A 144,179-nucleotide genomic window follows, 5' to 3' on the forward strand; every position below is an offset into this window, starting at 1 on the left:
CAGATGTCTGCAATCAGCACAGAACTCCGCGGCTAGGCTACTATACCAACTCTGGAGACAAGCCTCTGGGACATACCTCGTCCATGAACTGCATTGAGTCATGGTGGAAAAATGGATACAGTTCAAGGCACTATGTTACATTCACAAGGCTAGATCTGGCACTGGACAGAGATATCTTCAAGAATTAGTGGTCTCTTACCAGCCTATGTGCTCTCTGCTTTCGAGCAAACAGTCACTGTGTATTGTTCCCAGAGTCAGACTAGCCCATATGGGAGTTCGCTCCTTTACATATCTGGGCCCTAAGCACTGGAACACCCTACCTGAGCTCCTGAGAAACTGCTCTTTGTTTGGGTTACCAACCAAGTTTAAGGTTTAAAAAACTAATATAGAGGGGCGTGGCTAGCGCCCGAAGAAGATGGCGGACTGTCCCTAACTCTCCCGGGACGCGGGAGAGAATGACTGACCTACCGCGACGTTGAACACCTGCACGGATCCCAGATACGCGTTTCACTCGGCGGAAAGGGAGCTTCGCACAATGAGGTGTTTTTGAACGGCGGCATTATCATGTAAGCGACGCTTTCCTTGTTCGCACGTCGGAGCGGTTCCGTCACAGAGACGGCCGCCATTTTAAATTGTGTTTCTGTGAGGATTTCTGCCGCGCTTTGCACCAGCGGACTTCTCTGCATATCACCTGCATGCCCCTCAGCTAACTGAAAGCTCTTATTGCTGCCACAATGAAGTGCTTCATTTCTTGTTTTTGTCTGGCTTCTTTTGAGGGGTGTGTGCTTTGCCTACAATAATGAAGATGCCTTCCTTGCGAAGCGTGTTTTCTCTGGTACTTTGCAACAGTTTGAACGGCCTTCAGGATTCTCATATTTGCACTTCCTTTCTCTGCCACATGTGAATGCTGCCATCTACTGCCCAATTGCCTCACACAAGGAAGTGACAGCAATTTAGAAACGGGGGAGTGTTATGATTACTGTGGAGTGTATTGCTTTATTCCTTTGGCGGGGAAAATATGCTTTATTGCCAGTGAGGAGTTACCACAACAGACTGTGAGGAAATATGAATTTTGTGATCAGTTATGTCCCCTATCGTAGACCCCAACGGCTCCATGTGCATGCTATAAGTACATGTATGTTCCCTCCAGTTCCAGTTTTGAAGACGCAAATACATGTGCGTCCACCGTCAACATGTCCTCTTTCAGATCCACCATGAATGGGTCAGATATTCCATTCCTAAGTATGAAAGGCCACCGACTTTATGTGGTTCACTTTCCACATTTTACAGATTCAGGCGAGTAGGCCCTGAATTCTGCCATCAAGCCTTTCCTGCTTTCTGCCTCTGAAAGCTCCAGCCCGAGCCTGCATCTGTATCCATGAACTTTGTCCTACTCCCTGCGCGGCTAACGATGCCTGATCCAGCCTGTTGCCTGCCAAAAAACTGTATTTCACCTTCAAGATTATCTGCTTCGCTCCTCATCCGATGCATTCCTGTCTAGTAGTTTAGGTAACCATTCCTCCAGCTACCGTGCAAGGGGCCAGGCCTGACTGTCCTCGTGCAAGTAATTCATAGCCCCTGTTACCATGGAAGATTCCTGCCCCCTCGCATCTCATGTAGACACTTAGACGCTCGTACACACACTAACAGTCAGTATAGAATAGATTCCGTCCGAGAGGCCTTTCCTTTTGGATAATACAGTTCTTTAAACATAAGATATTAGATATGATTTGGGATTAGGTTGACATGACCCCTCAGACTTCTGTCTCCACATGTAGAGCTAAATGTCAAGTCCCCTTCACCCTCTAGTTGCACGTCAATCACACGTCATGCGGCTGCGCGCGCATCTCTGCCAAATATTTCTGCTGACCTTGCAGGATTCTCTTATGGATCCACCCACTTGTGACATCATGTATAATGACGTTTTCTAAATTACGCCTATATGTCCGCCTTTTTGGTTACGTATGCATATTTTATCTCTCTTATCAACTGTTACGCCTCCTGCATCTGCTACACTATAATGCATTTCTTATAAAAGTGATTACCTGTCAATAATGTATGGCCTTCCTTCCTGAACCCTCATGGTGATGGAGTGTGAAGCCTGCAATTCGAATTGTATTTCCTTTGTAGAGGAATAAAGCCTTTCAGAAACTCTAATACCACGGATTCTGCCTCTTATATTTACTGAGTTATTCTTACTAGACTTTACCGCATAAAAAATAGTACTGGTAATGAAATATTTACCACAGAAATTGGCGCCCGAACAGGGACACTTTCTCATCTCACGCGCCGGAGGTGCGTTGCAGGCCCGGTCTCCTGCCACAGCTGAACGGACAAAAACGCGTACCTGCAGGATTTCCTGTATCTCCCTCCGGCCAAGCGGGGGTGACTGAGGCTGCGATCAACACCCAGACGAGGCGGTGAGAAGTGCGAAGTATCCCGACCAGAGCCTAGCTGAGAGAGCAAGATCCGAGGTATACAGAGGCCCACCAGGTTCCGAAGTTCCGAGTCCAGTCGAGTCGAGTCCAGTCCGGTCCAGTTTCAGTTCAGTTCCGAGGCCTTCCGTTCCGCGCTACCCGGTGAGTACCTTTGCCGGGGAGGCATTTAACGTGCACATAATCTGTGCCGGTCAAGACGGGTTTGGGTACACAAATCCGGTCTGCACTGTTTCAGCAGTGTATCTGTACTGTTTAGCAGTATATCTAGTATGTCTTGCAAATAATTAAGTATTATTTAGTGTTAGTATTATGTCAGTAACTAGTTTCCTATTAGTCATCATTACTCGTTAAAATGTTAAATGTTAAATGTTTTAATACGTTCTATACATTGTGGTGTGAATGATTGTTCATTATTATGTTTATTGTATTAAGTGTGTTTAAAATAAAGTAACCAGATCAAAAATGCCGTTCTTTTCAAAACTAAGACAGATCAAAACTAAAAAAGGGGTACTCGAAGAAGCTGTTCCCATTCCACCTAGGGATACTCCAGGATACTTTATGTATCATAAACATGGCTTAGATGCCGTGTTATTTCTTGATTTATGGGTGGACTACACCAAAGATTTACCAGAAAGTCAAAGATGGCCCGCAGCGGGGACCTGGGATGCAGATTGCATCATGAGAGTAGAAGAAGAATTATGGAAAAAGAAAGCCAGACAGTCACAGAAAGATGCCATTGAATTATGGCGTAAAGAATCATATAGACGTACAGAAAAAGCGCTCAGGCAGGAAGAGAAAGGTAGAGAGAACTCAAATAAAGCCCAAGAAAATCTATTAATTGAGGAAGGTACCCGAGTAAAATTAGAACAAGTAGATAGACAAAGAAATACTCTTATGAATGGTATGTATCCTCTTCTGGCCGAAGGATTACTTAAGGCTACCCCGGAAATACCAAAAGACTTGACTCCTCCATTGCTCCCGATAAAAACACATCCCAAAACGGCAAAGGACGTTTTCCTTTCCTCCTATTTAGATGACGTAGCTCCCGAGTATGCTAATCCCATACCACACACACCGCTTGCCGATGGTGCACAACACCAAGAGCATCCGTCTGTATCCCCGCAATCACAAACTCCTACACTAGTTCCAACAGGTCCGTCCGTTTCTACTGTTTTTCCCGCATCTACAATTTCTATCTTACGCCCAACGAATCCTTTCGTGCCCAGCACCTCAGATGGTGCTACAGGAGGTACGACAGACATGTTTGCCACACCGCCACGAAATAAACAGACCCTTAGAGATTTAGCACTCCAACGTACACCCCAACTAGTGACATCCGACATGTTTAAAGAACATCTTGTGGATTGTAGATACGATCCAGTGCCAGGTAAACAGGACAGATTGCTAATATCATCACTACGTATACGACGAGCTACATTATATCTAATGACGATACCAGGAATGGTTGAACACCTAGACAATATATATCAATTTGTCCAAACAGGGCGAGGTCCAGAAAGTATTAACGAAGCTATGGAATACCAGAAAGTGGATGTCCAAAGACAACTACTACGTTTTTTCATAAACTGCGTGATCAGGAACCAAGACAGGCCTGGGGCAGATCATGATACCATGCAAAAACTTGCCAAATGGGGTCAGAACATATCAGAAGAGAAACATGATAAACAGGCGTGTATAATCGCCATGTATCGAAAGATCCGCAAGGAAGTAGAACGAATACATAAAGAAAGACGAGAAGCAGACAGAATTGAATCAGAGGGAGAGGAGGAGCAAGAATCAGAACAAATAGAAACGATAGCTTACGTAGGTAGAGGAAGACCCCATAATAATACTAGAGGCTTCAATGATCCGATATGTCCGATACGTCCAGAATGTAATAGACATGTCCAAACCCCTATGTTAAATACAAGGTCCCCTGAACACCTATTCCAAGCCGCTGATAAATTACTCCGAGATCGAAGGGGGTACCATATGCTCGATTCCATGGATGAACAAGAATTAGCCAGGTCAGCAGTACAATGGGCCGACTGTCCCGACAAATACAGTGAAGATGCACTAGCACACACGTTTCTGAATCTTACCCCATACGAACAGCGTTTAGCTAGTATATACATGATTCAACACCTCCTTATATTATATAAGAGCCAACACTCCGATCCAGGACCCTTACCTGACATATTGATAGAACTACTCACGAATAAATGGAGAGGGTCAGGTACTGATTTGATTAAAGAAATTCTAGAATTTCGAAACCAGTATATAACTTTCGTGTGCCCAGAACACGTTCCAGTTCCCAATATGGGAAGAAAAATGTATCACATAGATAGACAGAATCCGTTACGCGAAGTACACCCAATCAGAGGTGAAGGTAATAACTTTACACGCGTGTTTGTGTACACGCCTATAACTAAAATTGAATTATTAGAAATGAAGAAAGTAGTACCCAGCCATGACAAGGATCCAGCAGGTTTCCACCGTGAGATAAAAGACATGCTACTCATGGGAGAGTATACCTACCCCGACATTATGAAAATACTGAAAGTGTTAATGCCTGCCGGTGTTTACGAGAAACTCAAAGAAAAGGAATGGGAGGTGGGAGACCAAAAGATAGATTGGACCGCATTAGAAAACGAAGAAAAGGCCCGAGCTGCAGGAGCAGGGCTTGGGGAAAAGACTACAGCACTACCAGGATTACTAGTGCAGGTACTGCCACGTTTATTAACTACGAAAAAGGAGGACTGGGGTGCAATCTCAGCCTGTAAACAAAAGCAAGATGAAGACACTAGTGATTTCTATTCCCGATTTGAAAAATGTTTTGGTGTAAATAGTGGCATAAAAGCAAGTAGCGAGTCATATCCACATCTGTTTGTGACAAAATTAGTTGAAAATTCCCTACCGCAAGTTAAGAATAGAGTATTGAAATTTGAGAGTACCTGGCAGGGTAACACCCCGTCACAGATGTTACAGATGTTACAATATCACCACAATAGAATTAGAGAAGAACAAGAACATGAACAAAGACGTATGAAAGATACAAAAATGAAAATGCTTGTTGCTCAGTCAGTTCCAGCTGATGGTCATCAAAAGGGTGATTCCGCAGGTCCAACGAAAGGGACATGTAACTATTGTAAACAACAAGGTCATTACATACACGATTGTCCAGTACTGAAACATAATATTGCCACAGGTAGAACACAAGAAAGACCACGTCCACCTAGACAGGATCAGAATCAACAACAAATTCCTCAGCATGCACAACATAGGTCAGCTCCGCAACAATTAGCTCCGCAACAGGCAGCTCCACAACAGAACGTAGCACCACCACCAGCGCAGCCTATTGCTGCCACACAAGCGACAACGCAACAGATGTACCAGTATGCACAAGCAGACTATCCCGGTTACCAGCGATACACATGAAATAGCCTAGAGAGGGAAGTTGGCTTACCCCTTATTGAGGTTCCTGTAGATCAAGAGGGACCTTATGTACATAGTGAACTATTAGGGGAAGACAGAAAGTTTTTACTTGATACAGGGGCAAGCAGAACAACTATACGACGCAGTGAAGTTCCAGGGGCACCCCTCTCAGGCTCACAGAATATTTCCCTTGGATTCTCAGGAAAGCCTATCATTAATGAAGTTACACAGCCTCTTCCACTTACGGTTGGTCCATTGACACGTACTACAGATTTATTGCTTACTAAATCATGTCCGGAAAACTTGTTAGGTATAAAAACATTGAAAGCTCTAGGAGCTATAATATGTTGTTCTCCGGATTATTTTTACGTGATTTTAAAGGTCACTACGTGTCCAGAGACATGGATCACCGGCTGCAGAGTTTACCTACGCATTTATGGGCACAAGGCCCCACTGATGTTGGCTGCATGAACATTACACCATATCGAGTCACACTAAAAACAGGAGTAGTACTACCACGAATGCGACAATATAGGTTACCACCAGATGCTGTTGCGGCTTTGCTGCAAATCATTGACGAACTCATTGCACAAGGAGTGGTTGTAGAAACCGACTCCAATATATGCAATTCCCCGATAATTCCGATTCTTAAAAGAACGGATCCAAAAGCACCACCAGTATATCGATTAGTTATTGACCTGCGCGAATTAAATAAATGTATTGTACCACAATACCCTGTGGTCCCAGATATCTCTTCACTACTAACTGCTATTGATTCAGAAGCAACGTTCTTCACTGTAATTGATCTCAAGAATGCTTTCTTTAGCGTCCCAATAGATCCGGAAAGTCAATATCTGTTCGGATTCAGTTTAAATGGACGAAGTTTTAAATTCACACGCGCACCTCAAGGATTTACAGAAAGCCCCAGCATCTATAGCCAAGCACTAAAACGAGAACTTGACAGTATCCACATGCCAGTTAACACTGCCTTGCTTCAATATGTCGATGATCTGCTGATCACCGCCCAAAGCGAACCTGAATGTGAAACAGCATCACTGACGGTTTTAAAATTTCTGGCCGACAAGGGGCACAAGGTGTCCCCTTCTAAGCTGCAATTCTGTGTCCCGCGAGTTGTCTACCTTGGGCACTCGCTGTCCAAGGAGGGAAGACAGCTTACACCCGACCGCATCCAGTTAATTGCTAACATGCCACCACCCAAGACACAAAAGGGGGTGCGGGCTTTTATAGGCCTCACTTCATACTGTAGGCAGTGGATCCCTCAATATGCATTTCTAGCAAAACCACTCATTCAGTTGACAACACAGGAGGCCGCCACATCGACTGTCCTCCCTTGGACTCAAGAACACACATATGCCTTTGAAAGCTTAAAGAAAGCTTTATGCCAAGCACCTGTTTTAGCAACACCATGTTACAATAAACTGTTTACACTCTTTGTTACAGAACGCGAAGGTACTGCCTTGTCAGTACTCACTCAGGAACAAGCAGGATCACACAAACCATGTGCTTATTTCTCTAGTACATTAGATCCAGTAGCTCAGGCTCTTCCTGCGTGCCTGAAATCAGTGGCAGCAACAGCTTTAGCAATCAGACAAAGCGATGCCATAGTGTTAGGACATCAATTGACAGTACAAGTACCACACGCAGTAGAGGTTCTCTTGAACCGCACACAAACACAACACTTGACTATAGCGAGACTCACCGGTTATGAATTAACATTGTTTCAACCACACATAGAAATCAGACGTTGTAATACGTTAAATCCTGCCACACTGTTGCCAGTAAACGGAACAGATCCATTAGCACATGATTGTATAGAAGTCATTACTATCACGACGAAACCCAGACAAGACTTGACAGACATCCCTTTATCAGATCCAGACTTGACATTGTATGTAGATGGTTCATGTATGAGAACAAATACAGGAGAGTTAGTGGCCGCTTACGCAGTCACAACAGACACTGAAGTCATTGAAACAAATTGTATTAACACTTTGTCAGCTCAAGCAGCAGAGCTCATCGCTCTGACACAAGCCTGTACTCAAGCAAAAGATAAGAAAGTCAACATATACACAGATTCACGTTATGCATTCGGAGTCGTCCATGACTTCGGCGTGCTGTGGCGAGAGAGAGGTTATCTAACTTCTCACGGTGCCCACATCCAACACGGACCCCTCATTCAAGCCCTATTAGACGCGATTCATCTACCTACTGCAATATCAATTATGAAATGCAAAGCCCATACAAAAGTTACCGATATCATTTCTCAGGGTAACGACCTAGCTGACAGAACAGCTAAACAGACTGCTCAGAACCAGACTCATACAACTGACGCGACAAAGACAATAGTCCTGACACCAACACATTGCATGACAGTTAAGGATCCCGCCCTTGATATAATTGACATACAGACACATGCTACACCAGAAGAAATAAAGAAATGGACTGAATTAGGAGGGATCCAAACGGATCAAGGATGGATAACGAAGGAAAAATCTATATGGTTTCTTCCCGACTCCATGGTTCAAGTCATCATTAACACAATACATAGTCCAGCGCACCTAGGAGAAAAAGCTATGCTAGACAGCATTCAACACATTTGGTTCAACAAACACTTGCGAGCAGCAGCCAAACAGAAAGTACGTACCTGTATGATATGTTGTCTGTTTAATCCAGGTAAAAGCATCCCCGTAGAGCAGGGTGGATTTCAACCTCCCGATCATGCTTTTGAAGTCCTCCAGATGGATTATATCCAGATGGAACGATGTCGAGGATTCAAATATGTTCTCGTAGTTGTCTGTGCTCTTTCCCGTTGGACAGAAGCCTACCCGGTTTCAGATTACACTGCCCCGACTACTGCCAAACAGTTAGTTCGAGAATTCTTCCCACGGTATGGTTTGCCACGTGTTGTCTACTCAGATAACGGCCAGCCATTCTCATCCGAACTAATGAAACACGTTTCACTCTTATTAGGCTACCAATGGAAATTCCACTGTGTCCGACATCCTGAGGCAGCAGGTCTTGTGGAACGCCATAATCAAACTCTGAAAATTAGATTGTCCAAAATATGTAGAGAAAAAGGTGTTGAGTGGATAGTAGCCTTACCAGTTGCACTCTTTTACATGAGAATGGTAGCACATTCTCGAACAGGGCTATCCCCGTACGAGGTGATCTTCGGTAGACCACCAAATATGTGGGGGACGCCTATACCTCGCAAAATCACTGATGTTGACTGTAATATGCTGACAGATTACCTGGCTTCCTTGATGTCTGCACTACAATCTTGTCGTTCACAGGTAGCTGCAGCTTTTCCCGATAACACTGAGGTAAAGCCCCATGACGTGGTTCCAGGTGATATGGTCCTAGTGCGGAATTTCGACCGGAAGACCCAACTGGAGCCTAGGTGGAAATCGCCAAAGCTTGTTCTACTAACCACAAGGACAGCCGTGAAGATCGAGGGACGTAAAGGGTGGTTGCACTCGAGTCATATCAAGAAATTTTATGGACTACCGTCCAGTGTGGACACTGAGCCCTGCATTTCCTCACAGACTGATTCAAAGCTCCCCTTGGTTGAACCCATGAAAACTGAACTTTATAAACTAAAATTAAGGTCTAGTAAGTCAGACAATTTGATTGTTTAAGTCCTCTCCAAGGTGAATCGGTTGAATTTGTCTCTGACATGTATCCTCTAGACCGGAATAGAGAAAGAAATCAACAGATGCAGCTTAAAAAGCATGCGTATTGTAAATCACTTCGTAGTCACTGCACAGTAACATTATTAATTTTGTTTTTTCTAAGTCTTCTGATCATCATTTTTAGTATATTGCTGCATATGTATTACCCTATTTCTAAACATGCTTACAATGTTACTGCTGAACATTCTTTTAGTGAATTACCTCCGCATGAGTTGTCCTATAGATTTGCGCTGCGCAACAACACATTTATTAGTATGTTACATCATTCCCATCAAACCAGCAATGCTACCAATTGTTGGATATGTGGCCGACTCCCTCCCTATCAGAACTATAAGGGAGTTTTGCCCCTCTTTCCGTATCCGTTCACACACAATGGCTCCTGTGGCGCATGGTTTAGTTTGATTAATTCCCTAGATTCAAATTCCGCAGTTTATCAAGACAACTGGGTATGGGGAAACCTGAACCTGGTTTTGCTTAAAGTCTGCTACCCTAACAAGGAGGGACTTCCCAAAAGAACAGGAACTGATCTAGAAAATGAAGTATATGGATTAGGTAATTTTACACTTAACCTCATGATCCTGAATGTTGAATCCGAAGCCACACCAATCTTGCCCGCTATGTCAGTATTCCCAGTTAAAGGGGAATTATGTGTAAGAAAGAATGGTTCCATACACATGGGCCATAGTAAATGCACCACTGTAATAAAATTCAGTGATCAAGGCAAATCTACATTTAGAGCTTCCCGTCATTCCTACTTCATATGTGGCCAAACCGCATATATATGTCTACCTCTAGACTGGGATGGTACCTGTTACATAGCATTCCTTCTGCCACCAGTTTTCCTAGCTCCTCCTGATTACCACAGAAATACCCATTTAATACACAATAGACAGCAGAGATATCTCCCGATCGTCGATTACACTGAAACAGCATGGGAGCAATACACAGATTTCAATAAAGGTTTCTTTCCTTATATAGGAACAGTCACTAATAGTAAACTGATACGTAGATTAACTAGAACCCTTGAAGCAGTAGTAAACGAGACTACTTCCGCCTTAGGCAATTTAACAGAAGAGCAGTCTGCTATGCGGATTGTTGTGCTTCAAAATCGTCTTGTCCTTGACGTCATCCTGGCCGATAGGGGCGGAGCTTGTAGGGTCATCGGATCAAGTTGCTGCATTTTCATACCAGAAAATTCACCGTCAGTATATAAAGCCATAACCCGCCTTCATAAGATTATAAGCCAGATACACCAGAGTCCAGGCACCTGGACTTGGTCCGGTTGGTTCTGGAGCGTGTTGTCCACCTGGGGATGGAGGATCCTATCCTTCCTAGGTATTGGCTTTCTCATACTATTCAGTTGCTGCTTATGTCTACAATGTGGGCCAGCGATTTGTGGCCTGTGTGCCACATCGTGTATCCCACCTCCAAGTTTTCGTTCAAAATCCCGGAAGAAGAAAGAAGAACAAATGATGCTATATGAACAGATCGATGGATTGATGAAGATCGATATCTCCTGAGGGTCCGTAGGGGACAAGGAGGGAATGAGGAAATATGAATTTTGTGATCAGTTATGTCCCCTATCGTAGACCCCAACGGCTCCATGTGCATGCTATAAGTACATGTATGTTCCCTCCAGTTCCAGTTTTGAAGACGCAAATACATGTGCGTCCACCGTCAACATGTCCTCTTTCAGATCCACCATGAATGGGTCAGATATTCCATTCCTAAGTATGAAAGGCCACCGACTTTATGTGGTTCACTTTCCACATTTTACAGATTCAGGCGAGTAGGCCCTGAATTCTGCCATCAAGCCTTTCCTGCTTTCTGCCTCTGAAAGCTCCAGCCCGAGCCTGCATCTGTATCCATGAACTTTGTCCTACTCCCTGCGCGGCTAACGATGCCTGATCCAGCCTGTTGCCTGCCAAAAAACTGTATTTCACCTTCAAGATTATCTGCTTCGCTCCTCATCCGATGCATTCCTGTCTAGTAGTTTAGGTAACCATTCCTCCAGCTACCGTGCAAGGGGCCAGGCCTCACTGTCCTCGTGCAAGTAATTCATAGCCCCTGTTACCATGGAAGATTCCTGCCCCCTCGCATCTCATGTAGACACTTAGACGCTCGTACACACACTAACAGTCAGTATAGAATAGATTCCGTCCGAGAGGCCTTTCCTTTTGGATAATACAGTTCTTTAAACATAAGATATTAGATATGATTTGGGATTAGGTTGACATGACCCCTCAGACTTCTGTCTCCACATGTAGAGCTAAATGTCAAGTCCCCTTCACCCTCTAGTTGCACGTCAATCACACGTCATGCGGCTGCGCGCGCATCTCTGCCAAATATTTCTGCTGACCTTGCAGGATTCTCTTATGGATCCACCCACTTGTGACATCATGTATAATGACGTTTTCTAAATTACGCCTATATGTCCGCCTTTTTGGTTACGTATGCATATTTTATCTCTCTTATCAACTGTTACGCCTCCTGCATCTGCTACACTATAATGCATTTCTTATAAAAGTGATTACCTGTCAATAATGTATGGCCTTCCTTCCTGAACCCTCATGGTGATGGAGTGTGAAGCCTGCAATTCGAATTGTATTTCCTTTGTAGAGGAATAAAGCCTTTCAGAAACTCTAATACCACGGATTCTGCCTCTTATATTTACTGAGTTATTCTTACTAGACTTTACCGCATAAAAAATAGTACTGGTAATGAAATATTTACCACAACTGTTACCTCATATATTGAGCCTATACAATAAGGGGTACATTAAAAGAGAACAGTACTTTGGCGCACTATTCACTTCATTATTCTCTATTTAACATACTGCTCCTCATTTCTGTAGAGTGTCTTTAAAATCCAACTGCAATTCCTCCTCTACATAAGTACTGGTATTTGACGCAAACAATCTCACAGACTTATTTCAAGCTTCAGTCTGCTTACCAATCCTAAAAGGTCTGAATATTTGTTCAGTGGAATATCGCAAAAGAAGAGAAGGGACAACAACATAATTTCTGATAACCGACACAGGAGATGTGAATAGGCTGAAGGGATTTTTCTTGACGTACGATGCGCACTTCCTGATTTTCAGCGATATCTGAGGAACTGTTATTGGGAATGTGGCTGGACCCTGCAGAGGTTGACATATGTTCCTGTAACTTGTGATATTTTATTATTGCGATGCTGGGGGGACGTGATAAACGCCCAAAAAGTATGGCGGCGTCAGGGTGAAGCTCCCGGAAATGACACGATGAGTTTGCACTCACAGGCTTCTTGATATGTAGCTAAACAGAGGACTGCCCCGCTGACATATCACGCATCTTCAGGAGACTTCGTTTGCTGCTCACCAGAACAGTACACGTCGATTTTACAAGAATCTTCATGGGAAAACTCCGGAATTTAAAGCTGGCTACTCCTTCTCAATTACCTGTGGACTCGGATTCAGATTCTCCTCCTCGAGACATGGTGGACACCATAGCACCGAAAACAGATTCAATACGGGGAGCCATTCCAAAAGCACGCAACAAAGAAAAGCTGCCGTCCTCTCTAGCTTCCTCTAAGCGCCTAGGGAGTACCTCCTCATCCGCTTCCATGGATCTCATTTTGGAAGAACTTCGTGCGTTCAAACCCTTTATGGAGGCTACCACAAAGAACATGCAGGCCATGCAGGAAAAATGGTCATCTCTGGAGTCGCGTGTTCAGAACTTAGAAACTTCCGCGGACTCTTTGCACTCCTCTTGTTCACATATTCCGTCAATGGAGGCGGAGATACTTCTACTTAAACGCCAGACGGAGGATTTGGAAAACAGGAATCGTAGGAACAACCTGCGCCTATATGGTCTTCCAGAACTTACAGAGGGGGTCGAACCCCACCGTCTTCTTCCAATCCTTTCTGGCCAAGATCTTAGATGCTCCGGCCTTAACCTCTGTTAATATTCAGAGGGCTCATCGCCTTGGCCCGAAGGTCGCTAGTAAACCTAGAGGTGTCATTATGTTATTCTTGCAATTCACTGACCTTCTACAGGTCCTTTCAGCTGCCAAGCTCAAGAAGCAAATTATGTGGGAAGGTCATCGCCTCTATGTTTCACAAGATGTCTCCAAGGCCTCTGCAGATCGAAGGAAGAAGTTTTTGGACATGCGACCTCAATTACGGGCCCTGAATGCTAGATATGGACTACTACATCCTTGTCTCTTCAAGGTCACATATAAAGAAAGAACAACCACGTATGAAGATCCTGCGGCCTTGCAGGCGTTTCTCCAACGACAGGGCCCAGATGTTATGGATGTATCCAGACCTGTTTGACAAGTCCTGCTTCTTCTTCTTGGAACTCGTTGTGTTATGATTCTGTTGTCTCGCAGTTATCGCTGATGTTGTGATTCCCTCACTGTCTCTTCTTCCATCGGCCGTTTCACTCTCATGTGTCCCCTCTGTAGTTCAATTGTAGTTTGTTTTTTCCTGCTTCTCTGTGATACGTCTTTCCCTTCAATTGTATATTTATTTTGATTCTACAGACATCTTCTCCCTTCCTCCTACCCTGATGTGCCATGCTACTTTTTATATACTGCGTTTTTGGAGCCGTGGTATTTGAGGTTTGTTTGTCTGCTCTGGATGTTGTCGTCGCTGTCTCCCGGCGCCATCGCCCCATCCTCGTTCTCGAGTTTTTCGTTCCGTAAGTATGTTTTTCAGTCGTTCGTTCCGAACGTGTACTGTCTTCTTGTTGGTTTTTGTTTCTGTCCTTTGTTCTACACTTGATCTCTTACCTTTTGTTTTTCCTCTCTTTTTTCACTTTCCTTCATCTCCCATTTCCCCTTCTTGTGCCTTCCTTTCCTTGGATTCAGTATTATTTTTATAGTGGTTCTTCCGTCTTTTCCTTTCCCTTTTTTCCTCTTCGCTTTTTCTCCTTCTGTCCTCTCTCCTTCATCATTTCGTTACAATTCTCTCAGGTTTTCTCAAGTTATTGTTTCTGCAATAATAAGCATGTTGTTGTTAGTTGTTTCTCTTTGCTGTTCCTTTCCGTGTTACATCGTGGAACGTTAAGGGTTTAAACAATCCCATTAAAAGGCAAAGGGTTTTATCACATTTAGCGAGACTTAAGTCTGATGTTGCCCTCCTTCAGGAGACTCATCTCTCTGAAACGGAGGCTCTGAAACTCAAGCGTTGTTGGGTGGGTCATGTTTTTTGTTCCCCCACAGTTTCCAAGAAAAATGGTGTTGTGATTTTATTACATAAAAAGTTAAATGTTTCCTCAATTTCTCACGAATGTGATGTTGATGGTCGATGGGTTATTGTTACACTACTTATAGATAATATTCCTATCACTCTTTTTAATGTGTACGCTCCAACTGGAATAGACAGATCATTTTGGCCCTCTATCTCAACTAAGCTGTCCTCCCTTTCTGGAGATTACATACTTCTCGGGGGAGACTGTAACCAAGTTGTTGTTCCCTTCCTTGACCGTCACTCCAATGTTAAATTTGTCCCCTCTAGGATGCACTCTCAATTTGTTAACACCTTTCAAAATAATGCCTTGGTGGATATCTGGAGATTGTGTAATCCTGATCTTAGAGAATACAGTTTTTATTCCCCTCCTCATCAATCACAATCCCGCATTGACCATATTTTCCTTAGTAAACCCCGATCCCAGCACGCTATTCGCTCTGATATTGGTTCCATCCTAATCTCGGACCATGCTCCGATTCATGTGGACCTTGATCTACTTCCTTTTTCCCCTCACTCTGGCAGATGGCTTTTCAATAATGCTTTGCTCTTGGAACCTACTTTTTGTTCTGAATTTACTGCCTTTGCCACTGAATTTTTCTTTCTCAACCATACCCCTGATTCCTCTTTTGTTACTGTTTGGGATTCTTTTAAAGCAGCCTCTAGAGGTTTTATTATTAATTTTGTAGCCCGATGTAAGAAACTTCGAGAGGCCAAGTCCGAACGCATTTTATCTGATATTAAGACTTTAGAGCTTGATTATCATGCTTCTAATTCTGAGATTTCTCTTAAAAAGCTTATTGACGCGAAAATTTCTTTCAATAAGTTTACAACTGATGCTGCCTCTAACCTTTTGCTCAAGTGTAATTCCAGATATTATGGGGGTAAGAACAAAATGGGGAAACTTCTGGCCAATTACTTAAAAATAAGAAAGGAGCGTACAAAGATTGAGTCCATTAAGACTTCCATTGGGAACTCTTGCTTTAAAGATAAAGACATTCTTTCTGAGTTTGTTAAATTCTATGACAATCTTTATACCCCCGAACACATCCCGGAGACTATAGATCTTCTTTCATATTTTCACTCGCTCCCCCCCCCCCTCTGCTTCTTACGTTGATTTTACTGCTCTAGAACGGGACATTTCGCTTTCTGAAATATCCCATGCTGTTTCTAAATTGCGGCACGGTAAGTCTCCAGGCCCTGATGGTTTCACTATTGAATTTTACAGCCACTTCGCCTCTCTACTTCTCCCTAAACTGTTACTGTTATTCCAATCCTTCCTTGCAGCGGGTTCTTCCAGCGGCTCCTTCCAACAGGCTTTAATCTGTTTAATTCCCAAAGAAGATAAGGACCACTCGTTATGCAAAAATTACAGACCAATTTCCCTGGTCAATACGGATTATAAAATTCTGGCTAAAATTTTGGCATTGCGCATGGATCCCCTTCTACCCGATCTCATTGGCCCTGAACAATCCGGCTTTGTCAAGGGCTGTCTCTCATTGGACAATTCCCGTGTTTTTCTTAATATACTTAGGAAAGCTTCCTCTTTGTCACCTCCCTTCGCGGCTATTTCTTTAGACGCGGAGAAAGCCTTTGACAGGATTGGATAGGATTTTATGTTTCAGGCCTTGCGCTGGATCAGTTTTTCTTCCAAATTCATCTCTATTATTTCTTTACTCTATTCTAACCCCCAGGCTTCCATTTTTGTCAACGGGATGACCTCGGATTATTTCTCGTTACACAGGGGAGTGCGACAAGGCTGTCCTCTATCCCCCCTGCTTTTTGTTTTAGCCTTGGAACCCTTTCTTACCAAAATTCGTCTGGACAACAGTATTTCTGGTTTTAAATTTGGTTCGCGCCAGGTTAAACTCTCGGTCTATGCTGACGATATTCTTTTTTACTGCTCTGATCCTGTTTCCTCTATTCCCTCTTTTCTCCAGCAGGTGTCTTCCTTCTCTGCGGTCCCTGGTTACCTCCTAAATGCTGACAAGTGCGAGATTCTACCTTTAAACCCTATTTGTCAGAAGCATCTTTTTTCCCAAACGGGTTTCTCTTGGCAACCATCTAAGATCAAATATCTGGGTGTTTGGTTCGCCCCTCTCTTGTCTGACACGCTCAAATTTAATTTTGATTATGTCTTCAAGAAAATGGACACGGCTATTCAACGTTGGAACCCGCTCTTTTTGTCCTGGTGGGGTCGGCTCAATTCTATAAAAATGATGTTATCTCCTCTTCTTCTTTATACCATTTCTATGCTTCCAGTACACATTCCAGTTTCTTTCTTTAAACGGATTGACTCCTTGTTGCTGAAATTCTTATGGAATGGCAAGCGGTCTCGGATAGCTTTGGATTCATTGCGCAAGGATAAGGCCCAGTCTGGTGTGCGCTTTCCGGATTTCAGAGAGTATCATCGAGTTTTTTCTTTGAAACAATCGACCCGTTGGTTCTCTTCTGATCTTCCGCACTATTCACCCGTCTGGTTAAGTATGGAATCTTCCTTTCTGTCCCCCTTTACTTTTCGCGAGTTCTTATCCTTCACGTCTTCTTTAGTTCGCTTTCGTACGCCTGTTATTTCTCATTCCCGCACTCTCCTTCTCCCTTACATAATATCATCTTATCCCTCCCTCCTTTCCATTCACGAACAACCGATATGGCATAACTCTCTTTTCAAAATTCAAAATCGCACCATATTTTGGAAATCATGGCATTCTAGAGGATTGTGTTGGGTCTCTCAATTAATCTCCCAAGATACTCCTCTTTCGTTCCAGGAACTTCAATCCACTTTCTCATTGCCCTCTTCTGCTCGATTACAATACAATGCCCTTCTCCCAGTCCTGATCTCATATCTTCGCTCCTTGACGCCATCTACCGATGTCCCTTTGGACCGCAAAGTTACTTCTGTATTATTGGAAACGTCTCCCTCAGCCTCTGCTATTTACAATTCTTTTCGGTACTCCACTGACAGGCTAAAATCTAAAATAGAGAATGCGTGGGAATTGGATCTCTCTCAGGATTGGCCAGTGCCTTTTTGGGACAGAATATGGGCTAAGCTTCATAAGGCTTCTAGAGCTGCTAATACTATCCAAAACTTATATTTCATTTATAACAGAACTTTATGTAACCCGCATGCATTATCCCGTTTTTCACCTGACTCATCCCCTATTTGTTGGTCCTTTCCCTGTCCCGTTGCTGATCTCAAACATATATTGTTTGATTGCCCTCCTATCTCCAAGTTCTGGCATCTAGTTTGGGCGCAAATACAAAAGATATTCCAACTCCAAATTCCCTTTTCCCCTTCACAAGTTTTTCTAGGTTCCCTTTTACCGAGACTCCCGCAATCTCCCTCCCATTATCTATTACTTGACCTTCTAGTTGCTGTGGCTTTCCATACCATTACCTCTAATTGGAAGCGGGCTGCAAATGTCTCCCACCATTCTTGGTGGAATGCAGTTTGCTTCCATCATCGCCTAGATACTAATTACGGATCTCCCGTTTCCCTGGCAATTAAACGCGACCTGATTTGGTCTCCTTTGGTATCCTATCTCTCCTCCTTTGCTCCAGCGCACACTTCTCCAAACCCTGACACAGTCGGGGTGCGTAAACCACCATGATTTTCTTGTTTCTTTAATGCCTTTTTGCTATGATATTACGTTCTACTATATTATATGGTATTTTTCATTACTGTACGTAGGTTTTATTCATGTAAACTTCATGCTTGTTATATTTGTTTTTATTGAGAGCTTCTATTGAACTGCTTATTCTTTGTATATGCTTACCATGATGATTATACCCTGTTCCCCTCCCTTCCCCTTCTCTTCTTTCTTTCTTTTAATAAACTCAACCTTAAAAAAGAAAAAAAAAACTAATATAAATGCCTGAACGGGCTAAAGCAGTATACAAAAGCTAAATCACTGCAGAGGTTAAACCTAGCATATTTTAAAACAGCTGATTGTCAGAAACACTACAACTGTCCGGAATCCATGGTGTCATGTAGCGCGCCAGGCCATGAAGAGCCATCAGTAATAAGATATCTCAAAAAAGAGTGGGGGTATAAGGGATATGGTTTAAAGACTCGAACAGTTTATAATCCCCAATTCAACATATCATACAAAGAAAACTGTGAGTCAAATATTGTTTTATGACCTTGACGCTACTACACAGTGAATACTAGATCAAATCTAACTGCCATCAAAAATGTCTCACTAGGTATGTGTATGCATGAGAAAGATTCCCATCACCAACTGAAAGTGGCTCGCTTCATCATTTGGGAACCCAGGAACTTAACCAGAGAACCATCCTCTACCAGATGAACGTAGATACTGGTTCAATGTATGTCCCAGATGTATCTACCGGTATAATGCTTGAATCGAAGGAGACCACATAAGAGGTAATCTGGGGTGATGTATGCAGTGCAAGTGATAAGAAAGGTGATGATTAAAATTGGTTAACAAGGCACAAGATTTTTTTTTATTTAGGTGCTACCTTGATACCAAAATAAAATAAAACAGTGCTATAACAGTTTAAACAAATAACTGTGTTGGAAAAGACTGGTCTACATGTTTCAGCTCACGGATAAATAATATCCCAGCTTTCGTCAGGACCAAAAAAGCTACTGCAAAATTGTAGTGTACTTAATGCAAATATCACATAAATCATACAACCTGGACCTTGTTGTTGGTACAGGAGAAGTTACCTGTAAGAATAAGAGCAGAAAGAATTTAAAAGAAAAACACAGTGGTGTAGCATCACACTTAGGTCAAAAAACCACAAAAAGATTAACTCTATCAATTATGCGAAACACTTATTAGTGTACTCGGACAACTGTACATCCATCACATGAAGTGAAAAAATTGTTTTGTTGTCACTTACCCGAATAATTCTGGGTATGCGCCTCGCCTCACCTGGCAACTGCTCAGGTTAGGAGGCACCGCTCTAGGAATGATATAAGTGAAAAACATTGTGTCACCTAACAATGGTTCTTTCAATGTTAACCGCTTACTATACACAGCGCAAATTCTAAAAACATGGCGGATGGATCACACGGGAGTCTGGTTATCTAAAAAGCATGCCTCTGTGCAGTTTTGCAATAATGTCACTCTGTGTCAAAATGTGTGCCCCGGAGGTGGTAATCAAGAGAGAAGACATTTTATTCCTGTCCTGGTCATACGTATCACCAGATGATAAAAATCATCGTCAAACATTACCAAACATTGTCGCATCGTTATAGCTCCTAGCATGGTGCTATCTCGTGTGCTAGAACCAGTTAATGATGATAGTTAACAGTAGCAGAGGTGAGAACCTGCCTTAATTGAGGACTTGTGTCCATGAAACTAGGCAAACTGTTCACAAAGATTGCCGCATCGTTATAATTTACAGCACGGTTCTGTCTGCTCTAATTAAAACCAATTGCTGATGGCAAAGATCGCTGGCAAAACTAAAGTATGTCTCATTAGAAGCATATGGCGTTGCTATGCACAGTTCAAAATATACGAGTTCAAACAGTTTTTGCGTATACACCTTACCTCTCCTTCGGTACCTCTCGCGGCTACTGAGCCAGAAGGGGAGGTGATCGGCGGAAGTAAGGATCCCTATTTGAGGAACGGAAAACCCGTCGCAGCCATCATAACCTGTGCGCGGTCTGCGTCAAAGGCAGGGCGCAAGCTGATGACAGGATAGCGTAGTGACATACAGCCCATATCATTTTGGGAATTGTAGTTTTTTGCTGTAGTACATGTGATCTAAGGAAACAAAATATGTCTTCGACAACGTCCGATATCGTTATAACATTGCGAAGATCGTGCAGTCAGAGGAATGTAATCGCAAAACCTGGCGCATTCAGACAAGGACATTATATCACGGCGAGGTGCTGCAATATTATGAAATAACTTGGATCGAATAGAATTAGAGATCCTATCACTGGTGTCTGTAATGTAATGAATCATGTTGTTTTTATACACCTCAGTACTAGTCACAGTCAGTAACTCTCCTATTCAGTAATAATTATGTCAATTAGAGAGTAAAAATAACTGAAAAAAGGAGGAAAATAGATTCTTATTACAATGGTGAAAAAATAAACTTTTTAAAGATGGTGTGTTCCTCTACATATGAGGAAAAGCCATTTATACAGATGCGATGCTATGCATTCATAAATGCTATATAACTGCGTATATCAGAACCTCTTATAGCGATGTCCATGGTATTTGATCATTCAATCCTTGGCAGTCACTATGTAATTTAAAGACCCATTTCTGTTCTCTTGTGAAAAGGAATTTTTTGATATCGGTAATGTGCGATGGAATAAAAGGTTGTTCTAGAATGAGCCATCTCAAATCCTCGGGTTTGTGATTGAGGGAAAGGAAATGGCTGGTTAGTCTGGTGGCTTGTTTGTTGCGCCTGATGGTACTTTTGTGTTCACTGATACGGACTTTGATCTTACGTGTTGTCATTCCTACGTATCTAAGTGGTCGTCCAATCATATCAGGAATTGGTTCTCTTTTAGAACCTTTGTCTACTTTTGTGGACTTCTTCCTACGGCCAATGGTCAAAGAAATGCCTACCTTTCTCCAAGACACTAAGATTGTCCTGCGAATTTTACCAGAGATTGTCTTCAACATCGAGACTGACCTTCTGGTCAGCTTTGATGTGGAATCACTTTACACTTGTATTCCCCAAGAAGACACACTGGAAGCTATCAGGGGTCTTTTAGACAATAGAGATCGAGACACCACAACACCAACACACTTTATTAAGGAATGTGCCAGACTGGCGATGATGGAGAATTTTTTCCAATTTGAGGAGACCTTGTTCCTTCAAGTCTCCGGAACATCAATGGGTAGTATTTTCGCTCCCAGTCTGGCCAATCTCTATGTTCACCTTTTTGAACAAAATTGTGTGTTAACTGATCAGAATCCTTTTCGAGAACAAATTGCCTGTTGGAAGAGTTACATAGATGATATCTTGGTGGTCTGGCATGGCACGGTTGCCACTCTGCTGGAGTTTCACTCTTGGCTTAATTCCCAATTTTTTTTTTTAATTCACAGTCACATATGACAAAGCCAGACTCCCGTTTCTGGATATCATGATTTACCCTACATCAGGAACTTTGGGCAGTGAACTGTACAAGAAACCCCAGACTAAGAACTCCCTTCTTAGTTTTCATAGTCATCACCCCAAATCTCTCCGACAAAACCTTCCAGTGGGACAGTTCCTGCGTATCCGTAGGAACTGTTCTACTATGGATAGGTTCTACCTCCATGCTGATGTACTTTCCAAGCAACTCAAAGCCAGGAAATACCCAACCCACCTGGTAAGACAAGCCTGCAAACGGGCGTCCAATAACAACAGGGACGCTCTCCTTGAACCCCCGGTTCCCAAGGCACCATTGACAAGAATGACTTTTGTCACCACCTTCAGTACACTATCTAATAGTGTACAAAAGTCGGTACGCAAACATTGGCATATTCTTAATGTTGGGAATGAAAATATCCCACTACCTCTGTTCTCCTTCAAAAGAGGGACTAGTCTGCGTGACAATCTTGTTCACACAAGACCCACAGTTAAACAGGGTGCAAAAAAATCGACACTATGGGATCTACCACCGATACAGGGCCATTATCCATGCGGCTCATGTTCAGTATGCCCTCAAACGCAGCCAACTAAATCAGTCGATATAGGGTCAGAGAAACCATGGATTTTACAGAAACATACCAACTGCAACTCAGAGAAAGTAATTTATCAGATCACATGTCCTTGTTCACTTAGATACGTAGGAATGACAACACGTAAGATCAAAGTCCGTATCAGTGAACACAAAAGTACCATCAGGCGCAACAAACAAGCCACCAGACTAACCAGCCATTTCCTTTCCCTCAATCACAAACCCGAGGATTTGAGATGGCTCATTCTAGAACAACCTTTTATTCCATCGCACATTACCGATATCAAAAAATTCCTTTTCACAAGAGAACAGAAATGGGTCTTTAAATTACATAGTGACTGCCAAGGATTGAATGATCAAATACCATGGACATCGCTATAAGAGGTTCTGATATACGCAGTTATATAGCATTTATGAATGCATAGCATCGCATCTGTATAAACAGCTTTTCCTCATATGTAGAGGAACACACCATCTTTAAAAAGTTTGTTTTTTCACTATTGTAATAAGAATCTATTTTCCTCCTTTTTTCAGTTATTTTTACTCTCTAATTGACATAATTATTACTGAATAGGAGAGTTACTGACTGTGACTAGTACTGAGGTGTATAAAATATAAAAACGACATGGTTCATTACATTACAGACACCAGTGATAGGATCTCTAATTCTATTCGATCCAAGTTATTTCATAATATTGCAGCACCTCGCCGTGATATAATGTCCTTGCCTGAGTGCGCCAGGTTTTGCGATTACATTCCTCTGACTGCACGATCTTCGCAATGTTATAACGATATCGGACGTTGTCGAAGACATATTTTGTTTCCTTAGATCACATGTACTACAGCAAAAAACTACAATTCCCAAAATGATATGGGCTGTATGTCACTACGCTATCCTGTCATCAGCTTGCGCCCTGCCTTTGATGCAGACCGCGCACAGGTTATGATGGCTGCGACGGGTTTTCCGTTCCTCAAATAGGGATCCTTACTTCCGCCGATCACCTCCCCTTCTGGCTCAGTAGCCGCGAGAGGTACCGAAGGAGAGGTAAGGTGTATACGCAAAAACTGTTTGAACTCGTATATTTTGAACTGTGCATAGTAACGCCATATGCTTCTAATAAGACATACTTTCGTTTTGCCAGCGATCTTTGCCATCAGCAATTGGTTTTAATTAGAGCAGACAGAACCGTGCTGTAAATTATAACGATGCGGCAATCTTTGTGAACAGTTTGCCTAGTTTCATGGACACAAGTCCTCAATTAAGGCAGGTTCTCACCTCTGCTACTGTTAACTATCATCATTAACTGGTTCTAGCACACGAGATCGCACCACGCTAGGAGCTATAACGATGCGACAATGTTTGGTAATGTTTGACGATGATTTTTATCATCTGATGATACGTATGACCAGGACAGGAATAAAATGTCTTCTCTCTTGATTACCACCTCCGGGGCACACATTTTGACACAGAGTGACATTATTGCAAAACTGCACAGAGGCATGCTTTTTCGATAGCCAGACTCCTGTGTGATCCATCCGCAACGTTTTTAGAATTTGCGCTGTGTATAATAAGCGGTTAACATTGAAAGAACCATTGTTAGGTGACACAATGTTTTTCACTTATATCATTCCCTAGAGCGGTGCCTCCTAACCTGAGCAGTTGCCAGGCGAGGCGCACACCCAGAATTATTCGGGTAAGTGACAACAAAACAATTTTTTCACTTGATGTGATGGATGTACAGTTGTCCAAGTACACTAATAAGTGTTTCGCATAATTGATAGAGTTAATCTTTTTGCGGTTTTTTGACCTAAGTGTGATGCTACACCACTGTGTTTTTCTTTTAAATTCTTTCTGCTCTTATTCTTACAGGTAACTTCTCCTGTACCAACAACAAGGTCCAGGTTGTATGATTTATGTGATATTTGCATTAAGTACACTACAATTTTGCAGTAGCTTTTTTGGTCCTGACGAAAGCTGGGATATAATTTATCCGTGAGCTGAAACATGTAGACCAGTCTTTTCCAACACAGTTATTTGTTTAAACTGTTATAGCACTGTTTTATTTTATTTTGGTATCAAGGTAGCACCTAAATAAAAAAAATTATTGTGCCTTGTTAACCAATTTTAATCATCACCTTTCTTATCACTCTTTCTTGCACTGCATACATCACCCCAGATTACCTCTTATGTGGTCTCCTTCGATTCAAGCATTATACCGGTAGATACATCTGGGACATACATTGAACCAGTATCTACGTTCATCTGGTAGAGGATGGTTCTCTGGTTAAGTTCCTGGGTTCCCAAATGATGAAGCGAGCCACTTTCAGTGGGTGATGGGAATCTTTCTCATGCATACACATACCTAGTGAGACATTTTTGATGGCAGTTAGATTTGATCTAGTATTCACTGTGTAGTAGCGTCAAGGTCATAAAACAATATTTGACTCACAGTTTTCTTTGTATGACATGAAGAGCCATCGCCTGATGTTTTCCTCTAAAACTTAGGCCTGATGCGTCGTGCCCTAAAGACACATCTGGAGACATGCGGCCTGAGGAAAGGGCAGACCGCAATGCCTGCAACAGCCGTAGAATATTCCATTGACGCGAACCACAGATGCGAGACACGTTAGGGAAATGGAAAGGCTGAGAGAGCAGGAAAGGCCTGCAGCGTTATGTGTAAGTGTGCTCCCTGCTGTTATTTAAAAGAAATAATACCCACAGAAAGCCCACGGAAACACCTCATGGGCCAGGCAGAAGCCACACATAACAAACAGCCACCGAAACCCAAACGGAGGAAGAAGCGTACCACGGTAAACGGTTTTAAACATTACCCATATGTGCAAAGTATAAAGAGAATTTTTTTTTAAAAAGGAAAAGCCAATAAGAAATACACAGAAAGGCAATTAATAGAGAAGGTGTCAATGTTATCTTTGTTTTATTTGAAATTCATCATGAGTTTTGTGGGAGTTGTGGACGTGTTGAGTAGTAGTGACGAAAGTGTATTTATTTTAAATTTAATCGTATTGTTTTATTTTTGTAAAATGTTCAACTTTTTATATTTCATTGTATTTAAATACATAGTATATATTTACTATCTTTACTATTTCTCAATAATTTTATGTTGTTAGGTCTCTAAATGTTCGAACGATTAGGAGTTGGTATAGTATAGGTAGCTCTGTCTATGTCTAAACCTTTCCATGTTTTTGCTAGTGTTGAAGAGTGCGAATAGTAAATCAGAACCTTGCAAAGTTTAAAACTTAGAGCCTTTTTACGAGTTTGGTGGTCCGTGGACTGCCGTACCTGCGGTTGTGGTCTGAATGCTGTGAGCTCGGCGATTTGAACACTGTGAACTCGTATTACGAGGTATGCAGATTGCATTTGGAAAGACCGTGGATGAACCGTCAACACCGCCAGCACACTGCAGACAGCTGGGGTCGCGGTCGAGGAAAAGCAGATACCATAGGGCGGTACTGGGGAGTTTCATCACTGTCCGTATTATGAATTGGCTTATCCTCGAGCTGACGGTGGCTGTGAGCCCGCCAGCTTCAAGTCGGCAGAAATGAAGGATTTAGGGTGGGTACTGTTGGGATCTCTCGGGGGTTTTCGCGTGCGCATTCTGTTCTGGGGTTCCTTGCATGGAACATAGAATGCGTAGCTTTGTCAGTTGCTGCCGGGGAAGCGGATATACTGGACAGGAATAAAGAAGCTCAACAAACTTACCTGCTGTCGTCTTCTTTTCAGTGGCGACGAGTAGTCGGGTCTGCTGCCTCCCTCATCGCATGTTGCTGGACGTTGTGGTTGTTCTCCACTTCAAGGTGACGTTAGAAGTCACGACGTTTCGTCGAGCCAGTGATTTTCGCGTCTCCGGTGTCTTTCATTTACCACTGCAGACTGTGCATACCTTCCTGACTGCTCCTGGATCCTGGTGAGATTATTTATGTACCCACATTTTTTGCCTTTTTTCGCGCAAGATGTTGGAGGGCTGTGATTAATCCTGAGGGCTATTGACAGTCGGCGCGCGTCACCTTGGCAAACAGCGCGTACATTGTCGCGCGTCACGCTGTGAGGGTTTTCATTGCTGTGACTACCGGTGCGCAGACCGGAGCGCATCACACTATCTTGCCCTTGTGTCTGCCCATTGTTGACGCATGCGCATCCTTCTCCACCAAGACTAGTGCGCTGCACAGCTTTCTCCAAACCGCATTTGCGTGATCACGATAGCAAGCAATTTAAATGCCATATTTGTAGAAATTCTTCTTTGGATTTTGCCTGCATCTGTAATTGCTACCAAGTGATAATTAAACTGTGACACGCATGCTGGATATTTCACTGTTATTCCAAATTATTGTTACTACGGTGACACACACACCACGCATGTTATCAGGGTTTATCAACAGTGACAGTCAGTGTGACACGCTCAAGTTGATTGTTTTTGGTTGTTTGTTTTTGTGGGGCAGTAACTCACCCACGCACGGACAACAAATGGATCATGTAATTGCACCACCTCCCTTTTTACAGTCACCTGGTACTCCTCCGGTTATTTGGCAACAGTGGAAGGAGACATTCGAAGCCTACCTTGAGGCGATTGATGGAGACACCCTTCACCTCAAAAAATAAAAAAGCTTTACTGGTTTATTATTTGGGTGCTGAGGGGAGGAATATCTTAAAGACCTTACCCCTTGAACTTGTGAGAACATGTATTAGTGGAGGTGATGAAGGTGATTCGCTAATTGTTGATGGCTATGCTTCGCTAGTTAAAACTTTGGACAAAAGATTTAATCCCAAGCGAAGTATAGTATTGGAGCATCACAAATTTTTGCAATGTGCGCAGATTCCTGATGAATCCATAGATGATTTTGTTGCTGCCCTTAGAATCTTAGCTGTCACTTGCACTTATAGGGAGTACAGAGATGAAATAATCCGTGATCAGCTAATCAAACGCACATGCAACAAGAAGATTCAAGAGAAACTTTTATCTTCTGAGGGTCCTAACTTGGAGACTGCTGTCATCTTACCGAGAAGCATTGAGCATTCTCAATTTTGCATGAAAGAGATGAGTGTGTCGACACCAGCGTCATCTGCGCCATCTAACGAAATCAAATTAGTCAGTACAAAAACTACTACCAAACCCAGCAAAGGAACCAACTCGAATGTTAATGTGCCACGTATTTCTCCACCTGCACCTAGTTTGCCCAAACCCAAACCTGAAGGACAAGATCTCTCTTGTTACCATTTTGGAAGCAGATCCCATTTGGGCAACTTTGAGTTTGGTTTTGCCATAAATCAAACTTGCTTCAAGTGTGGGAAGAAAGGACATTTAACATGCATGTATAAGGCTACAGTGCCTCACAAGGGACCATCACAAACTGTCAAAGCTATTGAAGAAGACTGTGTTAACTACGGGGAAGACAATGAATGTTACGAATGACTAATTTTGTCTTCTTCCTCTATTCAATCAGATGGTGTAGTAGAAATTGCTTCTATTGTAGGACCTCATTGAAGGAAGTCAATTCAATTCAATTCAATTCTTTATTTCGGTTATAATAACCATAAAAGAGTACCATAGAATAAAAACAATCATTATGACAAAAATGCAGCATTTCTGGTGGGAACAAATAATCCATACATAAATACAATTTAAATATCAATTTATACACAATGTTTTAAAATAGGGATAAAAAAAGGGGTTATTTTTTTAAAAAATTTTTAAGAACCAGGCTTAATGATAATACCATTACATTTTTTGACCATTCCTTTTCCTAATTATCGCAACACTGAATAAAAAACGACTCAGGCTAAATACTATCCTCTGTGATGAGTCGCCCTTAAATATTCTTTCCCCATCCTGGATACGACGAAGACCCAAGTTTAAACAAATAGGTTTGATCCATTTTATCCTTGGCCGCATATATGCAGGGCATATGAAAAGAACATGGGTCTCATCCTCCTTAGCGTCCATATCGCACAATTTGCACAGGTCTGATTTATTATTATTATTATTGGGCGCCCATTTTGATGTTCTGGAGCTAAGTTGCAAAATACCATAGCGATACTTTAAATACAGTGATTTAGCCAGAGGGGGTTCTATTTCATCCATGAAGTTTTCGAATTTGCTTCCACATTTAAAATTTAAAAATTTTAGGGTCAGTGGTCCAAGATTGGGTTTATATAAAACAGAGTTATTAATATAGTCCCAATATGTGACCTTCAGCAATTTTTTAGAAGAATTGGTTAGTGAATCCGGATCTGTCCAAAAGTTGCGTAAGCCCAGCTTTGTGAACCAGTTTTCAATATACGCTAACCAAACCAACTGAGTAGCATTCTTTATTTGGATTATTTCCTTCAGTGCGTCTCTATAGTCTGCAAGCTCATCAGTTGACCACAGGCGCACCCAGTACAGTAGTGGGCGTAAATGAGCTTGATCGTCCAAGTGACGTATATTCAAATCCCAAAATAGCGGGACAAGAGGGGTGCAACCCGGAATCGCTAAGAGTTGCCTCAAAAAACTATTTTCTTGGACTGAAAAAGAATCTCGTGGTACATGGCCCCATAGTTCTGCCCCATATAGGGTGGCTGATTGAACTTTATATTTAAAAAGTTCAATTGCAGGTGATATTGCTTTAATAGGGCTACTTTTAAACTTCCTAATTATAGGGGCTTTATTTTGTATTAATGTTAACCTCGATTTTTCTATTTGGGGTTTCCAGTTCATTTTGGTGTCAAGGGTGATACCCAGATATTTAAAATTATTCACTTGTTCAATCTTTTCCTTATTTACATTAAAAACTTTGTTAAACCCTCTGTGGGGGTTAATCGCCATAACTTTCGTTTTAGAAGCATTAATTTCAAGGTTTTTGTCCAAGCAGTATTCCCGAAATTTATTCAAAAGATTTTGTAGACCATTAGGTGTTTGGGAGATTAAAATCGTGTCATCCGCAAATAATAAGGCCGGAACGGCTTGACCACACAACTTGGGAGAGTCATGCTCGCAGCCCAAGAGGGTTTCAGGGATGTCATTTACGTAGAGAGAAAAAAGAGTTGGTGCCAGAACACAACCTTGTCGGACACCTCTCTTTATATTTATTCTCTCCGATAGCTCTCCATTTGGCCCCCACCTTACTCTTGCATAGTTACCTTCGTGTAGCCTAATCAATTGGTGGCAGATCTCCCCGGGGGCGCCCATATCCCTCAGCCTTTTCCATAACTGCCCCCTGGGAACCAAATCGAAGGCCGCTTTAAGATCCACGAAGGCTACGTATAGATGGGATTTCCTTATGTTGATATATTTCCATATTAAACATAAAAATCTAAAAACCTGGTCTACTGTACTAATTTTGGCTCTGAAACCTGCCTGGTATTTGGTGAAAATAAAATGATCCTCGATCCACATATTCAATTTATTGAGGAGTTGGCGCGCATAAATTTTTTGCAAGACATCTATCAAACTGATAGGTCTATAATTTGATGGATTGGATCTATCCCCCTTCTTAAAAATGGTCACGATTTCTGCACCCTGCCAGGTTTCTGGAATTGGGGCACCTCTTGCGATGTCATTACTAAGTAGATTAATATAGGGTGCCCAGAGATTATTCTCGTGTTTCCAGAGGTCCCCAGGAATTTTGTCTGGTCCTGGGGCTTTGCCTTGTTTAACTAAATTAATGGCTAGTATGGTATCTGCCAAGCTAAATGTTAGCGTTGAATCACAAGTATTTTGCCCTGGGTATTCGTTTGTCATTACTTCCTCCTCCCCTACACATAAGTATAATGAGGAGAAGTGTTTGACCCAGACCTTTTCTTCTAGAAACCTATCTCTGGATTGCACACCTTCTTTGGTGCCCTTAGCTATAAGGTTCCAGAATAACGTTTGATCTTTTGATTTACAAGCTTGAAGTAAATCTACCCAAACTTGTTCATCCCAAGATCTTTTTGCAATTAAAATAGTGTTTTTATAAAATTTTCTTTTTTCTCTCAAGATATTTATTTGCTTCCCTTTTATGGCCTTTATTAGTTCTAGTTTAGCCTGCCGGCAGGCTTTGTTATACCAAAGGCTCTCCTTAGGCCGGTTATTCCGACAGGCTTGGCCTATATTAACCTCTTTTGAGAGGACTTTCCTAAGTTGCTGCATCAGATTCCTATGTACTAATGATACCGAGCGTTCCTCGGTGTTAATGTTATCTAAGGGCGACATAAATTTTACGTAGAGTGCATAGATTTCTCTAATTGTATCGACATTGGCCGTTACAGCAGGCCATTTTAGAGACCTGCAATTGTTAGACTCCAAGGGCTCATAAGTGGAAATATAATCACTAGGTGTCAGTACCTTAGGGAGTGTGAACAATGAGCCAGTGATAGTCAAAGAAAGAGGAAAGTGATCACTTTCAGTACGGTTATCCACATTCAAATCTATGAGCATTGGCCATAGATTCAAGGAGACCAGTATGTAGTCAAGATGGCTAGTAGAGCAACCTCTTTCAAAGGTCGGTTTGCTTGGGCAATCAGAAGGGAGTCGGCCGTTACAGGAGCGTAGGCCATGTTCCATAGTCAATGTTAACATCTGCAATGAGCCATTTGTGCACGGTGTTATGTAATTTGCGTCAATGCTAGGGATGTCATAGGCCTTGTCTTCTTCGCCATGGATATCATCTAGCCCCGTAATGGGTTCAAAACTCCTATTAAGGTCTCCTCCTATAATCAACATAGTTTTGTGGTCTAAACTGCGGATAAAACCATCTAGTTGGGCTATTGTATCTGATTCCTTATTTGACGGATGGGGTCTGTTGTAAATATTAATAATACACATTGCCCGTCCTTTAGCGTCATTGAATTTTATAGCCAAAATATCAGGGCTATTGGAATCCACTTGTGTAAAGTCAATACCCAGCGTGATTCTTGCCCAGATTATCAAACCGCCAGACGGTCTACCTTTATTTAAGTGTGATGCTGCTATATGGAATGACCTGTACCCTACTTTAAAAGAGTGTTCTACCCCCCATGTTTCTTGGAACAAGATAAGGTCCGCTTTGCTGATATAATTGTGCCAAGCAGGGTCAGACAGATTTTTCTTTATACCAGCAATATTCCAAGAGATTAACTTGACCACAACTTCCCTAGTACTGTCAGGTTGGCCCAAGTCTATATTTGTATCATCACCAGTTCTTATTATTGGTGAATTGATATTCCCCACTTCTGTTTGCAGGGTTAGGTTGTTATCCTGTTTGGCTATGTCCCTAGTGTTACATCCATCCATAGTTGCCTTAGTGGATTTAGCAATAATATCATCCTCTTTATCGTAACTTACATCAAGTCAATTTATCTCATCTAACCCATATAGCTCAGAGAAGCGATTATTTATGGGTATGTTGAAAAAGTTAACAGGCCCCCACGGCGTAACTTCATATGCCGTGCTTGCCCGGCATTTATATGTACGGGTAGCCTTCTCACTGTAAAAATAATTAAGATTTTTTATTCTAATAGGGCCCTTGTCATTGTAGTATTCATCGTTACAAACTAGTGCCACTACATTTCTATCTCTGAAGTTGACTATAATCGTGTCTCCTTGTATGTCTTTTGCCTTCCTACCTATCCAGCCAACCCTTCTGACAAACAGTATCTCCCCGTTTAAGTGTCTAGGGATCGGCCTGTTAGTATTCAACCAGAATAACACTTTATTCTTTAGCTCTTGGTAGGATTCTACTTTCCCATTTTTCAATTCAGGGACGCCAGTAAGTACAATTGTGTAGGGCAGCGAATCTGGTGGTAAGTCAATTGTTACTGAAGGAGTTTTTATACTTCCTTCGTGCTTATTTGTTGTTTTTTCTGTGCTTTGTGGTATAGCAGCTTTTCCCTTCGTAAGCTTCCCTGCACTAGATGTTGGAGTTTTAGCACGTTTTACTAACTTTTGTTGGTTACAATTCAGCCCTTTGCAATTTAGTACCTTGGTTGATTGAACTGTGAGTCCTGTACTTACAGCACTTCCAACACTTATAGTGTTTACCGAATCAACATAGGAAGAAGGTAGGTCCTCTGTTCTCCCTCTAACTTCTACCTTTATCAGGTTCTTTAGGGAAGTAAAGTTATCAAGAGTTAACTGTCCCAGTTTCTCCAGCTTTTCGTCTACCAATTTAATCCTTTCAAGGACTGGCAAAATCATTGACCTAACGATGTGCTCTATGTGTGCCAATGACCCATAGACACCCTCATTAGAAGCAGGAGTTATGGTTCCAGTAGGACTACCTGTAGTGATAATTTTAGTAGAACGCCCTTGGTTATCATTGGGCCTTACAGGTATCCTTTTTTTCATGGGAGGTCTTTGCTTAGGGATTTCCGAATCTTGGGTTTTAAATAGTTTAGGTTCCCTCCCTTTTTGTACAGCTTCTATTATTTTCCTCTTCGAAGCCCCACCAGTTCTTACTCGATTAACAATACGTCTATTAGTTGTTTTGAGCAGAGGGGTTTTGCTCGTTAGGGTTGGCTCTCTATATGGCCTCGTGTCATTTTGATTATGGTGGCAAATATTCCCATTTGCTGGCAAGGGTGGGGACCTATCTAAAACGATAAGGCTCTCACTCTTGTTCAATGACGTACATAGGGAGAGGGCTGAGTCCTCCAAGACCACTGGATTGGTTACTGGATCGTATATCTCTACGAATGTATCCTGGTGCTGTGTGATTGGTATGTGTTGCGCACTAGTTACACTTGTTGCAGATAATGGTGTTACGGGGGGAGGATTATTTAAAAAAGGGATGTTGCGGCTACCCTCAACTCCTGGGAGACCTACATAAGAGTCCAGAAATGTAGATCCAGGTGAGACTATTGGCTGTTCGTCAGAGGAAGGGTTTAGCGAAGCTAGGCGCATATTAGGGGGGAGTGATAAGCGCCTCTCTGTGCTCTCTATGGCGGTTACAACAACGCCTATCGTTTTCTGCAACATCCTATCGATCGCAGTCAAGCTCGGCAGGGGGACCTTACTGCCTTTATTTTGCATTTCTATAGATCGTTTCTTCATGATGGCTTTTTTCCCCATTAGTCAGGTGCCAAGTCAGTCTCCTAGATGGTACAACAATGATACAGTGATACCTTGTCAATAGGGACCTGGTTGAGCAGGGATGTACCTCAGTAGATTTTAGGGAGTAGGCCCCAGCCCAGCCTCCTCCGGCCCCGGACGGCCACAGACGGTCCCGCCCTTGTCCCGGGCTTCTCCCGGCGCTACCCGCGCGCGATCCCGCGACGCGGGAGCAGCACCGTGATTTGAAGCGCCTCCTGGCGCGAAACGCTCGGTCACGTGGTTCGTGACCGCTGGGGCACCTGGGTCTTGTGGTTTTTTTTTGAAGGAAGTCACCTGCGTGTGCCATAAGTTTGAACGGGAAGAACATAAATTTTCTTGCTGATTCTGGTTCTCCCTTTACCCTCATTAATGCCAAGGATTTTGAAAGTTTGGGTGACATTCCTGTTGACCAGTCCACCATATAGATCTTTGCTTATGGTAGTAAAAAAGTTGAGGTCCTTGGCAAATTCATGGGCAATTTAGAATTCAAAGGCGATTTGGCATGAGGGACTGTATTCATTGTGAAGGAAGGTGCAAATTTGTTGGGATGGGAGGAACAGGGTGAGCTAGTTATCATTCTTGATCCCAATCATCCAAATATGGTTTTATCGAAACATGAAGCTAAACAATTTTATTCTAGCCTTCCTGCTGCTACCCCTGTGCACTCAGTTACTGCTGAGTCGTCATTTAATGGTGATTGGATTCTTAGTTATCCAGAGATTTTTAGTGGTGAGTTAGGGAAGCTCAAAGATTTTCAGCACCGCATCATTCTCAAGGAGGGCACAATGCCTGTTGCACATTAAGTGCGCAAAGTACCACTCAGTATGTGTGGTGAGCTTAAACAGGAACTTGAGCAGTTGTGCGCGATGGGAGTAATTGAGCCCATTGAGGTGTCTGAATGCTTGTCCCCCATCATTTTGGCGCGCAAGACAGACAAATCTCTTAGAATGTGTGTGGGCTTGCGCAACCTTAATGCTTGTATATGGATGGACCACCAACTCCTGCCCAACATCAATGAGATATTGTCAACTCTGGAGGGTGTGTGGAACAGATTAATTTTAATCTGCTTGGTGCAGGGTCACCACTCTTGCCACGGGTCCTTATCAAGTAAGGAGGAATCAACAGTGGAACGAAGTACAAACCATAGGTAATTTATTAAGCATTCAGAATGGGTCTCCATCCAATGAGCACCATGGAGTTACTCATGGAAGGAGCACGCTTGAACAATGGCTACATGGGTTTTATAGGGACGATCACAAACAAGGAATGCCCAGAGATAAATAGGACTTTGGAAAGAACACACAAATGAGCTAAGCTAAGAATCTGACAGCCTCGGTGTCTTGTGCAATTTCTACGTTTTAGGGCTAAACAACAAAATGTGCTATTCTGAGTAGACTTTACTTAAGGATTACCTATTACCTGAACCTAAACCTTTGAGCAAGCTGACTCTATATGTTTACACAGCCTACAATGTTCCAACCTGCAATTCTTTACCTAATGTTTATACAGATGCGGTGTCAAGAAGAGAACCAGACTGAAAGTAGGGCAGGGGTGAGAATGGATGAAGCATACCTTAATCAAAAAACGAGAGATTCAGATTTTACATTTCCACAGCCCTTCCTTTTCAGCTATGCTGAACCCATTTTAAAAGTACTTATATTAATCTTGTACATTTAATATTCATCAATTCATACATTTCAGTATGCATCATCATTTCTCTACTTAATTCATGAACATTAATTGGGGAAGGCTTGATACTGTTACAGGTAGCTATATAAGCTGTACATATCACAGGGAGACGCTGAATGCAGCAACAGCAAGTGAGAAAGATGGCTCCTATAATCACTATTCCCATTAATAATTTCCAGCCCCAAGCAGAAACAATACCTCAAAACCATTCTGACCAAATCCATGTTCCTTTTTCCTGGTGTATTTCTGCGGTTATTTTGGTGAAGCTTTTGTGTGGCTCAATTAACATTAAGGGCGTTTAATGTATTTGACAGTGTGAATCCTTAAGAGAGGACAAGGTGAAGTGATAATGTTCAGATGTGGTAGAAGTAGGGGGCACTAGGCTATGAACACGGTAATATGTTTCAAGTCTCCAAAATAGACCCAAAAATCCCAATACTAACAATAGAAAACATACAAATATCCCTATTTTTCTCTTTCTAATCCCAAATGGTCAGCTTTTAGCGGGGGCATTCAGGGAAGTACTTCTATTCTTCCTAATAGGTCAAAAACAACTTCCCAAAGGGCCTTAATGACAGATCGACAACTCTACCCATTTCAACCTAATCTATATACAAATACCTATTTCAGAAGAACACCTAACACTATTCCCCATACTGATCTTTTATATCCAACCTGTATGTTTGTTAACCTTCCTTCCTCTTACTGTAGTATTTGTTGTTTGATTGCCAAGGTAACAAAGAGTAGCGTAACGATCAGCCAGAAACAGAGAAATGTAATCTCAATTCTCCTAAAATTCCCTCACTACACTATCAAAGAGCATTAAGTCCCAAGTGTCTTTTGCTTCAAAGCTTCACTTGCAAGCTTATGTACTGGTCTGGACGTTGGCGGTCTTGACTACCGGCATGGGTTGCCACCTTTCCAGAGATAGTTTCTTCAAATAAAGTCTATAGTTCTTTTGGCTCTTGGCCGCATTTTGTATCAGGACTGAACAATGTCAGGATGTTCAAACAGAATCTGTTCATCTGGGTCAGGCATGATGGCAGAAAGTTATTATTCCAATGACAACACTTCACCATGTTTCAAAAGATCACTATTTCCAAAAGGCACTTGCTGAGAGATCTGATCATATTCAAGTATTCCTCTTGTTATCCACTGATCATATGGCAAAGGGAGTGGCGCTTGCTTTCTCCACATCATTGGCATGAACACAGTGTCTAGGCCCTGTGTACTTCTCAGCAGTCTGGGTGGTGAAGAAAACATGCACTGGCCTCTGAAACTGTTGGGTAAAGACACCGTCTCTAGGCCTCAGCTTGTGACCTGGACCTTTAAGACTGGGAGAGAGACTGGCCTTCACCTGTGAATGGATCAAATGCAGATATTTAGTCAACACAGTAATCAACAAGAATGGTAAATTCAATGTCAGATTGTCCTTGATCTTGGTACACCCTATACATTTGCAGGCCTCCCCATAACCATCTCAACTGGTTGCAAGACCTTCGAAGGGCAGACCAGAGGGAGCAAAATATCCTGTTGAAACGGGGTACCTTTTCCTGTGCTATAAGTATGGCACATCATGCACCTCTTGACATAGAACTCTGCCACCCTGGGAATCAGATTATTGAACCATACATGATCTGACATGGCCACTATTCCTTTAGCACTGATATGGCTGAACCACGGGTACCCACAAATTTGTCTCGGGGGCCAACTTTACGGTGTGGTTTATGGCCGAGGGCCGCACCGGTGGGGGCTGGGGCAGTAGGGTGAGGGTGGGGCTAGAGCAAAAAAAAAAACTATGCCCATGAGGTTAAACACAGGCCCCTGCAGCGGACGCCTTCGTCCACTGAGCCATCAAACCCGGCATACAGACATCTTTCTCTCTATTTATCTATCTCTCTCTCTCTCGCTCTGTCTCCCTCCCTCTCTCTATCTCTCCCTCCTTCTCTCTATCTCTCCCTCCCTCTCTCTCTCCGTCTCCCTCCCTCTCTCTATCACTCTCTCTCTCTCTCCCTCTCTCACTCTCTCTCTCTGTCTCCCTCTGTCTCACTCAATCTGCTTGTCTCCCTCTCTCTCTCTCTGTCTGTCTCTGTCTCCCTCCCTCTGTCTCCCTCTGTCTGTCTCTGTCTCCCTCCCTCTGTCTCACTCACTCTGCTTGTCTCCCTCTCTCTCTCTCTCTGTCTCCATCTCCCTCCCTCCCTCTCTCTCTCTCTGTCTCCCTCCCTCTCTCTCCCTCTGTCCCCCTCCCTCTGTCTCCCTCTGTCGCCCTCCCTCTGTCTGTCTCCCTACCTCTGTCTCCCTCTATCTGTCTCCCTCCCTCTGTCTGTCATCCTCCTCCCTCTGTCTCCCGCTGTCTGTCTCCCTTTCTCTGTCTCCCTCTCTCTGTCTCCCTCCCTCTCTCTCCCTCTGTCTCCCTCTGTCTGTCTCCCTCCCTCTGTCTGTCACCCTCCTCCCTCTCTCTATCTCTCCCTCCCTCTCTCTATCTCTCCCTCCCTCTCTCCGTCTCCCTCCCTCTCTCTATCACTCTCTCTCTCCCTCCCTCTCTCTCTCCCTCTCTCTCCCTCTCTCTCTCTGTCTCCCTCTCTCACTCACTCTGCTTGTCTCCCTCTCTCTCTCTGTCTCCCTCCCTCTCTCTCTCTCTGTCTCCCTCTCTCTCTGTCTCCCCTTCTCCCTCCCTCTGTCTCCCTCCCTCTATCTCCCCCCTCTGTCTGTCTCTGTATGTCTGTCTCTCTCCCTCGGTCTCCCTCCGTCTGTCTCCCTCCATCTCCCTCTTTCTGTCTCCCTCCCTCTGTCTGCCACCCTCCTCCCTCTGTCTTTTTCCCTCCCTCTGTCAGTCTCCCTCTGTCCGTCCCCCTCTGTCTCCCTCTCTCTGTCTTCCTCTCTCTGTCTCCATCCCTCTGTCTCCCTCCCTCTATCTCTCTCCCTCTGTTTGTCTCCCTTCCTCTGTCTGTCACCCTCCTCCCTCTCTCTATCTCTCCCTCCCTCTCTATCTCTCCCTCCCTCTCTCTATCTCTACCTCCCTCTCTCTCTCTCCATCTCCCTCCCTCTCTCCATCGCTCTCTCTCTCCCTCCCTCCCTCTCTCTCTCTGTCTCCCTCTGTCTCACTCACTCTGCTTGTCTCCCTCTCTCTCTCTCTGTCTCCCTCCCTCCCTCTCTCCCTCTGTCTCCCTCCCTCTGTCTCCCTCCCTCTGTCTCCCTCCCTCTATCTCCCTCCCTCTATCTCCCTCTGCCTGTCTCCCTCTGTCTGTCTCCCTCCCTCTGTCCCTCTGTCTGTCTCCCTCTGTCTGTCTCCCTCCGTCTCCTTCTATCTGTCTCCCTCCCTCTGTCTGTCTCCCTCCTCCCTCTGTCTCCCTCTGTATCCCTCCCTCTGTCAGTCTCCCTCTGTCCGTCCCCCTCTGTCTCCCTCTCTCTGTCTCCCTCTGTTTCCCTCTCTCTGTCTCCCTCCCTCTGTCTGTCTCCCTCCCTCGGTCTCCCTCCCTCGGTCTCCCTCTCTCTCTCTGTCTCCGTCTCTCTCTGTCTCCCTCTGTCTCCGTCTCACTCCCTCTGTCTCCCTCCCTCTCTCTGTCCCCCTCTCTCTCTGTCGCCCTCTCTCTCTGTCTCCCTCCCTCCCTCTGTCTGACTCTGTCTCCCTCCCTCTGTCTCCCTCCCTCCATCTCCCTCTCTCTGTCCCCATCTGTCTCCCTCTGTCTGTCTCCCTCTGTCACCTCACCCGCTGCTCTCAATCCCTGCTGCCCTCCGTCACCTCACCCGCTGCTCTCACACCCTGCTGTCCTCTTCACCCTCTGTCACCTCACCCCGCGTGTGTCAACCCGGGCTGAGACTGCGTCCCGGGCACACACACAGCCGCACCCAAGGACTTCACAGGTCTTTAAAAGACCATTCACTTGTTAATGAGGCTTTGTTGTATTTCACCTCTTTTTAACGCCCCTGCATCTCCACTCAATCAAAGCGGAGATGCAGGGGCGCTAAGAAGTGGTGAAATACAACAAGGCCTCATTAACAAGTGAATAGTCTTTAAAATAATCGCCCAGCCCCCATAGCTCCGCGTTGCTGCAACCGGCGGTGTTGGCTGACACTCTTAAAAAAAAAAAAAAAAAAGCACAGGTACCATGTCTGCAAGGTCCGCGGGCCTCCAAGGAAGGCTTGCCCGCGGGCCCTACTATGAGTACCCGTGGGCTGAACTGTGGGCCATGGTAACAATAACATTCACATAATAATTTGAAAGCATTCATCTTTGCTTTCCTGACAGATCGATCCAACATCCTGTCGCATCCTGACACCCATATCTTTTACACTGTTCCTTCTGTTCCTCCGTAGCTTCTTCCTGGACTTCCCTAATGAAATCTAGAGTCTGATTAAACATAGTTACTTCTGGTGTCCATCTAACTGTCCCTACAATATACATTAAACTATACTCTAAAGAGGCTGTTCGTTTTACTGGTTCATTGGCAAAAGTATTTCCCTGTATTAACTCATCTATAACTTTCTTGTGGACAAAATATTTAACAATAGCAACTTTTTTTGTTAACATCAAGGTATCCAGTATCTTTACTATTCATTCCCCATACTGTATCTTATCACTATGCAAAATAAAAAACCACAGATTTCAAGGGAGTAACTATATAGGCCGCTGTACTAGAGCCATCAGGTAGTTGGTAACATGCACCATCCACGGACAGTTCCCCTAGTGGGTCAGATATAGGGGTATCTGTCAGGTCTACCCGTCCCTTAGTCTCCGTCTCAGTAATAAATATGCAATCATGCTTCTCATCTTGTTGGGACTCGGAAAGGGGTAGTACAGTGGCTGGATTCAAAATGTTACAGCATTTCAGAGTGATGTTTTGGAGCAAAAAGTGTAAACTCATACCCTGTTAATATCACACTGGTCAGGTGCTGGGTCTGAATTTTGTTGTTTTTTTTTAGATATCCACTAAATATGGTACCATAACTGTCAAATTATGACCGTAAATATACATTTCAGATTGCTTTATCGCAGTGGGGTCCAATGTGGAGGAGAAATATGCACATGACCTATTCCTTCCTACATGGGACCGTGCCTAGCTGCAACCATCTTTTACATGCAAAAAATTGTAATAATCAGGTCTTACCTGAAGCAGGAGCATTACATAAAGCATTTTTTCCAATTACAAAAAGACAGCTTTATACTGATTAGTCCAAGGAAGCAGCATGCATACGTACTTTAATGTTAAAGCAAGCAGGGGTTTTGTAATTAGTGAAAAATTTGGTAATAAATGCACAAATATTAGATTGAGTCAGTGCTTTCTGCAAATTCTGCACCAATTATATCCTATGTTGGTGTAGCGTCTTACCCCCTTCAATAGGAGGAGACCTAAATAGGTAACCTCCTGTTGACAATACTGTAATTTGAAAAGAGATACTTTATGTCCCAAGGATACTAAGTGGTGCAATAATTTCACTGTAACTTGTTTCAAACCTTCTGCTGTATTGCTATGTCTCCAATGAGTAGCTTATAAACTTACCAGCAGCTCACCAGTGTACGGTCCAACCTGTATTTTAAAAAATAAAACTCAGGCATTCAAGACATTTCTTCTGTTTTTTCACAACTCATAAACTGATGTCTACAGAAAAATAGTTTACATTTTGAAAATGTACTTACAGCTATTATTTCAGTTGAAGATATTTTATTACTCATAATTATATCTTGGGGCAAGGGAGTATTGCAGCTATTGTTTGTATCTAGTACCCATGTAATATTTCAGTTCAAATTGTCAAAGCCTCTTTATTTTTTTACATTTTTTTTTTCATTACTGCTGAAAACCCTGGCTAATGCAACAGTGTGATCACTACTAATACTCTTGGATGGGATGGTCACTTTTTCATCACTAGTGACTTTTGTTATGGAAAATGTTAGAGACCCTTGTACTAACATTCAGTTGTGAAATAGGGCTTTGAACGGGGATGCCAGAAAATCCCACTGGTGAATTAATTTTACCTGAGAAACAACAAGATATTGAGGGACTACTATCTTGTTTCTTTTCTCTCAAATCAATCACAAATTGATAAACGTTTACCCTGTATTCTATCCCCCCTTTTAAGGACAGGAAGAATCCGGCTATTACATACATTAGAGGAAACTTCCTCAAAGCGAGTAAAGAAATCAGGGACGGCCTCTCCCTGTTTTTGTTTGCAAGCAGTAAGGAGTGCCCAATCTATTTTCCTTGCTGGAACCATAGTTTTTATACTAGTAAGTATGTTACCAGGCAGATCCAGAATGAATTGACTAGGTTTCTGACCAGGTTTCCTATCTCTATCAGCTGTTATTATGGCAGCCCAATCTCCTCCCAAATCAACAGCATGATCCTGTTTCCGGGTAAGTCGCCACATATCTGGTGGCAGGATCATACCAAAAAAACATATCAAAATCTGCTAAGGTCATGTGATACAAGAATCAATGGCTGCCTGTACATCATCATAAAATCCCCTAGGAATTTTCCTTATGTCTGGTAAGGAGGCTTTTAAAGTAAGTACATCCATCCTTTTCCAGGGCGTATATATCCAATTGTATAAAAAATGGGCTCTAGCATTGGGACCATTAGGGCCATCATTATCTGCATTCCCTCTTTCAGGAATGAACTGTGGCGCTGCTTCCCTCATAGATCTTATTCGGGGAGTGGAAGAGAGTTCATTCCGGAATCCAATTATTGTTGCTTTAGCAGCATTAACTCTACTTACAGAGAAGGCCCCTATCTGACATTGTTGATTAATAGCTCTAACATCATCTGGGCCATTCTGTCCTGTAATCATCTCCCATTGAACCATAAATAAGTGAGAAAGCTTATTTATAAGACAAAGAAGCTCACCCTCAGAGAAATCCTGTATTTGATCTATCATTTCTCCTACCTCCATTTCTAGATTACTCAACCAATTTAATACCATCAATCTTATCGCGTCCTGAAGAAACTGAGGTACAGTAGAGCGAAGAACTCGAGGGGTCTGGACAGATGCAGGAAGCACAGAATCATTAGTCATTTCAAATGCAGTGGCCTGAGGTGGAGGCGCAGAGGCTTGGGATGGGTATGCAGTATCCTGGGTTGGAGGGGGTAAGGAATGTACCGGGACTGGTTGGAAAATAGGGAGCTGGACAACCGCGGGCAAGGGAGGGGGAGCCATGGGTACAAGGGGGGCGATATTTAGGGGTCCAGGGGGGAAGAGTGTTAAAGGTACATATGGGGGTGGGGGTCGTCCTATCAACAACCCATCAATATCTGAATCCACATCTTCTTGGTGGACCTGAACTGCTACAGATGGTCTAACTATATATTCCTTAGATATTAATAAACAATGCTCTCTATCTAAACATTCCTTTTTCTCCTGAACTTCCTTATCCTTTAATTCCTTATACTTCTGATACTCTGTTTTCCTTTCCTGTTTCCTTTGTAGCTTCTCTGCCTTGAGTTGCCGCTCCTTCACTTCTTTCCTCCACATACGCAAACTGTCAAACATAACTGGCCTAACTTTCTTTAAAAACAATCGTTTCTCTAAATACTCGAGTTTGTGAGGATCCATGGTTCCCCCTAATGGCCATTCTAACTGGGGATCCCCTTTTTGTATATTTGTTCCACCATGCATTATACATGATGGGACAAATACCATATTTGATGTACATCTCAAAATTTGGCGTACCTTCTGGTGGTGCCGGCTGACTTCCTTCCAAAATGCTCTGCTTATCGCAGCAGCAACAACAAAACTTCCAAAGCGTACTAATCACAGGCATGTTGTATAAGTTTACAAAAAACTTATAAACAGAGAGAAATAAAAAATATTCTCACATTTACCTGTAAGAACAAATGTTAGTCAAAACAAATAGCAAGTCTCAAAACAAAGTTCAAGTTTCAAATCCTAGGTTTCAAAATTCCAAACTAATTCCGAACGGATTACCAAGTCGAATACCAAGTCAAGACGAATATTAAGTCAAGCAAATACCAAACAAATCCTAACCAAATGAACAAATGAACCGGTTCAATACATATTTACCTCAGGCATAGTCTTCGACTCCCACCTGTTGATCCTCCCTGATCCAAAAATGACTGTCCGAAGGTCCCAGTCAAGGCCAGCAGCCGCCAGGAAGATCAGAGTCGGAGAGCTGAAAAATCACCTTGGCCCACGAGCAACACTAATCTCTTCAGGTGGTGCGCTCCTCAGCGAAGTTCATCTTACCGACCTGATCTCCTCCCCCAGTCCAACTGCAGGCCTTTGATGGAGCCCCGTGTTCGGGCACCAATTTGTGGAACAGATTAATTTTAATCTGCTTGGTGCAGGGTCACCACTCTTGCCACGGGTCCTTATCAAGTAAGGAGGAATCAACAGTGGAACGAAGTACAAACCATAGGTAATTTATTAAGCATTCAGAATGGGTCTCCATCCAACGAGCACCATGGAGTTACTCAAGGAAGGAGCACGCTTGAACAATGGCCACATGGGTGTTTATAGGGAAGATCACAAACAAGGAATGCCCAGAGGTAAATAGAACTTTGGAAAGAACACACAATTGAGCTAAGGCAAGAATCTGACAGCCTCGGTGTCTTGTGCAATTTCTACGTTTTAAGGCTGAACAACAAAATGTGCTATTCTGAGTAGACTTTATTTAAGGATTAACTATTGCCTGAAAACCTTCGAGCAAGCTGACTCTGCATGTTTACACAGCCTACAATATCCCAACCTGCAATTCTTTACCTAATGTTTATACAGATGCGGTGTCAAGAAGAGAACCAGACTGAAAGTAGGGCAGGGGTGAGAATGGATGAAGCATAGCTTAATCAAAAAACGAGAGATTCAGATTTTACATTTCCACAGGTGCAAAGTATTTCTCCTCACTTGACATCTCCTCTGCTTACCACCAAGTGGAGTTATGCAAGGATTCAAGACATCTCACGTCTTTCGTGACACCTGAAAGAGCGTTCCGTTATATATGCACGCCGTTTGGTTTAGCGTCGGCTTCTGCAGTGTTCCAGCGCCTTATGCAGTCGAAATGCTCACACAGACATCGATACACATGGAAAAATAATCACCACCTCTGCAAAATCTAAACAGTTACACGCGGGCACGTGAACTCGTAATATGGCAGTCTATGAAACACTGGCGCTGCGGTCTACTGTCGGCTGCGGTGTTTGGGTGGTCGGACGCCAAACTCGTAATAGGGCCCTTACTCTACTGTTGGTTATAATTGAGTCGGAATAGTAAATCTGACCCCTCCAAAATGCACTGTGCTTACATTGAAGTAGGAAAAGTACATTTAACCCCTTCAAAGTCCAACACTTTCCCTACTGTTGCTTAGATTAGAGTGGGAATAGTAAATCTAACTCCTCCAAAATCCAACACTTTTCTGCTTCTGGTTTTGCTGGAGTGGGGATAGTTCATCTAACCCCTCCATAGTCCAACATTTTCCCTGCTTTTGCTTACATTAAAGTGAGAATAGTAAATCTGACCCCAGCAAAATACAACACTTTTTCTACTTTTGCATAAATTGGAGTTAGATTAGTCAATATGACGTCTTTTCTAGTATTGTTTATTTTAAATTATTGTTATTATTTTAATATATTTTGTAATGTTTATTATTTTTGAAAGAATATGTACTTTTTAATTTTAATTTTCTTCATTTTTATTTTTAATTAATTGTGATATGTGTCATTGTTAATATATTGTGTTACTTTTAATTTGTAAGTTATTATTTAATAATATTATTATTTAATGTATGTATTGTTTTTGATTTTTACCTGCCTCCCCCGGCCTCCCAAAGGGTCCCTGTGGGCCCTGGAGAGGCACCAGCAATTATTTCATGTCTTTTTAATTCGATTTTTAGCCTGCCTCCTATAGGGGCCCCAACTCAGGGCCCTGGATAGAAACCAGCAATTAATGAATTAATTATTTAAAACAATTCCCTGCAACCTCCCCCTCCCATAGGGGCCCATGGCTTTGGAGGGACACAAACTAAGATTTTCTGTTTATTGATTTCATGTGAAAAATAGTTTATGCATTTTTGGATTCCCTACTGTTAAGCATTTGAGATGCTGCTGCTGGTGATACTGACTTCACTTGTGTTACATTGGCTAGATTCGGATTGCCTACATTTCACTGACTTTCTTTTTTGTTTGAAGGTGCACAAGACATCACACAGGGTATTGATACAGAGAGAAGTCTGGAAGTTAGCTGACAGTGACACCTGAGTCGTCCTCTCCTAAGTGTTTCTGCTTCTAGTACTAAGAGTCAACTGCTGGTGCTAAGAAGAGGGCTCCAAAAAAAGAGATTCCTCTTATTCTTACTTTTTTCATATAACCTGTTCCATGAATTTTGTTTCTTTTCCCTTCATTTTCTTTCTTCAACCCACCCTCTACCTGAAGATTACAGCAGTCCAGTTCATTTCACAGTTCACATCACAGCTCACGCTGGTACTCGCCCCACAGACAACCTACTGTATCTCAAAGACAGTGGCTCAGTAGCTGTGCACCAGGGATTCGGTACCACTAGAAGCCCTGCCCCCTAAAAGTTGTAGCACCAGTAGCAGTGAGGTGTCAGTGACTGCTGAACTGTGGCAGGTCACCTGTTGCCATTCATCTTCCTGAGTCATAGCAGGAAACTTTTCCTATACTGTGCATGTTGACTGGAACTGCATCACTTTGTATCCCTGTTTCATTTAAAATCATGAAAGCTTCACACTTTTTAAAAAGGTTTTACTTTCTTTTCAACTTCCCACGTAAAACTTTCTTTGTGCAGAGCTCCATATCTTTGCAAGAAAGGCCATGCTACATAACTCAGTTATGATTATGTTAACTCATGACTGTCCGGCGAGGAACATTTAACTCAAAGTTATTCTTAATGCCTACGCTGCCATCTATTAAGCAATGGGAACATAACAACCCCCACCCCCATCCACAAACTGACTTTGCAACTTTAATTGCCTGAAAGAAAACACGCCTTGTCTACATATTCTTTTATTGAAGTGTATACTAATAGCATAATCATTAGTTTAATCATTACTGACATGTAGATTTGTTGTGTAAATTTGATTTGTTTTTATTGGTCAGATGCAAAAAAACAACTGTGCAAAAACAGGCCTCTCCCATATGTTGTGCAAAGGTTATAGTTATGGTTGGGAAACACACTTTTCAAAGGACAGGCCTGGGAGGCACATTGTATAAAGCATGGACATGACACATTGTGTGGAAAGACTAAAGCTCAACACACACAACAATACACAGTTTGGGAGACATACTACAAGAATGTCAAGTCACTAGACAAACTTTGAAAATCACACTTCCTTGAGCAGACTTCGACAAGACATCCCCCAGTACATGCTATGCAAAATCTGGAGCAGATTGTGTATGGCAATGCTAAAAAGTGATCAGTTACCCAAAATTTACTACAAATTTCTCGAAGTTTTATATAGCACGAACTAGACCGAAATCAGGTATCAGAGTGCTTTACATGAGCACCAATTGCGTTACATGAGGACACATTCATTTTTGTTAGGCACAGGGAGATTAAGTGATTTGCCCAGAATCACAGGATGTTGAGCGTCGTTGCCAAAACTCAAACCCGGTTCCCCAGATTTGAAGTCGACCGCCCTGTTAGGCTACATCCTGCTAGTGGCTTCTGTTTTCTTTTCAAATGCCGAAAACGCGTCCCTGTATTACATATACACTTATTTATTTAGTATTCAACTCCTCATAAACACACACACACAAGACATTGGACTACGGAGCAGTGTCTTAACGAAACTTGAGGGCCCCCCTACTAAGTAAATGGAGGGTGGGGCCTATGCTCTGGACCCAGTCAGGAGCTCTCAGGCCAGTAGCCTGCTGCTCATGCACAGTGCCTGAAGGGGCCCCCTGGAGCTCGGGGCCCCCTGCACCACAGAGGTTGCGGGGGCTATTGTTACACCACTGCTACAGAGGCATGCTTGAATAATATTGTGGAGTACGTTATATTGATAAATTAGAAAGCAGCTGCCATGTTTTACATCTCCTTTTTAGGTCTCGGCTAGCGATGGCTGCGCTTGCGCAGTCTCGCTCGCGAGATTTAATGACTTTAAGAAGAGGGGCTTGCACCCGCCCCTCTTCTCTCCTGTTCTCCATTGGCTGGCCTCTTAAATGCTGGCCAGCCACTGGAGAAGAGGTCCAGTCACTCCGATTATGCCCCGTCCTTTTCGGATCGGGGGGCGTGTTTTTTGCGAGAAGTCTCAGGGAGGAGACAACAGCAAAACACGCCCCCAAATCCGAAAAGGATGCTCCCTTTCTCCGAGGCATTTCTGCTGTGCCTCGGAGAAAGGCGGTGGTGTCTTTCGGTGCCCTCCATTAAATTCGATCATTTATGTAGCAAAGAAAATAAAAGTAATTGTCGCTTGCAGATTTTAACTCTCAATGTCTTCAGTCTCTCACATCAACATTTGTGCACGCTCTCTCGGCTCGCGGGTCATCGTTACACAATTCAAGCTGTTTTACCGAGCGCCAGGCACGTTTTACGAAAACCACCCCCTCCCTCACGAACATTTATTTTATAGAACTCTGGTTTCTCTGCCACAATGAACCGTGCTTGGACTATGGTCTCCGCTCTGGCAAACAGTACTTCGACCTCCTTAACTTCCTTTTATGTTGTGGTGCTACAACTCGGCGCCATTTTGCGACGAACCGCGTACTTCCACCACAGCCTCCGAGTGCAATGGCCAATCCGTCCGGGTTATTACATGACTCGGGACCAGCACGTCCCCGCACTGTCCCCTAGTGCACTTCAGTGCGGATCCGACAAGCTCCGCAGTCCGGGTCCGGAATCGGCAGGCCCAGCCGATAGCTTTACATTCGGCCGTTCGAGGCTGTAGAGTCAGCGTTGAATGCCTGCACCTCGAGGTGACTCGGGTAATTTGCTCTCCAGGTCCCGCAGCAACTTCGGTCCTCTGGGGTTGCTGCTGGTACTTCGCTTGTTGTTTCAGGCCGCAAGCACTCGCAAGTTCGTATCCTTTCAAAGTTCCCTTTTCAAACAATCATTATCAACGCCAAGTCTGGCCCTGGCACGGTAGTGCGATTTTTGTTTAGTATTAATAAAATGTGACACTTCAGACAGCAGTTTCAGCAGAGAGGACAAAGAAGGAATGGGCATGGAATCCAAATACAGAAATTGAAACTTCTCTATCAAGGGGAAACATCACTGCCAAAGTTCAGAGCTTGTGAAAAAGCGACCAGCGAAATCACTTGCTAGTTAATGTTCGGGGGGGGGGGATAAGCGAAAATTTGGGGGGGGGGGGCGCTGAATCTTTAAACAGTAGGCAGAGTGGCGCTGATTTCGGGGGTGGGGGGGGGCTGAATCTAGGCAGAGTGGAGCTGCGGGGGTTCTTAGAAGGGGTGAAGCAACAGCGAGGCCTCATTAACATGCAAATGGTCTTTTTAAAGACCTGTGAACTGCTCAGGCGTGGCATTGTGTCTGCCCGGGAAGCGGTCTCATCCCGGGCTGCCACACACGACGGGGGGGGGGGGGGGCTGAAGCCCTTTGAGTTCAATGGGTGTTGCGCGCCTGATCACAGGTAAATGCGGGAGAGAACGGGGTTATTGAGCAGGGCCGGGCTGGCTTGCCCGGGCATCGGGCGTTTCCTGTAGCAAAAGTGCTTCACAGTTAACCTCCCCCATGACCCTCCAGCTGGTCCGACATAATTGCCAGGCCTACTTTGGGGTTCCAGTTCGGCCCTGTTGTTGAGTATCCTACCCAGGGCTTTAAGTGGGATACAAACAAATGGGTGGGGGTGGGGGGCGGTGTTGCGCGGGGTCTATACGACTTGTATTTTGCTGTCTCTTTTGTCATTGCATCCAGGCATAATGATACAACAAGTAACATGATACCTACAACAAGTTAGGACTATTGGCTTTGTCAATCGTTGTTAGTTGCATAAGATAAATTAGCAGTAACTGTGGCTTGTATATAATATTGAAAAAGCATCCACTTGAAGCCCTAGTGACACCACGACAATGTTACTGCTCATGAGTTTCAAAAAGAGACAACAATATAATCATGCAGTGGCTGAACTCGACAGATTAAGAAATATATCCCAAATTATATATAACAGTCGGTAGACGCATGCCTCTACAGTGTTCTCTTATATTTTGAAACCAGAATTGGTCAAGTTCGTATCCTTTCAAAGTTCCCTTTTCAAACAATCATTATCAACGCCAAGTCTGGCCCTGGCACGGTAGTGCGATTTTTGTTTAGTATTAATAAAATTTGACACTTCAGACAGCAGTTTCAGCAGAGAGGACAAAGATGGAATGGGCATGGAATCCACATACTAATCATGCATATTAGTCTGGGCCACTGGCATTTTGCGATGCTGCAGCGTTTTCCTCATAATTATGGATTTGCCAAACTTCCCAAATAATGCTCGCATAATAAATCTCGCTTTTGAGAGTGATTAAGCTATTGACATTGTAAATAACAATGCCGTTTCTTAAAATGTTTTAAAAACATAAACAAAAATAATGTCACGAGCAATGCCAATAGCTCTAACTTTAACAATGCCGAGACCGTTGCATTGTAAATGCTTGTTTATTTTTCTTAGAGCAAACCTGGCCCAAGGGCCTTAGAGTGCTTTACATGAGTACCAGATTACATTACACAAGGTCGGACTCCTCATTTTTTTTAAGCATGAGGAGAATAAGTGCCTAGTTACGACTTTGGCAGTCTTGGAGAGGGCCACCATGCCAGCATCCCGCTCCAAGATCGCCAAAGTTGACCGCCGTCCATCAGATTACAAGTAATTTTGTGGTATGGTGGGCGGGCAGCATGGTGGTCCCGTGGCAGTGCAGTCCATGCTGTGCAGGAACAGGGGTGCACACACCCAGGGGAGCACATCATATGTTCCCCTGCATGCGCCCCAATGCAGGGGTTAGAGTGGGCCCTGTGGGGCCGCTTGGTTTCCTCACTGCAAGCAGATTCATGGTGTGAGAACCACCATGAGACTACTGGCGGTGAGAAAACTCATAATATGCTTGGCGATGCCGCAGCGGCACCACTAAGCATGTTGCGGCCTCAAGACCAAGGCGCCAACGTCAGGGATCATGGATCATAATACGGCAGCTGGACCACTGGTGCGTCGGTCCTCTACCGCCACCGCACCCCGCACCTCCACCATGAATTTGGCTGTCCTATGGACCGGCAAACTTTTGCCCTAAGTGAGTTGCCCAGAATTACAGGATGTTGAGCTGACGAGAAGACTCGAACCTCTTACTCCAGTTGCTAGGTTAACAGCTCTGACTGTTAAGCCACATCTCATCTATATTTGGATTCTGAGGAGTTTGGGGAGTTGACAGATATATCCAGTGAATGCTTGCTGACTAAATATTATATGGTAAAATCATAAGAAATCCGTTTATGTGCAGAAATGGAAATAAGCGTGCCAAAACTTTCTTACTTTTAGAAATCCCCTTGGGCTTTTTTTGCAGTTTTATACAGCACAACCTTGACCCGTAGATATTGGAGCGCTTTACATGAGGACCAGTTGCATTACAGATGGACACATCCATTTTTAGGCACAGCGAGGTTAAGTGATTTGCCCAGAATCACAGAATGTTTAAGCCTCCCGCCAGACTCAAACCTGGTTCCCCAGCTTCAAAACCTGCCAACCTAGCAGTTAAGCCACACCCTCTTGATCTTCGATGAGCGCTGGTTACGATGCGTACAGTCCCATGTCCAAGGCGTAGGGGGGGGGGGGGGGGGCACGTCTTATCTGGACCTATGTTGTCGGTTTAGAAGCTCTTGCTGGATTTGGGTTGTGGTGCGAAGGGCCAGTCTAGTTGGATGGGTTCAAAAGTGCACATGCAGGAGCAGGCGTCAGTAGGGTAGCTCGCCTGTGATTCAGGTGAACTCCATGAGTTTGAGGATTTGCTTCTTACTGCCCTATCAGAAGGTAGGGTGCAGCATTCCTGCTTTATCTTGTGTTCTTATAGGGCCTGGGGCGGCTGTGATGAAAATTCAGTAAAATGGCGTACAAGAAAATAATTTACAAAACGATGTACAAACAATTAGTAAGTATTTATGTTGCACTTACCTTAGTTTATACTGTTACCTTTTATGATTTTCTTGCAAAAATCGAATAAAGTTTATTATTGAACACACTACTGTTACCAAATATCACAAGGGGTTATTGGGTTGCCCTCTTTCCTCGTTTATTGTGAGGAAAATAAATCACTGCCCGAGCAGACACCTATTGTTAACACCACCTGCACTGTACAGCACATACGCAGCATGTTTATGGATTGCAAATGTATGAAAAGGGGCTGACATTAAAAAATGCACCTCACACATACACAATCCATGGAGCCCTACTGCAGCCCCTCGCCTGTGCTTCTGACGTGCACACTTTGCACTGTTAGCGGCACAGGCCTCAATAATGCAAACAGACAAAATTACATACCTCATGAAGCTGCATAGAGCCGCGTCTACTTCTGTGCCTATGGACCGGCCACTCCTGCCTCGCTCACTTACTCTGTCTGATTTGCAGGACTATCGATGGATTAAAAACGTAAGAGTGCTATATACCAGTGCTTTAATAAATAGATTACTGGAAACAGTTGAGGGTCATTCACCTACTCCTTACTGAATATTATGACATTGTAGGCACAGTCACCCCTGTCAACAGCATAGTACCTTTTACATTTGGAATTACACTAGATTATCGTGCAGCCCTGCATTCTAAAGCACCTGCAACATGATGCTCAAAGCATGTTTGCCACTGCTTTTCTGTACTCTTTACCTGAATACTTTACGTTGGTGCTGCTATTGTGTATACATTCAAAGCTGCCAATGGGCCCCATTGCTTATGTCTCACTTTATGTCAGTCCTGACCTTTTAACAGACATCATAATGTATTCCCGTAATTAAGATTTTGCTGTTAACATTGTGACTATGGGCACCAAAACCCCAGGAATAAAATGCAGTTGGATAAAAAGCCAGGATTAACTGAAGGTATCACACATTAGGAATTCTAGAGCTATAGTTATACCTTGAATCAGTGCCGAATTAAACCCTGAGGAAGCCCCTAGGCAGTCAAAATTTCAGGCACCCCCTTGCAAATTATTTCCTAATACCCAATGCACCGGATTTGTTTTGCAAACTGCCAGCTGCCAGAAGATGAGCTTTTAAGAGACAAACTGTTATGTGAATCTGATATCTCTGGTTTATGTACTTTAAGTGGTTAATCTGTACATTACAATGATACAGTATTTTCTCTATAGAGTCCGTAATGTAAAGTTTTCATTTCTTTGTTTGAATTTTTCTCTATCTTTTGGAAACATATTTAAGAAAAGTTGATTGTGATTTTCTTTCAAAATCAAATCAATATTGTTTTGATCCGTTGTCGCGGGCCCCTAAAAGGAGTGGGGCCCATAGGCCTGTGCCAACTTTATCTTTTTGGTAATACAGAGCTGCCTTGAATTTAAAATTTACACTCCACCTTCAAATTATTATAACATTGAACCTCCACACATATTGTAGTGTACTCGTTAGCCACACTACGTTAACTATAACCCACCACTCTACCATCCACTGTTTTCTGACAAATTATGTGATTTGCGCTATTGTAAGTGTTGTTATGAAAGCTATAATTTCAAATGATACAAGTGATGTAATATGAAAGGGTACAAGCAGTGCATGTAGAAGGCGTAAGTTATAGTTAATGCTGTGTGCCTACTGTGTATGGAGGTGTGTGTCACAATAATTTGAAGGTGGTGCATGAATTACACATTTAAGCTATAATTATACCTTTAGAATTTGTAATGTCTGGGTAGTTTAAGTTTGCTTTGTATAGAGAGAGTCAATAAAGTTATATTAATTTAAAGATAGTATGTAAATTATATATTTAAGGTAAAACTTTAACTTTAGAATTTGTAATGTTTGGGTAGTTTAAGTTTGGTTTGAATAGAAAGAATAAATACAGTTTAGCTAACTATAACTACGTTTTAACCTTTGTTTTTTCATTGAATTACAATGGTTTTTATTTTTTACTAATTGTTGAGTGTACTGTCGTTGAGTGGAGTGATGTTAATTGGAGTGTTATAGAGTTCAGTGGAGGACAGAGTCATTCAAGGTGGTGTCGTAAAGTTCAGTGGCGTACAGTAAAATGGTGTCGAGTGGAATTGCTTAGAGTGGAGTGACGTACTGTGGCAGAGAGTGAAGTGGCATAGAATGGAATATAGTAGAGTGGAGTGGCGTAGAGTGGTGTGGGTTAGAGTGGAGCGGCGTACAGTGGAGTTGCGTAGAGTGAAATATAAAGTGGAGTTATGTACAGCCAAGTGGCATAGAATGAAATTGCGTAGAGTAGAGTGGTGTAGAGTGGAGTTGCATAGAGTAGAAAAGCACAGAGTGGAGTGGCATAGAGTCAAGTGGCATAGAGTTGAATAGCCTAGAGTGGAGTGGCGTACATTGGAGTAGTGTACAGTACAGTGGTGTAGAGTGGAATGGCGTAGAGTGGAATACTGTAGAGTGCAGTGGCATACAGTGGAGTAGCATGGAGTGCCATAGCGTAGAATGGAGTGGCATAGAGTGGAAGGCTGTAGAGTGGAGTGCCGCAGAGTGGACTGGTGTATAGTGACATAGAGTTGAGGGGCGTACAGTGGCATATCATAGTGTGGAGTGGCATAGATTTGAAAGGCGTAAAGTACAGTTGCTTAAACTGCAGTGGTGAGAGTATAGTAGTGTAGAGTGGAGAGGCGTGCAGTAGAATCACATACAGAGGAGTGGATTGACTTAGAGTGTAGGAGGAGAATAGAGTGGAGTGGCGAAGAATGAATTGGCGTAGAGTGGAATTATATAGGCTAGAGTGGCATAGAGTGAGTGGAGTGATTTAGAGTTAAATAGTGTGGAGTACAGTGGCATACAATCGAGTGGCATAGTGTGGAGTAGCGTAGAGTGGAATAGCATACAGTAGAGTGACATAGAGTCCAATAGCGTACAGTGGAGTGGTGTACAGTAGACTAGTGTGAAGTAGAGTTGCTTAAAGTGGAGTGACATACAGTGTAGCAGGATAGATTGGAGTGGCATAGAGTGGAATGGCGCACAGTGGAATAGCTTAGGTTGGAGTGGCATACAGTGAGTGGAGTGGTGTAGAGTGGAGTGGCGTAGAGTGAAATAGTGTAGAGTGGAATGGCATAGAGTTGAGTGACAGAGAGTGGTGTGGCATACAGTGAAGTGACGTGGAGTGAAATAGCATAGAGTGGATTGCAGGCGAGTGGCATTGAGAGGAATAGCGTGGAGTGGAGTGATATTGAGTGGAATAGCATAAAGTTGAGGGGCATCGAGTGGAATAGGATAGAGTGGCGTAGAGTTCAGTGGCATAATACGGAATGGCAAAAAGTGGAGTTGCTGAGAGTGGATTGATGTGCACTAGAGTGGCATAAATTAGAGTGACGTACAGTAGAATAGCTTAATGTGGAGTGGTGTAGAATTAAGTGGAATGGAGTAAAGTGGAGTGGGGTAAAGCAGACTGACATAGAGTGGAATAGAGTAGAGTGAAGTGGCGCACAGTGCAGCAGTGAATAGTACAATGGCATAGAGTTGAGTGGTGCACAGTAGAATAGCGTAGAATGGAGTGGCATAGAGCAGAGCAGTGCATAGTGGAGTGACATAGAGTGTAATGTCGTGCAGTGGAGTAGCGTCGAGTCAAGTTTCATGCAGTGGATAGAATAGGGTGGATTGGCGTAGAGTATAGTGGCATACAGTGAAGTGACATACATTTGAGTGCCGTAGAGTGGAATGGCTTAGGGTGGAATGTGGATTGGAGTAGATTGGAGTGCCATTAAGTTCAGTGGTATAGAGTGGAGTGGCGTATAGGGTAGTGGCTTACAGTAGAATAGCGTAGACGGGAGTGGGGTACATTGGAGTTGTATAGAGTTGAGTGGCATCGAGCGGAATAACAGAGTGTAGTGGCATAGAGTGGATTTTTGGGTTGGTGTACAGTGGATTGGCATACAGTGCAGTGGTGTACATTGCAGTGGCGTAGAGTGTAGTAGTGTAAAGTAAGGTAGTGTAGAGTGGAGTGGCAGACTGGAATAGCGTAGACTGGAGTTGCATACACTGCCGTGATGTGCAGTAGAGTGGTGTAGAATGGAGTGACGAGTGGAATAGCATAGAGTGGGGCAGCATACAGCAAAGTGGCATAGAGTGGTGAAGGTTAACTTTTCATGGCGTGGAGTTAAGTGGCATATAGTGACGTGGAGTCGAGTGTATTGCGTAGAGTTGAGTGGCTTCAAATGGAATAGTATTGGGAGGAGTGGCGTAGAGTGGTGTGGCGTAGAGTGGAGAGGCATAAAGTGGCGTGACGTAGAGTGGAGTTGCATACACTGGAAGAGCGTAGAGTGGAGTGGCATGGGGTGGAGTGGAGTGATGTACAGTGGCATAGAGCTGAGTGGAGTGGTGTAGAGTGGAAGAGTGTAGAGTGCAGTGACGTACAGTAGAGTGGCATAGATTGGAGTGGTGTACAGTGGAATACACTACTCAATAGCATAGAGTGGAGTGGCTAGAGCAGAATAGAGTAGAGAGCAATGGAGTAGAGTGGAGTGGCGTAGAGTGGAATAGTGCAGAGTGTTATGGCATACACCAGAGTGGCGTAGAGTAGAGTGGAATAGCTTAGTGTACAGTGGTGTAAAATCGAGTGGCATTCAGTGCAGTGGCATACAGTGGACTGGCATTCAGTGGACTGGCATACAATAGAATGATGTAGATTGGAGTGGCCTAGTGTGGAATAGCATAGAGTGGCATACAGTGGAGTGACGTAGAGTAGAGTGACGTAGAGTATAGTTGCATACATTGGAAGAGCGTAGAGGGACGAGGAATAGAGTGTAATAGCATAGAATGGAGTGTTGTATAATGACATACAGTTGAGTGTAGCACAGTAGAATGATGTAGAGTACAGTGGCGTACAGTGAAGTGGCTTACAATAGAGTGTCATAGATTGGAGTGGCATAGAGTAAATGAAACACACCAGTGGTATTTGTTTTAGGTTTGAGGCGCCACAGAGAAAGTTCACACATATAGTTGTTTCAAACTAGGTAATTGACGGTGCTAAAAGGTGAGAAGAACCACCCTACTTCCCTGAATTGTGGGCCTTAGCCCTCTACAATAGAAAAACAATCCTTAGCACACGTGATATTTAAAAATGCCAGTATGTATAGCGCGTTTCCACATAAGCTTAATACAAGAAAATAATAGGGATTTGTCTTCCTTCTTCTTGTTTGTTCTCTTTATTAAATGCAAATCTTCTCAGTTATTCTTTAACAGCCACAAGCCAACACGTGTTTCGTCACTACGCACTCGGCATCACAACTATGGGCAGGCGTCACGAAAGACATCCTCATTAGTCGAATAAGCACTGAGAGGTTTAACTGAAATCACAAGAATCGGATAACAATTTTGATACGTAAGACGCCGCCACACCAGAAACCATTGGCGGTTTGGAATTATCACCACTGACTAAAATTTATATTCAAGCAGGAAAATAGCCTTGAAAAAGTCGCGGGACAACATTCCCTTGTAGCGACGAAACACGTGTTGGCTTGTGGCTGTTAAAGAATAACTGAGAAGATTTGCATTTAATGAAGAGAACAAACAAGAAGAAGGAAGACAAATCCCTATTATTTTCTTGTATTAAGCTTATGTGGCATAGAGTAAAGTGACGTAGAGGGGAGTGGCGTATAGTGGCAAGGCATTGAGTGTGGTACAGTGGAATGATGCAGAGTACATTGGTGTACAGTAGAGTATCATAGATTGAAATGATGTACAGTGGAATAGTGTAGAGTGGAGTGGCGTACAGTGGAGTGGAGCAGAGTAGGGTGGTGTGTAGAGGAGAGGAATGGCATAGAGTGGAATAGCTTACAGTGCTTTGGCGTACCGTTGAGTGGCATAGAGTGAATTAATGCATCATGCAATGGCATAGAATGGAGTGGGGTGGATTGGTGTGGCGTAGAGTGGAACAGAGTAGAGTGGACTGGAGTGGCGTAGAGTCCAGTGGCGTATCGTGAAATAGCATACAGTGACATAGTGTAGCGCAGAGTGGAGTGGTGTACAGTGAAGTCGCATAGAGTGGAGTGGTGTACAGTGAAGTCGCATAGAGTGCAGTGGTGTACAGTGGAGTAGAGTGGAGTAACGTACAGTGGATTGGCTACAGTGGAGTGATGCGGAGAGGCATAGCGTGGAAAAGCATTGAGTAGAATGGTGTAGAGTGGAGTGCCGTAGTGTGGAGTAGCATAGAGTGCTTTGGTGTAGAGTGCAATTGTGTCAGTTTTATGGTGTACAGTAGAGTGGCGTAGAGTGGAGTGCTGTAGAGTGCAATATCATAGTGTGAGGTGGCATAGAATGGAGCAGAGTGAAGTGGTGTAGAGTGGAATACCATAGAGTGGAGTGCCATACACTGAAGTGGCGTACAATGGAGTGGAATAGAGTGGAGTGGCATAGATTGGAGTGGGGTAGAGTGGAATAGTGAAGAGTGGATTGCCGTAGAGTAGCATAGAGTTGAGTGGCTTAGAGTGGAACAGCATAGAGTGGACTGGCGTACAGTAGAGTGGAGTGGCATAAAGTGGAGTCACTTAGAGTCGAATAGCATGGAGTGGAGTGGCAGAGAGAGTAGTGGCATAGAGGGAAGTGGCATGTGGTGTGGTAGAGTGTAGTTTAAAGAGACGTAGTGTGAAAGTGGTTGAACCGATTTGATGAAATGTCATGTTATGTTATGTTATTTATGTTATGTTATTTTTATTTGTACCGCGCACAGCTGCCCCAGCAAAGGGGCGTCCTGGCGCTTTGAGAAGGTGAACACAACACAGCACTAAGAGCGGACAAAAGGAGACGAGACACAACAAATAAGCTAAACAAATAAAAAGGTCTTGATAGCCCGTCTAAACTGAAGGAGCTCATCGATGGCCCGGATTTGTGGAGGAAGAGAATTTCGCCAACTCGCTGCCAGGACTCGAAAGGAGCGGCCACCAATTCTGCTCAACTTAAAACGCGGGACCACTGCTAAGTTCTGGCCTAGCGATTTAAGAGTGCGAGAGGGGACATAGGGGATCAGCAATTTCTCCAAAATTTGTGGGGGAGTACCCTTTAGGATTTTAAATGCAAAGCAGAGAACCTTAAATCTAATCCTCTGCTGCACAGGGAGCCAGTGGAGAGAACGCAGAGTATTGGACACCGTGCATCGCCTAGGCAGACCTGTCACCAGTCGGGCCGCAGCGTTTTGAACCCGCTGGAGCCGCAGAAATTCTGACTGGTTTATCCCCGCCAGTAGGGAGCTGGCATAGTCCAGCCTGGACAGCACTGATGCTTGGACCACCAGCTGTCTTGTGGGTGCATCAAAGAATTTGAGGATGGGTCGAAGTCCTCTGATGATGCCATAGCAAGAAGCCGCCACCTTCTTGGTATGACAGATGAAACTCAGAGAAGGATCAAGCCACACCCCCAAGTTTTTTATCTCTGCCGCTGGGAGGGGAGTCACACCCAACTCCGAAGGCCACCATTTGTCATCCCACAAAGCCACCTGCTTACCAACCACCATAATCTCCGTCTTCTTGGTGTTTAACTGGAGACAATTGGAATTCATCGAGTTAGCCACTTCCCGCAGACCATCACAGAACCTGGGAGCCTCCAGGTCTGAGTCCCCACTCAGTGTGACCGCCAGCTGCGTGTCATCTGCGTAAGAGACCGTGGTCAGGCCCCACCGCTTGACGACCGCAGCCAGTGGTCTCACATACAGATTGAAAAGGGTGGGACTCAGTGAAGACCCCTGTGGGACTCCCTGGTCTAGCGGGTAGGATGACGACTTACCGGGCGGGATCGCCACCTGGAATGACCTATCCGTAAGGAAGGAACGAAACCAGTGCAAGGCGGAGCCAGAAACGCCCACCTCCTCAAGACGCCGAATCAGAATCCCGTGCGAGACCGTGTCGAAGGCGGCACTAAGATCTAATAACAGCAGTGCCACCGGCCGACCGGAATCCAGCACGGAACAAAGATGCTCGACCATCGAGAGAAGGGCCGTCTCCGTGCTATGACCCGCACGGAACCCGTTCTGGGTAGGGTCGAGAATGTTAAGCCTACCAAGACGGTCTGTAAGAGTGGCATTCACATGGGCCTCCGCTATTTTCGTGGCCCAAGGGAGAAGGGAGATAGGGCGGTAGCTTTCAGGTTTAAGGGGGTTAAGGGTCGCCTTCTTCAGCATTGGCGTGACTACTGCCTGCTTCCATCTAACGGGAACCACTCCAGAAGAGAGAGACAGGTTGATCAAGGACAGCACCGGGGTACGGCAAACCGGTGCCAGGGTCTTGAGTTGGGCCGGTTTCAGCGGGTCTGCCGGAGATCCAGACTTGATTTTGGCGCTGAGAAAGTCAAACACCTCCAGAGATAAGGGGGGTAAGATGGAAAGGCATTCCCCCTCACCTAAGGTGCGACCAACCTGCTCTAGCATCAGGGAACCCGTTGGGAAAGTGCGATAGATGGCTTGCACTTTTTCATGGAAGAAAGAGGCCAAACCCTCACAATGTGAGTCCGAGCATATTTTCACTGCAGTTGCTCTCTTCACCATCAAGTCCTTTAATACTTTAAAAATAAGTTTCGATGGATTGGCAGAGTTCTGAAACTGTTGAGCATAAAAGGAAGCGCGAGTTTGACACACTGCCCTGTGATAAATCTTGACCTTGGCCAGATAACATATTTTCAGATCTGGGTCGTACGACTTCCTCCATAATCTTTCGGCCTGTCTACAGGCCCTCTTAAGAGATGCCAAGGAAGTGTCATACCAAGGGCTCGGCTCCCTCCGGTGACACTTGGACCAACACATAGGAATCAGAGAATCGAGGGCACCAGATATCCACTCACAGAAGGAGTCGTATCCACAATCGACCTCGGTGAGCGGACCTAAAGGAACCTTCTCGAGCTGATGGTAAAAATCCTCCAGTCTTAATTTGTTCCAGTGTCGTTTAAGAACAAGTCTATCCTGAGATAGAAAAGGAGAGTCAGACAAAGAGCATGCCGTTTTCACCAGCATGTGGTCTGTCCAGACCAACTGGGAGGAACCAAGAACTCTGAGTCCTTCTAGATTTGTGAAGAACGGGTCAAGAATATGCCCACCTTTATGTGTGGGGAAAGTAATCATCTGCGAGAGCTGTAAGGCCTCAAGATCCGCCAGAAAGCTCCTAATAGAGGGTAAAGAAGGGCAGTCCAAATGGAGATTAAGATCTCCCACAACATTAAAATTTGCGCATCCTAGTGCCTCTATGCTAATATACTCAGGAAGAGCAGCCCTAAAAACAGAGTCACAGCCCGGAGGCCGGTAAATTAATAACCCAGAGAAGGTAAACTGGTGACTAAACGCTATTTTAAATAGGGCACCCTCACACCCCAAAACCTCCACCTCTAGTCGTCCGATTTAAAGTGAAAATAGCATACTCTGGGGGAAAGGCTAGGTTAATTATCGAGGAGTCAGAGTCCTGGAGCCACGTTTCCGTCAGAAAAAGCACATCCGGCGAACCATCAATAAGAAGGTCGTAAACCTCCTGATGGTGCTTTACCACAGATCTGACGTTTAAGCTCCAGATACTCAAGTCCCGTTGTCCTATCCTCTTTATAACAGGCCCCAAGGAGCGTATAGGAGAGGGGGGTTCCAATGACCACGCACCACACCTACAATGATATGGGCCACACAGCGGGACTACAGGCGAAAACTCGCAGCGTGTACATCGGTCTCGAAGGGCCAGTAGATCGGCCCTACTATAAGTTCTCAAAGGTATAGTCATGATGGCCAGGTCCAGAGTTCTGCCACGAGCCGCTCTTCCTTAGCGCGGACGGGCGCAGACGGGCAGGACTCTGGCACAGCGAAGGCACGCCCACTGCGCGTAACCGCTGCGCGTTTGAGGGAGCTTTAAATAGGCGTCCCTCCACTCAGCCGGAGCGCTAGACCGCTCGTCAGCAACACCCACCCAGAGTGACCACCACTCCAAGATGGCGCCCAAAGTGACCACCACTCCAAGATGGCGCCCAAAGTGACCACCACTCCAGGATGGCGCCCAAAGCCAATCCCACCCCAGAGACCGGACCCGCCAAAACAGCGGTGAAGGAACCGATTAGAGTGCAGGTGAGGGGGTTACAATAAATCCTATTAAAATCAGGGCAAAATACAACTAAGAAAAACACAAATAGTTATAAGGGTAGCTTTAAAAATGATAGCGCGGTATTGAGGCGCATAGCGCGATGCAAAGCGTGAGTACCTTCTCAGGGCAGGTCGCCTTAAATAGGCGTCCCTCCACTCAGCCGGAGCGCTAGCCCGCTCGTCAGCAACACCCACCCAGAGTGACCACCACTCCAAGATGGCGCCCAAAGTGACCACCACTCCAAGATGGCGCCCAAAGCCAATCCCACCCCAGAGACCGGACCCGCCAAAACAGCGGTGAAGGAACCGATTAGAGTGCAGGTGAGGGGGTTACAATAAATCCTATTAAAATCAGGGCAAAATACAACTAAGAAAAACACAAATAGTTATAAGGGTAGCTTTAAAAATGATAGCGCGGTATTGAGGCGCATAGCGCGATGCAAAGCGCGAGTACCTTCTCAGGGCAGTCCACAGGGCAGGTCGCCTTAAATAGGCGTCCCTCCACTCAGCCGGAGCGCTAGACCGCTCGTCAGCAACACCCACCCAGAGTGACCACCACTCCAAGATGGCGCCCAAAGTGACCACCACTCCAAGATGGCGCCCAAAGTGACCATCACTCCAAGATGGCGCCCAAAGCCAATCCCACCCCAGAGACCGGACCCGCCAAAACAGCGGTGAAGGAACCGATTAGAGTGCAGGTGAGGGGGTTACAATAAATCCTATTAAAATCAGGGCAAAATACAACTAAGAAAAACACAAATAGTTATAAGGGTAGCTTTAAAAATGATAGCGCGGTATTGAGGCGCATAGCGTGATGCAAAGCGCGAGTACCTTCTCAGGGCAGTCCACAGGGCAGGTCGCCTTAAATAGGCGTCCCTCCACTCAGCCGGAGCGCTAGACCGCTCGTCAGCAACACCCACCCAGAGTGACCACCACTCCAAGATGGCGCCCAAAGTGACCACCACTCCAAGATGGCGCCCAAAGTGACCATCACTCCAAGATGGCGCCCAAAGCCAATCCCACCTCAGAGACCGGACCCGCCAAAACAGCGGTGAAGGAACCGATTAGAGTGCAGGTGAGGGGGTTACAATAAATCCTATTAAAATCAGGGCAAAATACAACTAAGAAAAACACAAATAGTTATAAGGATAGCTTTAAAAATGATAGCGTGGTATTGAGACGCATAGCACGATGCAAAGTACCTTCTGAAATGTGGCAGGAATTTATATAATGGAGTGGAAAGGGTAATTTTTGGTATTAGGCGTAAACTGATTTAGTGCTATTAAAGTTATATGTGTCAAAACAGTTATATATTGTGTAGTGGTATAGCATGATAATGGGTGCTTTTACAAAACAAAATCAGAGCCATGTAGTTTTTACAACACCATTGCTGTGTTCTGGGTTAGGGCCTTAGATATAGGTTTTAGTAGATATTATTTCCTACTTATTCCACTTTATTAAAGTGTTAAAAGGTAGGGCAATTTATGAATATTTGTCTATACATTTTTTGAAATGTTTAAGCAATATGGCGCTAGTACCTACAAAGTACTGGGGTAGTTAAATGCAAAATAAAAAAGAAGTATGTAAAAAATACACTGCATTAGTGAAATATTGTGCAGTACAGTGTATTTGCTTTTTTTAATAGTTAATTGTTTAAAACATTTTTTAAAGTAGCTCAGTACTTTCCAAGTAGTATCGTGCTACTGTGTTAATTTCTTTTTGTAATAAGTAAAAACAGAAAAAGACAGGGTTTTACACTATATTTGTGAATTTTCGTGTTGTACAGTGTATTGTAACTGTTTAACAATATAAAACTTATGTACCACTGTAATTCCTAGGTGGTTCCACAGTACTATGGGACCTTTGAACTTATAAATAATTTCCCCTACCTATTACCACTTTGCTAAAGTGGTAATTGGTACAGAAAAATATAAAACCTACTACTTACCTTTATCTAAGGTCCTGACCCAGAACACCGGCAAAATATGCTAAAACAACCTGGCTGCCTTTCACTTTTGTAAAGGCATCCATTAGGCAATCATATACCGTCTTGTCATCTAAATGTACAGCGAATTTACCATGATATTACAGCGATATGATATACATAGGCCATATATATCACTAAGTTTTAAAGCCTTATAACTTTAAAATACGTATCCTAAATACCTTTAAGACCATAAAGGATCATCTACACACTATAAACTATATACCACCCAAATGTAATTTGAATCCAACTACAAAGTCGATGGAAAATGCATTGGTGGAAAATGCTTTTTGGTTCCCCCCCTTTTTTCTTTGCACCCACTTGATGGATCTCTGTGAATCTTTGCGAGCGAGCAAAATCTGAAGAATTCCTATCTCTGGGAATCGTAACTATAACTACTGGCTACTGCCACTCTCTGATATACACATAGATATATATAATTTGTATTTCGTGGCTGCTTACACCACCTGTTGTAAATAAACTGAAATGGAGTGTACCAATGTGCATAGCACAGAAAGTCAATCAAGGAGGATGCAGCTATTATTTGGCCTGGGCTAACTGAGCAGTGAGAGAGGAAAAGGCAAAGTGGAGAATGAGTAATTCAACCTTTGGTTCAACCGTAGACTTTGAACTGAGCAAAAGGTGACAGACTGCTGCAATAGAAAGACTACATTACCCTAAAAGAGGTTAAAGAGCAAGAAGATATCTCCCATTCCTATCCTTTGTTTCATTCCCTTGCTAGGCTGCCAGTGAAGATTTAAATGGTTTCCCTATATTGTGTATTGCTTTAATGGAGGAGACAGACACATAGGTAAATGGACACCATACTTTGAATAGGTACCTTCCTTGCACCAATGAGTATTACCAAATAAATTAATAATGATGTGATAGCTGGGAGGGTCTGGTAAACTAAAGTTCACAATATAATGTCTGTGGGGGATCAGTCTGCATCAATGCTTTTCTTTCACATTTTACTGGGAAATATATACTTTAATTTTACTTTTGTTAACCTAAGTCCATCATCTCTAGGTTCTTCTGAGACCAGCTAGATTATTTACCGAGACTAACCTCATCCTCAAATTCTTTTCATTTTCTTGTTCAACACTATAGGTCTCTGCCTTTTGGCTAAAATCTTCAAATACATTTGATAACAGCCAAAAGATAGACCATTGACTATTTGCTTCAATGGGAAACAAGAGGACTCAAATAGGCCTACCCCTGTGGACTTGAGAGAGGTGTGTCGAGTAGGAAAATGCTGAGTAGTGCCTCATCTAGCAAACTTTAATTACGTGGTTGACTTGTGGTCTGCTTGACAAGATACAGTAAAATGTTATTATTGTTAGTGTGATCAGCTGAGTACATGCAGCTAGTTGTTTGGGATTGGCTCTTCACATTTTTTAGTTAATGGCATACCACTGCAGCAGCCTATTCTCTGCTCTGCTACTCCTCATGCAACATGATGCTTATTGCTTACATTGACTCTCCAATATTGATTTTTTTTTTTGCATTCCATAGGTTAAGGAACTATTGTTGATATCTGTATTTTTATGAGAAATAATTGTAACAGTGCTAGTTCTGCCATTGGGTAAGACTGAAGAAAAACAAACAGGAATGGCGGTCATGGATTTTGAATTACAAAGAGAACGACAGCAGTCCACTTGTGTTGTATAATTGTCAATCAACCAATTAGGATGCAATCTTCGAATTTAAAAGCAGTGCTGTAATACCACGGCTGTGCTGCTGGTAATGAGGAAGGCGTAAGCCAAAACACGTTTACTGGCAATAAAAGCTTTGAGATTGGACCCCGTGAGTGCTGAGTGTTTTGTCCTGTTGGATGTTTAAATGCAGATATTGTAGTCTTCATCACCACGTAATGGAGGCACCTGCCATGAGAGCAGGCAAGCTACTAGTGAACTTTTTGACACTGTGTTATATGTACAGTGCCTGCACCGGCGTGTGTTATTTTGGGAAATCCACCCTCATCGATGCGTTCGACTATTTGAAAAATTGGGGGCAGTGCAGTCATGCGTCTGGCTCCTGTGAGTTCTGTGCCCATAAAATTGACAAGACGGCTGTGGCAAGGGGACATCATTGATTGTGTCAAGAGGTGCATAGCATCATGCAGCATGCCAAAAACAACAAGACATATAACCAAAAAGACGACTGCAGGATATTCAATCTGGTGTGGAAATTTACAAAGTATACCTATGCAAGGTACAAGGAACTATTGTTGATATCTGTAACGTTATGTGAAATCATTGTAACAGCTCTAGTTCCGCCATTGTGTAAAACTAAGGAAGGAACACTTCCACGTGGGCGAAGGAGCGTCGCCTCACAGCTTTCTCGCAGTGCGAGAAGCAGAAACATAAAATGGTATTTGAAATACCATTTTATGTTTCTGCTTCTCGCATTGCGAGAAAGCAGAAAGGTATGCCTGGTTGGGGGCAGGCGGGTGGGTGTTCCTGGTCCATGCAGGGGAGGAGTGACTTGCCCACTGCTGTGGGCGCTGACTGTTTGATCGGCACCAGGGCCGACCAAACCAGTCATGCACACTCTGCATTTTCTCTATGTAGGCTGCATGCAGCCTACATAGAGAAAACGGCCTCCCCATAGACGCCTGTGAGGTCGGCGTCCTAACCAATCACAACGCTGCCATTGCAGTGTTGTGATTGGCTTAGGGGAGGAGAGGGAGGCTGCCTGCTTCCTGTAAGACATTAAGCTCAGAGAGGAGACGTGACGCGAAGCGGCACCGGAGGCGAAGGTAAGTTGAAATGTAATTTTTTTTAAATTAACCCCCCTCCCCGCGCGACACCCATCCCCCCACCCGTGAGTCATGCCGGCCGTGACAGGAAACTCACAGCAAGGGCGGGCATGGATTTTGAATTACAAAGAGAATGGCAGCAGTCATTACAATGTATATAAATATATTTTAGATATACTAATTGTGCATATTATTCACATGCTATATAATATATGTTTATTTATAAAATGCATATATATATATTTAAATATGTGAATATACAACATTTTATTTATGTACCTTATGCAATAAAATACATATATCACCCGCACATATATGCAAACCTTGATATAAATAAAAACAATGATAATTTTAGATTATATATACATCTATATATTTTAAAAGGCAATGTATTTATTAATATATCAATTTGTGCATATATATGTATTATAAATGTAAATGTATTTATTGTATATTTTAACACACGTTAGATAAATAAATACAAACATATCTATATATGTTTCTTTATATTTCTGTCATGTATGTTAAGATATTGAAAAAATATATTACCTCTGACACCATAGATGATACACACTTTAAGTTTTACACGTGGATTTTTATTTTCCACTAGATTGCACTTATATGCAAATACTGCGTTCTATATTTTTCATCAAGACCTGTTGATCCTGTGTAGCAATTACTAAAACATAGACATGAGTGCTCAAAACAGCTTTACAATACTCACATGGGGAAAAAACACAACACAAACTTGTATATACACACAGTGAGACCTAAATAGGTCATATAGTGAATACATAAATCTCCTCGTACACTTTATAAACATCAATATGTGAAATATTATATACATAGAAAAAGTCCTACGTTGTTCAAAAGAAGATACAGGGACTCCTATTCGTAAGGCCCTCACAGTAAATTAGTCTCTTTAAATGCCAGGAAGAGGTAGCCTACGGATTTTAGGAAACCAGATTTGCACAACTATTCTATATGCTTTAAGAGTAGTGCCGAAGACTTGACGTCGTTTGTGTCCTTGATTCTCTTAGGCTTGCCTCATCAAAGAACCAACGCGTTTCGACCTTCTGGGTGGCGCTTTTTATCGAAGGTCTTCATCAGGGTAGGTGGATTTATACGAAGGACTGGAAGTATCACAACAGCGATTGGAAAAACACAGAATCCTTGATTCTCATATCCCAGGGAAATTCTTTAGACACAAATGCCGAAAAATAGTTCGGTCGTATGCCCCAACGGCCCAGCTGCATAAAAGCCGTCCTCTTTTCAAATGGAATGCGTCTCAAATTGGGGTCTTCCAGAGAGATTAATCATATGGCGTCCTGCAGTAATTCCTTCTAATCAGTATCCTTAGTGCAAAGATATACATATTATATGTGTGTGTGTATATATATATATATATATATATATACACACACACATATATATACATATATATACATGCCCTGTTGTAATGCTTGTTGTTCCTTTTTGTTGGCCATCTGTTGCAGCCTTGCTCGCACCTTTTACCTCCCATCATTGCAGTGCACAATGGAGATTGCTTTTTCCCTGAAAACAGCAACCACAGTAAAAGTAATTGGACTCTGCTTCCTTTCCTTGAAAAAAACAAGGACAGCAAGGAATTTACATGTATGACTGTACAACCCCTTTATAATTGGGTTTCTTCAAATAGATTGTCTACTGATCTCCTCGTAGGGCAGTCTCATTCTAAGTCCTCTAGACTGTGCTGCAGCTGTTTCCCTGGTCCCGTCGGTAATTCCCACATTTTAAGTCCACTAGGCAGTGCTGCAGCTCCTTCTGTGGTCCTGTCAGTAATTCCTCATTCTAAGTCCTCTAGCTAGTGCTGCTAACTGCTTCTCTGTTCCCATCAGTAATTCCTCATTCTAAATCCTCTAGGAAGGTCTTCTACCTGCTTTTGTGGTCTCATCGGTAATTCCTCATTCTAAGTCCTCTACACAGTGCTGCGGCTGCTTCTCTCGTCCCAATGGTAATTCCTCATCCCTCTATCCTCTAGCCAGTGCTACTAGATGCTTCTCTTGTCCTGTCAGTACCTCACCCATTTTAAGTACTTTAGGCAGTGCTGCAGCTGTGTCTCTGTTCCCAGAAGTAATTCCTCATTCTAAGTCCTCCGGACAGTGCTGCTTGCTGCTTTTCTGATCTCATTGGTAGTCTCCGATTCTAAGTTCTCTAGACTGTGCTGCATCTGTTTCTCTGGTCTCATCGGTAATTCCCACATTTTAAGTCCTCTAGACAGTGCTGCTAGCTGCTTCTCTGTTCCCATCGGTAATTCCTCATTCTAAGTCCTCTAGAAAGTTCTTCTACCTACTTTTGTGGTCTCATCAGTAATTCCTCATTCTAAGTCCTCTACACAGTGCTGCGGCTGCTTCTCTCGTCCCCATGGTAATTCCTCATTCTTAGTCCTCTCACCAATGCTGCTAGATGCTTCTCTTGTCCCACCAGTGCCTCACCCATTCTAAGTCCTCAAGGCAGTGCTGTAGCTGTGTCTCTGTTCCCAGAAGTCATTCCTCATTCTAAGTCCTCTGGACAGTACTGCTTGCTTCTTCTCTGATCTCATCGGTAATCTCCCATTCTAAGTTCTCTAGACAGTGCTGCTAACTGCTTCTCAGGTCCCTTTGGTAACTACTCCATTCATAGTCTTCTAGGTAGTGCTGCAGCTGTGCCTCTGTTCCCAGTGGTAATTCCCCATTTTTAGTCCTCTAGGCAGTGCTGCAGCTGCATCTCTGTTCCCAGAAGTAATTCCTCATTCTCAGTCCTCCAGACAGTGCTGCAAGTTGCTTCTCTGGTCCCAGTGGTAATTCCTCATACTTAGCCCCCTAAACAGTGCTGCAGCTGCTTCTCTGGTCACAGTGGTAATTCCTCATCCTACGTCATCTAGACAGAAAGAGATGTGGCTGCTTCTCTGGTCCCAGTAGTAATCCCTCATTCTTAGTCCTCTAGGCAGAGCTGCTAGCTGCTCCCTTGGTCCCGTCAGTAATTCCTCCTTCTAAGTCCTCTAGGCAGTGTTGCAGCTGCTTCTCCTGTCCCAGTGGTAATTTCTCATTTTAAGTCTTCTGGGCAGTGCTGCAGCTGTGTCTCTGTTCACCGTAGTAATTCCTCACTATTAGTCCTCTTGACAGTGCTACTTGCTGCTACTCTGGTCTTGATTCAATTCCTCTTTCTAAGACCTCTAGGCAGTGCTGAAGGTGTGTCTATGGTCTTAGTGGTAATTCCTAATTCTTAGTCCTCTAGACAGTGCTGCTAGCTGCCCCTCTGGTCCCGTCAGTAACTTCATTGTTCTAAGTCCTCTAGGCAGTGCTGCAGCTGTGTCTCTGTTCCCAGTGGTAATTCCTCATTCTAAGTCCTCCAGACAGTGCTGCTTGCAGCTTATCTGGTCTCATGGGAAATTCCCCCATTCTAAGTCCTCTAGACAATGCTACTAGCTGCTTCTCTGTTCTAGTGGTAATTCCTCATTCTAAGTCCTCCAGATAGTGCTGCTAGCTGCTTCTCTGGCCCCGTCGGTAACTCCTGCATTCTAAGACATCTAGGCAGTGCTGCAGCTGTGTCTTTGTTCCCAGTGGTATTCCCAATCCGTAGACCTCTAGGCACTGCTGCAGCTTCATCTCTGTTCCCAGTGGTAATTCCTCATTCTTAGTCTTGTAGACAGTGATGTGGCTGCTCCTCTGGTCCCAGTGGTAATTCCTTATCCTAAGTCATCTAGACAGTGCTGCAGCTGTTTCTCTGCTCCCAATGGTAATTCCTCATTCTTAGTATTCTAGGCAGTGGTTGCTAGCTTCTTCTCTGGTCCTGTTGGTAATTCCTCATTCTAAGTCCTCCAGACAGTGCTGCTTGCTGCTTATCTGGTCTCATCAGTAATTCCCCTATTCTAAGTCCTCTAGACAATACTACTAGATACTTCTCTGTTCAAAGTGGTAATTCCTCATTCTCAGTCCTCTAGACAGTGCTTCAAGTTCCTCTCTGGTCCCAGTGATAATTCCTCATTCTTAGCCCTCTAAACAGTGCTGCAGCTGCTTCTCTAATCCCAGTGGTAAATCCTCATTCTAATTCATCTAGACAGAGCTGTGGCTGCATCTCTGTTCCCAGTGGTAATCCCTCATTCTTAGTCCTCTAGGCAGTGCTGCTAGCTGCTTCTCTGGTCCCGTCTGTAATTCCTCATTCTAAGTCCACTAGACAGTGCTGCTAGCTGCTTCTCTGGTCCTGTCAGTAATTCCTCATTCTAAGTCCTCTAGGCAGTGCTGCAGCTGCTTCCCCTGTCCCAGTGGTAATTTCTCATTCTAAGTATTCTAGGCAGTGCTGCAGTTGTGTCTCTGTTCCGCATGGTAATTCCTCATAATTAGTCCTCTAGACAGTGCTACCAGATGCTACTCTGGTCCTGCTGCAATTCCTCGTTCTAAGACCTCTAAGCAGTGCTGCAGCTGTGTCTCTGTTCCCAGTGGTAATTCCTCATTCTAAGTCCGCCAGACAGTGCTGCTTGCAGCTTATCTGGTCTCATCGATAATTCCCCTATTCTAAGTCCACTAGACAATGCTAATAGCTGCTTCTCTGTTCCCAGTGGTAATTCCTCTTTCTATGTCCTCCAGATAGTGCTGCTAGCTGCTCCTCTGGTCCCGTCGGTAATTCCTCCATTCTAAGACCTTTAGGCAGTGCTGCAGCTGTATCTTTATTCCCAGCGGTATTCCCCATTCTTAGACCTCTAGGCAGTGCTGCAGCTTCATCTCTGTTCCCAGTGAAAATTCCTCATTCTTAGTCCTCTAGGCAGTGCTGCTCGCTGCTTCTCTGGTCCCGTCTGTAATTCCTCATTCTAAGTCCACTACTCAGTGCTGCTAGCTGCTTCTCTGGTCCCGTCAGTAATTCCTCATTCTAAGTCCTCTAGGCAGTGCTGCAGCTGCTTCTCCTGTCCCAGTGGTAATTTCTCATTCTAAGTCTTCTAGGCAGTGCTGCAGCTGTGTCTCTGTTCGACGTGGTAATTCCTCATAATTAGTCCTCTAGACAGTGCTACTAGCTGGTACTCTGGTCCTGCTGCAATTCCTCGTTCTAAGACCTCTAGGCAGTGTTGCAGCTGTGTCTTTGGTCTTAGAGGTAATTCCTAAATGTTAGTCCTCTAGACAGTGCTGCTAGCTGCCTCTCTGGTCCTGTCAGTAACGTCCCTGTTCTAAGTCCTCTAAGCAGTGCTGCAGCTGTGTCTCTGATCCCAGTGGTAATTCCTCATTCTAAGTCCTCCAGACAGTGGTGCTTGAATCTTATGAGGTCTCATCGGTAATTCCACTATTCTAAGTCCTCTAGACAATGCTACTAGCTGCTTCGCTGTTCCCAGTGATAATTCCTCATTGTAAGTCCTCCGGATAGTGCTGCTAGCTGCTTCTCTGGTCCAGTCGGTAACTCCTCCATTCTAAGACCTCTTGGCAGTGCTGCAGCTTCATCTCTGTTCCCAGTGGTAAATCCTCATTCTTAGTCTTGTAGCCAGTGATGTGGCTGCTCCTCTGGTCCCAGTGGTAATTCCTTATTCTAAGTCATCCAGACATTGCTGCAGCTGCTTCTCTGGTCCCAATGGTAATACCTCATTCTTCGTCCTCCAGACAGTGCTGCTTGCAGCTTATCTGGTCTCATTTGTAATTCTCCTATTCTAAGTCCTCTAGACAATTCTACTAGCTACTTCACTGTTCAAAGTGGTAATTCCTCATTCTCAGTCCTTTAAACAGGGCTGCAAGTTGCTTCTCTGGTCCCAGTGGTAATTCCTCATTCTTAGTCCTCTAGGCAGTGCTGCTAGCTGCTTCTCTGGTCCCAGTGGTTATTCCTCATTCTAAGTACTCTTGGCAGTGCTGCGAGCTGCGTCTCTGGTCCCAGTGGTAATTCCTCATTCTAAGTCCTCTGGGCAGTGCTGCAAGTGTTTCTCTGATCACAGTGGTAATTCCTCACTCTTAGTCCTCTAGGCAGTGCTGCCAGCTGCTTCTCATGTCCCAGTGGTAATCCCTCATTCTAAGTCCTCTAGACAGTGCTGCTACCTGCTTCTCTCATCCCAGTGGTACTTCCTCTTTCTAAGTCCTCTAGACAGTGATGCTAGGTGCTACTCTGGTCTTGTTGGCAATTCCTCATTCTAAATCCTGGAGGCAGTGCTGTAGCTGTGTCTCTGGTCTTAGTGAAAATACCTCATTCTCAGTCCTCTAGACGTGCAGCTAGCTGTTTCTCTGTTCCCTTCAGTAACTCCCCCATTCTAAGTCCTCTAGGCAGTGCTGCAGGTGTGTCTATATACCCAGTGGTAATTCCTCATTTTAAGGACCTTCAAACAGTGATGCTTGCTACTTCTCTGGTCTCATTGGTAATTCTCCCATTTTAAGTCCTCTGGAGAGTGCTACTAGCAGTTTCTCTGGTCCCAGTGGTAATTCCTCATTCTAGGTTTCCAGACAGTGCTGCTAGCTGCTTCTCTGGGCCCGTCATTAACTCCTTCATTTTAAGTCCTCTAGGCAGTGCTGCAGCTGTGTCTCTGTTCCCAATGGTAATTCCCCATTCTTAGTCCTCTAGGCAGTGCTGCAGCTGCATCTCTGTTCCCAGTGGTAATTCCTCATTCTTAGTCCTCCAGACAGTGCTGCAGCTGCTTCTCTGGTCCCAGTAGTAATTCCTCATTCTAAGTCCTCTAGACAGTGCTTCATATGCTTTTCTGGTCCCAGTGGTAATTCCTCATTCTTAGTCCTCTAGGCAATGCTGCTAGCTGCTTTTCTGGTCCTGTTGGTAATTTCTCATTCTAAATCCTCTAGACAAGGCTGCTAGCTGCTTCGCTGGTCTCAGTGGCATATCCTCATTCTAAGTCCTCCAGGCAGTGCTACTAGCTGCTTCTCTGTTCCTGTCATTGGCTCCTCCATTCTAAGTACTCTAGGCAGTGCTGCAGCTGTGTCTCTGTTCCCAGTGGTAATTCTCCATTCTTAGTCCTCTAGGCAGTGCTGCAGCTGTGTCTCTTCTTCCAGTGGTAATTTCTCAGTCCTCTAAACAGTGTTACTAGCTGCTTCTCTGTCCCACTGGTAATTCCTTATCCATAGTCCGCTAGACAGTGCCACAGCTGCTTCTCTGGTCCCAGTAGTAATTCCTCATTTTAAGTCCTCTAGACATTGCGACAGCGGTTTCTCTGGTCCCAGTGGTAATTCCTCATTCTTAGTCCTCTAAGCAGTGCTGCTAGCTGCTTTTCTGGTCCTGTTGGTAATTTCTCATTCTAAATCCTCTAGACAGTTCTGCTAGCTGCTTCTCTGATCCCACTGGTAATTCCTCATTCTTTGTGTCATGGATCCAGTGCATTGTCTGTGAGTGAGTGATCCTATAGGTATGCAGGTTAGCTGTCTAGCTTCCACAACCAGGAAGCAAAATCTTAGGTCACCACCAGGGCACTTCCAGGTGAGACCACATAAGGACCTGCGGTGATCAGCCTTCAGTGCTTCTGGTTCTGGATACGACTGAGGTGGAGCCAGAGCCCTTGGGACTTTCCCTTCCTCCGCGGCTCCTTCCGTAACAGGTATCCCGCCGTAGAAACGGCACAGGAGAGCCGGTGCAAACTTCAGCGTAACTCGCGTAGGAGCGCGTAGTTACTAACAGCCGACCATTCTGCAGAGCGAAAGCGCCTTTCAGCCCTACTTGTCAAGGCAAGTGCAGGAGCGCGTTGCCTTATCCTCTTCTCCTTTGTTTTGGGCACTTTGGACATTTTATCACCACGGTTAGCACAGGAACTCGTTACCGTTTGTCCTGACGCAGCGGCGATTTCAGCCCTATTAGTTAAAGGCACGCGCAGGGGCGCGTTGCCTTTTCCTCTTCTCCTTTGGTTTTGTTGACATTTCATCACTGTGGTAAGCGCAGGAGCACGTTACCGTTTGTCCTGACACAGCGGCATTTGTGCCCTGATTGTAGAAGGCACGCCCAGGAGCGTGTTGCCTTTTTCTCTTCTCATTTTGTTGGGGCTTTCTTGCATCCCCACACTAAGGTAAGCGCATTACCAAGTATACAGTAGTCTCCACGCAAGGCCCTGACATCTGTTGACTGCAATAGCGCAGGAGTGCATGTGTGGTTTCACGTTGGCATGGCCAGCGCAGGAGCACTTGGTCATGATATCTGCCACTTGCTTTGGATAAAGTGCAGAAGCACTAACTAACCCGCTGAAGCTGGGGTAAGCGCAGAAACGCGTTACCTTCCCGTAAACTCTCTATGGTGGCAAGCGCAGGAGCGTTACCTTTTCAGGTTACTCTGTTCATAGTGCAGGAGCTCTTGGTTCTTTATTTACATTTGCGTGGAATCCTCTATTTCGTTACTTCCTTTATCAGCGTAGGTGCACCTACTTTATGTTCCATGTTCCTTTGCAGTGAATGAGCATACTTCAAGATCCAGAAGAGTACCGCATTCCAGGTGACTATAGTTGTTTCCCCAACTGCTTTTCTCAGAGCGTGTATATATGTGTGCTTGTGAGGGCAGTATTAATTACCTGTTGCTTTATACTTACAGGCATTAGTCCAGGAAGGGTTCCCCCATCACCATTGGATATTTCCAACCAGGCCTTTACACTGAAAACCACGCCACCTCTTTTAGGATTCCTTTCCCCGGCCTCCACCACCACCCCAGTCAGGTAATAAACTAGGACAGGGGAGCAGGTGGGAGGCAGTGGAGGTTGTTCATGTCATCCCTGCGAGACTACTCTACAAGCAGAAGGTAAGACCTGTGGGGTCCTGACAGAATCAGAAGCCCAAACTTTTATCTAGCCCGGGTGACATGAGCAACCCTAACATCACAATGCAGGACATAGCAGCTATGTTGACCTGCATACAAGCAGAAAACCAGAGTCTACGGCTGCTGGGTTGTCCTTCTACTAAGACCCCTACCTTACATGGTCAATTGGCCCTTGGTCAGACGGGGGCTTGGGGTTAGGCACCTACTCTTAGAGCTAAACAGAAAGACATACTGCGGCCGCCCTTGTTCAATTCCGGGGGGTCCTCGCCCCCTTCACAGGGTCCAAACCCTCCTATACAGGTGATAGCCCCTCACTCTGTCCGATTAGCCACCCCGGGACACTTTTATGGTGATAGCTCTTAGTATAGCATATTCCTTAACCAATGCACCTACATTTCATGGCCCGTGCTTTGGTCTTTCCGGATGACGCATCCAAGGTCACTTTCGTCCTTTCTTATCTGGGTGGAGAGTCAGCACAATTGTCCATAGCATTAGTGGAAAATGACGACCCCATGCTGTACAACTTCCCTGTGTTCAAGGAAACCCTGCGAATAATGTTTGCTCATCACACATTCGTACAAGCTGCCGGCAACGAGCTCCACAACTTCAAACAGGGTAACACCGATCTTTTGCACTGCATCACCATGTTTAATAGATTGGTGATTGAAGCGAGATGGCCTGATTCGAAAAATCACCGAGGTTTGCATGAGGACATGAAAGACCTTATATCACAGATGTCGGATCCACCGGAAGACATCGGACCATTCATCGACTTGGTAATGATATTGAACTTCAGGGTGCAAGAACGAAGAACCGAGAAAACCAAGGGGGCCAAACCTAAAAACCTCACATTCAGAGAGAAACCCAGAAACGAGGTGACCAAGGCACAGGATGTCCCAGAACCCATGAAAATAGGCAGAATACGTGGTCCCTTGTCCAAAGGAGAAAAAGAAAATAAACGTTGACAGAACCCAATGCTTATATTGTGGCAAAAGTGGACACTTAGTTAAGGAATGCCCTGTACAACGAGTAAACCAAGACAAAGCAAACCGTATGCCCTCCCTGTGTCCCGTGGTGAATGGTCAGAAAACGACACAACTCAGTAGAAGAAAGGGTCGGTCTGCTGGGTTGTCCTTCTTCTAAGACCCCTACCTTTGCCCTTCACGATAGCAACCAACATGTGGGCATAACGGTAATCTTACAGTTACAAAAAGGTCAGTCATGGCTGGTTACGGCTCTCATTGACTCGGGTGCTACAGGGAACTTCATAGACACCCGGTACATGGAAGGCCTCAGGATACCTGCCATCACTAAGGAGAAACTGGAAACAGTAAAACCAGTGGATGGCACAGATCTGACCTCCGGATTGATCCATTACCAAACAGATGCTATGACAATGGCGTGTGGGAACGAACACGCGGAGACCATCGCCTTCGATGTCATAGATGCACCGCAGTTCAAACTCATATTGGGTCTCCCATGGCTTGTAACCCATAACCCACACATTGACTGGGTGTTAAGGGTTATGACCCTGGACTCAGCATATGGCAACCTTGCCTGTTATGTACAAAAAGGGACCTCCGACACACGAGCAATACAAGCCCATGCTCTTCTGCTGACAGGAATGGGAGCTATTACACAAGGGGTGGCACGGGAAGCATATACCGATTTGGCATCCGTTTTCAATTAACAAAGAGCCAACACATTACCTCCCCATCACAGTTTCGATTGCAGGATAGACTTGATACCAGGGTCAAAGCTACCTTGCAGCTGTGTCTACTCCCTCACTGAACAAGCATTTGCAATGCAATAGGTCTCGCATTATTAAAGTTTGAGCTATAGGCATTGTTAAATAATGTAACACCAATAGCTCAAACTTTAATAATGCAAGACCTATTGCACTGCAAATGCTTGTTTTCTTAGGTTTGCGCTGGCTAGAAGCGCTTAACATCCTACGCAATCGTATTCAACACACAGATATCAGCAGCAAGTACATTGACCTCTGGAGCTACAGGCTTACCTTCCCCAAGTGGCGATTCAGCGTGAAACAAGGAGCACGTGGTGAGAGAGGTAGGCGCCAGCCAGCAGGGGGCGCCGTCTCCTCATGATGGAGGGTGCAGGCTCCCTTGTATACGTGCAGAAGAGCCCTCCAGCCCCCGAGTGTCCCCTCCGTCTGCCCCCCCACCCCGGGCACTAGCAGAAACTTGAGACTGTGGCGGAGCTCGGCCAAGTTCAACTCCCCGCGCCCACTTCCTGCCCCCGCGACCCCCGGCCCCTTCACTTGTAATGCGATTTATTATACATTCAAACTTAAAAAATGTCAGACCCGGCCACCGCGACCTGCCATATAATTAAGAATTGTCTGCGCGCATTCATCTGGGGACGGATGCCCGGGGGTGCGAACTCCCCACCAACCACAACACACACTCTGACGCGCATACATACACACGACCACAAAATGCACAACTCACAAGACAGCGAACAACACACAAATGCGTGAAACACCACACTACAGGCATGGTGTTACAAAGCACGGTCATCTCACACACACACAAAATGCTACTCACAAACTTTACACTTACATGAAACACAACAACACAGGCATAGGGCTACAGAGGACTGTCATCTCACGCACACAAAATGCTACTCACAAACCATCTCACCAACGCACAACATGCACATGCAAACATCACCACTTCGTAGGCACATGCCACAAACACTGACAACACAAGCCAACGTCACCTTACACTTACATGAAATGCCACAACACAAACACCTCTACAAAACAGAAGTCACAAGACATCTCACCACACATGCATGAAACACCATACTACAGGCATACAAAGAAAACGGCCATCTCACGCAACTCACATAAAATGCTACTCACAAACCATCTCCACCGCTCACTACACACATACATGCATGATGCAACACCATTTCGTAGGGACAGGTCACACACACACCGACACAACTCAGGCCATCGTCACCTTACACAGCTAAATCGCAACTCACAACAGAGACTCAAATAGACAATGCATTGCCACAGCAACACACGCACAAGTTCCCCACAACACTTGCAAACACCTCACAGCAGGCCAACGTATCACAAGTGCACTCAGAGGCATTGCCCACACACGACGGACACATATTCCACGCACATGCACGCCCATCAGAAACACTCCGCTGCTGCCTAAACACACCCCTACAACACAGGCACATTCACAACCACGCACGAACTCAAAGCGCACGTACCCACAACCCATGCACAGCAAAAGTGTTAGCCCGAGGCCACGTACCACCACAGCTCCCCCACGGACCACAGCACCCATGCGGGCACCCACGAAGTGCCCCTTCAGCAGCTCCCAGCAGCCCCTCACCTGCAGTTGGAGTGTCCCGGGAGTCGGCCGAAGTAGTGGGGGGCTGGAAGCGCCTAGAGCCAGGCGGTGCGAGGGCAGGAGGCGCTGGAGGCAGACGAGGCTGAGAGTAGAGAAAGTTTTGTGGAAGAGGGAGATCGGGTTTCAGGCGAGTCACAGGCACAGGGGCCAACATCACCCTTCTGCATGCAGCAGGAGGGGTGGGAGGGTGAGCTGTGTGCAGGAGAGGCAGAGGGGGTCCGCAGAGCAGGTCACGAGGTGCCACCCACCGCACGGGGCCCAGGCACCTCACACACAGGGGGTTACAGGAAAGACTGCTCAAGCTAAAATGGGAACCGGGCACTAGAGGCAGAAGATGCCTCATAACCACCCAAATATTCCTACACTAGGACAATTAAACCTTCGCCCGACCCCTTAAAAAATAAACAAGTAGAAGAAAATAAAGCGTCCGCTCTTTATTTTCCTGGGAACTGGATCAGAAGAGTCGGAGAGCTAGACGGCCCTTTAAAGGTGCTGAGCGCTGCGATCTGGCAGACGTGCGCGCGAGCGAGGCATGTGCTTTCAATTATCGCGCCCGTGTCTGGGCACGATAATTGCTCCTCCCACGGCCTATTGGCGTCTATTACGCGCTTGGTGCACGTAATAGACACCAATAGGCCATGGGAGGAGCTATGCGCGCGCCTTGGGCCAATTGCGTGCAGTCTTTTACAATAAGATGCACGCAAAGGCCTATAGGGGAGCTCAAAAGGAAACGCACACGTACAAGCGTGTGCGATTCCTAGGTCACCTCACATTCCCCGTTTTTCACATACAAAATGTCTTGCGCAGTGCACCGCTAGGCAAGAGACCTAAAAAGAAAACAACCATCTGCGCATCTATCTGGATGAATACTTAAAGAACGGGTTAATTCGCCATTCCAGGTCGCCTGTCTCTTTGCTCTTCTTCGTGGCTAAGAAGGAGGGGGACCTAAGAATCTGTATCAATTCCAGAGCCATGAATGCCATCACCATTAAAAACCAATACCCGTTACCGCTGATCTGTAACCTGTTGGATCAGGTAAAGGACTCAACGATCTACACCAAACTGGATCTCCGTGGGGCCTATCATCTGGTAAGAGTCCAAAAGGGGTATGAATGGAAGACAGTGTTCCGAACCCAAATATGGTCTGTTCGAGTATCAGGTCATGCCCTTTGGGCTCTGTAACTCTCCTGCTGCCTTCCAATACTTCATCGACAAAGTTCTAAGGGAATGCATCGATCAATACTGCGTTGTCTACATTAACAATATCCTGATCTATTCCACGACCATCCCATACCACATCAGACACGTCCGTACCATCCTCAAGAAATTACAACAGCATGGCCTGTACGTTAAACTAGAAAAAAGTGTGCTCCACACTACTGAGGTGGAGTTCCTGGGTCACATCTTGACCCCAGCATGAGTCAAAATGGACACAAAAAAGGTCGATTCCGTGCTGCAATGGCCTTCCCAGAGTACTCTGAAACAAGTTCAGCAATTCCTGGGTTTCGCAAACTACTACCGACGCTTTATCTCAGGTTTCTCTGACATCATCACTCCCATTACTCGTTTATTACATAAAGGTGTGAAGTTTGTGTGGAACCCCGGAGCTGAGAAGGCCTTTCTAGACCTGAAAACCAGATTCACCAGCGCACCCATATTGATACACCCCAACCCCGAACAACCGTTCGTTGTGGAAGCCAATGCCTCACAAAACGCTCTGAGAGGAGTGCTATCACAAAGAGATACCAGAACGGGTCTGTTGCATCCCGTGTCCAACTATTCCCAAAAAAAACAACCAGCAGAATGTAACTACACGGTTTCTGATCGAGAACTCTTAGCCATTAAAGTAGCGTTCGAGGAATTGCGCAATTACCTGAAAGATGCCAGACACCCAGTAACCATTTTTATGGATCACTGGAACCTGCAATTCCTCCGCTCCGCCAGGGCTCTTACTTCCCGCCAACTACGATGGACCCTATTCTTCAACAAGTACGATTTCATGACCACATATCGACCCGGAAAGGAAAACGCCAAAGCAGACGCCCTGTGCAGAATAGGGGAAAGTAGTGAAGAGATAAACAAACCAGAGACATCAACATTCCTACCTGAACGATTCTTCCAAGGAGTAGTACTTTCTTCCTCCTTTTTATCCCAGTTACGCGAGGACATCAAGCAGAAGAAACCGGAAGACTGGATTGGAGATCTCACAGGAATTACTACACAAGACGGGTTCCTATACAAAAGAGATAACTACTTTCTTCCCTTGGTAGAACATCAGCAACAAGCCCTGTATATGAGCCACGACCACCTACCGTCCTTGCACCCTGGATACCACAAAACCATGGATCAGTTGCATAGACACTTTTGGTGGCCATCCATGAATACTGATACACACAAGTACTGTGCACAAGAAAATAGCCCTGTCCCAACCCACAGTGGGTTTAATGCATCCTATCCCTGTTTCTCAATACCCGTGGCACACAGTGTCTATGGATTTTGTCGTTGAACTACCCCGGACCAGAACCGGCTGTACCACCATACTCACCATAGTGAATCATCTGACCAAAGTGGCATGCTTCATACCCTTGCAAAAACTGACATCCGATATTGAACTAGCAGTGATCTTCATGAACAACGTGGTTCGTCTGCACAGAGTTCCTTCCGTAATGATCACTGACAGGGATGCCCAATTTATATCCCAGTTTTGGGGAGCGGTCTGCGACACCATAGGGACGGAGGTGCGTCTTTCCTCTGCATATCACCACTAAACCGACGGCCAGGCTGAAAGAACCAAACAAACCATGGAACAATACCTCCATTGTTTACTTCTCTCAATAGAGAGAGAATGGTCAGAAGTTCTATGGATGGTGGAATACGCCTACAACAACAATAAACACGCTTCCATAAGAATGTCGCCTTTTTATTGTCTTCAGGGTCGGCATCCACATACTGTACCATGGGGAGAACCTCTGACCAGCCCTCTACACACAGTACAAGAATACCATAACCAGCTGCATGACTTATGGTAACAGGCTCAGTTCGAACTGGTCAAGGCCAAGGAAACCTACAACAACTATGCAGACAGACACAGGCAGGCCGAACCTGAATACAAAACCGGTGAAAACGTGTGGGTTTCCATTAGAAACCTCAACGTAAACGGTCCCAAATAATTGCTGCCACGTTACGTAGGTCCCTACACCATAGCCAAGGTCATCAATAGGGTATCCATGAGACTCTCCTTACCCCTTCACATGAAAGTACACCCAGTATTCCACATATCTCTTCTGAAACTGGCTCATCCCGATGGCCTGGTCACTGTGCCTCTGCCTCCTGTAATCAGGGATAACCTTGAGGAATATGAGGTGCGTGCCATACTGGACTCACGTAGGACCAGGTGGAAGCTTTACTACCTGATAGACTGGAAGGGATATGGCCCAGAAGAGAGATCCTGGGAGCCTTTATCCCACGTATCTCATGCCCCTCAGTTGGTTCATGCATTTCACATTCGCCACGCCCTGAAGCCACGTCCCGCTACCCCTGTGTAGGGAGGGGGGATCTGTTTTTGTGGGGGATACTGTCATGGATCCAGTGCGTTGTCTGTGAGTGAGTGATCCTATAGGTATGCAGGTTAGCTGTCTAGCTTTCACAACCAGGAAGCAAAACCTTAGGTTACCACCAGGGCACTTCCGGGTGAGACCGCATAAGGACCTGCGGTGCTCAGCCCTCAGTGCTTCTGATTCTGGATACGACCGAGGTGGAGCTAGAGCCCTCGGAACTGGCCCTTCCTCCGCGGCACCTTCGTAACAGGTATCCCGCTGTAGAAATGGCACAGGAGAACTGCTGCAAACTTCAGCGTAACTCACGTAGGAGCGCGTAGTTACTAACAGCCGAGACCGTTCTGCAGAGCAAAAGCGCCTTTCGGCCCTACTTGTCAAGGCAAGAGCGTTGCCTTTTCCTCTTCTCCTTTGTTTTGGGCACTTTTGACATTTCATCACCGTGGTAAGCGCAGGAGCGCGTTACTGTTTGTCCTGAAGCGCCGGCGATTTCAGCCCGAATAGTTCAAGGCATGCGCAGGGGCAGGTTTCCTTTTCCTCTTCTCCTTTGTTTTTGTTGACATTCCATCACCGCAGTAAGCGCAGGAGCACATTACCGTTTGTCCTGACACAGCGGTATTTCTGCCCTGATTGTAGAAGGCACGCGCAGGAGTGCGTTGCCTTTTTCTCTTATCGTTTTGTTGGGGCTTTCTGGCATCCCCGCACTAAGGTAAGCGCAGGAGCGCATCACCAAGTATACAGTAGTCTCCACGCAAGGCCTTGACATCTGTTGCCTGCACTAGCACAGGAGAGAGTGTGTGGTTTCACGTTGGCGTGGCCAGCACAGGAGCGCTTTGCCACGATATCTGCCACTTGCTTTGCATAAAGTACAGAAGCACTAACTAACCTGGTGAAGCTAGGGTAAGCGCAGGAACACGTTACCTTCCCGCAAACTCTCTATGGTGGCAAGCGCAGAAGCGGAACCTTTCCAGCTTACTCTGTTCATAGCGCAGGAGCGCTAGGTTCTTTATTTACATTTGCATAGAATCCGCTATTTTGTTACTTCCTTTATCAGCGCAAGCGCGCCTACTTTATGTTCCGTGTTCCTTTGGAGTGAATGAGCATACTTCAAGATCCAGAAGAGTACCGCATTCCAGGTGACTATAGTTGTTTCCCCAACTGCTTTTCTCAGAGCGTGCATGTATGTGTGCTTGTGAGGGCAGTATTAATTACCTGTTGGTTAATACTTACAGACATTAGTCCAGGAAGGGTTCCCCCATCACCATTGAGTATTTCCAACCTGGCCTTCACACTGAAAAGAATGCTACCTCTTTTAGGATTCCTTCCCGCGGAGTCCACCACCACCCCGGTCAGGCAGTAAACTAGGACAGGGGAGCAGATGGAAGATGGTGGAGGTTATTCATGTCATCCCTGCGAGACTACTCTACAAGCAGAAGGTAAGACTTGTGGGGTCCTGACACTTTGGCCTCTAGATAGTGCTTCTAGCTGGTACACTGGTCCCATCTGTAATTCCTCATTCTAAGTGCTCTAGGCAGTGCTGCAAATGTGTCTCTGGTTACGGTGGTAATTCCTCATTCTTAGTCCTCTAGGTATTGTTGCTATCTGCTTCTCTGGTCCCGTCAGTAATTCCTCATTGTAAGTCTTCCAGAAAGTACAGCAGCTGTGTCTCTGGTCCCAGTGGTAATTCCTTAATCTCAGTCCCCTAGGCAGTGCTGCTAGCTGCTTCTCTGGCCCCTGTGGTATTTCTTCATTCTAAGTCCCCAAGACAGTGCAGCTAGCTGATACTCTGGTCCTGTTGGTAATTCCTCATTTTAAGTCCTCTAGACAGCACCGCCAGCTGCTTCTCTGGTCTCATCAGTAGTTCCTCATTCTAAGTCCTCTAGAGTAGACAGTGCTGCTAGCTGCTTCTCTGGTCCCATTGATAATTCCTCATTCTAAGTCTCCAAGCCAGTGCTGCAGCTGTGTCTCTGTTCTCAGTGGTAATTCATCATTCTTCGTCCTCTCAGCACTGCTGCTAGCTGCTTCTTTAGTCCTGTAGGTAAATCCTCATTCTTAGTCTTCTAGAAAGTGCTGCTGGTGGCTTCTCTGGTCCCATCAATAACTCCCCCAATCTAAATCCTCTAGGCCGTGCTGCAGCTGTGTCTCTGGTCACAGTGGTAATTCCTATTCTGACTCATCTAGGCAGTTCTTTTAGCTGTTTCTCTAGTACCTGTCAGTAACTCCTCCTTTCTAAGTCCTCTAAGCAGTGCTGCAAAACTGTCTCTGGTCTCACTGTCCATTCATCATTCTAAGTCCTCTAGACTGTGCTGCAGGTACTTCCCTGGTCCCATCAGTAACTCCCAATTTGCAAGTCCTCTAAGCTGTGCTGCGGCTGTGTCTCTGTGCCCAGTGGAAATTCCTCATTCGTAGCCCTTTAGACAATGCTGCAACTGCTTCTCAGGTCCCATCAGTAGCTCCTCCATTCTAAGTCCTCCAGGCAGTGTTTCAGCTGTGCCTCTGTTTCTAGTAGTAATTACCCATTCTTAGTCCTCTAGACAATGCTGCAACTGCATCTCTGTTCATACATCCACTACACTCCAAACCAAAACACATAGGTAACATACATTGTCATTTACACCACCAATAGCTCTAACTCTTAAAAATGTGAGACCTATTGGATTGTAAATGTTTGTTTCTTATGCAGATGACATACAGTTAATTATGTTGAATGCGAAAAATGCTGAGGCCACGGGACATAATCTTGCTGAATGTCTGATGGAGGTGGCCATTTGGATGAGAGACCACTGTCTGATATTGAACAGCAAAAAGACTGAGAAGATCTTATTTGTGAAGGCAGATTCCGTTTCGTCAAACTCATGGTGGACTTCTTAACTTGGCCCCAACCAAACTTCTAACAATTCTGCCATGAACCGGCAAATCATTGTAGGCAATGAACTTTCAAAGAAAGACCAGGTTTTATGTGTCTGCGGAATCTGATATTCCATTTTACGCAGAATTTTCAGTTGGCTGTCAATGCACTGCCGTCGAACCATTGTTGAGGCACTCATTATTAGTAGCCTTGACTATGGGAATGCCTTCTTTGTGGGCATGTCTGACTTCTTGTTTTCATACCTACAGGTCATTCAAAATACAGCAGCTAGGTTGATTTGTAATCTTCCCAACAGATCACCTTCATCCTCAGTGCTATAATCCTTGCCTTGGCTACCTTACGTAAGAGGGCAATTTTCTAGGTGCTTTGTCCTGTTCATCAAGCCCTTCATATATCTGGCGAGCCTATCTTAGAAATATAATCTTTCATTATCAGCCCACGAGGGCTTTAAAATCAGGTATTCAGGATCTCCTCCAGCCACAATTCATTTACAAGCCAAAACAGGGGATTGTTCCTTTTTCGGTCTTGCAGCTATGTACTGGAATACTTTTACCACACCATATGTGATTTATCACTTTTATTCTTTTATTCAGGAATGCTCTCAAAACTTGGAATTTCCAGCATTAATCACAGCTTGATATCTGTGTCCGCTGACTTGTTCGCCACACTGTTCTAGATTGCATATGGATATCCCTTTGGGGATGAATATGCATGTTTATAAATCTACTTAAAATAACATCTCATCGAATGTGCACCCCAAAGTGAAACGAAGGCTGTCTGGCGATGGAACCCCTTATAATGTAAGAACTGGGAAAAGGGATGTGAGCAAGGAGATAATGGTAAAGATTTCAGTTGAGGACGATGTCCAGTGTAAAACAAGCTCAAAATAGAGGAAATGTTGGATTCCTATTAGCCAGAATCTATACCAATCAATTGATGCTTTATTGGATGTTCTGCTTATAGTTTAAGTGTTAACACGTGTGGTCATGCTTTTGAGAGTGGAGAAAACATGTTACTTTGTATCCTCAAAAACTGATACATATATATAAATATATATGTGTGTGTGTGTGTGTGTGTATATATGTATATATATATATATATATATATCGGCATGAAATTATCACGTTTCAGTAATAATTATCCAGCACTCCAAGAGGTAGAGGTCATTCGATTTCTTTATTTGCAGTGATGATTACATCAACGCGTTTCGACAGCTTCACGCCACCTTGTTCACGATGTAGACACACCATTTAATTAAAGTTAAAATAGTCTTTCAAAGCAGTAGGCATCAACAATGGACTACATTTTGGTACACAATATTTTCAATGTGAGTTTGGCGGCCATCTTTAAACATTTTATATAAAACAGCCTTTATAGATAATGTAGCATTTTCACAGCTCTATACTGTAAATATTTATTTAATGCTTATAAAAGGAGTATGCTTCTTTTGATTCAACTAAATGGAAATTGAAATATTTCTCAGAAAACTAATTTCTTGCTTATTTCTATCACATTTCCATTATAGAAACCAATTTCATACGCATACAATTCCTTAGCCTCTATTCATTTACAATATACATTGTATATGGTCCATTAAAACTCAATTAGAGGGCAAGTGCCATAAATTAATTTTGATGTTTATGAAAAAAGTGCCAGTGCATGTTCTCTGCAGTACAAGATATAAAAAAAGTGCTTGTGCTTCAATCTTCAACTCAGTTCCTTCACTGACTTAAAGTGCAAATTTCTACAGTACTAGATATCCAAAAATGTGCTAGTGCTTTAGTCTTCAAGTCGGTTCATTCACTAACCAAAAATGCAAATGCTTGACAGTATATAAAAAGACAGATAAACATTTCATATACTTTAGCCATGTGCTTTAAAAAAAAAAATATATACATATATAAAATTAAAAACAATACATTTCATATATGGTTGATTCCAATTAATATACTCATTTTTATCCACAATAAATATATAAATACCCTACATTTCTTCATATTTCATCTAAAAAAAACACAGGATAAAAAAATATGAGAGGACCATTTTTAGATACCCCCCAATTCTAAAAAACAAATACTCAACCATATATATATGAAAGTTTTTTTTCCTTTCAATCCGACCATCATAACTGTTATTAAAAGGTTGACAAGTTCAAAACACGAAATACTAATTGATTGTACTGCTTAACGTCAAATTAAAATTTCAGCATCCCTCTATACCCAATCTTTATTGTTACATGTCTATCAAAAATATCCAATTTTTAAAAACTCCTGGTTTCCTTGTGTGCAGCACTACTCTTCATCTTTTTGTTCATCAAACTTTGCAATATGTTTATTTCAGCCAGGTGTATAGGTCCTCATCGATATTCAACCCATGAAGCTCCTTACTGTTGAACATTAGAATAAAATAAGTTTCCAGCTTCCTGAGTTCTCTCTCCCTGTCCCCCCCTCTCTTCTTCTTGGGGATTTCCGCTAAACAGCTGTACTGTACACTTGAGGGATTACTCTGATGGTATAGTTCAAAATGCCTAGCAATAGGATAAGTTCTATCCTTATTAATAATTGCTCTGCGATGTTGCAGGATTCTTTGGTATACAGGTAGAGTTGTACTTCCTATATACATTTTTAGGCAAGGGCATTGCAATACATACACTACGAAACTCGACCTGCATGTTAAAAAGCCTTTGACAGCCACTGTTTTATTAAAAAATGTTGTAAAATGTGTGCGGTTTAATCCGTGTTGGCACGCCTTACATTTCAGTCATTTTTTAAAACCCATCTTTTGTTGCAACCAGATAGCAGTTTCTCCTTTCCTTTCCTGAAACTCGCTTTTCACCATCAGATCTTTCAATGATTTGGACTTTCTGTAAGTTATATCTGGATGTTTATTTGTTTTGGGGCCTAAAATCGGATCATTTCTCATCAAATGCCAATGTTTGTTTAAGATTGATCTAATTTCCTTATGCTCGGAGTTGAAAGTTGTTATGAACCTCGGACAGTTTGATCCCTTCTCACATTTCTTCAACTGAGTCTTAGATGGCTCAAATAGCACTTTTTGTCTTTCCAACTTTCCAGCTTTAACCGCTGTCCCATTAATGATGTGTGGTACATAGCCTCTCTGGATGAATCTGTTAATCATTTCCCGCTCTACTCTACAATATTCATTTAAATCACTGCATGCTCTTCTTGCTCTGTAAAATTCTCCGAACGGTATACTTCTAATTAAAGGTGCGGGGTGTGAGCTATGCGCGTGAAGAATAGTGTTGCCAGCTGTTGGCTTTCTAAATACTGTGGTAACCAATTTATCACCCTGTGGTGTTATTCTAACATCCAAAAAGTCTATGGTAGTTCGACTACAAAGTCCCATAAACTTTAAATTCAGGGTATTTTGGTTTAGATCATTTATAAACAGTTCTATTTCGCTTTCCGTGCCCTGCCACAGCACAAAAACGTCGTCTATAAATCTGACCCACAACAATATATGGTTTGACCACAGTTACAGGGGGGGGCCCCAAGCACCTGCTCTTCCCACCAGCCTAGATGTAAGTTGGCTAAGCTGGGGCAGAGCAGGTGCCCATCGCCGTTCCCTGCTCCTGCTGGAACAATGCATCACCAAATAAAAATATATTTCTGGTTAAGCACCACTCCATTAGTTCCAAAATCATCAAATTCTGCTTCATAAATCTTAAGGGTCTTCTATTTAATAAGTATTCCATCGCTTTCAGGCCATCCCTTTGTCTTATGCTAGTATATAAGGTGGCAATATCAAGAGTCACCAATACCATGTTATTCTCATTCCAACGTATATCATATATACATTTTAAAAAGTCTGTTGAATCCTTGATAAAAGATGTTAGTGTCCTTACAATGGGATTTAGAAAGTAGTTTATGTATTTAGAGGCATTCTCGAAGAGGCTACCACATGAGGAAATTATAGGTCTCCCTGGTAGATTCGTGGTGCTTTTGTGCACCTTAGGGAGCATATAAAAAACTGGTAAAACCGGTTTCTCTTGCTTAATGAATTTAAATTCATCCCAGCTGAGTAGCTGTTCTTGTTTCCAAACTTCCAGCCTCATGTAGAATTGTTCCTTCATTCTTTCATAATCCTTCATGCTAATCCTTGAGTAGCATTCACAATTGTTCAATTGACTGAGCGCTTCTTTTTTATATAGCTCTCGTCCCCACAACACGACAATTCCCCCTTTGTCCGAGGGTTTCACGAGCACCCCTTCATCCTTCTGTATTTTAACCACTGTTTTGTGCAACATAGACTTTTTCGGATTATATTTCTTCTTCTTTTGGAGAGTTTTACCATACAGTTGCTTCAGCTCCTTTGTTACATTCTCCCCAAAGATATCCAAATTATCAAGTGCACTTTGTGGTGTAAACCTTGAAGGTGATCGGAATGGGGGTATGATCTTCTTTTCTTAATGTCTCGGTATGGGATTCACTTGGATTGTCGTTTTCTAATGCTTCATTAGTACTGGAAATATCATTACTAAATAGTGTCATTAGATCTTCTAAGACAGGTACGTCACTTACGGTCAGGCCATTGGGGTCATTTGGTAGATTCGATTGTATTGTCAGTCTAGAGGAATTTCGTGAATTTTGACTTAAATGTAATTTCGACAGCTTCAACTTTCTAATAAACCGGTACAGGTCTATTCTTCTGTTTGGATAATCAAAATTGTTCTCATCACAGTAGCTTATATATTTATATTTGGTCACTTATATCGCGCACGAATCATCCCCAAGGGATCTCTCGGCGCTGGAAAAAGAGATCTAACACCGATTGATCTTCTTTAGATAGAATCATTGTGCTAAAGTTGATAACTGTCTTGCCATCAATTATTTCTTCACTGGCTCCTTCAAAATATATATATATATATATATATATATATATATATATATCTATATCTATATATATATTCACTGAAAAAACCATGGGTTTCACACACGTTATAGTTAGGAATTAGCATTTAAAAAACCTTAGAAATTCAGTGAAAAAACCATAGGTTTCACACATGTGATAGTTAGCTGGACATTTTACTCGTAAAAAACCAATGAAATTCCCCCGTTATAGTTAGTTCAGCTAACTATAACTCGCGCGCCCGCAATGCACTGCTGATGACGTCACATATTACATCACTCATGACATGGTCAGTGACATCACTCATGACATCACTGATGACATCTCAAATGACATCACTGATGACATCACTGATGACATCATCCAGTGAATGTGTGTTTTTCTGAAAATTAAATATGTTTTATATATGTATATCTCAAGGTCGATGGAAGAATAAATGGGTATATAAGTGTCTAAATGGATGATTTTTTTTGAAAAATTGATTGTGTAACTGACTGATTAAGTGTATCATAGTGAATACATGGCTTAGTGAGTAATGTTTAAATATTTAAATATCTGTATCAGTCTCTCTCTTTGTGTATAAGTGGCTGCATGGGTTGGTGAGTAGCTACATGAGTGTCTATATAGGTTATTTGTTGGTTTTTTGAGTATCAGTGTCTGATGTCTGTATGGTTTGGTGGGGGGTATTACGTAGTGCATAGGTGCATGAATGAATGACTCAGTCTTTGTATGTGTTGAAGACAGCATGTGTGCAGGACTCTATGGGTGCATGAGTGTGTGCATGGGTGTGTTAGTGAGTGAATGACTGTCTCAATAGTGTCTCTATGAGTAACTACATATGTTTTAAACTAGTATATGTGACTATTGGTGTATATAAGCGAGTATATGTGAGAGTGAGAGATTGAAAGAGTTCCTGTATGAATAAGTATGTGTTTCGTTAAGTGATTGTTTAAAAGACTAAGTATGTGTAAGTTTCCGTAGAAGTAAGTGTGGTGGTGTGTGTATAACTGTATATGCAAGTAAATGTATGTTTGATTCTTTATTAGCATGAGTGACTATGTGTGTGAGTAACTCTATGGATGAGTGGCATTGTGTAACAGGGTGTATAGGTGTATGAGTACATATGATGAGTGAGTACATGTATGAGTGACTGTATAGGGCTGTTGGTGAATGAGTGGATGTGTATGTGGATCTTAGAATTACTGTATAGGTTGTTGTAACCGGTATTGGTATGTCCATTGTTTTTAAAATTGTAATTTCTATTTTTGAATGTGTGTATCAAAGGTTATATTAGGGGAAGAGGAGGTCTGCCACTCTATCACAAGGATGATGTCATCAGTGATGTCATCAGTGATGTCATTTGAGATGTCATCAGTGATGTCATGAGTGATGTCACTGACCATGTCATGAGTGATGTAATATGTGACGTCATCAGCAGTGCATTGCGGGCGCGCGAGTTATAGTTAGCTGAACTAACTATAACGGGGGAATTTCATTGGTTTTTTACGAGTAAAATGTCCAGCTAACTATAACATGTGTGAAACCTATGGTTTTTTCACTGAATTTCTAAGGTTTTTTAAATGCTAATTCCTAACTATAACGTGTGTGAAACCCATGGTTTTTTCAGTGAATTTGCAAGGTTTTTTAAATGCTAATTCCTAACTATAACGTGTGTGAAACCTATGGTTTTTTCAGTGAATTTGCAAGGTTTTTTAAATGCTAATCCCTAACTATAACGTTTTTGAAACCTTTGGTTTTTTCAGTGAATTTGTATGGTTTTTTATATGCTAAGTTATGTATTTTTAATTAAAGATATTTTTTTTTATTAAAATAAAATTACTATATATTCATTTATATATTATCTGTATTTTTTTATAAATTATTTTTAAAAAAAATTCAATTAGGATATTTTTTTTTTTTTTAATTTTTTAAATTATTTTATGTCCACTTTTTTTTTTTTTTTTTATAAATTCTTGGGGTGCGCGCTCTGAGCGCGCTCCTAGTACTATTTCGTAAGTTTTTTATGAATTCCGGCGTACGTTATTTACGTGCGCAAATATACTTAATGGTGCGCGCTGGGAGCGCGCACCCAGTACGTATGCGTACGTACGTACGCATGCGTCCTACGCGCTCGACGCGGTTTACTTCCGCATACGCTAAAATTATGCGCAATAACGGTCGCGTATACGCGTGTTCAACGTATGCGCGCTAGGTACGCGCATATGACGTATGCACCTGCGCGTTTACGCGTTCGTGCATACGTCATCACGGGGTGCGCGCTCGGAGCTTGCGCAGTGCGCGCACCTCGGGTTTATACATAATAAAACAATATTTCTTATTGGTTATCATTACTTTCAGTTTCTAATTGTTTCAATACCACACCCAATCCCCTCATGGCAAGTCATGTGATCAAGAATCATCACTTTTGATTGGTTTGAAGTACTTTCTGTTCCAGATTATTCCCAAACCACACCTACTCCCCTCATTATTAGTTCTGATTCCTTTGGAGAAGGAGCTATTCTGTTGTTGAGAGACAATGGCTGAACAGCAACCTACTTCAGACAGTGACCAGGACACTCTTGAGAGGCAGAGGAACAGGAAGCAGAAAGACAGCTTTATATGGCAGTTTTTCACTTTTCCAGATGATGAGAAAAAGGTAAATGCACCGAAAGTTACATGTGTACTTTGTAAAAAAGTCTTATCTCGTGGGAATCCTAACAAGAAATATTCTTTTAGCATTCACACTATGTTGAGACATGTTTACAAAATGCATCCAGTAACTTATCGTCGAGCTTCTGGAGAAAACCCTCCACCTGCTCAGCCGACGACATCAGCAGCAGCTCAGCCGAGCACATCTTCGGCAGCTCAGGGGAGCACTTCAGCTGCGATGGTGCCTTCACCTGTTTCTACACCTCTTGTTGGTCCACCTTGTTTGGCGAGGTTGTCTACACGGTGCACTGATTGCGGTTCTCTTATTTCTGTGGGGGAGACCAGTCTTGATCTCCTTCAGAGAAAATTTGATGCGCATCCGTGCACTAGGCCATAGATGTTTTTTCTTTTTTTGCGTTTTTCTCTTCCTGTTTCCCTCCATTAACTCAAGGGCTCTTTTAAGAGCCACTTATAAACTTAACCAAACAAATTTTTTTTGGGGAATTTTTTTTGAAATTTTTTTGAGGTGCGCGCACCCTGCGCGCACCCAAGGTTTTTTTTTTTTTTTTTTTTTTTTTGGAGAGACTACAATTAAAAATTGAAAATGTGATTGTAGAGAAGTAGAAAAAAAGGAACCATGATATTGGTGACTTACCATACCCACTCCAAAAAATATTTTTTCATTTATTTTTCTAAAAAATTGCTTTAAAAATGGTTCTAGTTTTCGTAAATTTTCTATATCAATCTGAAAAAAAAGAAAAAAGTATTAATATTTTTTAAAACATTTTATAAATACAGTACACATATTTACATATTTATCAAAAAATATTTTTGCCTTATTTTTGCTGTTTTCAGAATATATTGCATTTCACTATAAATTGTGAAAGCAATTGCATTCATCATTTAACAGCGGGCAAAAAAAAAATAACAATCTCAAAGATTGTATTAAAAAAGCCCAGAATCTCTTCTCACTTAAACTTATCATTACAGAAATGCATAATATTCTAAAAAAATATCATCTAAAAACAATACTTATTTCTTTAAAATACCGTCTGATATTTTTGTTTCAGAAGTATAATCACAATATTATATCTCAAATAACTCCACAATACATCTGATTCCATTTCCTTTAGGCCAATTTGAATGCACACTTACTGCTCTTTTTTGTTGGCAAGTGAAAATCACTTTTACAGACTGACACATTATGAATCCACTTTTCAGATTTTTTAAAAAGCCCATGTCCAGACCAATACACCTTAATTTATCGTGAAAACATAGTCCATATTATTTTACATGTTCCTCACATTTAAATTTCTCCCAAAACAGAAAATAATAAACACAACTTCAACAAAAAGAATTACATTTCTATTATTCATTTCTTAATTTACCATATACATCTCCTCTCAAACTCTAACCTCACCTTTAAAATTAGTTAGTTGTGATAGAAATGTGGCACTCAAACAGCAGATTATCAGAGCCAGGACCTCTGTTCTCTACACCTCTCTCCTCTCAGCAGAACCAGATAATGGCAAACTTTCCCTCTCTTTTTCCACACATATACATGTTAATTTCAAATCTCACTGCTTCCCCCTTTTTTTCAAATGTAATCACACATTTCTATTGGTTGAAAACCAACCCTTTTCCAAAAGTACCCTTCCCCCTACTTGACTTCTGCCTAGTACCCTTCCCCCAACTTGACTTCTGCCTGCTACCATAGCAACAGCTCATGGAACACTGCTGTGTGGAGTTAGGTCAGAAGTTCGCCACACAATGTTTCAATTCCACAGAGCAAGAGTGCTTGACTTTTCAAACCTTACAGCAAATCCATAGTACTGTTCTTTGGTAACACATTTTTCTGTACCAATACAAAACATGCTTCTATTATTTTACACATACAGCCTAGTTTTTAGTGTAGACTGGTATGAAACAGCCAATCAGTTCTTTTTTTTATAAAAAAATATGTATGCCTCCATTTCCAAACTGTCTTTCATTTCTTTTTACCATTCTACTGAATTACACCTCCTGAGTGCATCCAGATCTCCTTTGAAGATGTTCACAGTGTGGATTGTAGGACACAGCTATGTCTTCTGGAGTGAAAAATTTGCAGAGAAAAGAGGTATGGTGAGAGACCTTGCTTTGCCAAATGTAGACATCAAATGGATTGGTCAGAGAGGGTTAAAGTGGCACCAATTAATGCCTTTGGTGAAAACCTTTCAACATCTCCCACAGCCTAACCTTATTATTGTGCACTGTGGTGGTAATGATCTAGGCACTTTAACTGGGGTAGGTCTGGAAATGCTTATTAAGGACACCTTTGTGCAATTGATGTCGCTTTTTCCACAAACTGCCTTTGTATATTCTAACATATGCCAAAGGCAAAAGTGGAACTGGTCCAACCAATTTTGTCCGCAGATTGACAAAGCAAGGAAGCACGTCAACAAATCTATTTCTGCTTTCCTCAGAGACTATGGTATGGGTTCCATTTACCACAACAACTTGCGTTACGACATGCAAGACATTTATAGAAGAGATGGTGTGCACTTCACTGATGAAGGCAACAGAGTCTTCCTCTTGAACCTCAGACTCTGCATCGGTACTTAGTTGTAGGTACCAAAAAACAAACAATAAACACAAGGGCTCTTTTTAGAGCCACCTTATATCTAAACACTTAAATGCGATTTTTTTTAAATTTGTTTTATTAAGTTTTTTTTCGGGTGCGCGCTGGGTGCGCGCACTCGGCGATATTTTTTAACAAAATATTAATCTTTTTTTTTGCCCTACAAGGTCCTACTTTGACCCCCTTACAATGCCTACTGGGTCTATTTCTACCCACTCTGCCCCCTTTTCAAGTTCTCCCCCTTTGTTTATCACCCCCTCTTTATGCGATAGACAAAATGGCGGCCGCCGCTTCCTGATTTCCACCGATTCGAATGTTTACTAAGATCTAACAACCAATCAGAATTGCGCTCGCGCACGGCGAGATGCGCGCACCCAGCGCGCACGGAGCGCGCCTAGATATATATATATTGATTTAAAGGCTATTTTCTCATAATCTACTGAACAGATTTACACCAAACCTACAAAAGGCACTTCCTTGACCTGGGGACTACCTCTCTTCCAAATTTCTAGTAATTCTGTTCAGCCGTTCGGGCTGTAGCCCTGTCTAAAGGTCCTATGGAAAAATGCATGGGAAAAACGCGTTTTGGGACCCCCCTTTTATCTCAGCCCCCGCTTGACGAATCCCCCCGAGACTTTCAGGGTAGGAGCGGAGCGTAGCGCCCCACCTATTTTGAGAAATTCGCGAGGATTCGTCGACCGGCGCCAAAGTTATTCCAAATAGAATGTTGCGGATTTCCTATGGAAAAGGGGTCCTAACTATAACTACCTACTGGCGACCGCCAGTAGGTTATATATATATATATATATATATATATATATAAATAACAAATTATTTGTATAACTAGGCGGTTGGGTCCGCAAGAGAGTCTTGCGGAAGTGCCAGTTAAAGAATAGAGTGTTCTAATTTGCCCAGGGAGCTTTTCTTCTCTTTAGGCCATCTCGCTTCTGTGGGAGTCATATTCCTGCAAGACCGAGCGCTATGACTGGCTGTCAACATCATGAGAGAAATATTGCTGGCAGCCATTACAGGACTCTGGGACTTAGTCCCTTGACCTGAACTTGTAAAAAAGATAATAATATAAGGGTGCAGGGTAGAGATACCTTGTCCCCCTGGACCCCTTGGGGGGTACCCTGGGACCAAAATTTTAAAAAAGCACATTCTGCCACAATCCTGAGGGATCCCATCTCATGAGAACGTGAATACTTAAGGGGAGGGGCGTGCGGCCCCCCGCTCCCTGTGCCGTTTTCTGCCGCATGGACCTCTTCCCCCAGGGTCCAAACTAGCACACAGCCCCCCTCCCGAGCCAATTTTAGCCCCAGTGACCCCATCCTCTGGGGGCCAATTTTATTTTGTTTAGCAGAGAGTAGTGCCCCCCCCCTTCCCGCGTTGTTTTTGGCCCCGGGATCCCATCAACCGAGTCCCAATTTGATTTTTAGGGAAGAGGGCGCGCTGCCCCCTTCCCTGAGCCACATTCCACCCTGGGGCCCTATACCCCAGGGCCCCCTCCCTGAGCCTTAAAAAAGCCCTGGGGACCCCATCCCTGAGGGCGGTCATTTTAACAAAAGGAAGGGGGGCCACAAAACCCCACCTCCCTGAGCCTTTAATGGCCCCAGGGACCACACCCAGCTCAAGGGCTCAGAGGTCGGGGTTTCAAAAGTTTTCCTTGGCGCAGGAAGTGGACTGCCTGCGCCAGGACAGAAGACAAACACTGCGTTCACGTGCCCAAGATGCCAAAAACAACTCAAATGTAATAACAAAAGATGGGAAAGACGACAACGCTGCAAACAACGCAGGCAAAAAGTATTACAACAGAAAAGCAAAGAAACCGTGGGTCCGCAAATAGGTAATATAATTCAGTATTGTGAAGACCAGACCATTATCAATCTATCTGACATTCCCCTAACTAAGAACGAGACATCCACATTGTACCTTGGTCTTTCATTTAGTCCCAAAAGTGACTTTAATTATGCAGAAAGCCGCATTGATGTGTATAAATTTGTACGCAAATTGAAACTACGCAAATTTCACATAATGCAAGGTCCCACTAAAAACAAGCAGGTTGAAGATTTAGCTAACATTTCTTCAGCATTGACGGTGGGTGATGTTGGTCTGATGCTTGATTTACATGTCCTGCAACAGGAGGCTGATAATTCCATGACATCATTCAGCCAAGAAATAGCAAGGCAAGATGTGTGTGCTTTGACACCTTTCAAACCTAAATTGACGTTTTGCCCTATTATGCTGAGTGACAACATTGATTTATTTCATAACAAGGTAGCACAAGAACTCAAATCGCTATACAAAAGACTAGGGGCTATCAAAAGAAGTTATACTGCCCAGGACAACTCGTATTACCATCTGATGAAGAAATAACAGGACAATAACAATCTCATTGTCAGACAATCCGATAAGGGTGGTAATATTGTACTTTGGCCACGCAATATGTATATGTCAGAGGCCATGGGCCAATTGAGTATGACTGAATGCTATAGGAGGAGCGATATGGCACTGGTCAAATCATTTTGGAACACATTCTACTCTAGTTTACTGGCATGGAAGAGCAAGGGACTGTTAACATCGGATGAATTTCATTTTCTCAAGAATGACCATCCTGTCATGCCAGTACTCTATTTTATACCCAAAATTCACAAGAATGCTCTAATTCCACCTGGTAGGCCAATAATATCAGCCCGTAATAGTATCTTGGAGAATGCTAGTAAATATGTTGATTTTTTTCTCCAAGAGTTTGTGAGAACTTTACCCTCTTTCATTCTTGATACAGGGGACCTTTTACGCAAATTTGGCGATATTGTGTAACATGATGATTACTCATCTCTCTTGATGTCTCGTCACTATATACTAGTATTCATCATAGAGACGGACTCAAGGCGGTTGATTATTATCTGAGTAAACGTTCCATCTGTTTCTTTGAACATAACAAAATGCTAATGTCAATAATATCAATGTGTCTAGAGAATAATTTCTTTCTATTTCAAAGTCAAGTCTATCAGCAGATCAGGGGCGTAGCTATGGGGGCCTGTTTCTCCCCAAGTTACGCTTGTCTGCACATGGGACTTTGGGAGGAACAGGTCCTCAGGTCAGCATTTGAAGAAGTTCTGTCTAACCATATAATACGCTGGTATAGGTACATTGATGACCTGCTCATTATTTGGAAGGGCCCGGAGATTGGGCCTCTCCAATTCATTGATAACATCAATGAGAATAATTTAAATTTGAAGTTTTCAGGTCAAGTCAGTTGTGACACCATTTGCTTTTTGGATGTCGAATTATTCATTTTAAACAATCATTTACATACGAGACTCCATAGGAAGGCGACTGCTGGTAATTCACTATTACACGCATCTAGTCATCATCCTGCACACCTGATCCACAGCATCCCCTTTGGGGAGATGCTGCGCATCAGAAGAGTTTGTACCATTGATTCCGATTGTCACAGAGCACAGTCTGAATGCCGGGCTAGATTTCTGAGACGAGGATACACCGCCAGAGTGGTAGACAGAGCCATGTCTAAAGCTAATGAGCAGGGTAGAACACGGGCATTGGCTATCAAACCCTCTACTGACACTACCACTGAACCAGGGACCTCTCATCCACCTAGACTGATTCTAACCTATAGTAACCAACAACATACTATAAGGAAGATAATCAATAAGAATTGGGCTTTGGTCAAAAATGATCTTGTGTTGGGTAGTACTCTTTCTCGGTCACCTAATTTGACTTTTAGAAAGGCACGCTCAATGAGTGATTCCCTTGTTAAGAGTAGCCCTGAGTTGGTTGATAACACAATGTGGCTCTCAGCCAGCAAAGGTTTTACTAAATGTGCAAGCTGCAAAGCGTGTAAACATGGAGTGAATAAAACAGAATACACTACTCCATTGAGTAGCCGGATCACCAAAATTGACAAAAAACTCACTTGCAAAACGGAGTTTGCAATTTATGTGCTGGAGTGTCCTTGTGGGCTACGCTATGTGGGTAGCACAAGACTCCAGGCCCACAAAAGGATACTCCAGCACATTCGAGCTATCAACCATGGTGATCCAGCATATCCAGTAGCTCGTCATTTTGATGAAGTACATGCAAGAAGATCAAGTGAGTTGCGATATTTTGTGATAGACTCAGTTCCTCCCCTAAGAAGAGGCGGTAACCGAGACTCTCTGCTGAGGAAATTGGAAACTAGATATATATTGGAATTGGCTAGTAAAATTCCAAACGGATTGAATTCCAGTGAGGACTTTTTCACCCATCTATAAACTGTTAGTTCCTCGATATTCAATCCTGATATATCTACATATGCATGCTGCTAGTTTTTTAACCAAATTTTGATATTGTAACTTTATTTATATAGCACAATTTTGCACAGTAGGTTAGTATCACAATTTCACGTGACATCAGGCAGACAACGGACTACAAGTAGTTGAATTGTTTGGTTAGTACAACAGCCCACTGGGGCTGTAGGAGTCATCTACCTTCTTTTCCCCTTGTGCATCTGACAGAGTGGCAACAGGGTATAAGCGCAAAATGTATAACTTGATATTGAATGTAACGGGTATTGATACTGTCATAATTTCATGATATCAATATTAGAATGAGGTATTTTACCTGGATGCCTTTTCCAGTTTTGATTCTTTGTCATGACTTATCCATGGTTCACATATTGACTTTATCAACATGGAGTACTATGTTTTAGAATGTGTTCCGTTTAAGTTGTTATGATGATAACGTTCCTTTTAACTTCTTTTTTGGCTTTTAAATTATATTTATTTATTTATTAGTCAAAACATGAACTGGTTGATCAAAACTTTGGTATTTATACCATAACTTTGCGTTATTTTGCACATTACCAATGTTACAATACATGTTTTTGGGAAAATAAGGTATTACATGATGTACTTTGTTGAATTTCTTCCGTTTCTATGATGATGAATCGGAAGTGTCTGTTTGTTCTTCCTGAGCACTGCCATTTTAAATTGTGAAAAATGAGCCATGTGATGTATCATGTGACCAAGGCCCCTAGAGGGCTGAAACGCGTAATGGCGGCGGTGCTGGGCACGAAATAAATTTTCAAGCACTTAACCTGGGTTCGCTTCGCCCTTTCTGACATTGGAATAGTAGGACGAGTTCTGGACATATATATAATATATATATATATATATATATATATATATATATATATATATATATATATATATATATATATATATATTATATAACAAATTATTTGTATAACTAGGCGGTTGGGTCCGCAAGAGAGTCTTGCGGAAGTGCCAGTTAAAAAATAGAGTGTTCTAATTTGCCCAGGGAGCTTTTCTTCTCTTTAGGCCATCTCGCTTCTGTGGGAGTCATATTCCTGCAAGAGCGAGCACTATGACTGGCTGTCAGCATCATGAGAGAAATATTGCTGGCAGCCATTACAGGACTCTGGGACTTAGTCCCTTGACCTGAACTTGTAAAAAAGATAATAATATAAGGGTGCAGGGTAGAGATACCTTGTCCCCCTGGACCCCTTGGGGGGTACCCTGGGACAAAAATTTTAAAAAAGCACATTCTGCCACAATCCTGAGGGATCCCATCTCATGAGAACGTGAATACTTAAGGGGAGGGGCGTGCGGCCCCCCGCTCCCTGTGCCGTTTTCTGCCGCAGGGACCTCTTCCCCCAGGGTCCAAACTAGCACACAGCCCCCCTCCCGAGCCAATTTTAGCCCCAGTGACCCCATCCTCTGGGGGCCAATTTAATTTTGTTTAGCAGAGAGTAGTGCCCCCCCATCCTTCCCGCGTTGTTTTTGGCCTCGGGATCCCATCAACCGAGTCCCAATTTGATTTTTAGGGAAGAGGGCGCGCGGACCCCTTCCCTGAGCCACATTCCACCCTGGGGCCCTATAGCCCAGGGCCCAATGTATTTAATAAGGGAAGGGCCCCCTCCCTGAGCCTTAAAAAAGCCCTGGGGACCCCATCCCTGAGGGCGGACATTTTAACAAAAGGAAGGGGGGCCACAAAACCCCACCTCCCTGAGCCTTTAATGGCCCCAGGGACCACACCCAGCTCACTCGCTGTGTTCCAGGGAGCCCACCCCTGAGACACAGTGGTTTCCTTGCCTGCACTGGTGCAGCAGAAAAACATGTGTTTGGTGGTAGATCTGAAACTTCTCCCAAAAGCAAAGTCTGCTCCCAGCCGGTGGAAAGCAGACTTGAGAACTGTTTCCCTGTCCGTGCTGATGCAGGCAGGGAAACAGAACAACAGAATGCTTCTGGCTGGAGGGAGAAGCATAAATAGCTGCTCCCTCCAGGTGGGAGCAATGCTGGCTCCTGCAGCATAGGGGAGCTAGCTGGGGTAGTAGGTGCCCTGGGGCTCCCTCGTGTCTCCCAACATTGTGCTTGGTGGGGCCCCAGGGGGGGCACCGGATCACCCACCTTTAAATAATGTAGGCCCTGGAGGATGGCCCCTGGGACCAAAATAGGCTCGGGAAGGGGGGCCATGCGTGTCCCCTCCCCATTTTAAAAAATTTACGTCTCAGGGGATAGGAGCCTGAATATATTTAACCCCAGGGTCCCTGGAGCCTAATAAGGGGAGGGGGGCCACGTGCTCCCCGTACCTATTTAGTGAAGGTGCGTCCCCGGGGGATGGGGTCCCCGGGACCTGCTAAGGCTCAGGGAGGGGGGCCGTGTAGCCCCCCCTGCCCTTTTAAATAAAAAACAACCATGGAGATAAGGTCCACGGGGCCTATGAAGGCTCAAGGAGGGGGGGGGGGGTCACACAACCCGCCTCCCCTTTTTTTGCCTCCAGGGGATGGGGTGCCAGGACCAAAACCCAGCCCCACACTGCACACTTCAAACGCTGTGCACTGTGTGTGGTCCCTAGCCTGCTGGGGGATTGGCCACAGGGTTTGGTTGCAGGCCAAGTCCTTTGGCCAATCCCTGCTATGCACGGCCAAAGGCTGAGCACAGCATGAGGTTGGCTGCTTGCGGGGACTTGGAAGCAGGGCTTGGCTGCAACACTATGACTAACCCCATGCACGCCCAAAGGCCATGTGTAGTTGACTGACTCTGGGTGGCTACCTGTGGGGAGTTGACACAGGGCCTGGCATGCGCAGCGTGGGGTTGGCTGCCGGTGGAGCGTTGGCTGCCTATGGGTGGGTTGGCAACAGGCCTGGCCCAGGCTTAAAAAAAACCTTAGAAATGCACTGAAGAAAACAAAGGTTAAAGTGACGTTATAGTTAAGTTAATATCTTGGTGACAACATTAACGTTTTGAAGTTAAAAAAAACACAGAAATTCACCAGTTATCATTATCAGAGCTAACTACAATTTGCACACACTCCATGCAGTGCTTATGACCTCACATATTAGATCACTCATGACATGTTCTATGACATCACTGATGACATCTCAAATGACCCCTGAAAGCAGTCCCAGGATGCTTGTTTCCAGTCCAGGGAAGACCTGGCTTGGCAGTTCGGGATGGACTGTTCCCATGAGGAACAGGGTCAAGACCGATTTGCATATGGCTCGGTCTGAACTGGGGTGGCAAAGTGAGCTAAAGAACGATGATGCATTCAACCCAGATCTGTGACTGGGGGTGAGTGTCTGAAAAGTTTCAGCGCTCCGTCCATCATCTCCCTTTGTTCGCCCAGACATGGGTTCCTTGCTCGCTTTGCCACTGGATTCAAGCAAGCCTGTCTGATGAGGGCGGTTACCCTGAACCCAGTCCCATGATGCTTGTTTCTGGTCTATGGAAGACCTGGCTTGGCAGTTCGGGCTGGATTATTTCCATGAGGAAAAGGGTCAAGACTGATTTGCATATGACTGAGTCTGAACTGGGGTGACAATTGAGCTAAAAAGCGAGGATGTATTCAACCCAGAGCTGTGACTGAGGGTGAGTGTCCGAAAAGTTTCAGCACTCCGTCCATCTCCTTGTGTTTGCTGCATCATTCATGACATAACTGATGACATCATCCAATATTCTTTGCACACATTGCTCTAGAAACGGTTATTGCATTAGAGGTCTGAAAGTATGTAAAATATAGCTCTTAATAATATGAAGCTACATTAATGCTATAATATATACAACACCCTTAGGTAAACCAACCTTGTGTTATGAGCAACATTGAGCCTAAACCATACACTTCATCAGTTGCCGAGTTCCTGTTGACTATCAACCACAGAAGGAAGAGTAACAACTATTGCACATGGTGTTAAATATGTATACAGCTTTTCAGAGAAAAACAAGTTCCTTCAGATACTCAATTTCTGTTACACATCTAATGCCCTACTAAAGACAGCCTTTATCTGTAACAAACCTCTCACAGTCACTGAACCTTCATTGAGAAATGAAGTTGATATGCCTAGAAAAGTGGGTAGTGTAAACAGTGTTTACTCCATGGAGAGAGCATATTCTATACCATTCTGTTTGCAGCCAGTGAAACTCCCATGAGAATTACACCACAGAGTATTAAAACGTATCTAATAAGAACAGCGTACACTCAATGCAAAACTTGTCCATAGGTAGTTTATTTGCTTAAAATGACAAAGGTCTGAAGGTGCTAAAGATCATAATACCTTCAGTCCCCATACTGTGGTGAAAACTTTACAGATAGCCCATCTTCTGAAGTAAATCAGGCAGATTTACATAGGTTAAAACCTGGTACACACGGTTTGTGTTCTATGTCATGTAGAAATTGTCATGCTGAGATGATTCAGTCTGATAACTGATGGCTGCTTCCAATACTTAGCCCAGTTCTGGTGAACGGATGAATTGCTTTCTGTTGTCAGGACAGGTTCCTGGGTGCTGATAGCATGCGGTGGTGGTTCCACTGTTGAAAAAACACGTTATCGGACCCCACCAAGCCAGAAAATTACTGTCTGGGTTCGCCAATGCAAGCCTTCTCCAAGTTAATGGATAAATCTGTTAATAAACAGCTCTTGATTTTCTTGGAGAGCCATAACCTGTTGCATAGGACTGAATCTGGCTTTCGGTTCTCATACAGAACCGAATCAGCCTTGCTAGTGGCAACAGAGGCTGTGCGTCAGATTCTAGACACAGGCGATTTTGCAGCGCTACTTTTTCCACAGCGTAAACCCATTTAGATGGCAGATTCAAGTTCATGCTACTTATACCCGCTCTTTGCCATTTCAGAACCAAATTTATACTATCATATGAAACCCCTTGAATATGTCACTAATTGATTGGAAGTGCCCCCTGATGGTGGCTTGACCTAGTGTTGATGATTACCATGTTCAAAAGCTAACTGGCTGTCAGTATCTCTGTGAGGCTCCATCAGAGAGAGTGCAGTCCTTCGTAGTCTGCAAAATATTTTTTTTAGTGTGGATTAACCATGCCAGAAAAAAAAACCTATGCAATAAATACTTGACTACATCTACATGAAATACTTGGAGAACTGCTATTCCTTCTATGACCTCTTCTTCCTAGCCACTTTTCCTCCAGCAGGGCACTCAGGCCCTCTCTGGACTCCACTCTACCCCCAACATCTGCTCACATCAGACACCAGTAGCCAACCCAATATGACAGTGAGCAGCCCAGTGGAGGTGTGGGGGAGGTACAGTGCCATCCCTTAACAGGGGAGGGGCTGATGACAGAGGCCCCCCTGCCACCTATTGAGGAAATCCAGCAAGACTGCATAGGCTCCAGCTGTTGGTGGTTTTAGAATGGGCAGGTAGAAACAAAAACAAATCGCCCACCGGACCACCCCAAAACTACTGGCCCACAGCTGGCACTCTGACACTGGCCCATCACCTGGTTCTCAACTGCCTACCTTGCCATTTGGACCTAGGGTTGCCACCTTTCCAAGACTTTTTTAAGAGTCTGGAAAGGCCTATACGTTATACTGAATGGGACTGTAAACAAACTCCTATATGTTAATTTGTAGCATGACTTTTCTGTCTTTGTTTAATTATTAGTCAGATTCAAAAATGCTGCTCTAGAACACATTTAAAAGTGCATTCTATTTATATTTGCTGTTTGAAGTATGTATAGATAAAGGTTAAAAAATACAGACTTTAGGTGATTTTGATTATTTTTGTACAGGATGTGACAGCCTTGGTGGCAACCCAATTCCTCCCCTATGTAACGCACTAAGGGCTGATTCACAAATGTAAATGTACCCTTTTGTGTAAGTTTACGATTTTATGCAATTCACAAAGCAATTTTACGAGTAGTATTTTTATGACTGCCTATCTTTTTATGTTCAGAGTCTCTGCCACGAATGTGGAGACTCCACAGTCGTAAAGTTACTACTCGGAGCCGGAAAATTGCTTAGTGAATGTCAAAAAATCATACACTTACACAAAAGTATAAGTTTAGTGTTGTGAATCAGGCCCAAAGTAGCCACGGGTATGCCCATGCCTGCTTCTATTGCTTGCTGTGTGATACGATTCAAGCTGCACCTCACAGATGAGGTCTATTAAGGCGGGAACTGGTCTGGGATTGCTTGTAGTCTCTTCTCTTCTGCTTTTTTATTTAGTTATTTATAAAGTTTTATATAGCGCGAACATGATCCCAAAGGATATCAGAGCGCTTTACAATGGGAGGTAGGGAAGGAAGGTAATAAATTATAGTACTGGCATCAATAAGAATAACCAACATAACAGTTAGAAACCAAAAGTGGTCAATAGAAAGTAATACAATAACTGGTGCACAGTGAACAAGAGGGGAGCAAACAATAGGTTAAAGAGAGTAGCACCCAGTGCAGGTCGTAAGGTTATAAGTCCAATGACTTAGAGCAGATGATCCAAAGCCATTTAAGGTAAGAACTTGTTCATAAGGAATCTTTTAGCTTCCGATTTGAAAGCAACCGTGAAGGAGATTCTGCGTACTTCTGGTGGAAGAGAGTTCCAGATCTTCAGGGCATAGCAGGAATTCGGAACAAGGCCCTCAACTGAATCCGCTCATTCCTCTATGGCAGAATGCAGTGGGTCAGACTCCCATCCTTCCTCTCAGATCCCACACCGACCACCAGCGGAGTACCCCAAGGTTCATCCATCAGTCCCACCCTGTTCAACGTCTACATGGCCCCGCTCGACCCCATCGCCAGATCCTGTGGACTCAACATTGTATCCTAAGCAGACAACACCCAACTCATCCTCTCCCTATCCAACAAACCCAACGTCTCCAAACACACATTTCAAGAGGGAATGGATGCAGTCGCAAAGTGGATGAAGAACAGCTGCCTACAACTCAACACAGACAAAACCAAAGTACTCATCATAGGCCCCCAACCAGACACCTGGAGCAACACCTGGTGGTCCCCCGTCCTCGGAAACCTGCCCGCCCCACGGACGTCTTCCCGCCCCCACGGACCACGCATGCAACCTCAGAATCATCCTAGACTCCGAACTCAAAATGGACTGCCAAATCAACACTGTCTCATCCTCCTGCTTCCACACCCTCCGACTCCTATGAAAGACCTTCAGATAGATCCCCCTCGAACACATAGAAACCGTCACCCAAGCCCTCATCAGCAGCAGACTTGACTACGGCAACACCGGAATCATCAAGAACCTCTCCCAAAGACTCCATAACATCCAGAACGCCTCCACCAGACTAGTCCTCAACCTACCACGCCACTGCCAGATCACCCAACACCTGCGGACACTACACTGGCTCCCCATCGAGAAGAGAATCACATTCAAACTTCTCACCCACGCCCACAAAGCCCTGCACAACACCGGACTGGCATACTTGTACTACTGCGTCTCTTTCCACGCACCCCAAAGACCCCTCCGCTCAGCCCAGTTCTCCCTGGTAACTGTGCCTCGCATTAAAAAGACAGAACAGGAGGTCGCACCTTCTCCTGCCTAGCGGCCAAGGTATGGAACACCCTCCCACTCCACCTCAGCCAGACGCCTACACTCCCCAAGCTCACGAAGGACCTCAAGACCTGGCTCTTCAATGGATCGCCGTGAACATCCGGGACCTCTCCCGGCCCCGCCCCGCCCCTTGAGGCCTTATCGGGTGAGTAGCTGCGCTTTACAGACCCACGATTGATTGATTGAGTCTGAAGGGGGCATTGCCTATCAGTTCGTGAAGGACTGTTCCCATTAAAAACAGGGTCAGTAATGATTTGTATAAGGAAAACCGCTGTCTATAGTAGTACAAGATTTTCAGTGATTTGGACTTTGCAGCATTTCTCTTATTACGTTTTGAGTGTTTCTTTGTAGACCTTATGGATATAGTTAGTGCTCTGACCACAAGATGGCACAAGAGTCTAGCGATTAGGAATAGAAGGGCGATAAAGAGAGAATACTTATAGTGCACGTTTCTTCAAAGCAAGGGTAAATCAGTACCAGTACTGAGAACATGTACATCAAATATAAAGGAAGCGAGAATAGGTTAAAGAAACAAAACTCCTCTCTCCGTGGTACTGCTGCTGTACACACTTGTGTTACCATGAGCTGCAGGTTGAGTCGTGATTGAAAATCAACTTAAAATTTAGTTTCAGAGTTGGGGGAAAATCAGTCAAAACGTCGCTGTTGATGAAACGCACGGGAACATTGATCGAAAAATGATTTGGTGTCTTTAGAATTTACGGGGTATGCCGGTCCCTTGGCGGCGTGAAATGCGGGACCGAGGAGCGACAGGTATTGATGGGATAACGGCTTTAGTTTATTAAACCTGACTGCTGTCAGCGTCGTGTCAAATTCATCTTCAGGGGACACAGCGCTGTACTCGGGAAACGAGGCAACGTGCGTCGGCGGGACGAGGCTAAGAGGCGTCCGTGACAAATTTAAGGTAAATTGCTTTCAGCCTTCTTCGTCGCATCTCAGGCTCGAGCCTCTCCTGCCCGCTACGGAGATCCCGCGAGGACGATCAAAAGCGCGGCACGAAAGAGTGTGGGACCGGAGGTTTGCAGTGGTCATTATTTTAATAGGCGTTAGGTCATTATATTGTCCCTCTTTTCTCGTCGCTGTTGGTTGGGATCCTCTCACAATGGTGCCCTAAACGGTCTACGTGATCAGACCTAACCAATCGTGTATATTTCGGGACCAGAATCCTTTACACCATACCGCAAACCACTGAAAACAAACACTACGTGGGAAGTTAACGCGATACAAAAACACCCATATTACGAAACTGTTGTTTACATGTAGAAGAGCAGGTGAAACAGCCATAGGGAGTCATTAGAAAGCTGCAGAAACACTTGTTTAGGCCAGCACCAGTCATGGCTTTAAATGGGTGTGACACTCTAGCGGTCTAGATAGCGCAGTATCAGGGGCGGCTCTAGGCTCAAGGTGGCCCTGTGCAGGGAGCGTAGGTAGGGGGCCCCCGGAAGAGGGGGTCCAGGCGGGGTGGAGCTCAGGAAGGTGTTTTAATAAAACGTCCAGAAAAGGCGTTAGATGACCAGTACCTGACCAGTACCTGCGGCTGCTCCTACCCTTCCGAATTCGTCTCAGAACGATAACATTTAGGAGGAGGAGGAGGAGGGCATCGTGACACATGACGTGAGGGACTGGCACAGACGGCTGCAGGGCCATGACAGGACCTGTGTCCTCTGGATACGCGGGCAGCGATGTAGTAAATAAGGGTTAGTTTTCACCCAGGCACACCAGGAAAACTGCAAAAGAAACGAATTTCCGCAACCTCAGCACGTGATGCACTAAACATGTTTACCTACTGTTTACCAAAAACCTATCAGGCTTCCCTTTCTTCCCTTTTTCACCTAAAATGTTTTTTTTCTTTGTATTTAAAAAATTGTAAGACTCACTGAGACACACCTTCCTACCACAGTTTGGCAATGTGTGACAGCTAGATGGCACCGCACGCTTCGTAACGTTCAGCGTTCCGACCACCATAAAGAATGCAGACTGATGACACACGCCACGCCGCACGCGGGAAGCAGTTTGAGGAGGTTGAGTCTGCGCAGATCACTCTATCCCCACAGAGACAGAAACACTAATAGGCAGCGTTACTGACCCAAAAAGAAAGACAAAATGAGAGACAGCACTGACACAGCCAGAAAAATACAGGGAGTAAAGGAACCCTGCATTCAGAGACACACATGCCTGTTGCCCGCTTCATCCGCCTGGAAGGCAGATGTCTCACCTGCATCCAGTCACCCCTGTACCGAGTGGACAGACAGACGGACGTGGTCCGGTATGCGGCCCTCAGGCCGATAAGAGCTTGTGACAGGGCTCAGCCGGACGCGGAGGCTCTCAGATCTCACGGACGCCACCAGCTCAGCAGTAAAAGGCTTCGTCCCGAGTCGCGGACGGACAATAGAAGACCAGACAGACAGACAGAGCAAGATGGCGGCGTCCGCGAGCGCGCCGCGCGACCGTTGCGGGGGAGGCGCGAATCAGGAACAAGGAACACAGGTGCGGGAAGTGGGGGGTGACGGTCAGGGTGTTTGCAAGTTAGTGGAAGCCGGAGGCCGCCAAATCCCTGCCAGGGGCTGCCACGAATATGTATTGTATCCAGTGGTCGAAGTGTGAAAAAAAAAGTAGGGGAACTGTGGGCGGAGAATCAGAGGGTGGGAATAACCTGAGGATTGGATCAGTGGGCGGAGTTAGAGGTGTGGCCACGGTTGGCAAAACATCCCAATCTTTAGTATTTGTTTGGCATTTCACTGACCATTTACAGCTTATTATGTTATGTAATTCAACCAATGGATACACATGATTATTTAACGATTAATATGAGTTATTGACATTAAAATAAATTCACAAAGTGGGATATGTTTCTAATCACAGAATGTCCCAAATATGCTTAAAAGTGGAAGAACAAGCCATTTGTTTCTGAGCCATGGATTTTCTGTTGTCAGCAATATACACAGAGACAATCAATTTTACGTTTGTAAATCACTGTATGGGAAATGTTACATCAGACAAAGGACTACAAGGTGTAGGAGTCACATGACAACCATATTAGTAGGCAGTATAGTTTAATAGTGATTGATCTGGAGAAACACAAACTCAGAATTTATAACTTAATACCATGATTGGAGGTTCCCTTTAATAATCATTATTGATTTCTATCCAAATGAACACTTTTTGCAACATTAGGATAATCAAAGGCTTAGGGGAAAAAAACATAAAGCTCTAGTTTATACCTTGCAGTTTGTATGCAGCTCTAAGATGAAAGCTAATAGCTCACTGTTCTTTGTGAGGATTTTAACTTATAAACTGCAAGTAGCAAAAGGATCTTACTGTCCAAAGCAGTAACCCACTAACCTATTTACAATATGTGCACTTTGTGATGGGCATGGGACATGTTCTTAGCAGCAGGCATATTAACCCTCTGCGCTATCTTTCCATGAGTCAAAACTTCCACTAGACAAAACTCCGATCTCGCTCTAGTAAGACGTTTATTCACTGGAGTTATCATGACATTTTTATTATTGCTGAAAATTGCTGTAGGCCAGGAAGGAGGCAGCAAGTGCTTTTAAAACCATAATATACAATGCCCCCACTCAAAGTCAGCATCTGTTGCGGTCACACCGGTCGCATCACCCTAGTGCCAGCTCTTCTCAGGGGTTCTGTGACCTCACTGTTGCTCTAGGGTCTGCTACTTCTTAGGCCTGCCAGCAAGACTGGAGGTGAACTTCAGTATGGATTGTGGTGGGCAAGCCTTCAAGGTGAACCCACACGCCACTGCTAGGGTCCACCTGCTGGTGTTAAGACACCAGGGCTTTTCCGGATTTGCAGGGTCTTCTAAGGTCTAGCGTGGGAATGTGCTCCCAGTCTGGGGGACTGCTCATGAAGGCTGAACCTGGTTCCTCAGTTCTAAATTCTGCAGCTCCTACCCCAGTGCTACATCCGCTCCCTCACTGAACACCATACTGCCCCACTGAGAGAAATTCACATTGCCTTCAACTACAATCCAATTTGACCTGCTATAAACAACTGGATGCGACTCAATTCAAATTAAGCACTGGCAAGAGCAATATGCTCCCTAAAGGAAAAAGTAACAACATCCTGGAAAAAGCAAACACTCATTGGGAATGAAAGATTAAATAAAGCTTGTGAAATGTAAGCAGGAACAACATGGTGAACTTAACGCTTTTACACTCACTATTCAGAAATCAGTGAGTGCTTCTGCCTGAAAACTACAGGGCCCAGAAAGGACCCATTTCAATGTCCACTGCTTATATGCTTACAAAACGTAAGCCGTATTGTTTAAAAAGACCACATTCGTGAACACAAAGCCGCCGTACACATTTTCTTTTCCAATCCACCCATCAACCAGGTATCGCAGTACCTCCAGGTTTGGCGCACTTCCCCACCGGGGGAAAACAGCGCTTCACTGGCAAACTGAGTAAAGTGACGCTAATGTTTTTGGGGTTTGAATAAAACCGATCTGGGCACTTTAAGAACATTCCGTCTTGCTTTATTTATTGATTTTTCATATTTTGAACCTTTTATTTCTGTGGCTGCACTTTGGAATAGAAAAATGTCAAAACGGCATTTCCAGCAAAAGTGTTTTTCTTTTTTGCATCCATTTCACAGGGGAACAAATGAACGACAGGAAGAAAGAGAGGGTGAGAACCATTTCTTGAGTCACGGTTTTCAGTAAGTGAGGAGGAGTTGGACAGACAGAGAGGGAATAAGAGTAAGAAAGAGAGGGGGGGGCAGCTGCCAACGGCAGAGCAGAAGCGGACACCTTCCTTGTCTTGTCTGGGCAGGAAGCAAGAGACGGAGACCTTTTCCTTCTCTGCTCCCTGCCCGTCCCCAAACAGCCACTAATGCCAGCCTTCTCTGCAGTGCTTGGATATTTCTTACGTCCAGGGACGCATGTTCCAAATAAAAAAGTAGGGGCACGGAATCTATAGAATTAAAGAAGTAGGGGCACGCCGTGCCCTGCCGTTCCCGCCCACTTCGACCACTGATTGTATCCGATTCCTCGTGGCGGCCCCTGGGGTTTGGCGGCCTTGTGCAGGTGCACAGCTTGCACATGCCTAAGGCCGCCCCTGGCAGTATTAATGACCCGAACCTTTAGGCCGAAAGGGGCTCCACACAGTGTATCACTCTCTGGCCAGACGTTGCCAGAGAGCTTAAATAAACGGGCGGAGGTCTCTCGTGACTTCCTGCTCATACACCATTACTGATTGTAGGTTGTATTCATTGCACTCCTGTACATAGGCCGAGTCAGTAGCGCTAGGCCCGCAACATTGGCGATGAGGATGGGTGTCTGTCTTAGCCCGGACCCACATGCTACAGTTAATTCATCTCTCCACACAGTCACCCGGGTCGAGGGTCACTGCGGAAAGAGCAGCAACGTCATCTGCAGCGACTAGCAACTTGGAAGCCTACGCAACACTCTCCCCAGCAGGATGTAGTAGCAGGAAGAAGCGCAACGCGATCGCCAGCTGGTCCGCTAGTTGAACGCAACTGTCCCGGCGCCCCCACTGCCACCACTAAACGCCGCACCTCCGCGGGACGCCCCTTTCCTGAGCAACACGCCAGAAGGTACCGCAGCACTGTCCGCGCTATTACCTGGGCCCGCACCGCCTCTGCTCCCAGCCTGCCACTCAGACCGCATGGCACAGGCCCGCATGCACCCGGCCCACCTGCGCGGCAAGATCAGCTCATGCAGACGTGGTTAGCCCCTGCCGGTTGGACTCATTGTGATAACAGCAGCCTGACTGAGTGCAGCATGCACGTGGCAGGGACCCATTCTCCCGGCTGCCATGCGCTGGCCTACAAGGCAGTACAAACTCAGAATAAACACCACAGGCACACAGGAGAGGGAAGACAGGAGCAAAAGGAAAGAAAACAAAAAGAGAAAAGAAATAAACCAGAAAAGGAGCAAAAGACCAAAGAAGACACATGGACAGGAGGCAACCGGAGGTCAGTGAATCCACAGAGCAAGGAAGTCGCTGCACGCAGAGCGCACAACCATGACAGATCAGGCAGCACAGGTAGCACCACAGAACCTGCCACCTGCATAGCTAGCAAGGCACCAGGGCATGCAACCCACACCACAACAATGTTAAATTAACGCGCTGCCGCCGTTCAGCAAGCTAATAGACCCAGCCGCCACGTCCCCCAGATGCGCAATTTGGGTCAGCAGGTTAGACAAGTATTTCACCCCAACGCGAGGAATGGACGGCGCAGTCAAGAGGTCGCTATTATTGCACTTCATAGGGGCAGAGATATACAAATTGTTTGCGCACCTACTCAACACCAGAGCGCCCAACGATTACAATGCAGCAGTCAGGGCTCTGAACGCTCATTTCGATCCTCATCTAAATCCCGGCTACGAAAGTTTCAAATTGCGCAAGCACGCCAGAGGGAAGGGGAGAAGATGGACGCATTGCATGCGCAGCTAAGAGAACTGGCCAGTACATGTACGGATGATGACCAGAATAAAGAAGTAAGGACCCAAGTAATCCAAGGATGCCGCAACAAAAGTCTCGGGACCCTTATCCTACGACAGCCGGGGATCCCCCAGAAAGACATACATATCATGGCGAGGTCGCATGAGCTCTCTGACGCCAGGGCAACAGTGATGGATATCGACTTAACCCAACAAGGGCACAAATCAGTGACAGTTAAGACTGAAGGGGTAGACGCTGTGCGCACACTGAACAGGAGCACCTGGGGGAAGTGGCCAAACAAGACAACGCAAGGATCACGCTGTGGCTATTGCTGGCGAGAAGAACAACCTCAGCTAGAATGCCCTGCACAAGGACGGGCATGCTCCAAGTGTGGCACCCCCCCACTCCGCAGTGGTGTGCAGAGCAGGCCTTAAAAATCAGTGAAGCACCTATCACTCGAGGACCCTGAAAACCCAAAGGCGCCCAGAGCGGCAGCAAGGCCAAGGCAATACCTGGAAGACTCATCCACGGACGAGGAAGGCGAATGCTACTTGATCTCCTTTGCCAGTGACCTCAAGCGAAAGCGGTGCCCACAGCCCACGTGCGCCATCAAGATCGCTGGATCGCCGGTCACTGCGCTGATCGACACAGGGGCATCAGTAAATGTGATGGGGTGCCAACAATACAAGCGGAGGAACCCCAGACCTACATTGACCCCGTCGCACCAGTTCCAGGGTTCTTGATCTATTTCTAAGGCATTATGTCTCTGAACTTGCTTCATACATACATACAGGATACCAATGATTTTTTATGTAAAGTCAACAACATCCCCTGGCAGAATGGCTACATAATGGTAGCCATGGATGTGTGTCCTCCGTCATTCTAGTGGCCTTATGCCATATTTTGACCACTGTCCGTGTGTGCACCCGAAGGTGCGTAGTATTTCTCCTCTTCCAGTATAGCTCCACCAAGTAACTGCCAGTACCCATCGTCAGTCGGTCAACCCTGTATGCCAGCTCCTCGAGTGGGGAAAACACCCACCCATTAATGTTTATAAGTTGCAAGGCCTAATAATATTTTCGAAGATCAGGAACAGCCAGTCCCCTGTCATTCACTCCTTTCTGTAATTTCTTAAGGGCAGTTCTGGGATTACCGCCCCTCCCCCCCACCCCACATAACAGCAGTCTCTGAAAGAATGTCTCTTGTATTTGATATGGAGTTTTTTGAACTACGTATAGTAGGTGTGGAAGTGCCATCACTATAAAGCGGACTGCTCTGCCCATAAGGGAGACAGGCAATCGCCTCCAGTGCGTCATGTCGTCCCCCAGCCCATCTAGTTGTGTCTGTAAATTCAATCGTATGAACTCGCCCTCTGACCTCATAATCCATATGCACAAATACTTGAACGTCTCTTTCCTCGCTAGCTCCGAACATGATGATGTCACGGCTGGTAGTTCCTCTGGTAGAGAGAAGACCAGGGATTTATCCCAATTGATACAGTATCCCGAATATGTGCCAAAGGATTGTATTATATGAATGAGTCTATGGAAGGTCTGTCGGGGTCTGTGAGCATAAAGCAGGATATCATCCGCATATAAAGAACTACGGTCTTCCCAGCCCCCGCCCATGTCGATACACCTCACCATCGGATCACCCCGTACCCAGAATGCCAATGGTTCCAATGTCACTGCAAATAGCATCAGTGATAACGGGCACCCTTGTTGTGTGCCCCTATGGAGTGTAAAAGATCTGGATATCGTCCCATTGACTCTGACACATACCATTGTGGCGGTATATAGTAGACGTATCGACTTCTGTATGTTTGTGCCAGTCCCACCTTATTTAAAACTGGAAATAGGTATGTCCATTCAATACTGTCGAATGCCATCCTCGCATCAAGTGATAGGAGGGCTACAGGCACTTCTGCCTGCTTTTGGGTCATGTGCATTATACTGTAAAGTCCCCGCAGGTTGAGCCTAGTGCTCCTGTGTGCCGTAAAGCCAGACTGGTCCAGGTGAATTAGGGATCGTATGATTGGACTCAGCCAATTAGCAATAACCTTGGCCAATACTTTGGCTTCAAAGTTTAGTAAAGAGATATGTCTGTAGGAGCTACAGAGGTCGTGAAGTTTTCCTTTTTTTTGGATGACCACTATTGTCACCATTCTCACATCTTCTAGGAGTTGACCCTCTTCTCTTGCCCCCGGAAACATATTACGCATGTGTGGGGCAAGCTTCCCCGCCACACACTTGAATAATTCTGTAGGGAGCCTATTCGGGCCTGCCGCCTTCCCTGATTGCAAGTCCCGTATGACACTTTCCACTTTCTCTACGTTTATGTCTGAGTTTAGCATCGCTCTATCATCAGCCCCCACTCTCGGCAATGCCATGTCTTTTAGTAGTTCATAGCAGTCTTCCTCCCCGTTCAGTCTGCGACTGGTAGATGTTTTTGCAGTAGCTTGCAAATGTTTCTGATAACTCTGTACCTGGTCCACTCTGCAGGCCCTCTTCATTTCTAATTTCAGAAAAACAATTTCTAGTCCCATCCCTCCTTTTGAGCCACGCAATCAGTTTGTTGGCCTTATCACCCAAATCGTATATTTTCCACTGTGTGGCAATTGAAAAAGTCCTACCGAATTGGTATGTGTGAAGACATAGTCTAGCCGTGAACCACTACTGCGGGCCGCTGAAATGTGTTTAAACTGTCTCGATCTGGGGTTGGGGCACCTCCAAAGATCAGCTAGTCCCATTGCACTCACAAATGTGTTCAGTAGTCGGGGCCCTAGTGTTCGGAGGTTGTACTTCCCTGTCTAGTTCTGGGGCCATCGTGTTGTTCATGTCCCCCCCATAATCAATGTTCCCTGTGGCATGTTGAGTATTAATTTGCTAAGATCAGGGAATGTAGTTCCGTGTAGTTGAGGGGGCACATACACTGAACATATGTTCACAACTCGGCCATCCCACAACCCAGACAGGACAGCATAGCGTCCCATCTGATCATACCAGGTGTGTTTCACCACGAGTGGGACCGGGTTTTTACACAATATAGCAGTACCTCTGGAGCCCATAGTTAAACCGGCGTGCACCCGGAGTGTATAACAATATTGGTTCAGTAATTATTGCCTTTAAGGTGCATCTCCTGGAGGAGCACCATGTCCGGTGAGTGTCTGCGTAGGTATTGTAGCTCCATGGTGTGTTTTATCTTATCCCCCAGACCGTTAACGTTCCAGGAGAGAATCTTCAGTTTTCAAACTTGTTGCGCAGCCATCTGAGAAATCCATGTGGCCCTTCTTTCTCCTTCCACCCTCCCCACCAGCCAACCCTCCCAGCCCCTGAGCAGCAATATACAGCATAGGATTTCGGGTTAAGGCCCACATTTGTCGGAACATTATTTCTGAAGCATAGACAACCCAACTTAAAACGAAATAAGTAAAAACCTTAATGAGAACTCCCCCCCTCCCTGCTACCCTGCCTTGTAGGTCTAAAACTACCCTCATCCCAACTAGAAGAGCGCCTGTCAGCCGCAAAACAGTCTAACGGCCTAGGGCTGGCTGACACCGCAGCTCAATAACCCCTGCCCAGGGCCCTATCCCAGCACCTCGCATTGCTGTATTGTTCAAGTCAATGTTCCTGTGAGATAGTGTATCATATTTGACTGTCTGATTTACTTGGCATCCTCTTTCCCCCAAAGGTCATGATCGGTACATGTAATCCAGCATCATTACCGTGCCCAGTCTCTAGAAATTGTTCAGTGTCCATTACTTTTTAGGTTTCACTGCTCCAATGGTTGGGCTTCTGGAACATGACCCTGTCGTTCGAGTCTCTGAGCTCTCATCCTCCGCTCATCGTGGCAGGGCTTCCAAGTTACCATTTCGGTTTCCCCTCCCATTCTACTCCCTGCGATGGCTACGGTTCTGAGGGCGCCCCTTCTCCAGCCATTGCTGAACCTCCGCTGGCGCAGTGAAGTACCAGAATATGTCATTCTCTATTACCCTGAGTTTTGCTGGGAAGAGCATCATATATTTTTTTCCTCTCTCTCTCAGGGCACGCTTCACCCCGTCGAATGTATGTCTCTCCAGTTGCACCCTCAGGGTAATGTCTGGGAAAATCTTATGACAGAGTTCTCATATGAAAGGTCACCATGCATCTTAGTCACCAGCAATATGGTGCCTCGGTCCCTATAATTTAGGATCCTGGCTATAATAGTTCTGGGGGGGACCCCCGGCCGCAGCGGGGGTATCAGTGCTCTGTGTGCCCGCTCCACGGTAAAGTAGGTTGAAAGTCTTTTCAGCTTTAGAGGATCGAGTATAATGTCTTCCATATTCGGGCCCCCCACCCCCTCCGGGACGCCCACCACTCTGATGTTGTTGCGGCCGGCTCTCCCTTCCTGGTCCTCCAGCTTCAGTGCCATTTGTTTGTGTTGGTACGTCAATTGTTGTACTCGTTCTTCCAACTTGCGTGTTGTAGCTTGTAACTCCATAATACTCGTTTCCGTCGTGGTGACTCATTCTGAGGTCTTGTGCATATCTGCTCGCATCAGGTTCATTTCAATCGTGGCATTGTCTATTTTCGTTTCCAGGGTCGTACCCAGAGCTTGGATGGCTGCCATGATTGCCCCCAGGAAAGGCTCGTTACAAGAAAGGGTATACCCAAATAATGTCGCTGGGACCTGGGTATATAGCAGTACAGGTAGGGAAAGGGTCCCAGTACACATTCATTAAAGACAAGGAAAACAAATAGTGCGAGAATCTAAAGGAACATAAACAAAAAATCATACACTCAAATAGGTACACTGTTATTTAATCACAATGCGCCTGCAGATCAGATTTAGCACAAAAATTACAACGCATCTTCATAAACAATTGTGCCCCAATGGGTGAGGGAGGGGAAGGTGACAGTGAGAATAGGTGCAAGGATTGGGAAGGTTTAATGTGCAGGTCATATGACCCTTATCAACAAACATTAATCACTGGCTTCAACACAGAGCCAGAATAAAGTGCAGCAAATATCCATAAAATCTACAATGCCATGCTAGAGACGCCTTTGTAAATATCTTCTGGCTGCGATAAAAGCTGGCCTGTAAGTAGGTTGTCGACGTTTTGACCCCATAAAGTTCTAGGAATCCTTAAAACCTTAAAATGGGGTCTTCCTCAGGACAGGGATATGGTGGGGGCAAACTTCCTAGTGTGTGGGATAAAACGAGGATTTTAATACTTGGGGACAAGAAAAATGAATTAAAATAAAGACGCATAAGGCAAACTGTTCAATCATGGATAAATGGGCATATACAGCTCCATTGCAAAAAGAAAGAAAAAGGGCGTTGGTGATCGATGGAATGAAACAACTGGGGTAAGAAACCTCGGAAAAAAGTTACGCAGTGAGCCAAGGCTTAAAATAATGCTTATGAACTTACAGGGGCCGGGAGAAATCAAGGTCCCTGTAGCGTGAAGAAATCACTGTGAAGCCGCCGCCGAAAAAAGGTCAGCTGCATCTGGGGATATACAAAAAAGGGGGAGGCAACCAACGTTACAAATGCAGAACCAAGCTGCAAAGATATCAAGAATGCAACAAACCACTTGGTTTCGAAACTGTAAATACCTGCGGGTTAAGTCGTATTAAGCGTCCCTAGAAAAAAGGCATGATCCTTGGAGGCAGAGGGCCGCGAAGTGTGCGAGCCGGTTTAAATGACGGAAAAGCAAGGACGCTGGACGCGTGTACGTAAGCTCACGCTAGATGCGGGGACTATGGGTGAAGAAAGACTACTGGGCATGACTAAGGCGTACCGGAAAATAACAGGAAAGAAGGCAGTGTATACTTGTCTAAAAAGTTGTAAATAATCAAACAATTATACAGAGTCAAGGAAACATTATATCATGTAAGTCTGGACAGTAAGTTAAAAAATGTAATATCAGGAGAGCAGTCATTCAGCCAAAGGGTGGGAAAGGCAACATTGGATGTCCGTCCACAAGACACGAGTCCGTACGAACAAGGATGTGTGTAACCACATAATGTTGAATGAAGAATGCAACATAGAGGCACGTACCTCTCACACATGAGGGTAAAAGCGTCTATAAACCCTCAGGTAGTTCATCAAGACATTCATCAAAAAGTTATAAAGCATGGAATTGAGTAGAAATTCAACAGTAACCAGGATGAGAACATGAAAAAATAGCCCAGGGTGGCTTTCTCCAGGACAATCCATTTTTTGATGGGGCTATTATTGATATTGCATATATTCTATTATATAATACTAATGAATTCTGATATTTAATTACTTTTTTGTGAACATCAACAAAGACAAAAATAAATGTTGTCATTATAATTTGTTTGTCTATCTTTCTCTTGTCTCCCATATGGTCTAGCCTGAGTGACCTTTTGATGTAACAACTTATTAGCATTTATATTATTCAGATAGGTAGAGCAAACTCTGTGCATTATTGATTTCTTCCCCTATTGCTCTACCTGTATCATTTATGGGGTATCCCTCTTACTTAGTGGTTAAGCCCTGAAGTGCCCAGTGCTCAGTATCCATCAGTGATGCTCATCATAGAGTGGAGTGAGGTCAGAAATCTCACTGACCCCTTCCCACTCTGACGGAAAGTCCTCCTCTCCTTGGCTGACTCTTGAGAAGGTATTCCTAATGAAGCCTCCAACAAACAACAGAGGCTTCCCTCCTGCCTCAAGATCACAGCCATGGCACAGTAAGTTTTTTTTGGGGGGGGGGGGGGGGGGTTTGTGCATGCATGCGTGTGTATTTTGTATGAATGTTTGTGCATATGTTCATGCATGCATGCTGTGCATGCTGTGAATGAGTGTGTTCATATGTATGTGCTGGGTGTATTTGTGCACGTGTGTGAAAGAGAGTGTGCATGTATGTGTACATGCCCCACCTTTGCTGCACAATATGGGCCACCACTGAGTTTTATTGCTATGTGCGGCCACTGTCTCAACTATTAGACCGGAATAAGGTCTAGGGGTTGTCAATAACATCACTATTTGACTAAGCCTCGCACAACATTGTAGAAATCATAACTTGTTATAGACAAGATACTGTCTGTCCGCTGTTTCAAAGGTTTCCATTTTAGAACATGCTCACCTTACTACATAGAACTCTAAAACTCTGTGGGATCAGTTTACTTGAACCTTTCATTCAGTCTGGAAATACATTCTGGGGTCAAGGTTCTCAACATGCAATTATCCTTACTCCAAAAAATCCTCCCTCTTCTGCAAACTTCTCATTGAATTGAACTTAAATGATGCCTTGTATTGGGTAGACAGACTATTGTAGTGTGACCTTCAGAGGCCTGCAAAGAACATTACTGACAGACTATGAGACTACAAAAACAAGCTGCCAAGATTCACCAAGCTGGCCTTAAAAGTAGGCCGTTGGGTCCACTCGGATAGAAGGATTAAATGCAAGTCACCCTACTTCCTCTATAAAGCCCATTCGAAAAAGAGCCTGGTGTATTTGTAAAAGCTGACACCACCCTACATTCAAGTCACTCTACATTATCAAGAAGGGGAATTCAAACAAAAGCGCAGTATATGTACAAAAACTGGCACCACACTACATTCAAGTCACCCTTCATCATTAAGGGGAATTCAAACAAAAGCACAGTATATGTACAAAAGCTGCTAGCACCACACTACATTCAAGTCACTCTACATCATCAAGGGGATTCAAACAAAAGCGCAACATATGCAGTGGCGGCTCCTCCGCTATGTCGGCAGAGCATTGCCGCACTGCTTTCAAGCAGTGCGAGAAGAAGAAACATAACATGATAATAACTTTCAGTTATTATCATGTTATGTTTCCTTTGTTCAGGGCTGCTCTGCTAACGAAGCAGGGCAGGGGCAGAGTGGTTTGCCCACTCAAGTGCCAATGACTGTTTGGTCTGCCCTCTCAGGCCGCCCAAAGCAGTTATGTGCACTCCACTGTTCTCCATGCAGGCTGCATTACAGCCTGCATGGAGAACATGCCCACCCCTTACTACCCCTGGCTGAGTGCCTAAGCTGCACTGAAGCGTTGTGATTGGCTTAGGGGAGGGAGCCTGGCTGCCTGCTTCCTGTTCCTGGAAGCAGACTCAGGAGAGCAGGACCACAGAAGACGTGGGACCCGGCCTCTAGGTAAGTTTTTTTGTTGTTGTAAATTTCTAAACCCCGCAATGCCCCCCACCTCCTCTGCGAAATGCCCCACAACACCTGCAGCCCCCTCCCCCTCACTTGCGAGCCATGCCAGCCGCTCCTGAATATATGTACAAAAGCTGGTACCCCGCTGCATCCTCCCAAAAAATATTTGTTCAGCATCATCACCACCTGTAATGAACAGAAAAATGGATGTCCGTTCGTTGTTGGTAACTTCAAGTATATTTATTGAAGATTGAAGTTACAACTAAGAAAGTACATAGAGAGCGAGCCCCACCAGGAGAAGCCTGTATGCTGCTCAGCCCATAGACCAACTGACTCAAACCATTCAAACATTCTAACTTCCAACATTCTAACGCACACACATCCTGGCTAAGCAGCATACTACCACATCTCCCTTCTTTACAATGTGAAGGGAGAAACTCTAAAAAGATATAACAAAAGTCACATTAAAAGAATTAAGCGACAACATGGCAAGATAAGATGATCAATGAAAAGTGCATGTAAAATGATAGAAAAAGCAAAGAGAAAGTGGTAAGTTGGAGGGAATAACAAGAAAGACAGGAGGCACAAAAGACAACTCAATCACCCATCTCCCTTTTTCCCACAAAACAAGCAACGCACTCCCACAACAAAACAACAAGCGACTCAAGTACAAAGATCATGAAAGCTGGCTGGGCCGACACGAAGGAAGTACAAGAGTATGATCAAGAAAGTGAAGAATAAAACAAGTTAAGCAAAACGCACAACATGACGCAATAAAAACAATTTACGAGTACAGATGTGGGATGACCACATTAAATAGATGTGGGGACACACCACATAAAACAGATGTGGGGACGCACCACATAAAATAGATGTGGGGACACACCACATAAAACAGATGTGGGGACGCACCACATAAAACAGTAGAACATGCGCATAAGATGTGGAAGTACCACATTAAACAAGGTAAGTAAAAAGTAGGTGTGGGAACGTCGCATGACAGAATACATTAATTTGCGCACAAGATGTGGTAGTACCACATGAAACAATTTCATTGCAATATGTAAAAATGTGCATGAGATGTGGTAGTACCACGTGAAACAGTAAAATTTCCCTCATGGTTGAGGTGAAAGGTGTGCGGAAACGGTACACGGCACAATGTGCCACATGAAATGCAATTTGTAAAAATGTGCATGAGATGTGGTAGTACCACATGAAACAGTAAAATTTCCCTCAGAGCAGGTTGAGGTGAAAGGTGTGCGGAAACGGCACACGACACAATGTGCCACATGAAATTGTGAAAATCTCCCTCAAAGCATGTTGGGAAGAGAGGTGTGGGCAGGAACCACACGTAACAAAGCAAGATGTATGAAAAGTAGATGTTGAGCAGGGTACCACACAGTACAGTGTACGACTCATACATGAAGAAAACAAGGTACAGTGAACAATACCACACGGTACAGTAAAAGTGTGATGGTGAATTCCACACAGTGCATAAGTAACGAAGAAGCTTAAGAGCTTGGTGTGGCTGGGTGTGCCACACAGTAAAAGTAAAATGCATTTTGTTTTAAAAGCACACGTTATAACATGAAGAAAATAATTGAAGAACTACCCCTTTGTTTTTTTATATACAACGCAGTAAAAATGCAATTTGCAGCAACAGAAGGCGTTTGGTTAGGCATGTAGGAATACTTTTTGAAAACGGAACATGCAAATATTGTAATTATGACCGTAAAGATGTTATTAATTACTTAAATTAAATATGACTGTCAACATATACTGAAGTACTTATTTAAAAATGACTGTAAAAATATATAACGTAAAGTAGCATGAATAAGCACTAACAATATGTGACAAATAAATGTCAGCGTAAAATGCATGAACACAAGGAAGTACAAGTTGGCAAAGTGGTTCATATGAAAAATGATAGGCATTTTAAACTTTAAGCGAGGTTCCAAGAAAATAATAAGATAAAACTAATAAAGTGGTCACCGTAGTCATCGTAGTATGCAGCTGACGAATTAAAGCGAATTGGAACAGTCCCTTGCGAAGTGACGGGTGACATTTGCAGGAAAGTTGATGCGAGATAAAACACTGGAGAAAGTGGACTTTATTTTCCTTGTAGAGGTGCAGTGGTGGTGGATGAACGCTAGGTGGCACAGTTACGTAGTCAATAAAACTGCAAAAGTTGTACTCATGGTCTTCGTGCCTTGATGAAAAAATTGTAATACACCAACTGATTGAAGAATAAATTAAAGTGGCGATGGAAAACGTGGTTGGCATAGTTGGCAGAAGAGTGCTGAAGGGTGAAGTACCGGAGACAGAGTTGGAGCAGTGCAGAGTTCCGGTGGAAGCGCAAAATGGCGGCACGTAAAATGACCTAAGGAAGGGTGACTCACGGCAAGGATTGCCGAGCAGCTGCAGTGACGCTGACTAGAATCGTCACAGAGACATGAAGCCAGGAGAGGCGAGGCAGCAGGAATGACAGTAAGAGCGTGAGAAGGCTATGGGCCCGATTCACAGAACTAACTTAAGACAAAATCCTAAACTTACTACCATTTTGGTATTCACAGAAGGCACTTACTCATTTTGGTATTCACAGAAGGCACTTACTCATTTCGGTATTCACAGAAGTTAGGAGTCCTAACTTTAGGACTCCTAAATGCCTTCTGTGAATACCGAAAGTCTTAAAATTAGGATTTTTCTCAGTTTAGTAGTAGTATAGTTAGGACTCCTAACTTTAGGACTCCTAAATGCCTTCTGTGAATACCGAAAGTCTTAAAATTAGGATATTTCTCAATTTAGTAGTCCTAAAGTTAGGAGTCCTAACTATACTACTACTAAACTGAGAAAAATCCTAACTGTAAGACTTTCGGTATTCACAGAAGGCATTTAGGAGTCCTAAAGTTAGGACTCCTAACTTCTGTGAATACCGAAATGAGTAAGTGCCTTCTGTGAATACCAAAATGAGTAAGTGCCTTCTGTGAATACCAAAATGGTAGTAAGTTTAGGATTTTGTCTTAAGTTAGTTCTGTGAATCGGGCCCTATGTGTGAGATCGAGCGACTATTTGAAAGTGTGGCAGAAGCGGTTAAACTGCCATAGTGAGGTGCACCAAAAAAAACACTGTCGGAATAAATAAATAAATAAATAACTCACCGCCAATGTCTGGGACCACGGAAAGAAAAGTGGTAGATGAATGCAAAATGCAGAAGATATGTCAAACAAATAACTCTTACTGATGCTCCTGATTAAGTAAACGGGCGGCAGGTTACAGCATGCACCAACGTAGGGGTCTTTACCATGAAGATCGGAGCAGGGCGAAGGAGAATCTGGTGCGGTGGGTAGCGGGAGTTTAAAGCACTGGTTGCTCGAAGTGTCCAAAGGCAGCAAGGCAGTAGTGAGAGGTTCCATGCTTGTAAAACAAAGCCGGGTACTCATAACAGACCAGGTAGGAGCTGGCATACAGGCAGGAACTGTAGGTGGAAGCTAGGAGGCAGCAGGGTTGCAAGTATGAACTGGCACACGGGAGTTAAGGGCGACCGGTGAAAGGTCACTGATGGGGCTCGTAGTGCCAGATGAGTTGAGCTGCTGTTTCAGAGTTTTTTTTGTATCTTGAGGTTGCTTTATCTTGAGGTTTCTTGAAAGTTGAAGCGCAGGGCCTTTCCAAATCGTCGCCAATTGTAATGAACAGAAAAATGGATGTCCGTTCGTTTTTGGTAACTTCAAGTATATTTATTGAAGATTGAAGTTACAAGTAAGAAAGTACATAGAGAGCGAGCCCCACTAGGAGCAGCCTGTATGCTGCTCAGCCCATAGACCAACTGACTCAAACCATTCCAACATTCTAACTTCCAACATTCTAGCGCACACACATCCTGGTTGAGCAGCATACTACACTACCTTACCCCGTCAACCATCACAGTTATCTCTGGGAGTGCTGGGCTTAATACCCTGGAACACACTAAACTCCATATCAAAGCTGATCCCAAGAACTTTCAATTCTGGAAACTGCTAGAAGCTCAACTTTATAAACAAACCTTTGCCCGAGAATGTTTCTAGGTGCTACAATTAATGGTGAAACGTTAAAAACTATCCTACCCGATTGGACACTTATGACACGCCTATAAAGTCTTACTTTATTAATACTTTGCTCTATTCCTCTATTAGCAATGACCTTAAGTTATTGTTAAATAGCAGCTGGGATTTTATAAAGCACCTACATTAACTATATTTTATTACAGTATATTTAGTCTATCACAAATGGCGCGCCGTGTTGTGGACAATTAAATGAATACAGGAGGAGATGACGGTCATTTTGCCCTGATCACAAAATATGGCCAACTGAAGAGGTTTTGTTGTTTGAATGTACATATAGAGCACAACATATACCTTCTAGGCCCTGTAGAGTGTAGGGATCATGAGAGAAACAATAATGAAGCAGCATGTTCAAAACTTTTTTTATTTAATGCAGGGTCTCAAGTGTAAGTGAAATAGCCAGGCCTTTTGTTGTTTTCTTAGTTAGGCATTGCATTTTCCCAAGTTGTTGGATTGAGTCACCGGGAAGTTGTAAGTTTCCCAACCTACCCCCCACCTCCCTCACACACCCACCCAACAACAGTGTGGGACTTGACACACGAATTGAAAATAGAGGCGAAGAGCTGAGGCTGGTACTTGAAGGGTTTTTCCCACAGATGTCTAAAAACGAATGATCTTCTGGACAAGAAGCCAGCCGAGAGATCTGGCAGAGGCAAGTAGAGATGCCCACATTTCTTCTATCTGAAGAGCAATTTACTGTCTGACTTTTGAATATTTTTAAGAAAGCGAATAATCCACGCTGGAGACAATGATATTGACTATGGCTGCTACGCAACGGGGAAAGGCTAAAAAAGCGTCAAGACGCGAAGCAGAGCACGGAGCTGGAATGGTTTCACAGTGAGTTAGTTACTGCCACATGTCCTCATTTATTTATACATTCATTCATACAGTGCCAAATACATGGTCTATCAAGAAAAATTGTGCCACAGAAATAGGAAAACATTTTTAACATTTAGGTGAGGGCTAATCTGTGTACGAAGAGATTTTTTGTGTTCCTCCCACACCTTTTCAAGAACAAATACCCTCCACGCAGATGCTGTGGGAGGGTGGCCAGAGGGTGGCAGCAGTGCACCGTTCCTTCCTTTTAACTTCTTTGACTGCCCTCTGCTCCCGTTAATCCCCACGAGAATGTAGCAGTGACCTCCTGGCATTCTTCACAGTTCACATCCGGTAAAACACAGCTGCTAAAAGCCACTCCGGGCAGAGCACGTTATCTGATTTACCTCAACAGTATTACCGCTAAACTCCATGTAAACAAAAGCAAGTTTTTCTGACTGGGACATGGCAAGTAGTTAAAATAGATGTGAAAGAGCCACAAACCGCGAGACAGATGACGGCAGCAAAAAACAAACCTAAGCACGCCTCTTCTATTTAATCAGGTCTTTGTTTTGAAACGGTGCCAGCATGCCTTCTTTGAGTCACTTCGGACCGCCATATTCAAGTTGAGTAACAGAATCGTGGATTTATAGTAGACGATGTGGTGTAAGCACCCGAGCTGACTACATTGGAGATGGAGAACTAGGGGGCATATCAGCAACAACCGGTGATAATTATCGCTCAGCGCTCTTAGCGTGAGGATAATTATCGCCAGGTAACGTGGATTTTTATCGCTGAGATAGCGTGCTATTAGCAGCGCTTATCACCTCCGATACAAAATCCACACGCTAACTGCCTAACGTGAGATTATCGCTGGAAACCCAGCGATAATCTCACGCAATGTGGCGTTAGCTTGCTGATAGGGACTCACAAACTTAGCCATGATATCCACCTTCCATAGGATATCACGGCTAAGTCAGTCCTGAAGCAGGCGCTTAGCGACATTTCTCCTGTCATGTTAGGTCAGGAACGCCCACTTTGCATCTCATTAGAGATGCAACGCTGGGCGTTAGAAATCCTGACGCTAAAGCAAGGTTTCACACGTTAGCGTGGCCTTGCTGATTTGCCGATAACATTATCGACGCTTTTTGGCCGAAAACGGCCGCAAAAGCGGCAATACTTTTTTATCGCCAGCTTGTAAATATGCCCCTAGGTTCGAGTCTTGGCGTCGAAAAATCAGCCTTTGATTTTGGGCAAATCACCTAATCTCCCCCTGCGTAAAAAATTAAATCAACCTGTCCTTGTGTAATGTAATTGGTGCTCTTGTAACGCGCTCCAAAATCTTCGGGACGAGTGCAGGCTACATAAACTGAAAAAAAAAACCAATTCTGTGGCTTTAGACTATGGCCCAGATTTACTAAAACGTCACACAACTATACACAGTAGGACAACTGGCTGTGTTGAATGACAGGGAGAGAGCAGAGGTGCTCCATATCCACTAAGATATGATGCACTCCTGTGCCGGTGCACTGTTGCTGCCTAGCGCCAACGCAAGCACCCTTGGATTGTGGTGCACGGGTGCCTGTGTTGCTCACAGGATTGTTTTTATGCAGGAAAGGACATCTTCTTTCACAAAAACAATCCGCAGAGGCATTGTCCTCGTTCGATGTGTGCTGCAAAATGCAGCACATGTAGAAAGAGCATATAACGAAGAGAAATAAACATATTTCTCCTTGTTACACCTCTGTTGGGAAGGTGCACCATTTTGACGCAATCACAGGTTTACTGTTCCTAATAAATCTGGGAACGCGCCAAAATCCATCGGTGGAATAGTGGGAATGCCCATACTCCGCCCATGGAACGCCTCCCAACGAAGAGTAACCCAAGGCACCAGCTTGTTCTGCCTTCCGTTACTGCAGATTTAGTAAGCCACACAGAGCCATGCAAGGTGGCTTTGCATGGTTCAGTAAATCTGACTTGAACGCCTGGGTTGGATTGCGTCACCTTGCGACACAAGGCTTAATAAATTTGGGCCTAGATTGTTAAATGGTTATTGGGCAAACTGCAGTAAAAATGTGATGTTTTTTTGCCCTTGGTATCAACAAAGGTTGTTTTACAATAGCCTTAGAGGGAAAAGTTGGATAATCAGAGGGTACGGTTTATGTTGGTCGAACACAATAGGAGCCTAGCTGTTTCGGATAGTTGCGTTACTAGCTCAGTTTTCTTCACTCGTGAATAGGTAATTATGTAGCTGGCCAAGATAAGGTCCAAATCTGTGGCCTTGCACTCCCAAAGAAGTTTCTGTCTTCTAAACTTTGGTTGCCAAATGATTTGAGTTAGTTGAAAGCAGTCATATTTTGAACATAATGTGTGGCCCACTTCCGCATGCATCTGAGCCCCTCGTTTAGACACTTTCTGCAAGGGCCGCAGAACTCAACATCTAATCCGTCGTAACTCCCCCTAGTACTTTTAAGATGGGCTTGATGTGGCCCCTTTCCTTACAATGGAGGGCCAGTGTTGTTGGCAATTAGGGTTTGAACAAGCCAACGAATATCACTTTAATAGGAAACTGGCCAGTTATTTAACCCCACCCTGTGCTCCGTTTGCAGGAACTGTAGGGTGGGCCATTTTAGTACTCACCAAACCTAGGAAATGAGCGCACTCAATTCAATATGGCTTCCAGGTTCCACAATTTTATTGGGTTCGGATACTGGAAGCTCCCAGAGCTGGAGGCCCTGTGATTGGCATTGTTTACAAGTCAATCCCGTACAGTAGCTAAAAGAGGAAGGCGGGGCTGGCATCGTCCCCGCCGCCATTATGGTGGTCGGCCATGCCCCCGTCTCTCTCACGTCCCGTAGCACCCCATTGGTCGGAGGACCGTGCCCCGGAAGTGATTGGATCACTTCCGGGTCATGGAAGGCTCCTCCGCGCCCCGGAAGTGATCTGATCACTTCCGGGTCACGGGTGATCCTTGCCTGGAACTAGTTCCAACTGGTGACTGGTCACCCCTTTAAAGCCGCGGGGAGCGTGAAGTGCAGTCTCTTTGCACTCCGCTCCCCTCAGAAGCACAACCCTCGCGTGTGCCCCCTCCCTCGGGAGGGTTTTCTAACCTTTTTTCCTTTGTCCTTACAGTTTCGTCGGATACGGACTCGCCGGACTTCTGGGTCTCCGTTGTTCAATTTTATCTCCTGCCTGCAGGTTGCCCGGCGACGAGCGGGAGAGCGGATCCGGCCGTCATTGCTGTAACAGAGCGGATCGGAGGGTGCTTGAGACAGCGCATCGAAGATTTCATTCAGCGGGACTCGGGGGGAGAATCGCGGGAGTCATTGAGTGAGCGTCTGGCGTGGTGCACATCGGGAAGACGCCCGGGGAGTCTTCTTTCGAGAGGGCCTGCCGTTACGGAGCGAATCAGAGGGTGCCTGAGGACACGTACAAGGCCTGCATCCCGGCGCTGCTAGGAGCCAAGCGGGTTGGAGCCTATTGCTTACCTGCCTTGCTGGGCTAGCCAGTAGTGAGGCTCTGGTAGCGTGGGTGCTGTGGCCGGTCGTGTTTCCTCCTACAACAAGTGGTAACTTTTTCGGAGTAGGGTTACCATGCCCCCAAAGGTTAAGCGCGGCGAGCGGCGTCCTAATATTACAATGGTGTTAGACGCTCTGATGAGGAAGATTGGGGAGATGGATAGCACCATGACACAGCTGGCGGACAGGCTGGATGCGCAGGAGGGGTCTTCAGGGAGGTCACTTAGGGACGCTCTACCCCCTAGAGAAGCTTTCCCGCCCTTGCCAAAAAAGAACAGGGCAAAGAAAGGATCGCAGGTTGTCCCTGGGAGCGGTGAGGGGGGGGGCAGCTCTGCCTGTAGTGCCCGCGTCCCCCAACCCATCGGCAAGCGAGCCTTCACCCGTAGATCCGGTAGGGGTGCCAGGTCCCGTGGTCCCTGCACTAATTCCGGTACCTCCGGTGCACCCTGTTTTGCCACCAGCACCAGTAAATCCTAGCATCACAGCGGTGGTCCCGGTGCCAGGGGTGCCCAACGTTTCTCTAAGTGTTCCAACCGCACCCGGGGGGGGTACCAACGCCTCCGATTGATTTTGTCTCCAGCCTAGCAGCCGTGCTTCCCTGGCTTGGGGGAATGGGGTTGAACTTGAGTGCGGTGGGTGTTGCCGGGGCGGACGCATTGGAAAAGGCAAGACAGCTAATCGACCAAAGCAAGCTTAAAGAAGTTCCATTGGTTGTGACCCCCAAAGACACTGTAGGAATTTCGCATGGTAAGCCGCAGACATTGCCATTGTTAGGTGCTTGCGAATCGCGCACATCGTATGAATCATTGTCCCGCCATTTGTCGCAGGAGGTTAAGGAGAGGATTTGGAAGGGGACATACATTGACATTTTTTCACTCTTAATAGATGATGTTGAGAGGGAAGAGATGAGGAAGAAAAAAGATTATATGCCCACGCGTGATTGGGCGAGCGAAATGCAGAAGTACAGGGTGGAGGAGAACATCAGGCATTGGATGCTGGCGTTCAATATTTACATGGCTGTGATGACAGAGCTTTTCCCGGAAGAGGCGCCCGCAATGGCTTGTTATCTGTCCAGGATCAGCACGGCGCAGGCAATGAAGGGGGGCACAGGGTGGTTGGAATATGACAAGAAATTCAGGCGAATCAGGGCATCCGATCCTACTCTAAGATGGAATCAGGTGGAGGGGATAGCCTGGTTAGATCACTTGGGCAGTCTGGCAGCAGAGCCTGCAAAGGACGCGCCACGGCCGCAGCCCTTTCGGTCGTTCCCCTCATCTGCACCAGGTGTGGGGGCTGGGAAGAAGGGATGTTGTTGGGATTTCAATAGGCGCACCTGCGATAGGCCTCCAAGGACATGCAGATTCAAACACGCGTGTAGTTTCTGTGGCAACTCAGGGCATCCCGAAGCCAAATGTCTTAAAAAACAGAGGGAGAGGGGGGGCAAAAAATTGGATTGAAGGTGGGTTCAGTAAAGCTAGGTTCCCGATTCTTCTGCATGCAATGACACCCTGGTTAAACAGATACAAATGCACGTCCACGGCGAGGATACTGGTGGAAGGTTTCAGGGGGGGGTTTAGAATCCCAGTGGCGGATTTTGTGGGTCCATCCTTTTGCAGGAACCAATTGTCGGTCACTCAGAACAATAAGGTAGCTGCGGCAAAAATTGAGGAAAGAATGTAGGTTGGGCAGAGTGGCGGGGCCGTTCGACAAGATTCCTGTGCATAACTTTGTGTGTTCTCCGCTGGGGGTGGTCCCAAAGAAAGAACCAGGGGAATTCAGGTTGATCCACAATTTATCAGCTCCAAGGGGGCAGTCGGTAAATGACTCCATTGATGAGGAATTCTGCTCTGTGCGTTATGCATCTGTTGATCAGGCAATTGAACTCTTGAGGGGTTTGGGCCCAGGGGCGCTGATGGCTAAATCAGACATAGAGGTGCCGATTACGAACCGGTAAAAACCGGGTACGAACCGTCGGTCGGAGCGTTTTCCCCGTCCGACTCGTCGTAAAACTTTACAAACATGGAATTACGATTCGCACGGAAACACCATATCCGTACGAATCGTAAAAAACACCGACCGACGAAAATATACATACGAATGTGATCCGGGAACGCTGCGACGTGACGTCGGGACGCTTTCAGGCAGCGTTTCACGACCCAGGAATTACGATTCGAACCGACAGCAGTCCGGACGGCAATATTTTCACGGCACTCAAAAAGTGCCGGAAAAGCGAAGTACGGAGCGAATCGACCAGAGTAGGTGGCCCGGTATGCACCGTACCCCCCCCCAGCCCCCGTGAGTACGCGCCGAACCCCCCCCCAGCCCCCGTACGTACGCGCCGAACCCCCCCCAGCCCCCGTGAGTACGCGCCGAACCCCCCCCAGCCCCCGTGAGTACGCGCCGAACCCCCCGTGTATGTACACCCGTGTACGTTCGAGTCGAACCCCCCCGTGTATGTACACCTGTGTACGTTCGAGTCGAACCCCCCGTGTATGTACACCCGTGTACGTTCGAGTCGAACCCCCCCGTGTATGTACACCTGTGTACGTTCGAGTCGAACCCCCCGTGTATGTACACCCGTGTACGTTCGAGTCGTACCCCCCGTGTATGTACGGTGCGTACCCCCAACGCTACGCGCTGGGGGTACGCACCGTACATACACGGGTGGGGGTACGACTCGAACGTACACGGGTGTACATACACGGGGGTTCGACACGTACACGGGTGTACATACACGGGGGGTTCGACTCGAACGTACACGGGTGTACATACACGGGGGGGTTCGACTCGAACGTACACGGGTGTACATACATGGGGGGGTTCGACACGTACACGGGTGTACATACACGGGGGGGTTCGACTCGAACGTACACGGGTGTACATACACGGGGGTTTGGCGCGTACTCACGGGGCTGGGGGGTCGGCGCGTACTCACGGGGGCTGGGGGGGTCGGCGCGTACATACAGGGGCTGGGGGGGGTCAGCGCGTACGTACGGGGGCTGGGGGAGGTCGGCGCGTACGTACGGGGGCTGGGGGGGGTCGGCGCGTATGCGGGCACGTCTCCATGGTTGCTATGGGAGTTCGGTGCGGACGGTGTTTTTTCCATCCGGTTGTAACATCGGACGCACGGGATGGATCGTGATTCCGCGGTCGGACTTCACTTTTCACATTTGTACGGTAAATCGTCCGAGGACGTGTCGGACCCATTTTCTGACCCGAGGACGTGTGTGGAATAATTCCCAATGCGATTCGTATGGACTTTTTACCATGCGAATCGTGATTGCCAGTTTGTACGGCACTTGTACGATTCGTACGGTAAAAAGACCGGATACGAGTCGTACGGGGAAATTTTTTACCGGATCGTAATTGGCACCAGAATCTGCTTTCAGGCTGCTACCCGTCCACCTGAGCGATTTCCACCTACTCGGTTTCCAGCTCGAGGGCAAGTTCTTCATGGACATGTGCATGCCTATGGGGTTTTCTGTGTCTTGCGCATATTTTGAAATGTTTAGCACCTTCCTAGAATGGTCTTTCAGACAGGCGACGGGGCATAGACATGTGCTGCATTACCTTGATGACTTCCTTTTTCTGGGGCCACCGGGGAGCACGGTGTGCGAGCAGGCGCTGGAGCAATTTTGTGCATTGATGAAGAGTTTTGGGGTACCACTGGCACAGGGAAAAACCGTGGGACCAGCCGCGGTCATAGAATTTCTGGGGATCGAGCTAGATTCTATCGTGGGGTGCTCACGGCTCCCCAAGGATAAGGTGAAAAGGTTTGGAGACTCACTGAGGCAATGCTTAGTAACAAAAAGGGTAACGTTACATCAGTTGCAGCAAATGGTGGGTCAACTGAACTTTGCATTGCGTATCATACCAATGGCACGCCCATTTTCAAAATCCATTGCGCAAGCAATGTCTGGCCTAAAGCAGAAGCACCATCACACCAGACTGAGCGAAGAGGTCAAGCAGGATATGCGTATTTGGTTGGCATTTCTGCGGGATTTCAATGGCTCTGTCCTGTGGCCCGGCCCAATCACCTCCTGTGCAGAGTTGAGATTAATGACAGACTCCGCGAGCAGTGAGGGGTTCGGCGCCATACTGGGCACTCAGTGGGTGGCACAGCGTTGGCCGGCATGGTGGATTGACGCTGGACTCACGGCGAACATTGGTTTCCTTGAATTGTTCCCCATCTGGGTGGCATTGTTCGTCTGGCCGGAACAACTGCTAAACAAAGCAGTTGTTTTCTGGTCTGACAACATGACAGTCGTTGAGTGCATAAACAGTCAGTCGGCAACGTGTAAAATGATCCTACGTTTGATCAAGGAGATAGTTTTGAAATGCATGCAGTTAAACTTACAGTTTAGGGCAAAACATGTCCCGGGGGTATTGAATCACGCCGCTGACGCATTGTCTCGTTTTAAGATGCAGGTTTTCAGATCGCATCTCCCGGGAGCAGCACCACACCCAACGCCTTTCCCCGAACAGCTCTGGCAGATTGGTGTCCCCACTTACCCGACTTGGTGGCAGCTAGCCTAGCGCCCGGAACAAGGAAGGCATACGAAGGGGTGTTTGGGGCATACTGCAATTTCTTAGGGGGCCAGGGGGAGGGGCACTGGGCGGACTCGGCTATGGTGTGCGCTTACTTGCAAAACTTGCGGGATGAAGGGCGGGCAGTGGGGTCAGCTAGGAGACACATGGCAACCATTTCCTTTTTTGCACAAATGAGTGGCAGGCGGGACCCCACTCAGACATTTGTAGTGCGCAAGGCATTAAAAGGTTGGCAGCGCCTACAGGGGTCCACACCTGAAACTAGGCGCCCGATAGGTCCTACTACCTTGGCATCAATTTTGGGGGTGCTAGAGCAGACCTGCACTACCGTGATGGAATGTTTATCATTCAAGACAGCTTTCACCTTAGCTTTTTATGGTGCCTTTAGGGTGGGGGAATTGGTGGCTAAGAATAAAGGGGACCTGGTGGGAGGCCTGCAGCTCAGTGACATACTCTTACATAACAATGCCTTGCAGGTTACTATTCGAAGATCCAAGACAGATCAGGAGGGACGGGGGCAGGTAGTCGTTTTGCGGCGGGCACCGGGGAACCCTTGCTGCCCGGTGTCACATATGGAGGCGTTTATGCCATACAGACCAATTAACAGGGGGGGGGGGCGCTGTTAATGCACACGGGAGGGGACCCACTGACCAAATTTCAATTTAAACGGGTCTTGGATATGGCGGTAGGCAGAGCGGGGCTGGACCCCAGTGATTTTGGAACACATTCCTTCAGGATAGGTGCCGCCACCGAGGCAGTCGCACGGGGCCTTGGGGAAGGGGAGGTACAGAAGATTGGCCGGTGGTCCTCCAACTGTTTCAGGTGCTATGTGCGAGTGCATATGTTATGATACTCCCTGACGATGATACTGATGGCACTATTTTCCTCGTTTTCTTGTCAGTTCCCTCGGCCTGTCACGCAGGAAGAGAGACAGCGACACTTCACCAAGAAGAAGACACAACCAAGACGAAAGTAAATTCTCTCGACGCCAAGTTGGAACGTCATGCGTGTATTTTTGGCCATTCTTATGTCTCCCGTCTAAGTAACTTTTTTATTGCAGGAAATGGGGCAGCGCGCGCAAAGCGGTTAGGTTTCAGGGTCTCCTTTTTTGGGCACGGGGGGCTGCGTTTAGACAGGTTCAGAGAACGGATAGGTCACATGCTTGCTTCCTTAGGCACTCCCCCCAACGCTATCATTTTACATCTTGGTGGTAACGACTTGGTGCACCTAAATAGGAGGATCCTGATTGAGACAGTACTGTCAGAGGCAGCATGGCTGGCCAGGCGCTACCCAGGTGCTGTTATTGTGTGGTCTCACATGATCCCAAGGCTTCAGTGGCCGGGAGGGGAATCAGTGAGGGCTCTCAACCACTCGGTTCAGAGGATCAATAATAAAATAGACAAGCTGTTTAGGACCCCCAGATTACAAGTTATTGCTCATGGGTGCATAAGAGGGGATGTCTGCTACTTGCGGGATGGGGTTCACCTCTCTCGGTTGGGGAACGAGATATTCCTGGGCAACAGTTTAGCTTGGCTGGACCAATTTCAAAGGTGAGTATGACCTAGGGCTTGGGGGGGGGGGGACTGATAGTCGGTCAACTATGCAGGCCTGTGCGGTAAGGTCATCGGTTGGACAGATTAAATTTACAAATCTTTGGGGGCGCCTTATTAAGTGGGGCGCCCAGAGGGGAGGGACATGTGGCTCTCACCAGACTCCAGGGGCAGTTACAACCGGTTGGTTGGAAGGGTGCGGGGCCAAAGGGGGGTTACGCTTTCCATTGGCTGGTTGGCCACCCCGCACGCGGGCATAAGTAAGCTGCGCTGTCTGCATGGCCCCTTTATGGAGTAATTCTTGAACGTATGGGGGTTGCCTGGTGGGAAGTACTTCTGGGTCAGCTGGGCCCCCTGTGCATGCGCACTCTGGTTAGGGGGCGCTGGACAATTGGCTTAAAGAGTGAGGGGCCAACGTTTGACCTTGCCATAGGCCCAAATGAATACGCAGAAATATGATCATCAATATGCATAGACTAGGATAGGAACATTATGTATTAGAGTTTTGTTGAAGCTAGGAATGAGTCAAATGTACCAAATCCTGTCTTGTAATTCCTGCGTAAATGTATATTTGTTTTCAAATATGTCTGTTTTTGTTAATAAATACGATCGGGGGTCTACGACCCCCTATTCCAAACAAATGTTTGCATTGGTTTCTGTCACAGCAAAAGGGGAGGAGGGGGCGGTAGGCCGTACCGGACCATAGAGGAAGGCGGGGCCGGCATCGGCCCAGCCGCCATTATGGTGGTCGGCCGTGCCCCGTCTCTCTCACGTCCCGTAGCACCGCATTGGTCGGAGGACCGTGCCCCGGAAGTGATTGGATCACTTCCTGTTCATGGAAGGCTCCTCCGCGGCCCGGAAGTGATCTGATCACTTCTGGGTCACGGGTGATCCTTGCCTGGAACCAGTTCCAACTGGTGACTGGTCACCCCTTTAAAGCCGCGGGGAGCGTGAAGTGCAGTCTCTTTGCACTCCGCTCCCCTCAAAGCACACCCGTCACATGTGCCCCCTCCCTCGGGAGGGTTTTCTAACCTTTTTTCCCCCACCCACCATCCCTGAGATAGATGTTTGTTTTGAAGTAAAGTATTGGTAGTGTGTTTTTTCCACAGGGTGTCAACTATGATGAAGGGTTGAATGTATAAATATAAATGCCTTTTTGTCGTGTTTTAGGCAGTATTTCGAATCAGGCGGTAAGGTCATCGGTTGGACAGATTAAATTTACAAATCTTTGGGGGCGCCTTATTAAGTGGGGCGCCCAGAGGGGAGGGACATGTGGCTCTCACCAGACTCCAGGGGCAGTTACAACCGGTTGTTTGGAAGGGTGCGGGGCCAAAGGGGGGTTACGCTTTCCATTGGCTGGTTGGCCACCCCGCACACGGGCGTAAGTAAGCTGCGCTGTCTGCATGGCCCCTTTATGGAGTAAGTCTTGAACGTATGGGGGTTGCCTGGTGGGAAGTACTTCCGGGTCAGCTGGGCCCCCTGCGCATGTGCACTCTGGTTAGGGGGCACTGGACAATTGGCTTAAAGGGGGAGGGGCCAACGTTTGACCTTGCCGTAGGCCCAAAGGAATACGCAGAAATATGATCATCAATATGCATAGACCAGGATAGGAACATTATGTATTAGAGTTTTGTTAAAGCTAGGAATGAGTCAAATGTACCAAATCCTGTCTTGTCATTTCTGCGTAATTGTATATTTGTTCTCAAATATGTCTGTTTTTGTTAATAAATACGATCGGGGGTCTACGACCCCCTATTCCAAAGAAATGTTTGCATTGGTTTCTGTCACAGCAAAAGGAGAGGAGGGGGCGGTAGGGCGTACCGGACCATATATACGTTTAAAACTGGAAGCTCTCACATGGAGGACATTAGCCTCCAGGTCTATTCTGGAATCTTCCAGCCCAGATCTACTGCAGGAAGCAGTGACCCCAGGCTTGCTTTCGCAGCCCCTTAGCCTCTAAGGTGGCAAAAGCAGACCCAAGAGCAGAAGGTAAACAGTCTCCTGAGAAGCACTTTATTTTCTGCTGCTCAGGCTGGGATCCAGTTCTCTAAAATACATTCAGAACAGCAATGCACACTCTTCTGAATAAAGGAAATAAAAAGTGTATTTTGGTAAGCAACTTACAATGTTTCATGATTGTGAAGACCTAAAAAATTAACTATTTTAACAAAACCTTCATCTTTATCCTTAGCAAAAGTGGAGTGCCTTTCAAGTGGCATAAATCAAAATGTTTTAACAATGATAATGAATACTGTTGGACAATAACATAGTTCATTTTTAGTATACTGTCCACATAGGTTGGTAGAAGCGGACATAAAAATGTAAAAAAAATTTAAAGGATTTTCCTGTGATGTATCAATACGTTTTCTGTTTTTTAGTGTACTCTTGGGTAACCATTATATCGCAGCACTTTTTTATTAGAAATCATTTTTGCTCCCAGTGTTCTATTTTTCATGACTTCCACTTCGAATGAAAAAAAAAGCATAACGTTTCCGTGGCATATCATGTAAACATCCCCATTCAACTAGAGGTGGTACCTAAAATAGACAGTGCTAGTAACTGATATGTTCTATTAGTTGTGCACTCATAACAGGGCCAAAGGTCATATGACATAATTTCCTGTGATGTCATGTAGGTTAAAGTATTTGTTATATCACTTCCACAACTTCCACCATTTTGGTGAATTGGTGTCCATGGGAATACTGTCAAAAATAAGTCAAATTAGGAACACAGATAAAGCATTCTGCTCCCGGCGGATTAAGCCACCCCTATGTTTAGAGGATGGAACTCCAAAAAGACAAATCTGTCTCCAAGAACAAAGAATTAAGGGGCATATTATCAAGACAGGCGATAAAATTATCGCAGCTTTAGCGGCAGAAAACTGCCGCTAAAACGGCAATAATGGGTTTGATAATATGCTCTATGGAATTCCAATTGAAGCCCATGTTAGATGTGAAGGACGTCTAACATGGGCTTCAATTGGACTTCCATAGAGCATATTATCAAGCCCATTATCGCCGTTTTAGCGGCAGTTGTCTGCCGCTAAAGCGGCAATAATTTTATCGCCTGTCTTGATAATATGCCCCCCAATTCTCCATTACGGCATCTATTTGCATGAATAATAACACACGCCCTGTACATGATGGAGCTGCACCCAGGAATGAATCCACTCTCCTTTATTTCTCACAATAAACAGAAATTAGCTAAGCTTACCCTAACCTAGGTTGTGTTTACACTATCCTCCATAGCTCACCGATGTTACTATATATCACATGATGACTATTGCTGTTCTTCGTGTTCAAAATAAAAAAATGGTGAGACTAACAGTAATAACTAGAGAGTGTTCCCAAAAACGTTCTCTCACTGTACCAAAGCAAGAACATTTCAACTGTCCCAGGCTATTGACATACAATGCGTCATCTTAGATACTCAGACACACAGTGAGAATCCAATGTATTACTACCACGAGGGAATCTTGAAATGTTTCTACTTGCTCATTCCTTATTGGTGCATATCCTTAGTAACATGTACTTGCATAGAATGTATGCATGTATTTGTTAGAAGTCCCATAAAAGGACATGTAGATGTCTACCTACAGGAGACCCTTATCCCCCACCTTTAGAAGTCAAATCTATCCCAGATTTTCCTTAGAACTTTCTATATTTATGATTGATATACTCTGCTGCTAACCTGCTGATGACATGCGTAATGTAATTACCTATTCATTAATTATCTAAAGCTTAGAAATGCAAACTCTTGTCTTTCATTCTTGCCAGAATGGTGAGGCATCTGTTATTGGAATCAGCCTATTTGTAATAAAGACAGATCCAATCGGGGAGCACCAAAGTCCATGTAGGGACTACACCGCTACTGGTCCTAGCCACTGGCTTGTCCCCATGAGTTGGATTTTAGGATAAGTGTGCAATTTGACAGATCTGGTAGCAGAATGGATGGTTCTGATTGGAGCCGACTCGCAAATGACAAATTAATTGGCTACAGAACCGAGTACTGCACCTTCATGGTTCAGATGGTTTTCCCAGAGATTTAAATTAACCCAGCCCTAACCCAATCCTGGTTGCGAGAAAATGAGCTGACTACAGAAGAATGATGTGAGTATCAATGGGGATTGCACACATTTAAAAAATAATTAGTTGCGGAGGAGTGCACTTTGAGAGATGAAGGGAGTGTATTGTGGTGTAATGCAGTGGACAGATTTCGTGAGCAACCGGTACGCTGCTTTGATCATTGAATTTGCAGGAGTAATACTTGCTGTATTCTTTACGATGTTTCTTGACATTTAAAATTGTTGAGTATATGATTACTTTTATATATTGTAGAGTTAAAGAGAGGTACCTCATGTTAGAATATTGAGTTGAACTTACCTGTTCGTGAGGTGTTCTGTAAGGCACTATCAGTTGCACCAAGATAGGGAAATTATATTTCTTGCAATAGTGTACTAACCAAGCTCTATGGTGGTTCGTTCCTAAGTGCATAGTAGTGAACGCCCTCAGTATAGTGACCTTCGCAGGTCGAGAGTTCACTGTGGGATGAAAGTAGGTAGTATTCTTTGTGTTGTAGAAAATGTCAGTTTAGTGGAAGCAGGCAAATGGTGAAACGTTTGGTCAATGATCTGGCGGTATTTGAGTGTTACATCATCAAGGTGCCGCACAGGGATTGGCTGCCAGATACATCACTGATATAGTATTGATGCATACAATATTGAAACACAAAAATATCACAAATTAAATATTGACAACAAAAATATTGACTTCCTATACTTAGCTAGTAAAACTACAAATATCGACAACACAAATTTTATTGTTAAAAATGTTAGTTTTAATTTATATCGAAAGCAGAAATATCGGAAACAAAAATATTGTTACCTTTAAGTAAGCATACAATAATTCAAAAATATTGATTCACACAATATCGGCTACAATATTATCGCCCAATAATTAGATAATCATTAATAAATATAAAAACACTTTATACATAAAATAATTATTTGAAATACACCTAAAACATTTTATACACATTGTTAAATTAAATATGAATATATTACATCAGCAAATGTTAACTATTCAATAAAATAAATGATATGCATAAAATCATACCAATACAATCCCAAAAATAAATTACCATTAGCTACAAATATTTAAACAACAACTTCCATAATAATAATAAATATATATAAAGGCATTTATATTAAAAACTACCAGACTATGAGCTTGCCATTCTTACTGCCATCACACCCCAGCGGCGGTCCCAAGTTCTCTGCCAAGTTGACGGTCTTTCACCCGCTGTATTAGATGCATGCAGGCTGACTTGCCGTCTGCGTCAACAGAGTCTTTCCCACCACAGTCACGGCTCACCGCTGCCAACGTGGCCAACTCTAGTGCTGGCTAATAGTACTCTGTCGCCGTCAGGGTGGTAGGTTCCACCAAGCAGATATAGATTTCACTGTTGTTCTGGCGGTCTCCTAGCAGCGGTTCCCTGACGGAGGGAGTCAGTTGCGGTAGATGCTCAACAATGCACCATCACTGTGGCCATTGGATGGATGCTACTATAACACACTTAATGTCCATTGGCCATATGGAAACACCTGAATACCACACTATAAAACACATTCCATTTCAGACCATGATCCTTTGCCATTCCACTGCACTAAGACATTTTCTAGCAGAACGTTTGCCAGTTAAGGGAGGTTATTTTGTTGCTTTTCCCTGTTTCTTAGCCCTTTATCTTCTTTAATTTATTTCCTTGTGGTTAATTAATTTGATTTTAGTATATTTCTTTGCACAATGCCAGACCCCGAAAATTCCTGTTTTACTGAGGGAGAATTGTCAGTGATGGTGGAGGAAATCTTAAGATTAGAGCAAAAATTGTTTGGAGCCCAAGTCCAAAATATAACCATATCCCAGAAAAGGCAAAGGTGGACCAGAATAGTTGACAGAGTGAATGCTGTAGCAATCAACCTGCACACACAAGAGGAAATTAGGAAGAGCTGGAATGACCTGAGATGGATGGTGCATTCCCTGGCCTCCAAGCATCGCCTGAAGGCCCAGAGGACTGGTACTGGTTCTCCCAGGCCGCCCTTCCAACTCATGCCCTGGGAGGAGAAAGTCTTGCAGATCGTACATCCTGAAGGCTTGATAGAAATACTGTTGGACCCGGCCTCGTAACATGGCTCTACTGGTCCCCACATCACCTAACCTGTTGCCGGCGGCCCCAATCCCCCGGCCTCACCAAGCCTTTCCACCAGAACACACGCACTCAACCCGGACACCCTCGTCCATGGCCTCTCTCCTTTCGGCCACCCCGGGCCCGCGTGCCCACTCCATGCACCAAGATGGCCGCCCGGCCCCAGCGCGACCCGGGCCTAGAGGCGCCACTCCGGCTGGAGGACATCCCGCTTCCAGGGGTTGAGAGAGGGAGGAGCAGTTTCTATCGCACCTCTGAAACTCCCCTGGGACGATGGGTTTCGATCAGCCCTCCGGCCTCCCTGAAGGCTGGCTCCACGCCTGCTGGGTGTCTGGGACTCCTCCCGACCCGGCCTGAAAGGATCAAAAGACAATGGCAGGAAACCCCCGACAAGCGACCCCCAGGTGACAAGACCCCTGCCTGCACAGACTCCGGACATCAAAGGGGGGTCGACCTATAACCAGGGGTGCTCTGGGACTGTCCGGCAGATTCGACGCTGGAACAACGAGAGCCTGCTGACGTGGTCGCGGCTCCTGGAACTTAGAACTACCTGAGCCCTGCTGAGTGACTCGCGGCTCCCCGAAGATCGTAAGACCTCCGAACTTGTACCTGAGCCCTGCTGAGTGACTCGCGGCTCCCTGAAGATCGTAAGACCTCCGAACTTCTACCTGAGCCCTGCTGAGTGACTCGCGGCTCCCCGAAGATCGTAAGACCTCCGAACTTGTACCTGAGCCCTGCTGAGTGACTCGCGGCTCCCCGAAGATCGTAAGACCTCCGAACTTGTACCTGAGCCCTGCTGAGTGACTCGCGGCTCCCTGAAGATCGTAAGACCTCCGAACTTGTACCTGAGCCCGCTGAGTGACTCGCGGCTTCCACAGACTCCACTGGTCCCGCCGGACCCCACGACAACCAGCCTACCCCCCAGCTCGAGGATTGTGAGCTGTGCGCCGGGTACATCCTTACCTTGAACTTTTGTGCCAAAGACTGTCCCACTACCCCCTATCCCTTCCGAGACTCATTGAGCCCGCGCTCTCCTTGTACATATTTGCAGTGCTAACCTATTTGATAAAGATTGGTTCCTGAGAACGCACGGTGTGTTGTTTCTGTGTCGTGTGGTGCCCGAAGTACGATCCTCGATACGAGACTTCTCCACCTGAGGAGTCTCCCGCCAGTGCCCGGCTACGATACTCGAGGGTGGGTCTCAGGGTAGTCAGGACTCCCTTCCGGGCTCCTCTGAGGTCGCCGTCTAACATTGGTGGCAAGCGACGGGATTCGGGCCCATCACCGAGAGATCGTACTGTGAACGACGGACGCACTACCAACAAAGATGGCAGAAGGAAACACCGTGATCCCCGCAGAAATCAACGCCAACAGGGTGTTCCAGGTGGAACAACTAGAAGAATACACACACAAAGAACTAAAGCAATTCTGCAAAGAACTTAGAATCGCTACCACCGGTCTCAACACCAAGGAAGATTTGCAGAAAGCACTGAAAGCCTGGGTGGATACCGGGGTCTCCCGCCCGGAAAACACGGGGGAGCACCCCGACGAGGCAGAACCTTCCCAAGGCGAAAGCAGCAACAATCAGGTGCGAAACATCGTAACAGAAGGGGGCCTATCCCCGGAGGAACTCGCGGACAGAGAGAGAAGCCGCAATCACGAACTCGAGTTAGCTAAGCTCAAAATCGAAGGCGAATTAAAGTTAGCAGAGAAAAAGCTAGCAGTGGAGCAAATGCGCGTGCAAGGCGAGCTAGAAGAGAAGAAGCTCCAACGGGAACACGAAGGAAGGAAGCTCCAACTGGAGCACGAACGCAGCTTGAAGGAAATCGAACTCAAGGCCAGAAGTGAGGAAGGGAGGCCCCCGGGAAACCGAGAGGCGACCTCCCCAGCGGAGCAGAAGGTCCACATCCCCAAAGATGTGGTCAAGGAATATTATAAAAACGATGACATTCAGCAATGGTTCAGGGCCTACGAGGTCGCCATGACCTCCCATCGGGTCCCGCAGAAGGACTGGGGGGCAGGGTTGTGGGGACGATTTCTGAGCGAAGGAAGAGACACCCTGCTCGACCTGCCCCTCTCTCTGCAGACCTCCTACAGCCACATGAAAGAAGCTCTACTCACAAGGTACGGTCTCACCCCCGAGATGTACCGTCAACGATTCCGGGACTGCAGGAAAATCCCGGGCACCACCTGGGTAGAATATGTGAACTTTTTTAGTCGGGCCTTCGATGGGTGGGTCAAGGGCAGCAAAGTCACCACTCTT

The sequence above is a fragment of the Triturus cristatus genome, chromosome 3_1 (genome assembly GCF_964204655.1).
Source record: "Triturus cristatus chromosome 3_1, aTriCri1.1, whole genome shotgun sequence".
Taxonomy (NCBI): Eukaryota; Metazoa; Chordata; class Amphibia; order Caudata; family Salamandridae; genus Triturus; species Triturus cristatus.